Genomic DNA, 144,179 nt, shown 5'->3' with positions numbered 1-144,179 from the left:
ATACCAAAGTTAATACCAAAGATAAAAACTGTTACATTTACATAATAAATAATAATCGATCAGCCAAATGTTTCTCTACATTCCTTAAAAGACATATGTGCTTCTCTAACACTGCTACCTTGGGATGTGTCACGGACTGGGTCCAAACAGATGACTGAAAGGACCCAGCGCGCCCAAAGATTGTGTGCAGGAGTCACAGGGCAGTAGTGGAGTTGGACAGGGCCTGGTTGCAGGGCGACCACACTCACCCAGGTGTTGAGCACCTAGGGTTGTGCAGCCAAACACCAGCGCCCTGATATAGCAGCGGATGAAGTCCAGAATGAAACAAAGTGATATCCTGCAGGCACCCTGGAGCAGGCATGAAACATATCACTAGAATCACGTGCAGGATGCTGCAGGCTGGGAGTATGGAAGCTAAGCAAAGGATATAGCAGAAACATAACAAGCAAGGGACAGGGAGACCAGGCACGAAACATAACCAGACAAGATATACATGTTACAGGGCACTACAGTGAACCAGACAAGGAATAAACATTACTAGACAAGATATACGTGATACAGGGCACAACAAAGGACAGGGAACAAGGCAAGGAACACAGGGGAAGGAGTGAGGAGCCAGAATCCTCGGACGCTTCTCCTTTAAGCAAGGATAGGCCATATTGACTAGGACAAAGGGAGAGGAGAGAGGAACCAGAATTCTCAGATGATCCAAGGAAGAAGGGCAAAGGTACATAAGAGACAGACAAACATGAATACAGGAACTAGCCTAGAACTATGTGATAACAATTGGAGATTCCATCACATCATATGTCCATAGTATGCTTAGCCCACCACTACGCCAAAGTACTCCAATGACGGTGGGTCCTAATACTAATCCCTGCTGACAGTGGTACGAAACAAACCAAACACATAGCACTGAGACATACCTTAGACTGCAGACTGAGACAAACACACAGCTGGGGCACACCTTATAAAGGTAACAGAGCTGAAGCAGAAGCAAGGAATGGAAGATCAGAACAGAGCAAAAGGAAATCCAGGAATGGATCGAAGCAAAACAGGGAAACTGAAGCAAGACAGATATGCAGCTCCGCAGCCTGGGCAGAACGTGACAGGATGTTAAATATTGGGATAGGACCTCATTCCCCAAACCCATGATGCTAAGATTATATAGAATGTGGGATGGACTCTGTATTTAGAAGCCGCCAATATGTCAGCAGTCAAGTGACAATTACGCTAAAAAAAACAATACAAATTCAGTTATGTTGCATCTACAAATGAATGAGTTATATTTTGCTCCAAGTTTTAGTTGCAAAGCTCTATAAAACCATATTTTATATCTGACTTACCCACAGGGGCTTTATATCTAAAACTAGTTATATATAAATTAAGTAGAATGTATAAGTTATATAATGACTTTCATGTGAGAATTGTATTTTACACTTATATGTGAGAATTGTATTTTCATGCTTGGAAAAAGTGAAGTAATCCTGGTTATACCTAAATAATAAATGAAAATTAGCAACAAAGGGTGATGCTTGATTGTAGCATATGGATCGTTTGACATGATGCATATCTTAAAAGTATGATTTCCTAAGTTTATTGCATGGATCATATTTTAGATTTAATATAAGGAAGTTTTACCTTACCGAGAGTGTTAAAACAGCCTCCCATCAAAGACAGTAAAAAACAGTAAGATAATTTAAACATGAATAGGATAAGCATAAAGCTATCCTGAAACTAAGACAAGGCCAAGGATTGATTAAAACCATCAAGAACATTGGGCAGAGTAGGTCAGCCAAATGGTATTTATCTGCTGTCAAATTCAATATTTCTATGTGTCAATAAAAATAAATTCCCATACATTAAGTTATATCTTAGTATTGTTTTACTCTGTAAATCAAATAGTAGTGTTTTTGTGCTGGTTGGATCACACTCAGCATTGTTATTGCTATAAGCTGAATTTGTAAAAACCTGGATCGGGTTTATGTAACGGTAATGATTTCTCTTTGACTACGGCTTCCTCGGCTCCGGTGACAGGGTCAGACTGGGTGAATAACTCTGGGCTCTGTAGTCTTGTATCGTGTACTGAAAGTGCCTGAAGCCTTGCCTTTGGCATTTTTTTTTGCTTATTGACCTGTTTAAAGTTAAAAGTCCAAAAGAATATGACAATCCACGAAAGCTGAAAGTTAATTACAAATGTAACATAATGAGTTATAAACTGCAGTCTTCTGCATAGCTATTCAGAGTGCCGCATTTGTGCATTAATAGTCAAAATGGGTACAATTCTGTGGTAGCTTTTTAATCTTATTGTCACCTTCAGTCAATGTGACATCACCACCAAACACTAGAGAGTTTAGATGTCTGTTCCGATGTGCTGCCTATAATTATATTAACAGTTGTGATGTTTATATTTTGGTGATCAAATCAGGACAGTACCCCCAACGACCTACCTCAAATGGGGACTCGCCTAACCTCTGTTGAAGGATGTTCTACTTAAGGGAAGAGATCTACAAAGTCTGTGCTCTGATCTCCCTTAACGTGCCCAGTAAGCAGAGGTGCACAGGGGAACCCAATTGCTTGCCACTGGTAATGTGGCACAGGTGCTGGCACAGCTAGAAATTCCTTATTATCCATGAAAACAGCTAAGTGACCCTGTATCTTGAACTGTATGCATATAGTACATAGTACATATGTATATGTATATGTATACATATGTATACAGTTCAAGGTTCAGGGTCACTTAGCTGTTTTCATGGATAATAAAGAATTTCTAGCTGTGCTAGGATTTTCTAATGATCAAATAGCCAACACAACATGCAAACTGAACACAGGGGTGACAGGGCAGCCTTTAATATTGATTGGACCCTGGGCAAGCATTTGCTTGGGGCCCCCCACAAACTCCTTGGCATACAATCAAGTACTTGCTGCACTGACTTTAAAGATTAGGAGGAGACTGTCAGTGTGCCCCCCCCAGGGCCGGCCCAAGGCAAAATGCCACCTGGGGCAAATTTTAAAATGCCGCCCCCCCCCCATTATCTACCCTTCCTCTCCCTCCGTCCCTGCCGCCCCCCCCCTTGTACTTACCTTTCAGCAGTCCTCTGTTCGGTCTCGGTGCCGGCTTGTAATGCTGAGCGCCGGAAATCAATCAATCAATCTCTCTCTCTCTCTCTCTCTCTCTCATAGTAAGACCACTGCCTTCATCATCTGACTGTATACATGCATGTGATTTAACCGACGATATACCAAGTTCTATAGGGACCTCTATTAATAACATAACTGCATTGTCCCTCTTAAAGACTAAACAAGCACAGATTTGAGAAGAAGCATAAGCCTAGTACATATATTATAGTATAAACAATATATGGCCATAGAGTGTGACAACATGCCAATGTTTATGTTTAAAAAGGGGTTTCTGAAGAGTAATTGCAGGGCTCACGTTTATACCTTGCTTTGTTGTATGTACATATAGGTCAGTTCAGAAGCACCCTCAAAATCTATACTTATATACATGTTAGTGTGTGCTTTCCTCTTGTCTTGTATTTTATGTGTATCTTGTATTATGTATTTTGGCTTAACACCCTTCACACCACACCAATAATTGCCTAATAGTGTGTGGTGAGGGCTATACATTTTAGGAGATTCTCTATGAATTAAAAACAATGCAGAACCATTGATTTAGCCCCATAGTAAGCCATGTCATAATTAGATGGTACTTGACAAGATTGGAGTACTTAGACAAATTGGTGGGTCAATCCTCCACTCCCCTTCACAGTAAAAAGTCCATACACGATTTTGTCTATTTAGTCCAAGACTTTGATGAAGCCTGCAACAGGTGTAGGAATTCCACATTTAAACTTTCTCAAGCCAAAGATTGGTATAGACTATTGAGAGGATAGGGAATATCCTTATGCTCCCGGGACAAGAAATGGCCGGGAAGAAGGTATCTGGGCTGAGTGTGGTACTCTGCTAGACATGTACACATGGACAATTTTTTGAACAATTAATTTTGTTACCTGCTCTTTAGGTTTGGACAAAATTTGGAGGGCTTTTTAATTATGGAAACAAAATTTGTTGTCACTCAAGCTTACTAACTCAAGCTCTGTCACATTCTTTCTTGCGCTCTCTCTCACACTCTCTTTCAATGTCTTCTTGCCTCCACAATGTTCCCTCTTGTTCTCCACTTCTCCTTCTTTTTCGTGTTCTCATCTACATTCTTCTTTGTCTTCAGTGATCAGCATCTCCCAGTGATCCACTTGTAACAGTGGCCTACCGCATCAGGGCAGAGCCTCAACATGCACCACGGGGAGTAGCTGTCTTGTTGCATCACCTTACTTCTGTTGAGCTTCAGTAGGAGGACAGATAGCCTTACATTTTTTTTGTAAAATGTCTTAATAAACTTGGAAATTTGTTTCTCTATCAATAATAGCAAATTGACCAAGCCCTGTGCCAGTAAAGTATCTTGTCTACAAAGCATGTTAGCATCAGGATAGCTAACACCTGGCTAAAACTATATTTTGGAATAGTCATTGCCCTAGGGGTTCATATACCCCCCCCCCCCGTGATGTGAATGTTTCAATAGACATTAAAACATATCTGTTTGTGTGTTATTAGTTGAAGCAGGCTATGTCTGTCTATTGTTGACAATATAAGTTGAAGATCAGAGCAAATGTACCATTTAATGTACCATATATGTAGAAATCCATGTAACTGCAAAGGGTTCACATACTTTTCCCTGCAACTATACACCGATCAGCCATAACATTAGGACAGGTGAAGGGGTGGAATATATTAGGCAGCAAGTGAACATTTCGTCCTTAAAGTTGAAAGTGTTAGAAGAAGGAAAATGGGCAAGCGTAAAGCAGCTTTGACAAGGGACAAATTGTGATGACTACACGACTGGGTCAGAGCAAAACTGCAGCTCTTCTGGGGTTATTCCCGATTTGCATTGCTCAGTAACTATCAAAAGTGGTGCAAGGAAGGAAAAGCAGTAAACCAGGGACAGGGTCATGAGAGGCCAAGTCTCATTGATACACGTGGAAGGAGAAGGCTGGCCCATGCAAAAACTGCTGAAAAAATGAATGCTGGCTCTGAAAAAAAGGTGTCAGTGCATCACAGTTTGTTGCACAGACCAGTCATAGCCCATGTTGACCTCTGTCCACTGCTGAAGCACCTACATGGGCAAGTGGGCATAAGAACTGGACCAAGCAGCAATGAAAGAAGGCAGCCTGGCCTGATTTATCACTTTTCTTATACATCACATGAATGGTCACGTGCATCACTTACCTGGAGAACACATAGCACCAGGATGCACCCATGGAGATCCCACCTCACAACTTACAGGACTTAAAAGATCTGCTGCTAACATCTTGGTGCCAGATACCACACCACACCTTCAGAGAGCTAGTGGAGTCCATGCCTCAACAGGTTAGGATTGTTTTGGCGGCATTGTTTTGACCTACATAATATCAGGCAGATGGTCTTAATGTTATGGCTGATCAGTGTATATGTTATGTACTATTATTTCTTTTTTACAATGCAAAAATGTATGTACAAATGTAAATTATAAGAAGATTTCCGTAGGTGGAATATATACCTTACCTGAGTATAGTATGTTTAAGGGAAACATAAAAGACAGACAATTTCTATTTTCAGTTACATTAAAAACTGAATAAATGTCAAGCAATATTCCTTCAATCATCATAATTTGTAGTCTATGTCCTCTTTGTTGTTTTCTTTCAAGCAGCAAATGAACTAAAAATCAATACATTTTAGAAAAGAAGTTATTATTCATTATAATGTTAGCATTTATTCCTAAACTATGTGAGGAGCTTCTGTACATGCACTACTTTTTACTATACAAAAGAAAGACACCAGAATTGTTATACCTAGAAACAAAACCTAAATAAATGATGATCATTCTTAGCCAGCTCTTTCTGCAATTTGCCTATATTTGAAATATTGATGATTATTAACACCTTATTTTATTGCATTTAAAACAAACCAAAAAAAAGAAGCAGTGATTGTGGGGTGTATGCTTGGAACTAAAAGATGCATTGTCAGGAAAAGTAGAGTATGGATAACATTTTTAGAATGAGTAGAAATAATAAACCACACCCCCACACACACACCTTATACAACCCCTTAAAATTGCTTAAAAAACAATCTGGTACATAATTCTAAGTAGGGACATTTTTAATGAATGGATTGATGAAGCAGTAACATAGTCTTTGTTGTACACCTAGTACAGCAGGTTAAGGAGACTGCAGCCCATTTGCATTAGGTGATCAGGTTTTCCGGCTCAATGGGCCAGTTACTAGGGAGATCTCTGATGTCCCCAGGCGGCTGATGGACACTATGGAGGACTGTGCCATCGCATGTTGTTCCTAGGTATTGCTCGTCCTTGACAGGAAGAATAAGGATGGCAGCCATAAAGGGGTCTGCTGGAGGCATTGGTCTAGGCCTAGGGGAACAAAGATACAATCTAAATATGTAGCTTAACACCAGTTATTACACTACAGCTAAAGCAGTAGTAGCAAACACGTTCAAAGTTTGAATATCTTCTAAAATAGTAGATATACTACTTGACTAGTTGGTTGCTATTTGCAGTCAAGGCAGCAAAATTGTATCACAAATCCAGTCAGATCTCATGAAGCAAGCAACAAATGAAGGGGAAATCCTTAATGGACACTAGTCCTCGCATATGATCAAAGAAACACCCAAAGTAGCCCTGTCTCTCCTATAGAGTGGACCTACGCAGTAGTCTAGGGGTGGTGGGATATACTGCTATTAGATTCTCTGCTAAGTTAGCAGGCAAGCGCAAGCAGGGCAGGAATGCTAGAGACATGGTTACCCTCGGGTTGAAAAATCCAAGGCCGGACCTGCCTATAAGCATAGTCTGCTGAGAGTGAGCTTCCTTTTAGAGCCAGTTCTAATTTAAGTGAATTAGACTTTAACAGTTTCCCCAATTAGAAATAACAGAAATCATTATACTTAGAATAATATATTACAAACACCTGTGTAGCATCCCTACTAAACTGAACTAAAGATGGTGTGCTCAGTACCTGGGATCTCTTTAAAATGGTTTGTTTTAAAGGTGCACTAAGAAAATGTGCCCATCACAGTTTGCTATTCTGCTGTCTCTCTGGGCGTTAGCAGAGGTGAAGAGTTTAATACTGTAGAATTATTTGAGATCTCCTGAAATATCACATTGTTGTCAAATTCTACATTACCTAATTCCTGTGCATAAACATAAGCTGCAAAGGATCACTACTGTTTAGTAGATACGGCCAATTGGCTGATTTGCTGAAGATCCCTGTCATATCAATTGGTTTTTTACATTATTCATGGACATAATCATTTGATCAATAAAAATGATAAATCTAGTATTTTTACAAAACAATAAAATATAAAAATCTTTTCAAAAAGTGTGCTTTGTTGCAAGGAAATCCCTTATTATATTTGAGCAGTCCCTAGATCTGACACTTTATATTTCAAATTTATATAATGTTATAAACAGTTTAGATGGATAGCTGGATAATCATCATTTTTTTCTGTTGTTTCATTCTTACAAAGCTGCAGAGCACCTGTGATCGCCTGACAGATATTATTACTGCAAAAAATATGTGGCAATGTTTCCCCAGAGGAAGCAGGTGGAACATACCTGAACAACATTGCCAAAGAAAATATGTTTCTGTTGCCAAGAGGCATTGTTCTGTCAGTCTAGAAGCAGTAAGATCACCATGATGGATACAGGTCACTAGTTCTGGAAAATATGCCATATCTACCAATAATCTCCACAGATGTTGGACTCTACATGCTTCATCGAACTGAGTAGAGTATTTATAGGATACATAGGAAAAGCCCAACTATCTCCCCAAGCAATATAGACATTTCTGTGAGTTATTTGCCAGAGAGTATGATATCATTGTCATTAAAAGGAAAATATCACTGCCATACTTGTGCTGTTGGTCAGTTTAATTAGACAGCTGCTACATGCCTCTCCAAAGGGTAATGTAGGGGAGCCTTATGAGATGAATGGGTAGAGGAGGCCCCATGTCTTTTAATTGGGTTGATTTCTGTAAATCCCCTTACCACTGGTCATATGGGATTGGTATGAGATGTGTGTGAGATATGCACAGATTCCATGCTTCCCTGTAGGTGTTTAAATTATGTATAACCCACTGTCATGCACACTATATGAACTAAGTTGGGAGGTATGGGTAGACTTCATGCTTCCCCCAGGACATTGCCCTGCACTCTAGGTTAATAGGTCATCCCTATGAGTTGCAGGCATTCTCATTAACTTACAAGCAACTCATATGTGTTAATATTATATAATAGTAAATATATAAAATATTTCCGAGTTATAATTTGCGAGTGCACGGAACTATTGGAGTTGATTCAATACTACTGAAGTAAAGAAATACAGAACCTTTGTACGTGCGGAGCAATTCAATGCTCCAAACTGAATGCACAACAATAAGCATTCTCAGCCATAAGCACTAAACAACTGTATCACCTCATCATGCTACAATATGCTCTGCAGGAACCCTAAAACTATCAATGAGATCAACATTAATCAGAAGAAACTCATGTTTCTGGGATCTCAGCCAACTCAATAATAATTGAGAAGCGGCAACTTATTGAGTTGGCTAAGTACTCATTCAAACTGCTCATCTGAATGAATAGCTTTAGGGCAGGGTTTTCAATACTGTGTGAATGTAGTATTTTCTGTGCATTCGTACAGTTAAATGTATGGTTGTTCTGTGCACTTTAGGCACCCTATTGAATTGCTTATCGCAATGTTTTACCCCCATTGTTGCAAATAACAATTTAGTCAGGTCATTGACTCAACCTCATTATGACTGGGATACAGCATGGACAGAACTCAGTATGGCTACTATTAGCATCCATTCTTCTAGCCTATCCAGTTGAAAGGCTTGTCTTAAAAATTCCCAACATTTTACAACACGCATGATTAGGTCAATGCAGTGTTTCTAACAAAGAATATATTTGATTACTATATATAAAACTAATAAAATAAGTGCACCAAATGCACTTTAAAGATGCTTCTTAGAATATATGCATAACTGGAAAGTACTGGCAAGGGAGCAAGAGACAGTCATCCCATAAGCTACTCTGTTTTAAATATTTTAGAAAACGTGAAGTCTGTAGGATGACTAGAGTAGCAGGGACGTTTCGTAGCATTTGCATGATGACCGAATCCTTTCTGTGCTCATTTTATGGATTATTATTCTGAAATGTCTATATCCGCGCACATGCCTGAAAATAACAATCATTTCATTGGGAAACAGCAGGATTTTGCCACTATTGCTCCCTTAACAGATAACCTTGAGACATTTTGAGTCCTTAACATTTCATGTGATTTTTCATAATGGAAGTATTCTTAAGGATTACATGATTTGGAACATAATATGCTAATTGCAACCTTTCTTTGTTTATCTCAAATACAGCAAGCATCAGACATGCTAATGAAAATATTTCTGTTTTTTTCATTTTTTTTTACTTTTAGGATATTGTAGATCAAAATAGATAACATATATACATTAAGATGTCTGCAACATTTTTATAATAAAACTTTTTATAGAGTTCAAAAATAATACCTTAAGAATAATTTAAAACAATTAGAATAATAATTATTGCATGTGCAATGTAGTGGAAGGATGCGTAAGTTAATTGATTATAACATTTATGCCCCAAATATTTACTTGGGAATGTATGCCGCTGTGAGTCTTTTCTGGTCAAATAGTCTGAATTCATTACTGCCAGTTTTTCAAATGGTGAAACATGCATTTCCCTTGCTTGGGGGAACAATTGTTTAATTAATGAACTAGCCTTTGTGCTGTGGAGAGTATTTGTACATTGTCAGTGTGCAAATTCCATAGAGTGTTATTAGGCTTACGGCAAAAGTGGTTAATGTTAAACCATGAACCAGATAAATATGCAGAGAAGTAGAAATATGTTTTTATTATAAACATCGTCTGAGAAAATAATGGTTATAGTAATAACAAAAGTACACTTTTGCTAATGATAAATAGATATGCACTGGAAGTTTGCTGTTGATGCACAAATACAGGGCATGCTTTTATGCTAAGTCAGCCTAGGAATCCACTTGGCACGCAGGGCCGCCATCAGGGGAGTATGACCAGTACTCGCAGGAAAGCACACAGCACGGTCATGTAACATGCATTACCTGTCCACAGTGGTGTAAAGGAGGTCCCCATGGGCCCCAAGCACCAGCTCCACCACACACTGCTAGCCCAGTGCTGTGGGTCATGCTTCCTCAGGCCTAACACGCTGAGTCTCATATAGAATTTGAGGACCTTGAGGAAGCAGAAGAGCTGGCTATCCAGTAATCTAGTAACCAACCTTATGCTGATGAGCTCCCATTAAGGGTGAAACAGCTGTCCATGAGTGATTATCTGGCTTCTGCACCACTGTCCCGAGCTTTGTTTAAAGGCTGTCTAGTACAGCAGATATTTGCTCTAAGGGGTCCATGTATAAAGCAGATATAGAGGCAAAAAGGTGACCATTGTTAACCTTATTTACAGTACATATGGCTAACCAGAATCCATTGCAGTGGTGGTAGCACTACATGTTTAGAATTTATGGCTGATGTGTGTATATTAGTGTTTACTAATGCCTCTTAATTTTAAATCGGGGGTATACCAGTACCTTATGCTCTGCGTACATACTATAAAGTAAACTACGTATTAGTACTGTGATTTATACTTGTGACAGAAGCCACCCCTAACTCCTGAACAAGGACAAGAGTTTTAACAATTTACTGAAAGTTATCAGTTATCAGCTCATCGGCTCATGATATGCATCAGTCTTCCCTCCTCTAGTGAAGTCCTATTGTAAGACACCACTTGCTTCAGGCACAGTAGGGACAGTGGCACAACAACTGTCTGTGTCATTTAAAAGTTGATTTATGGAATCCTCTATTGGGATCCCAAGCCATTGTGTTATATTATGCCTATAATCATTCTGAGCAGTGGACCAGATATTGACATGGACAGGCATGAAAAGTTCCCAAATCAGACAATACATTCCCAGGGCAGCAATATTACTGCTTTGGAAATATTCTTTATAACATGAATTAACAAATTGATAAATTTCCTTGGAATTATATTGAAATGTGCAAGATAAAGACCAATGCCAGTCTTGTTTGGCATGTACAGTTAAGTTAAAAACATGTAAAAGGTATTTGTAAGGTAAACAAAGTGAGCATTTTAAATAAATAATATAAATATATATCCATGTCAGCCCAGCTTTCAACCTATTTATAATTAATTATACTTCTATGTAACAAATATTGCAAAAGGCTAAAAATACCAGTGACATGCTAACAATCCTAGCTGGTGTTTCTAACTGTGCTGAAAAAGGTGTGAATTTCATTTTTAGATCTCAGGAGTCAAGATCTCTAAGACTTGAAAAAGTCATAATAAAACCACTGCTTGGCCGCAATTGATTGCAAATGCAGTTTAATTCCAAGGATGATGACCAAGTAATATTCCTATATTATAGGATTAGACTTTAAATGTTTCCCAAAAAACAGTCTGAACAAAGTTAAATGGGAAGTAACTGTATGACCCTCTGGAGTTTTAAAAGAAAATTAAAAAAAAACTAGACGGATCTGTTAAGAAATGTTATAAATTACCTTAGAAGATACCTGTGGTATACCGCACCCATACAATAAACTAATTGTCTACATGCAAGTCTGTACATACTTAAAGACACTTAACAATTATGTAGAACTATTCTTGTGAGCAGTGTTCCCTCTAAGCTGTGTGCTTGTGCGCGTGCACATAGCTTTTTTGGAGAGTGCAAAAATTGTGCGCACAACAATTTTTCCCAATAAAAAAAAAAATATATAATTTTTTTTGATACTTTATGCAGCGCGGATATTGTGCGCACAAAATTTTGGCTCTGGGAAAATTTTTGCACAAGATACATTTTCTGTGCACGCCACCTAAGAAAAATTAGATGGAACATTGCTTGTGAGTACCCTGTTTCCTTGGAGTCATCTTGTCTCTGGGTTATTGATGGAAGTGACTCAGGTGCAAAGTTTGAAAAGTAGACTTAACATATTAATTTCATATTAATTTCATATCAGGGTCATGTTAATTGGTACCATGCGGCAGCAATTTAACACTTATAATCTGGTGTATTCATTTACAAACACATTAGCCAGGCAACAATAAGAATACCATGTTTCTAAAAGATTTACCGTATATTCCGGCGTATAAGACGACTTTTTAACCCCAGAAAATCTTCTTTAAAGTCGGGGGTCGTCTTATACGCCGGGTACTAACCGAGTACCGAATACTTACTCAGCCGGAGAGTCCCACGAAGCCACAAATCTCTAGGGGAGGGGCGAGTGGAGAAGCCGCCTCCCCTGGGCCGGTCTTCAGGGCCACGCCGGGGTAGGTGCAAGATCGTGATCTCCCCAGGGCTGGTTGGGGAGATCACGACCTCCCTCTAACTAGCCCGACATTAGGGAGCTCGAGGTCTGGCACTTCAGACCTCGGCTTCCCTGCTCCCTAATCACTACGGGCCGGCTATTGATGCCGAGCGCGGTGATGACGTCATGTCCGGGCGCTCGGCATCAATTGCCGGCGCGTAGTGATGAGGGAGCAGTAAACAGAGGTCTGACATGACAGACCTCGCACTCCCACGACTGGATGGAAGAAAGAAGATAGAAGATGAGAAAGGTAAGAGATGGGGAGAAAGGGGTGTGAGTGTGTTGGTGTGAGATGGTCAGTCTGTTTGTGTGTTTGTAAGCTGGTGTATATATATATATATATATATATATATATACATGTGTGTGTATACATGTGTGTGTGTGTGTATATATATATATACATGTGTGTGTGTGTGTATGTATGTATATATATATATACACATATGTGTGTGTGTGTATATATATACATGTGTGTGTGTCTGTATATATATATATATATATGTGTGTGTGTGTATAAAGGCAGGGGTGTGTGGTGAGGGCAGTGTATAAATGTGTATGTATTGACAGGCGTATGTTAGTATGTGTAGATATATATGTGTGTGTGTGTGTGTGTGTGTAAGGGCAGTGTATGTATGTATATGTCTGTATAACAACCAGCCAATCATCGGTAAGGTACATCGCTTGCCGTGATTGGCTGGTTGTTGTACGCTGGGTAGAGGGGTAGTCTTATACGGCGAGTATAGCCAAAACTCTATATTTGAACAGGAAACGTTGGGGGTCGTCTTATACGCCCAGTCGTCTTATACGCCGGAATATACGGTACCAAGCTGTCACAGAGCTTATCACTCTTGAAAGTATGGCATACATTTAATCATCTCTGCCCCTATTTATGAAAAAAAACTCTTCTCACAACACTTATAAATGACTTTAAAAGACTTTATTACATAGCATTACAGTTACTGAAAAACAGAGAGTCGTAGGAGACACTGTAATACTGGGAATTGTGTATTGATCATTAAAAATTATAGTTCTGAGAAATAATAATAATACCTCATCATGGAAAATGCACAAAAGAAATCCACTACATTTTAACCACTGCTGTTAACCCAAATTGCTATTTATTTTTCCTTTTCTTTCAGTGAGATACCGTGCGTCTCTTACAAAGTGGTTTACAACCACAGCTAAGAGCAAATAAATAGCTAGATATTTGTCTAAATCAGTTGTGACTTGGCTTTTGTCACAGTTATCTGTGATCAGTATTTTTTTTTCCTAATTAGAACTCAAGACTTCAACTTACAGAAGCAATGCAAAAAATATGGTTGATGTGACCATTTTAAGAATCGAAGAAAATGTATTGTTCACTTCTACCTGACAATCAATGGATTATATAATTGACAATTGAAAAAGTAGCTATATTTTACTGGAGACTGTGTAAAATGTGTATAGACTTCTTTAATCCAGCTGGAGATATGACCAATGCATTTACTTACTTTACATCATAACAAAGTGTCTGATACATAGAATACAATTATAATAACTCTTTTTTAGAAAAAAAGTGATATATATATATATATATATATATCACCCTTAAGTGACCCGAGTTTATTTGCCTTATTTAGCATATATTTGTTCAACTATGAGTTCCCTTTTCCATGTTTAGTGTACCCACACAAATTATATATTGTTTTTTGCAGGGACAGATAAGTCTTTTTCTTAATACTGCTTTTTGTATAGTCTGTAATGTATTACTAATATGTCAAAAAACACCAAAATTGTAAAAAAGAAAAATTCAGAATTGATATTGAAAAAAATAGGTGCCACTGATACCCCCCAATTTATGTTCAATAACATCTCCTGAGTTCAATAATAACCCACATTTACATTTGTTTAAATGTCTAGTGGGAGGGGCAAGAGTTGGCACTTATTTTTACATTTTTGTAATTTCATTTTTATTTATTTGTTTTATTTTTATTATTATTATTGAATTTTTTAATTTTTCTTAGTTTTTACATTTTGTTTTACTGGATTCCCCTTTTAGGAGGCCTTTAAAGACCTCAGAGATTTCTCTTGGAACTGAATGATACCCCTTATGATGTTGTGGTGACATCACTGGTGTCTTTAATGACTTATTATTTGATTTAATTTTAATTTTTTCCATTTTTAAGTAAATGCATAGTGGTGGATGAGTTGCCTACAGCACAACATAAATGCTGGTCCTTCCATGTTGGCAAGAAAGTGACTGTCAGGGGAGCACACCGATATGTGGGGAGTGGGGTCTATATTAGCAGGCAACAAAACAAAGTTCAACTAGGACTTTTAGAAACCAACTAGAGTTGGCTCTGCACCACATAGTCTGTGGAGCATAATCAACAACGCTTGGGCACAAGATGTATTCAATTACCCTCTGGAGACACAGGTTGTCATTCTAGACACATCTTAGAATTTACTGTCAGAGGAAGAATTGTAGGGTCATGTTTTGATTTGGCTACAATCCACCGCCCCTTATTTTCAACACATGTTTAGCCATGCTCACTCAGCCTAAGGAACATGCTACCTTTCAACTTTTCTATATCAGGGATTTTATGTTAGGATGGCTTTAATATATGTGTTTTGCTTTATCTTATTGTTCTATGATTGTGATCTTTATATTTTTCTTAAACTAGAAGTTGAGTAGATGTATTATATTGTTTATTTGCCCTTGAGGGGACTATTATGCAACAACTAGCCCTCTCCAAGCCCATATCACAAAACTATGCATTTTCATTAACGTCCTGGCACATTTTACTGTTTAGAATCTAAATATCTGATATGTTTCACTTTGGCTTAAACAGATATTCTTAGGTGAGTCAACTTGAAGTTATTTGAGGTGTGACAGCCACAAATACCACAAGTCAAACTAAATTGTTATCTTGATTTAAATGTAATTAAGCCTGAACCTTTTTTTTATAAATTGATTGTCTCAACTGTGTTTGACAGTAATCCATATGAATTTATACACTGTTCTAGCAGGATTTTGTTGAAATATATATAGGTCAAGAGTAAAAAAGATTTAAAACTTTTTCCTGATCAAAATGTGACAGGAAAAATCAGTGACAGACAGAAATCGCTATGCGAGAGATAGAAATAATTATTACACTGTTAAACAAGACTTTTCATTTTCAACTTGAATCTTGACTTGTTATCAGACCGAGCAACAGAGATAGGACTCTTCCCTTGTATTGGAGTAAAAGACACTGTATCCCGGTGCAATGCTTGGGTGACTCAAACATGTCCTAGATATTGTCTCCAGCAACTTAATTCCATCAGAAAGGCATGTATTATGCATGTTTATATAGGGTAACCATATTTTCAGAAATAGTTATTTCTCAACAGAGCATGTCGCCTTTCTTAGATGTATTTGCATGGGTCAGAGCTGTTCCCATCCTGCACCAGTGGTCTCCAACAAGATTCAACAGCTGTACTCTCTGGCTCGAACAATTTGAGCCCTGTGCTATGATCAAGGCTATGTTTGAAATGGCGGGCATATGCAAATGACTCAGCCTCTGGAAGCATGGGTAAGGAATCAAAAAGCGGCATCCAGTACAATCTTCATACGGAGAAATTTTTGGGGTGGAATGTATGAAGTCTGTTATTTCTGAGATCTCCGTCTTCTGTCAAAATTCATCCAACATTTTTGTTTTAGTAAATCCCATTTGTCTGTCTGATTGCCATGCAAACACGAAATAAACATGTAGAAGAAGCTGAATTCAAATGGCGAGATTATCCTCCTCTTAGTGTAGTTAAAATGGCAAATTATTAAACAAAGATTTTCATATTGTGCAAATTTGTTTTTCGTTTTTTGTCCGATATTACATTTGTTAGTTCGTTATTCGGATGAATGGATGAAAAGGTAAAATCCACCACGAAAACGCATCCATACAAAAACGAAAGCGCAGCCTTGGTCAGAATACATATATTTAAGGTTGTGGACCTACCAATGATCTCTGTGTCTTTGGGTACCTGGAGTTTTAATCCAATAGTGACATGATTTTAAATTAGGTCCCTACCTTTGGTAATACTATTTTAAACTTCTTCCCACTGTTGAAGAAGATGGTAGACTTCAGTATCTAGCATATTGAGTAAGTACTGGATTTTGAACTATACACTGGGCTTGTTGGTACACCTATAGAACAGTCATTTTAATCTAGAATTGTATCTGCATGCGGGTGGTGATCACATGCAAAGATGCTTGATCAGCCTCCCAGGGTGCAAAGTGCATAATCTGCAATCTGGTTACCATAATAAACATATTAAATATGTTGTAGTTATGGCAAGGATATTTTAGTCTCTCTTGTGCACCCTTCAAATGTTAGCTGATGACTTTGTTTTGACCTTTTGTCCCGCACAGCACAGGGTCCTCCATAATTTGTTTTTTGACAAACTATTGTGACAGCTATGTTATAATTGGTGACTTGTCTATTCTGGCTACATATATCCTTTATCTGGTGCCTGGTTCATGCGGTTATTAAATAAACTATCCTATTATCAGTTGCCAGCTCTTCAGTTTGTGACACTTTAAGCTTTTCATTGCGCACACAACATATTAAAGTCATTGTAACCTTCTAAGTAGCCAATTTCTACTACCACAAAGATGTTTAAGATATGGTAACAAGTTAGCACTATTTCTTACGTTTTTTGGTTTATAAAGGTATATTTAATACTGTGTAAGAATTATTGGATGAGTTACAGGCTGTGCCTCTGTGGAATGCAGGGGTCCAACTCAGGTTGCCATATCCACCACTTCTTCCAGGATGCACATAGCCTTCGATTTTAGTTTTTCTATATTATACAGCATATATCACATGGCATGTGGAAAAACTAAAAACATAACAGATATCTGCCATGCATATAATAAATAAATACAACAGTTCTAAGTACAACAAACCAGAAGAAAATTCCAGTATTTCACAGGCTAATGTGTACAACTTCTCAACAAAACATAGTTTTGGCTGCAGTGGCCAAGAAAACAAGAAAATAGCAGCATTAACTGTCAATGTGAAAAAAATCTTTTGATAGATACCACTATTGATGTATGTCCAGTGAGTTGTGACTGAAATCTCATACAATAATGTATTTCTAATTACCTTATTAACTAGAAATTATGAAAGGCCAACAGGTGAGTTTCCAAATTGTGAAGGCTGAGTTGATCCTGTGTAATACATTGTTAAATATGTGAGATGTAATACATCACCTTATAACAACCCAATAACAGAAAAACAACACCAAATTCCATCTATAGGTCATAACATAACACTAGAGGGTCAGTGGCTTAAATGTAATGTAAGGAAGTTTTACTGAGAGTGTGGTAGATAAACAGCCTTCCAGTGGAAGTGGTAGATTTTTATACAGTGAGGTAATTTAAACATATATGAGATATGTATACAGCTATCCTGAATCTATGACAAGATCAAGAACTGATTAAGGTCCGAGTCTTTAAAGTAGGAAAACAAGGGCAGACCAGAGGAGCCAAATGGCTTGTACCTGCTGTCAAATTCTATGTATCTATGTTACATGATTCCTGGCACATGAAGGGTTAGCTTTTTGTTTTTTAAAAGGATCCATGCATCAGATCTCAAAACCAAATGATTATTAACCATCTAATGTGCTATTCCCATCAAATTGTTTAATTTTAACTGGCTTGTAAGGGAGCCAAAAAACCAAGGGGAACTCTCAGAATAGAACAGAGAGGTGAATTGTGATTGTAACCATTAGAAACATATCAAAGCCTGGAATCTCATCACATGAACGTTAACCCTGTACAACAGCTCAAGAATTATTTTATCAGAACAGGCTATGACCCACTCCGCTTCACTGTGATCTGCAATGCATTCTGCACTAAAAAGCATTTTATTATTATTTATATTAAATGGTATGGTTTGAATAGAAACAAGGTGTGAGAATGAGTGTCCCTCGTGGGATCTACAATCACAATGCTACAAGCACAGATATCAGCAGGGTTTTCCAAGTCAATAGCGACAAATGATCAGTGCTTTTTAAATTTAGCTCAGGGACATGTTACCACTCTTTTGTACCTCTACCCCCCTCCTTCCTCATTTCAGGTGTCTATCAATACATGTGGAGGGGGGGCAGGGAAAGCAATAAGAGAATGAATGAATAGAAGGGTTGCAGAGGTGGAACTGAAAGATGCCTAACGAGGAAGAAATACTGTGAAAGAAACAGAATGCAGTAATCAGAAAACTACGTATACACACGATCTGCTATAAAATGTTGCGTTGGAAAGAAGTGATTGGAAGCACGGGGTACAGTTTGGCTGTATATATATATATATATATATATATATATATATATATATATATATATATATATATAAATATATATATATATATATATATATATATATATATAAAACCTTTAGTAAGTCCCTGTCCATGGAGTGAGGGGGTGGATAGGCGTGTGACGTCACCGCCCCTCCGGTGAGTCTTGTCCCAGTGGTGGCTGCAGAAGAGGCAGGCACTGGGAGGAAGCAGAGAGAGAGACTTACGCTGTAACAGCAGCTTGCTTCTCAACTTCAATCACTACCCTGCCTATGTGCTGATAACTTGGAATTCCCTCTCATTCCTGGATTTTACTGTAAAGACTGATCTCTTTCCTTGTTATTATTATTTTTATTTATTTTTTTACTGCGGGCTATTATTTCCTTCTTCATTGTGTTTAATATCCAGAGATGAAGGATGTTGATTGTGATGTAAAAGCTGGATGGTGGATTACATGGCAGGGTCTGGAGCACTTTTTCTGGTGGCTATGCTGAAAAGCAGGGGAAAGTTCTCACTTCTCAAGAGCTTAATTAGCTGCGTGTGATGGGGGGTCAATAATACAGCTGGAGCATCATAAAAAGAATATAGATCCAGCTGGTCTGGTAAGTTTATTTATATATAAATATTTACAGCAAACATTGCAAATAAAAAGCTTATTTTACATATACACACACATAGATGCACTTAGACTGGCACACAAAGCTATTTAACCGGGAAACCTATTAAACCAATATTAAATTATGAATAAAAACGAAATAGAAAGATCTATTTGTTTGTATTTTTTTCATATTAGTATATATTTTTTCCGCTTCCAACTTCTTTTTGAAGATGCTGCAGGTAAGTTGATGTATTGTGGTATAGCGCCCTCTAGGTGTCCTGACGAGAACAGCCGCTTCAAAGTTAACCATTGCGTTTTTACATGGATTTATTTTCTCAGGAAATCAGTTCCAGATGCAAAATGTACTAATAACATCAATAGTGATTTAGTCATGGAAAATTACAATATCAGAAACCTCATTATGTGAATAGGATCATTAACAGACGAATCCTTTATTTGTAACTACTTTGATTGCATTTAGCTTTATTTCTACAATAAATGTTATGTTTTAAAACTTTGTAAAACAAATCATATGGCAATAAATATATATAAATATATATTTTGTGCTTTTAGGTGTAGTTGTTTGAAATACAGTATGATCAAGTAGTGTGTTAATTGCAGGAGGGTTCTTTAAGTTTTGAGATGAAGCGCATCAAGTAATATAAGGATTTCAGGTTATGTGTATATGGGTGTTTTTTACATTCAGTGTTACTGTTTACAGTGAAATGGAATGGTTTGGTTTTTTTTATCTAAAGTGAATTAGAATTTGACTTCTAAATACTCCCCAGGAAATAGTGGAAAACCAGTGTATTCTTCCTCAGTATTATTATTGCTTTATATAACACCATCATATTCTGTAGCGCTGTACAATGGGTATAAAGTAAACACTTTATAAGAAACTAAAACTTAAAAAAACTGCTTAGATGATTTGGAATGCATACCTTTACCCTGTGCATAGAAGAAAAGCAACCCAAATTCCACGTGTGGAAATATAAATGTGCAACCTACCATAATTGTCTGTGCTGTATATAAATATAAATAAATATTAAAGTTTACTGTTGCTGGTAGGTAATTTCTTAAATAAGACTATTAAAAGCTGGTTTAATTATACGATAAAAAAAGATCTGGAACTGATTAGCATAATTAATTGGCCTAATATTGATAATATATTGCCTGAGATATATACTAAAAAATATGCACCCATTTTTGTTCTTGCTGGTAAAATCTAGGACTAATTAGCATGATTAATTGGCATAATAATGATAATATAAGGCCTCAGACATATAATAGTAAACAAATGCATTTTGTTTACCCTTGGTAATAGAAATGACTGCACACATTTCTGCTAATAATATTTTCCAACTTTTCTTACTGCGTATATATATATATATATGTTGAGTCTCTTTAAAGCAAACAACAAACAAAAGTCCCTCTATCACATTTTCTAAATGGTTGTTAGCCCAAGCCACTATTACTGTTTGCTTGATAAATGTATCATGTGGTTGAAATGGCTGCCCTTGTTCCCTTAACTTTGCCACAATATGGCCACAAGCATTCAGTTATTAAGCTAAGTACAATATATCACTCTCTAACACTGGAGCCATTGATGCTCAGATAACATTAACTCTAATGCTTTATAGCGGATACAGAACTTATTTAAGTCAATTGCTTTAGAGCAAATGGTATGTGAAAACAGGCAGTACGTGTACAACTTTCAGCACCGTCAACTACAAACATGATTTCTTGGCTAGACTTCACCTTGTTATTCTAACTCTCCTGCCATTTGAATGATGGTGTGACACTGAGGGTGGTCTTCACTTCCTTGTTGCATTTAGAGCCCCCTCAGGCAAATAAACCACCTAATAGGAATGCTTTTCCTTCACCTTTCTTACTCTTTGGTTTTAACCTCTTGTATGTGGATAGGCAATCTCAGTGATGCCGCCTCTTTTGAGCTACATGTACTCATTTTGGCACATTGGCCCAAAAAGTTACTCATTAACCAACTTGTGTTATTTTACAGATGCAGCCATATTAGAAAGCCATTTTAGGCAACTGATACTTAACAGGTTCCATTTTGTCTTGCTGCTCCACCCCATTAGTGTGATGACCAGGGGTAGGCAAAGTGTCCATAGCCAGACACCAGTGTCCATACCCATGTAGGAGTCGTTGCTTGCGAGGCATTTAGTTAAATGTCCTTAACAAAGAACGTTGATGCTTACCCCTGGTGATGACTGATACAGAATAGCTGAAGAACGAATACAGAAAAGTTTTGGATCCTCATATCGAAGGCAACTGATTTGCCATTCCACTCCCAGATTTATCCCAGAGTCAGTCAAGTAGAGCTTAGTAGTCATATTGCTGCAGGGCATATGATAGTTCTATCCCTTAGCTGGCGGTTGCTTGGTTTGCATATAATTCCCAGCTGTGTATACAAGGAAAAGACAATTGCATGGGATGCACATTGCCAAATTACTACTACCTTACAGCCAAAAATCCTTAATGTAGGGGGTTGAAGTATTGTATAAAAAAGTAATAGACGCTATTAACATTTATTTTTTGTGAGGCATAATAACATGCAATTGGAACCTTATTTTTATACTAGTTTTTTGTTTTCATTATATTTAGGAATTAGCAATCCAATTACAATTTTAGTTAAATGTAGAAAATTAAACTATTATACTGGAAGACCTGGCAAATAAGTAAATAATTCATATTTGGTTGGTTCAGTTGTCTGATTCGTATGTTTTGAAAATAAGCTAATAAGTAGATTGTGTGGAGGGCTGATATTGTGTCATGAAGACCTGTCTACGCATCCTTTTGGTTTATACAACACCACTTTAAAAATGTGTATTGACATAAAATGTTATTCAGTACAGTCTGTGATTTGATTAAAACATTCAAATACCTAGCGTTGAGTCATATAAATAGATGGCTTTTCTGTGCCATGATATAATTTGACCATCGAAACATTTTGGTACGGGTATTACCCTTTTCATTTTAACCCAGTGACAACCTTAAGGCCATTGAAATATACCGTAGAATACCGTATATCTATTTATTATACTGTGATATATAATATGAGCAGATTATAACATCCTATAGTAACCTAACGATGCTCTGTTGCTCATTAAACATTATAATTTTCCACCTGCTTAAACTTTACTTGTAAACCGGGTGGCCCTGGTTATCTGCTACTGAGACTTCATTATGTCGGACCACTGTCCTGTCTCTTCACATTTAGAGTTAGTTACTGTCTGATGATATTCGTACTCATTTGAGCTAAACGTTTCTACCAGTCATGAAATGGGCCATAACTGTCATGGTATTTACCTATATGTGGATAATTAAGTACTGTATATTTCAGACAAAATTATTTGTAGAAGATACAGCATTAAATATACCACTTTGAAACCAGTAATAGAACCTACTGAGATTTTTATTAAGCTGAACAGAAAGCTTGGTGTTTCTTAGTCTAGTATTTCAATGTTTGCATAGACGTATGCAAATTGTCATCTGGAGAACAAGCATTTAGTACAGTTCTTGCCACTTTATGATTACTCTTGTTTGTTTTTGCTCTATTTTTTTTCTTGTTCATTTTTTTATGGTTATTATAAAATTTAATTCTAGATTCTCCATATCTTAGAATCTTACAGCATGCATGTGAATGTGATATGTAATAGCAGAGATTCCGGTGATTCTATCCAGAATGTGTTTAATCTCTTAAATGCCATATGTTTCCTGAATTCTTTCTGAACATAAAGGATTTTACTGTGTCTGTATCAAATTAATTTATGGAGCTGATCATTGAGATCTGTCCATTTCAGAAAAAATATCAACATTAGCGGTGAACTCTGACCAAAATATTATTAATTACTAGTACCAGATGAAAAGAAAGCAAAAGTATCATGCTTCCTTTTTAAACAGGTCTAGATCTTGCATAACATTACATTTTCAGCAATCATTTTATGTGTGCTAGCTTTGTTGTCTGCTAGCTGTGTGTTTGTCGATCTACTAGACAAGCACCCTGACCCCTTATCATACTGTCTTGTGGTAAACAGTAGAAGTGCTCTGTCTTAATCACTCAGCTATACAGTCTATCTAATAAAAGTCTATGGAGGAACAGACTTCACTGTACAAACATAACTTCATTAGCATTGCCATGCAAAATTAGCTTAGTGTGGTGTTTAAGAAAGGAACGTCATCAAATATTGTGACTGAAAAAAAGGCAGATAATGCAGATAAAGGAATTTTATGGGGACTAAAGGAGATAAGATGAAATCTTTGTCAATGCAGCAATGTATTATATATATATATATATATATATATATATATATATATATATATACACTTGTGTGTTATGCTTTGTTTTCAGATATATGACAGATAAATAGCTATTTGCTGTGTTCTAATTGCCACCCTCCAAGATAGGAAAGAACCTTATATTGTCATCCCGTATCAGCTCATCACCTTAGATGTCTGCCTATATTGAAGAGTTGCCGCTGTATATTAAAGCTTCCGCTTTTAAAACCCTATATGATTAACTTTTGCAATGAACTTTGATCCAATAGCTTCATGTTTATTTTTGTAACATTAGATAAGACTCTTTTACAATAGGTCTGTAATGTATCTACTGGGTGTGTGACCTTTATTCTTCAGAATACATTGCACATTGAACTAGTGCAAGTCATTAAAATCTTCTGTTTTTTTCTTTCTCATCTCATAACTCATGTAATATTAAATAAGTATGTCATGCTGGCCTTCAAAGACCATTGTGGCAAAATGTAATCTAATTTACAGCATGCAAGTTATTTAGCTGCATCAGACACAGAGCTGTTCACACAAACTTTTAATTTGCGGGAAAAACCCTGGCAATTTGCTTATCTTTTTTTGGCCTATCCAAGCACTATACTTAGCACTTGGACATTGCTACAGTAGCATATTTTGGTTTGGGCAGCATTAATATAGGCTGATTACCATATTGGACAATTGGCACGCCTAGTGGATTGCAGCTCTTGGTGGGCCAGTTGAGGAGATCATAAAACCAGCCCATCTGTACTGGAGAGGTCTCTGCAGTTAGTAGTAACTAATGTGGAGAGTTGTGATATGACATCATTGCTCTGTACAAAGAAGACCCGCAAAGGAGGAGCTGGAACCATATTGTAGTGGTGGCTGAGGATGCTGTCCTGGGTCAAGCCTAGCCTAGCAACTACCATAAATACATCACTGCGCTTCTAGGGTCATATCAAAATGAATTAACAGCCTACTCAATATATCAGGTTGGAGGAGGCCACCTGCCATCTCAAAAATAAATCACAGAATTTAGCTGTTTCTCAGGTATGTACTGAGTAGTAACCATTGCAATTCTTCATTTGTAATGCATACTTAAGTGAAGTCTAAGCATTTCTTATTCTTTTCCCCATGAGAAACTTTTTTTTTTTTGTATAATGTATACTAACGCTGGAGGTAAAAGAATTTGATCAGGTTTTGTTGTAACTAAAAGCTTCTATTAAAACAGGCTGAAACAATCCATTTACTTTCCACTAAAGACATACAAGATATCTTGTTCCGAATGTAATAGGAAGTAGTTGAAGGCAGTTCAGGAAGTATGGAGTATGTCATTGTGTCCTTATGTAATTGTTTGTTTAGAGTTCTTTGTGTATCACTTTCCGTATTACCGGTTGTTGCTGAATGGCCAGTTAACGTTCACGCTGAAAGAGATATGAGCTTTTCTTACCCATCTGTCATTTTATATATTAAGTTATATTATGTAAAAAAAAATAACTTTTTGATCTGTAATTTTTATTATTAGTCTCCTTAAGTAGACTGCCACTAACACCTTTTGGTACAGGATCAAAAAACAAGAATCAATATACCGTGTCTAGTATTTATACAAATTGTTTTACTGCTTCCTTGACAAATATGAGTAACCATTGGCTACAAAGGTTGATTTTATGTGAGTCCATCTACAGAAAAATAAGTCTACCAGGTGAACTTAAAACTTGAACCAATGCTAATAGTACATTAAAAATAGATGAGAAAAATAAAATATCTTTTAAAAATAAAAACACTGTTTTACAAATGTATTCATTTGCTTTGCATTATATGATGTATGTGAGTGTGTGTGTGTGTGAAGGAATTAAGCACTCTATGTAATTTGCATCAGAGCTCAATAACTAAAGAGCTATAGGAGAATAGTTATATGCTCTTACTTGTAGAACTATGTCATAAGGTCATATAGGTCATATAGGTATAGGTGTTTTTTAGGTATCATGGAAGGAAACACTTGACATGTAGTATAATTAATCTTTAGACAGTTTGTTTTACAAGAAAATATGTTCTATGTTTATTATGTACTTATCCTCTGTATAGGTGAATGTCTATTCAGAACAGATTTTCTTTGTTACTCTGCTATGCTTATCTGTAACTGTGTGGAAAGCATCACAATCAGATGTTTTTAATAAAAAGTATTTTGGAGATATTCTGTCTTTGTTCTGTAACAAAGACAGGCAAAAGAGTTTGGTCTCTCAAATACATAAAGAAAGGCTTTGAGTACATTGTGGCCAGTATTTGAATTAAGGCGGCTTAGGTTCAGATTTGGAGAGGGTGCTACCACTACTTCTCCAAATAAAAGAAACGTAACATTTTAGGGAAAGCAGAAAGTGTTTAATGTATTAAGTGAACTGGGGTTTTTATTCATACCATGGAAATATAAAGAAAATCCATGCTGCCTTAAAACAGGGAATCATTTGGTTAAGCACATGTTGTTGCTTTACCAACTCTGTCTTTCTTATAAGGATTAACTCAAATTGCTTGTGAGCTCATGTACATTACCGGTATCCTGTCTGCAAAACATTAAGTGCCGCATCCTAAAGGCAGTTTGTATCATAGTCTAATGGAATGTGATCCTTTTAAAACTGCAGAACTTTATATAAAATTGGATACACCCTTTTCCCTAGCATATAAAATGATATGGTAAATGAACAGGAGAAGGACAAATGGGTATTCCCAAAATCATTCCACTGTTAGAATTAACAAAGAAGTTGTGAGCAAAAAAACAGGGTTTTACTCATTACATTGTAGATTAAAGTATTACCAACTTTTTTGTCCAACATATTGATAATACTGTGTTAAGTAATTTTAAACTTCTTATACCTGTGATAGTAATAAATAATACTACCTTTAATGTATAATTACCTGCATTTTTTTCAAGTCAATGGGCTCTGTCAATAGAGAATTGTATTTTTAAAATAAATTTTATTTAAAGATGCTATGCCACTTATCTGTTAAATTGAAAGGGCCACTTGAGCCCTCTTTTCATGCTAAATACATATTGCAATCTGTTTCACATAGGCACGAATATATTTTACTACATGCAAATTGATTCTAGTATTTTTTTTTGAGTTCTTCTGTATCAATTAATAATACTTCAACGTCCTCTACTGAAAAGGGAGCATACCAAGGTATGCTTTTTTGCACAAGATCAGTTGACCTCCCATTCTAGTCAATGAGAGAGGCAGCCGCCAGTTGCATGTATGCTGTATAAATACTGATGTTTTTCTAGCATACATGTGATTGTGTGCTGCTTTCGTGGCTTGATTGGGAGTGCTACCTAGAATGTGGAAGAAGTTTACATACCAATGCTTCCTTGCTTCAGCAGTGCCCAGAGGAGGGGAAAAATATACAGAAGTCTCATATTCTAACTGCAGTAACTAAATAATGCAGGCCCTAATTTGCTTTCTGCACAATACATTGGAGACCATGGGAAATAGACTCCATCATGTATTAAATTTAAAAGCACATTTTTCTTTTCACATTTGAAAAACTAAATGTAGCATTAAAGAGACTCTCCAGTCATCATATGCACCTTATACAATTTTCTTGCATTCTTGCATCCCTGCCTTCCAGCTCCTTGACTTGCAGGAGTTGCATTTGGCAGTACACAATGCCTCCTTACCAGTATGCACCAGCGTACTTACTTTCACAAGATAAACACCTTTTTTTTTTACTTTTGTACTGGTAAATAATGAAAATTAAAGTGCTTAAAAATATGTGATTTGTTTGATTAAGACTTTAGAGGAACTAATTAAATGACAGGTCTCTTATTGGCTTCAATATGCTAGGAGTTTGGTTTTGTTTAAGAGGAACAGCACCTTTAAGAGAGAAGAAATCTTCATTAAACCGCTTCATCCTCTCCAGTGCCGTTTGAGGTGGGCTTCTTCTCTTTAATTTATGCAAATGAATTTAGTCTCAAAGCTGTATTAACTCTTCTTAGTGAATCTTCACTCAGATCCAATTAAACCCATGCTCCTTAAAAACTCATTATATTAGCAAAGATCTGGATTGGACAATATGCTTGAAATCATTAGAAGGGCATTTCTGCAACCTTCTCCTTTACTCAGATGGGAAAAACAAATATATAATTAACATGCAATTTACACATCGAATAAGCCTTATTGTGAGTATATCTGATGCAGTGCATGTGTTCAAGTTAATTTATGTACACTAATGTAGAGAAATATGGTTACTCTTTCATCCCTTAAAAAATATGTTCATCTGAAGGTAATATAGTTTATGTTGCGTTAACCTTATTTCAAACACCATGTGAATGATTTCAAGATATTTGCAAAAAACATCCTTGTGTTTACAGTTCCTAAACCAATTACTGACTGGCTGCTTATTTAATAGTTTGTTTTTTTTATTATTTGTAACTTTTTTAGTTGATGATGGGAACATGAATTAGGAAGTTACTTAAAGGACTGCCTAAACCGAACAAACCATAAGGAGTTTAAAACATAACCAAACTCCATGAAAAAGTCACAGATAAAACACAACATAGCTAATAGATTGTCCTGAGCAAAAGTTTTGGGCAGGTGTGAAAAAATTCTGCAAAGTAGGAATGCTTTAAAAAAATAGACATGTTATTTTTATAATGTAACAAAATGCAAAGTAAGTGAACAGAAGAAAAATCTAAATCAAATCAATATTTGGTGTGAATTATGTGTTTAAAAATATGCATCCAACTTAATATGGTTAGATCTTCACTGTAAATACAATAAGTATTGTATTTGAGTTATATCCAAAATAAACATGAGGGATAATTAACTATAAGTAATGTGCTTTCTTTTCTCAGAAATGCAGTCGTAGTCTTGTAATATAAATATTTTAAAAATGGGATCAAAAATACATGAGCCCTGTAAAATAGGTTACATGTTGCTTAAGTGATACCCCTGCACACCTACTGTGAGTAAATCATGGGGAACTAGGCTTGGGTAAAGTAGGCCATAATGCATGATTTTTGTATGCGTTGTATGTTTCTTTTGTCACTCTAGCGTGATTCTTGTATGCGTTGTATGTTTCTTTTGTCACTCTAGCATGATTCTTGTATACGTTGTATGTTTCTAGTGGACTCTAGCATGCTGCCTAAGGGTGCAGGACTTTGTTTTTTTAGTGTGGCTGGGGGGGAAGGGGGCACATTTTGAGTTCTGTCACACTTGCAGCCTGTGGGTGACTTTGAGAACTTCCATATGTCACTAAGTTAAGTATTGGAGAAGAGACCCTGCTTACAGTTTAGACTTCAGTGTAAGGCTTGGACACAGGGGGGTCTTGTTTGAAAAAACAAAACACTACCCAAAGATATCCTGATTATTTTGACTCCTAAAACAAAATGTGTATGATGGCTTAGATCATTCCATGGTAGGAGGTTCCATTTTTCTGGGATTTTATATTAAATAATAGTCACATATTGTATTTAAAAGCATAGGTATAGTGCTTACAGCTGTCTAATACACACTAAAAACAAAAAAAACTTTTTAAATACAGGCAATTTATTATATACTTTTATATGATAGGCTCCACCTGTGTCCTAAGTTATGTGTATTTTGGATAGGATTGCACAGTATGTATTCTTTAGGCACATGGATGACAGGAAATGCTGAACAAATACATTAGTGCAACATAAATTAAATAATACACAGTGCTCCACATTTCAATATACACAGAACGCCTCTATGAAGACTTCTAAATGTGGCTCATTTTGATTTTTATTTATTTTTGTAAAGAATGGCTATAGCTGTAATATTAACACAAGAGAAATAAACATTTTTAGTCACTGTTGATACATTTATTGGGCCAACAAAGAAAAATGATGTAAACTTTTAAAGATCTTTGGACCTCTGATTGTTTTCTGTAACATAGTGTGAATTGTGTTAAAAACAATTGTCTGGATGCAGGGGCAAGCAAATACAACAAAGCAAAGGAAGAACACACAAAGTATGAAGTATTATTGGTCAGTGCTTGTGTCTGCAGGGGACTTTCAGCAAAGCTTATGATTGTTAGTTTGCCCTTCTACCCATCCATTTTCTTTGCTGTGTAAAAACAACTTTATTTTTCAGGCAGAGATTTATTCAACGTCCCAAATTACGGTATATATGCTAGCTTGGCAAACAGATTTAAAGGGTTAATAGACAGGAGAGGACTTGTGTGTGTGGTGGGGCAACTAAATGGACCAGTAATAAAGCAGGCCAAAGCACATCTGTCAGCCTCCATGTGCACTACCCTGTCCAGAAAGGGAATGCATAGAGAACCCATAAGAGGTGCAGAAAAAAGGAATAAATAAATAAATAATATATATATGAAATTATATATTTATAAAACTTCCAGCACTGGCCCAGTATCATTGTCTCCCTTGCCAGCGCTCTCCTGTTAAGCCAAGGCACTAACTTCTGAAGACAATCCTTCAAGTCTGAAGTTGTCCCCAGTCCACAGTGAGGGGGAGGGGCGAGTAATGTCCCCACCCCTCCGGTGAGCCGTGTTCCAGCGCTGGAGAGGAGAGGCAGAGCCATGCACTCCTCCGGAGCAGCTCTCGCCCCTCTGTGACTGCCCTGTCTAGGCATGTCCTGACAACTTGCTCATTTCCCAAATTTTCATCACCTTTATCTGTCCAGGAACTTTTTTTGTTACTTTATCTCGAAAAATCAACTTTCAAACACTTTGATGGTGCTAGAACACTGGATTGGGCGATTGGGTCCTGTTGTCGGTTCACCGTTTTGTGGCTATGTTGAAAAAGAAACGGAGGAGGTGAAGCTCGAAACGTTGATACAGTTTGGCTGGGGCGAATCTCATGGGGATCAGTACAGGAGCGCGGACTGCTAAAGAAACAAAGTAAGTTATGATTACTAAACGAGTGGGTTGTGTAAAAACAGATGACAAACAATTGGAAAACAAAAGTTTCACAGGTCTTTTCATTGTAATACATTGTGATACTATGTCTCCAGAATGCATGGTGGCATTAGAGGTTATTTTAACCCCTTGTGTCTGGTGGAGGGCGCTCCAAAACACTATATATATATATATATATATATATATATATATATATATATATATATATATTAGTGGTAGGTGTCCTGAGTTTGAGAAGGTTCCCTAAGGAGCAGGAGGTGGTGGAAAGCGACCTTGTGTTCTGCGCACAACCAAGCATTGTTCTCGCTGCGAGGCTTTGATGCATGGGGGAGAGGCAGATCTCATCTTGAAAGCACTATTTTTTTTAAGGCAGTTAACACTGCTTTAAACACACATGGATATTTATATCAAGAAATCCAACTTTCCCACGATGATAAGGTCTTCTTTGGCTTGGGAAATTCTCAGAATGTCTAGTTGAATAGTTATTTTAAGTTCAGATTTATTGAGTGGATGTTGCAAGACTATTGCAGAATAAAGACACACACACACACACAGACAAATATACACACACATTTATATATAGATATATAATATGCAAAAGGTTGGGTGGGGAAAATAATACCCAGAGGTTTGCTCTGGTTCCCGTTGGTACTGAAATAGTTAAGTGGTATAGATCTAGTTCTCCATTGACTTGATAAAGTAGCTACATGGCATTTTACTGAAATCTAAGGGCTGGGAACTCTCCCTCCCCACATAATCTCCCAACCTTTGATTTATTCTTATTAAAGGCAGATAGGTGAGATGTAGTACTTGTGGACAGAGAGGTGACATTTTGAAGTAATGCCTCTGCCTACAGTAATCACAGCTGTGTGTATCCCCTAGAGCTGGGAATTGGATAGACTGTTTAAATAAGTGAGTCCAGCACAAGAATGATACCCGACAGGTCACTTACTTTCCAGGATTTTTTTTTTGGGCCCCCATAATACTGAGGTGTCCTGGAGATACCAGTGACCTTCCTGGGAGATTCGACACAGCAGTATGATAAATGGTGCTGTTTCCAAGCTCTCAATGTTAAACCACTATTTTTTTTGTTTCCTTCCCCCCTCCCTGATTTATGAGCCAGTAATGGTGAGGTTAGAGAGTCCTTTGCTGCAGGGCACATGATATTTTTTCCTCCTAGCTGTTGATTTAGTTTACATGGGGGCCACACCTGTGTATACAGAAATATCCAAGGGAACATTACTGTGGTATAGGCAATGGCAGAGGTCTGTTAATTAGTGAGAAGAAGAAAAATAAACCTATGAGCAGACATAGAGTGATTACTGAGAGTCTGGAAAGTACCTCATTGCATATGGATCATGTCTGCAAGTCTGTCATTTAACTGGCACAGGTCAACCCAGTTTGTGCCCTGTGAAATACTATGTTAAACATAATGGTTATTATCTGCCCCCCAGAACTTACAGTCTAACTAGTAGGTCTCTGAATTTGAAACTGCTTTTTTTCCTTCGCTAAATGGAGCATTGTGTTTTTTAACTCTTTCAAGTTCCTCCAATGTAAAGGATTGAGCTGGCCCTGTAAAATGCATAATTCAATGTGTAAATCTCACTAATTCAGTATTATACAGGCCCCCCAAGCTCTTCCTGCAGCAAAAGCTCACTGGTCTTGGCCCTTCATCATTTATAGCGAAGTCAATGAGCTAACCTTCCCTTAGAAGAAAGATAAAAGTAAGCCTTAAGTAAGGTTGTTTTGTTATGAAGGGGTTAATGCATGGGTTAGTTGTGTTTCTTTGCCCCTGGCAGTATTTTATCCCTGTGCTTGTATTCAGGGGACTATAATCCTCCAGCTGCCACATGGCTCCCTTAACATCTATTTTTCCTATTTTTTTTAAACTTGTGATTCACATTTTTTACTGTGCCAAGAGAAAATAGTTCCCTGTACAGCTCCTGTCTTGGGCCCCAGCACATGGAGGCAGCAACAGGAGTGTGATGTGGCTATCCCAGGGCTTGGGGGAGGGGAGGCAATAGAGTTTGGACAGTTTGGGAAAGGGAGGAAGGGGGATGCCAGACCACCATGCAAGAGCCACAATCCATGGGCTTCTTCTAGATCTCTCCCTCAAACAGGGATGGGCTGTAGACCAGAGATCAGGGACAGCTTGGGCTCGCCACAAACTTTCCAGACTGAGTTAAGTGGCTGGAGTTTGCAGCAGAGACATAACACAGTCTCTGCTGGAAAGTTATTGTCCCATAAAGACTCAGGCACTGACCCCCTCTCCCTGCTAACTCACTGCGGGGTGAGTGTTGGTGGATTCCTTTGGGATATGTGATGTTTAAAGTAAGTGAAGCTGGACCAGGAAAGGAGAAAGGGGGGTTTAGCAGGGTCTAGTAAATTGCCAGGTCTACAGAGCTGTATATAAGAGTGGAGGGGGTGGCTGTGATCCCAGTGAATGGGGGCAGGGAATAAGCAGCCAGAGGGGAGTGAGCGCTTGGAAAAGCACAGGAGGCTCTTTTAGGGTAGATGGGAAGAAAAATTTTATTACCTTTGCTTTGCTGCTAACAAAGAAACCACAATCGCTGTTACTCGATCTCTGTCTTAACAAGATTCTGTGAACAATGTAAAGGGACAGAAGCCTAATTGCAACATTAACCTTTTCAGTGCACAGGGCGGTTGTGTTATTGAAAAAACATGAGGTTAAGCTGTTGAAAGGATCATTTTGCGTGCCCTCTAGAAGAGCCTGCAGTTCTTTGTTTTGTTTGAAGCCCTTCTGCCACTTAAAGTGTTAACACAAAGTGGCATAGCGGTAGTTATGCGTCTCTGAGAGATCTGAAAAATTAATGATAAAGCCCTTGTTGATCAATCTCAGTTTGCTTTGTTGCTCTCTGGGCCTAAAGTATTTATTTTCTTTTTCATTTTTTTTTTTTTAAAATTACTACTGCAATGCTTAAAAACCAGCACCTCTGCATGTCCTAGGTCAGCTTGGAGGCTATTTTGTTTAGGTGATGTGAGCTGCCAGCCTACATCGCACCCTAATGCCATATTTTAGAATACTTTATTCAGTGAGGAGTGGTTTCATTGGCCAAATTAAGCTATTTTTGAAGTATAGGCTAAAATATGAACTTACTGCAATGTTGTACAACCGGATAGCAGTCATCTAATTAACGTAATCAACCAATTAACACGAAAGGGAATTAGATCCAAAGGAGCTTTTCTGGTGGAAAGCGATAAAAGTAGAGTAATCGGCAGGGACATTCCACTGGTTGCTATGGTAATTACACCTCTTTGCTCACTTTGCGACAGGTCTGCTCTTTATACATATCCCCCACTGTATCTCCAAGAAATATGCCAGCCATCCTGAAAACCAATTGTGCCTGTGGACCGCCATGCCACTTTCTTTAAATCTTTTCCCATCGTTTCCAGAAACGAAACCCAGTATAATAAAATGTGCATATTTTTCCCCCTGTCTTGACTTCACATTTGTTTTGACTATAGACTTGTAATACATTTTTCTGTTGTACTTTGTCCAAATACGGTAAAGCTGCATCTGTCTTGAGAACACATAGTTTTCTCGTTGCTGGGAAAACAAATAATTGATCGCACATCCTGAGGAGTGTTATGCTATTGATCTGTTTATATGAAGCATACAGAAACTTTTTTTCCCCCGTTGTTGGTAGTGCAGTTTAGCAATAAGTTAGGTAGGGAAAAATAAATAAATTGTACTTGCAGTTATATTATCTTATTTGTTCCTCACGCTGTAAATACATTGATTTAAAGGTGGAGTTCCACCGTTGCTGCTGGACTAAAGTCAGCATTACAAACATCTTTACTAATACTGTTCAATTCCCAAGCCCTCTTCATATTTTATTAATCTTGTTATGTCTTGTCTTATTCATAATTTTTGTCAAGAAACATTTATCATGTCACGAAGTCACATGCACTGGCAGGTTGTTGCCATAGAGACTGAAAAGAACTGTTTTTATATAACCTTATGATTTGCCGATGCGGAACAGCAGCTTTTCTAAATGTACGCATTTTGGGGGCTCTACGCTCAAAACCAAAATGCCTCAGCAGCTGAGATTCGTATCAAAAGCAGCTGTTAGGACGCCACAATGGTTGTTACTAATTGTTTTATATAGCGCCATCACATTCTGCAGCACTGTACAATGACAACTCTTTTTATTGCAAAATGGCCCAGTGTGCTTCTTGGGAATTCATCGACTGTAAATTCCTCAGTATTGTATTATTTTGTTTAGGCTAATCACTTGCACAGATAACGTTGGGGCCTTTGCTTCTGGAGACACACTTCGGGAATATTCATAATGTTTTCTTATATTGGTTTGGAAGCCACTTAGCTGGTAATTAGTGTCTCAATGTCTTTCAGAACCATCATTTTAACCTGGCTAAAAGTGATTGGTTGTACATTTTGGGTTTATAGGTACGTGAGATGTTGAATCCTCCATAATTAGTTGTTTTTCGCTGTTAGGAGGAATTCTGGGATTTTACCACAAATCTTTAAGTTTGGTTTACAATTAGTTCACTATTCTGAGTATCTGCCCATACAATGTACATATCCTATAGAGCCACTCATTCTCTATTTGTATGAGATTCAAATGTTTAAGTGGAAATGGAACAGTCCAGTTAGAATAATAATGATAATGCAGTGTTCTGAAAATCGATACTTCTCTGTTTCTTCTTTGCCTTTAATCATAGTACTTTAATGTTAAAAAAAACTAAAAAACAATGACGCATAGGGGCCATGGACTTTGTAGAGGTAGCCTTTCTGTTGTAGGAAGCTATTGTTGAAAGAGAATCACTACAGTATTGTGCCGAAAGTGTAAAGTGTGCAATTCATTATGCGATAGGAAATGATTAAAGTCTCTCCAGGAAGCCCCCAACATGATGCCCTTTTAATCTTAAATGAATGTTTAGACTGCATTTATGTCCCTGTCTTGTGATAGTATACATTTATCTGAAGATACCGTCCTGCTGACATTTTATCATAATACATCTCTCTATCTTCTTTAGTCCATTGGTTCCTGCACTAAGCTTCAGGGCGCAGAACTCCCAACCATCTATGAATTAGGGATTTCCTCCATTAGGTTACAGCAAGGATTTTCTATAACTCTAGACGCTGGCATACCTTGAAGACAGGATTAAAAATCATTGCATGGTAGCTATACTATATTTGTTTTCATTTTATGGGAAACAAATACCGTTCAATTTGATGAGGACACCAAACTATGCATATTTTTTGTGCTAAAGAACAACTAGAATATAATAAATGTATATTTTTGTAGAGGCACATTGTGAGTTCTTTCCAAAGCTTAAATCTATGTCACTGTACAAAAATGTTCATTACCTGTAATTTGTTTCTCATGTCTCATGCATATGAGGCTATAATCACCACCAGCTGCCTTAAAGTTTCTCCGTATATACTTTTAGAAAGAGAAATCTCTGCCCGAGAGATCTCACAAATGAATCTTTGTATATTTGATGGGGCTTTTGTATTATTAAACATGTTGTTGCCCTGGATTCACATACAAAAGGTACATCTCAAACAAAGATGAATATCACTGCTCTATTATTTATGTTTGTATAAAGAACACCCTAAAGGAAGAGAACAATGAAAACAAAAATCATAAGTTGAATTTTAGATTCCTGACACATTATCTGGAACGTGCTGTTTTCTATCCATAAATTGTAGCACATACATTTTTAATGTGTATTCATTCTGGTTTGGTGCCACAGTTACTGATGCTTGCCAACTGCCCACCTTGTAATGCACTTTGGGTTCTTCTTAATACATTGCACAGGGTACATCGGTATGACAATCCTGAATGAGGCCTTTCCACATCACGTTTTCATCGCTAAGTGCAGATACGAAGATAACACTATTAAATACTGTCACAATTAGTACAGTTGCTAGCAGTTTTGCAATGTATATATTAGTTTATAGGACCCATTTGAGACAGAATTCCCTTTAGTTATTCCCTGTATTAAAGTCTTTAGAGAAAGTCGATACCTTTTTATTGGGCTAACAATTAGCTTTCGGGACCTCAGGCTTTTGAGTGGAATGGAACTTTACATCTTTTTTCTTTGTTGGCCCAATAAAAGGTATAAACTTTGGCTAAAGACTCCATATTCCCTTGGGGTAATGCAGCTATATCTGTTTTTTCCCCTCTGTATTAAACCGTTTTTGGAACATTTAAAATTTGAGCGATAATGTCATAGCTTTAGAACAGATACAGCATTGTAGTAAAAAGTTCTTTATTGCAAGAAAGTTTTGCGCCCGGCACCAACTGAAACTGCACTGAATCTTACTGAGATTCGATATTCTGCCTAATGCAGTTCACTGTTCCAGGTTACTCTATGTCTGCTGGCACTAATGTCTTGCTGTAGAGGTAGTTCTTAATGTTGGTGGGCAACAGATTCACATATGAAGTAACTGTGTTACTTGCCAATGAAGAAGTATACACAGGGTATTATGCCTTCAAAACCTACTTTGGAAAAATGCTTATATTTATTATAGTGATGGAAACCATTGCAAAAGAGCCATTTGCCAATCTTTAAATCAACACTAACTTAAAATGAGTTTGAAAGTATGTAAATCGTCCAGTTTTTTCTTTTTTTGTCTACTTCCAGCTTAAGTTCAAAGTACACATGTGCAAAAGATGCCTTTTTGTATATAAATAGTATCTAAACCTTTTTATGCTGGGAAATTTAGCTCAGTTGAACACAACCTTTGCCCTCTCAACTTGTACTAGCAACTGGCTGGTGTGCAAAAGTTTCTTAGCCTCATTGTAGACATGTAGTGTACTCAGATTTGCATCAATACCCCTTAAATGTGGCTAACATTTAATCAACTAAGTCTGTTTCGTAAAAATATTTAAAATGACGTGAACCTGAACCATTAAATAGTTGAAGCTGAAATTGGTTCCCCAAAATGTAGTTAAATGCTATGGTTTTTTTTTTCTTTTATGATTTTGTTGAGAAACATAAAAAGTGCACTGTGCAACTTAACTTTTATATTAATATCCTTCTCTCTGTTACAGAATATATTATAGATTTTAAAATTTCTTTTGGCAGAGGGAAGAAAGAAAATAAAAGGGAAATGGTGAAGAACAAGGACAAACTGATTAAAATTAAAGGGACTCTGAAATGTGCATATAAATATATACCATGAATCAAGAATTGCTTCATGGTTTTTAAGATATTCTTTCTCTAAATAATTGTGAACTCAATGTTTGCCTACACATGTCATCCTAATTCACCCTCGGAGCAAACTTTTTTCTTTTATTTGTTGCATTTCTTTTACGAAATTTTGTCATTTCAAATTATTTTTCTGGAGTGATTGAAACCGGTCACCTGATTGCAACATGCAGAAGCAACCAATTTGACTTCAGGGCAAAAAATAATAATTTAACTTTAACCCTGCCCAATAACTATGTTTTTCCAAAAATCCTGATTATCTGAGCACAGTTATAATATCTAATTTAAACGCAAACGCGTAAAACACAAAAGGATTTCTGCCTTATGACAGCTCTGCATGAAATGAGCATGTCATTTCAAATTTTGGCATTGTGATAATTTGTTACAAGCCTGGCAAACATACAGTTGGCAGAAATCTAGAATTTGTCTGTGTTGTCAGTAGGGAAACAGCCGCATAATATTGCATGCAGTCTCCAAGAATGTTTTTAATAAGCTGTTTATATTTGAACTCGCAGTTTGAATTTTTTTTTTTTTTTTAAGCGGCTGGTTTGCACCAGAAGAATTAATTCTAAAATTGAAGCATGGATTTTGGAAAACGGTTAATAGTAGTGTACTTGTGTCAAGATATTAGATATATATTTAAAGCTTGGTACTTATGCTAGCTGGCAATTTGTAGCAAAATGAATTCTATAAGCACAAATGGATTGTACAGCAATTAAATTATTGCCTTTGAGGCGCTAGCACGTTATTGGCCTAATGATATTAGCTGATTTGCAGCATGGCTCTCGGTTGTGCGTCTGGCGCTCAGAGGCTATTACTTGTGACTTTTGAAATTGATTCTTAATAGATGCTACATAGGAGGTGCTAAGCTCTTCCGGGAATTTTTCTGTTTTTCTAATGTCATTGGGAGCCATAGTCAATACAAATTGACAAACATTTTAATTGCATATACCTTTTTTAATCTAGTTTTGCGATTTTAATACCAGGATTCATTACCGTTGGTTAGTATCATATGCTGATGTATGTTACATCATTCAAAGAAACTTGACGTTAACAAATGAAAGTGTTTATTCACTAAAGAGACAGTTGACAGGAGAGCAAAGTATCCTGATAACTCTCCTTTTAGTGAAAAGACCCCAAAGATACAGTTAAAGTTAATTTATCACTGCGTCATTAATTAATTCCATTACTCATTAAAAGGGACGACCCTTGTAAGTGTCTCCTGCCAGCTGGGTGAATCTATACAATGCATAGTTAAAGGAGTCAGATTTCTTGAAAGTCAATTCATCAAATAAACTATGCATCGTACAGATCCAGTTCAGCACTTCTTGGAGGAGCAATACATAGTAAAGTCAGTGAGTTGAAATTACAATTCACTTGCGTACTTCGGATTTTAGAGAATAAACGCCTTAAGATAAGAGCACATAAATGTCATTTTATATAATGTTTTTTTTATGAGGCCTTACAGACCCTTTAAAACTATCTTGCAGTGAAATTATATTTTAAATAATGTATTGTGGCCTTAACTTCCATTTAACATGTTATACATTGTTAAATTCTTGATGGAAACAGGCACATGCTCATAGATACAATGTGACTAAGCATGTGTAATCAAAAATACCCTTTTAACATTGATTAATATAACATGTAGACAGTTATATACACTAGTATGTAGCTTATTGTCAGGGTAGCTTTAATTCTTTCATTTTACTCGCAGATCCCGTGTTTTATTACTTACGATTTCATACATTCAGTTATGTCTATTATTATTGTTACTAATAAGCTCCTTTTCTTTTTTTCACACTTTCTTTAGGTGATGTGCTCTTTGACCACCATGGAAAAATACTTGACCATGCTGCTTTTATTGCTGTTAGTGCAGCATTTTGGGAACTGTGAAGAAAGCCATGGGCTGCACACTCCTGCATCAATGCAGTTTACTCGGCACCAATATAATGCCACTGTACACGAAAATTCAGCCGCAAAAACCTATGTTGGACACGAAGCAAAAATGGGAATTTTCTTAAAAAACCCTGCATGGGACATAAAGTACAAAATTGTCTCTGGTGACAATGAGAACATTTTCAAAGCTGAAGAGTACGTCCTGGGAGATTTCTGCTTTCTGAGGATAAGAACCAAGGGGGGTAATACAGCGATTCTTAACAGAGAAGTTAAAGACCACTATCTCCTCAATGTTAAAGCAGTTGAGAGGAACTCAAACTCTGAAGCCCGCACAAAAATTAGTGTTCAAGTACTGGATACAAATGACCTGAGACCACTGTTCTCACCAACCTCATACAGTGTCTCCTTGCCGGAAAACAAAGCAATAAGGACCAGCATTGCAAAAGTCACAGCAACAGATGCAGACATTGGAACCAATGGTGATTTCTATTACAGTTTTAAAGAGAGAACAGATATGTTTGCTATTCATCCAACCAGTGGTGCTATAATATTGACTGGAAAACTTGATCATTCCGACACTGATAAGTATGATATGGAAATACTTGCAGTGGATCGCGGGATGAAATTGTACGGAACCAGTGGCATTAGTAGTATGGCAAGACTTACTGTTTATGTGGAACAAGCAAATGAACATGCACCAGTTATCTCCGCTATTACCATGACACCTTCAGAACATGATAAAGATTTAACATATGCAACTGTATCAGTAGATGACTATGACCAAGGATCCAATGGGGAAATCGCCTCTCTAAGCATTGTTGCTGGCGACCCTTTACAGCTCTTTAAGACAGTTAGGACTGCTCCTGGAAGTAAGGAATATAAAATTGTGGCTTTTGGAGAGTTTGATTGGGAGAAACAGCCATATGGTTACAATTTGACTCTCCAGGCAAAAGACAAAGGATCCCCTCCACAGTACTCTCAAACCAAAGTCATACATTTGACATCTCCGCTAGTTAAACAGGGTCCAGTTAAATTTGAAAAAGAGGTCTACAGGGCTGAAATAAGTGAATTTGCTCCTCCTAATACACCTATAGTTATGGTTAAAGCAATATCTAATCAGGCACGCCTGAAATATATTTTTAAAAATGGCGCAGACCAAACCAGATTCACCTTAAATGCTAACACAGGCCTGATTAGTACTTTATTACCCATCAAAGCAAAACAAGCATCGCATATCGAACTAGACATCATGACGAGTGACAAAAAGGCTTTTACAAAAGTGATGATCAAAGTGCTCGGTACAAACAGCAATGCCCCTGAATTTACCAAGACCTCCTACAAAGCAGTGGTGGACGAGAATGTGCCGCTAGGCACCAGTGTACTACGAGTTAATGCTATTGATCATGATGAAGGGGAGAATGGATATATAACTTATAGCATTGCTAACTTGATTCCAGTGCCTTTTGTCATTGATGCTTTCTCTGGTGTTATTAGCACAGCTGAAGAATTAGACTATGAGTTGATGCCAAGAATATATACTGTAAAAGTCAGAGCATCCGATTGGGGTTTGCCTTATCGCAGAGAGGTTGAAATTCCTGCCACGATCACACTGAATAATTTAAATGACAACACGCCTTTGTTTGAGAAGATAAATTGTGAGGGCACAATCCCCAAAGACCTTAGAGTTGGGGAACAAATAACCACCGTTTCTGCTATTGATGCTGATGAACTTCAGTTGGTAAGGTACAGAATAGAATCTGGTAATGAGTTTGATTTATTTAACTTGAATCCTAATTCAGGAGTGCTTTCTTTGAAACAACCTCTTTCAGAAGGCCTTGGGAGCAAAATGTCTTTTCACAGTTTGAGGATTACAGCTACAGATGGTGAAAACGTAGCCAAATCAATTTATATCAATATTACTGTGACTTCTAGCCGAAAAACTGTTCACTTAGACTGTGAGGAAACTGGAGTTGCCAAAATGCTAGCAGAGAAACTTCTACAAGCAAATAAGTTATTTCATCGTGGGACACCAGAGGAGGTTGATTTTGACACTCACTTGGCAAACTTTCATGTTCCTCAGTTTAAAAATATGCTTCCTAGTAGAATTGTAATTAAGGAAAATGTACCTGTAGGAAGCAGCATCGTTCAAATAGAGGCCAATGACCTTGACACTGGTTTCAGTGGAAAACTAGTATATGCTCTCTCTTCAGGAAACAACGATAGCTGTTTCAGCATAGATATGGAAAATGGTTGGCTTAAGGTTTTATCTCCGCTAGATCGGGAGCTTGAAGATCAGTACTCTTTGAATATTACAGTGTACGACCTTGGAATACCACAAAAATCTGCGTGGCGTCTAATAGACGTTGGTATTCTGGATGTTAATGACAACCCCCCAGAGTTTTTACAGAACAGTTATTCGGTTGAAGTTAAGGAGAATGAGGAAGAGAACAAGGCAATAATTCAAATAGAAGCGATGGACAAAGACTTGGGAGTGAATGGCGAAGTGAAATATTCTATAATTACCGACACTGATCTATTTACCATTGATAGCACAACAGGGGTGGTAAAAACTGTAGCACCACTGGATCGAGAAATACAGCCAATGCATTTGCTCAAGATAGAAGCCAGGGACCAAGCAGATAGTGAGCCTCAGATGTATTCTACTATCGTTTTAAAAATATTGGTAGAAGATGCAAATGATAACCATCCAGTATTCATTCCCTCAAACTACCACGTGAAAGTGAGAGAGGATCTTCCAGTGGGAACAGTTGTTACTTGGTTAGAAGCCTATGATCCGGATGTAGGTCTCTCTGGTCAAGTGCGTTATAGTCTTTTAGAAAACACTGATGGAAAGTTTGAAGTAGATAAACTAAGTGGAGCTGTACGTATAGTACATGAGTTAGATTTCGAGGAAAAACAGATTTACAACCTGACTGCAAGAGCAAAAGACAGAGGCAAACCCACTTCCTTGTCGTCTACATGTTACATTGAAATTGAAGTCATTGATGTGAATGAGAACTTGTATACGCCAAGGTTTTCAAACTTTGTACAGAAAGCTTTAGTAAGAGAAGATGCCCCAATTGGAACTCCAGTGCTGACGGTGTCAGCTCACGATGAGGATACAGGACGGGATGGGGAAATCAGATATTCAATAAGGGATGGATCTGGACTCGGTGTCTTCACTATAAATGAAGAAAAAGGTAAGACTGTGGACTGTTTTTTTGTGTGTGTGCTTTTTTACATGCTTCAGAGAGACTAAGTTCTAAGAGAAATGTAATACAGCACAAACCTTTCTTCATATTAGCAAAACATATTGCACAGTATTACATGCATTTAAAATAAATGGTATTTTTTATTTTGTTTACTTGTATTACTTTTCATGTGAAATAAATGTACCATTTGCATTTACCTGTCACCAACGGGCACTAAAACAGGGAGTTCAAAATTAGTAATATTATTTTATCTACTTGATGATTTAGAATGCATCAGAGAACAATGTATTTCCAGCTCAACTGTACATTTTTTTTAAAATACATATGCTTTACCTGTAAATTAAATTTAAACAATGCAGTATCTGAAATTCTGTCTGATGTAGATCTTCAGAAATATGTTCATCAATAAATACAACACTCATTGATTTAAAAATGAATAATAGAACTTTGATCATAATTCTTTCTGTAAAAATACCTCATATTTTTATTTATTAAACAAAGCCAGATGATTTAATTTGGAAGAATTCTGAGTTCTGAGCCGTCCTTAGAAAGTTAATGTTTTGGGCTACAGAATCGGCTATTAGCTAGTTTAACAAAACCAATAAATGCAGCTCAGCTAGGGACATCTCTTTTCTTATTTTAGTAGGTTCTTTACATGTTCATGTGCAAAAACACTCAAAAACCCAAAGATTTCAAGATAGAGTTCCTTCAACTAGATCAGTGTTTTAGTAGGATGGGCCAAACTCCACTCATCAACCTTGACACCCAACTCATCTACTATCAGAGCAGGTGCGTAAGTGTTTCATCTTCCCTTAATACAGAAGCGCATTAGGGATGCCACTTCTAGGGACCCACATGGAGCAGGATGGGGGGTTGATCTGTCTGCTTATTGAACCTGCAGCATTTAAACAAAAAGGTGGTGAAGTAAGAGGCCTGTGTTGCCTTCTTATTGGTGCTTCCATTGGGATATCCAGTATCCAGCATCACCAGTGTTCACATAGCTTGAGGGAGCCCTGGTGTCTTGATCTTCTCAGTCCCCAGCATTTTTTGTTTAGTTCTCTACTTCAGGGACAGATAATGCATGAGGGGGGGTCATAGATCTCTTCAACTGGCCTTCTCCATGTTTTATCTGTCAGAAGTGCCCCCTGCCATTTGACACTGTAGGTGATTGACTGGTTTTTATATGTAGGTATAAAATAGTTTTCATGTTCTACCTTTCATCTTAAAGGTCAAGCTTAAAAAAAAAACACATTACTTGCATGCATGATCCCTAGGAAAATGCAGTTACTTTGGGAAATTTAATCTTTAGTTTCTCTCCTTCTTAGTGCAGCTTCGGTAAAATTCGGTAAATTCTGCTTTAACTTGTATCTGTAGATTAGGTCCGGGTGTGGACATAAAAGCCAAATACGTTTTCAATGGTTGCTTCTCATTAAAGGACATTTAAATTTAGAACACAACTGTGCTTTACACCCTAAAGATTGACTATTTCTTCCACATGTACATACAATCAGCCATATCCTAAATTACTGGGTCAGTGGTTTCTTAAGCAAGTGTTTTACTCAATTGATAAGCATAATCCATGAACTAATTCAACTTAACTGGTAAATATTAGATTAGAGTTTACCGATGAAGAAACAAATCTAAATTGCATAAAACACTGTGGCCCTTTGGCCCCAGATGGCTGAATAAACAGTCATAAACAAAAAGGTCAGGATAATTCTAACATGCATTTTAAATCCTACTGGCCCTTTAAGTACTTTCTAAGTAAGTGTTATTAACAGCTACCACATAAAAAGGTTAAATTCTAGTATTGTTCCAGCGTGGTGAACTTACATAGGCCCATAATTAGGTTGTCCTCAGGTCAGAATCCTAGAAAATTGATGGATGTCAATAGAGAGAGCTAAAGGTCAGTGTTACATACACACACATACATACATACATACATACATACACACACGTCCCCGACTCCCCGTGGAAGGTATGAAAATCCACAGAAGGCACAATAATGCTTATTTTTGAACGCTGCCTATTTCTAAGTAAGAGGTGTTTGTGCATGCTTTGCCTTTTGGGAATATTGATATATTGGGAATAGTGCATTCAGATGAGTTACAGGAAATTATGTTTGTAAATAGTAAATATTTAGGGCTGCTGTTTATGTACTAGATTCTATTGTAGTTTTGAATGAAACGCTGCATATTATGTAGCAGTCTCATCTGGCATGTTGTCAAAAAATCTGTTTTTCCCAGTTGCCTATTTCATTTAAATCCCACTAGTTTGAAGGGCAATGAGTGGGGCCCTCACCAGTACGGGATTCCTCCGTGTAGCATTAAATCCCCACCTCTGCTGCTGTGATGCTTTATTTTTTTCAGTGATACTCTGTTTTATATGGATTCATTAAACATAAAAACATATTACTTACCTTAAGGAGAAGGTGCAGTCTCCTGCCCCCCCCCTCATTGAAAGCAGCCAATCAGGGGTAGGAAAGAACTCTCATTTAATTTAAAGGGACCTCTCGGCTATCATATAAAGTGCATATGATGGCTGGCGTGTCCCTTTAAGTCCAGTAGGATGTTCTAATGACTCAGTCCAATGTGATCTTAAGCAAACATGTTTGTTTTGCTATGGGTTGGGAATCTGCTGAAGTAGCCTAAGCACTTTGTAACATCCTGCTGAGTGAGGCATGCTGACAGGTAAATAAATGTAGATTTGCCCCAACGCTTTCCCTAGGACATAATTTCATTAAGGCTAGGGTCAGCTATTTCATTGAACCAGTTAACCCTTTTGGTGCTGTAAAGTCTTGAAACCAAAGGCCTTCTGCTACAAAGGTTATATTATACCTTAAAATGTAAAATAACAAGTCATAATAAGATTTTGAAAAAAAAAATCAGAATAAAAACAGGTCACCTGTCTGGAGCATATTTTTGAGCTGTTGTTATTTTGTTATTGGTATAACAACTGCAGAAAAGTACATTAACGAAAAGAAAAAAGGAACAGGTACAACTCTTATGTGTAGCCACATTTTTTGCCTTTGTTTAGATCTGGAACATCTGCTGAGTTTTAAACGTTCTTTCTGAGGTCAAAGGGAAGAGTTGGAAAATGATTAGACAATGTTTACACTTTGCTTTGATCCCACCTGCATTCAGATGTATAACAAAGAATCTCTCGGAGCTGGGCTTTTTTTTTCTTCTTGAATAAAAATGCATGCATAATTTAGTTTGTTATAAATAATAATATTCTATGGCATAAACAATCCAGTTTAAAAGTTTTAAAAACCAGGGCTTTGTATTATTATGACGAGGCTGCCCCTGCACTTTAAGGCCAATGGTATGAGTACAGACAATAGCTGCGTACAAGGCTGTACTCCATGGTTTTATGCCCACGCAGCTTGCAGGCCGGCATATAACTGTTTTCTTTTTATATATATAATAAATATTTATTGTCAATTAATGCAAAAAAGAGACATTCGAAACATAATATAACAATTTTTTTTGAAGCGGGGACTAAAAAAAAAATGTTCTTTTTGTTACAATGTAATCTGTGTTTCTTAAATTTGGCTACTTTATAGAGGAATCTTTCCCGGCTGAGGCTCTTTAGAAAGCGTAGTTAAAAAGGTGAAATTAAACACTTTAGCATATTTCAGATCACTTGCAACACATAGTTTTACAAATAACCGCTAGTGTGTCCTGAAAACCTATAACAGCAGGTCTGCAGGTAAAGGAAAAACCCAAACACTTCACAATTTAATTCAATAGTTTTACTTTTTTTCCATATTTTATAACCTAATTTACTTGACCTTTTTAAAAATTCTGGACTTAAGTGCGCAATGGAATTAATTGTTTTTGTACCTGGAAAAATATTTAAAATATTCATAGGTTTTTTTTTTTTACTGTTTAATATCTGTATAAGGCTAAATATGTTAATGCTCTTTGTGAGTGTGCTGTGACCTGTTGATAGTTTAATTGCTGTAGTAATTCAGTCCCGTCCTGCACAACTTTCTATCCTAGTAAATTGATTTTACTTTTTTTTTGTGTGTGACTGAGTAGTTAATAGACAAACCGCCTCTAGCAAGCTTTCAATGAGCATTGAGCAACATGTAAGGGCAGCGGACACTCATATGTATTCTGCTTTTGTATTCGTATGGAAATTAAAACGGTCTAATTAAAAACACAAAGCTGTTTGGAACACTAATGACTTTCAATCAGCTGCTATGCCGAGGGAGGTGGGAAGTTAGGCCCGTACGTTTATTTTAAATTAAAATCAAGGTTCTATTGAAGTTTCAATCTGTAATGGGACCAGATTAGTCAAGTAAACAAGTATTTTACAGATGATGGAACTGGGAGGTCTTCCTGGTCTAAGGCATTAGTTCCAGGCCAGAGCAGTTTATCTGTTGATCTAGTTTCATTGTATCAGCAGATAGCGAAATCATGACTTCCTGGCTGTAGATAACGCATGCATTTAGCATCCTTGTCTCCTATCGAACTGGGATCTAAATATAAAATCTTACGTCTTTTAAGGTGAAAAATGACTTAACAAAAACATGAAAGATTTGTTCTTAAGAACAGCTGTTTTCCGTGAGGTATACAGTATATTTTTTTTACTGCAAATAGCCTTTTGCTTCTGCTTCACTCCCTTCCCCTTTTTGTCATTTTACATTTAGAGATTTTTCTATTGGTGTTCTATACTGTAGTAGTTGTACCCAGTTGGTTTGGATGATTGTTTTTGGAAGTTTCTCAAATCACGGCTCTGCTTTATCCCCCATTTAATAACATAGAGGAAGAAGGCTCAGCACACACCAAAATGTCTTAGAATGTGACTATAACATACCACGTTATTGCCAACATTCTGGCCCTATGGGATTTGTTAAAGGTCCCTTAGGAGACCTTGTTGAACGCTATCCTTCTATCCATATTCCACAAGCAGCTTATATATAATTATTATTTGGTTTTTTTTACAAAACTAGGTCTGTACATTTGTTTATGGGATTTGTTAGAACCTACTATATGTTTCATGTGGCTGCTTCCACAAAATGATCTGTTCTAGCGTGGCATTGAGTAGATGGACCTTTTAAATTAATGTCCCAGACTAAGGGGTAATTTTAAAGCCATTTTGCTATAGGATAGCTAGAGGTGATTTTTTTTATTCAATGTTGTTTTAATATATATAATATTATGCAATATGTTTTTCTCCTTCCATTGAGTAGTTTTGCTCTTCAGTCACTTTTCTACTCAATAATGCAGGTGCCAATTTGCATAACGTTTTGGTTTTCCCTCCCCACCTTTGAAACCAAGTTGTGCGTCCATAAATTCCTTTCTCTGTAGCATTTTCAAGGAAGTCTTCAGCTGTGTTGTAAAAGGTGGCAGTAATACATCTGATTTACAATTGTATATGAAAATAACAGCTGCCCTTGACTGAGCTCTTACACAACCAAAATGATTCCCTACACCTAGTGATTTCCGATTTCAGAGGCAAAAAAGGATCATTGTATTTTTGTAACAATGACCATATGACCATGTGTCTGTTTTTAACTATAGAAAGAAATGTTTTCATTAACGATCCTTAACTGAAATTGCACTGCAGTCTTTTTTAAGATGTTTGCATATGCGTGTGTGAGCCAAGGAGCGTGGAGATAACTAACACATTATGAAAGATGTAGCGGTGACATTGCATACCTGTCAGCTCTCATAATGATTAAAACATAAAATTGAGGATATTCGTTTGATTTCCACTGTTTGCTTTACCTGCTTAAAGAGACAGATTTAACACGCCTATTAAGAGGGAAACATTTTCAAGGTGATTGGCAAAGGTTACAATGATACAGATGTCCATCATTAATGGATTCTCCCATGACTACTTATTATGCCTCTTATCCTTGGCCTGTACCCCTCTGCATTGCAAAAATATCAGTACTTCCAGTGCACCCCGACTTTAACTCCCCATTACCTGTTAGGTTCTGTATTTGCACATCAGATCTTGTACACAACACCTTCCAAAGTATTTGACCACAATATGACATCAGTCTGCTGGTCTAGCTTACGTCTCCCAGCTGAGAACTGGCTGCTGATACAAGATGGCAACTTGTTAGATCTGAAGTAGTGACAAATCCCCCTTAGCCATCAGAACAAACATTCCGATTCTATTTCCTTTTAATAAAAAAATGGAATGCTATGCGATGTGCCTGTCATTAAAATCATGGTAGGTGTCCTTTGAGGATGAGGTCATTGGAGGAGCCCAAGCTGAAGAAGGCTGGAACAATACTGCTTTACGTTAGGTAGATAGGTACATGCTTTGGCTGTATAAAGTTTGTTGTTCTGTTGGAACATCTTTCTCATTCTTAGTCTGTAGGTGGACTACGCGGAGGTTGCTGTGTTTTAAGTTTTTTAACTTCATCCTCTAGATTGTAAGCCCTCTTTACCTAATGTTTTTGTTTGCCTCGGCCTGTCAGTTCTAGTTTTGCTATATCCTTTGAGTATATGTACAGAAGCCCTGCGTAAATCGTTGACGCTATATAAATGAAAGATAATAATCATCTTTCATTTTTTTCCTTTACTTTTTTTTGCTTATGTACACACCAGCTCAGTTGCAAGAGAAATTGTGGCTGAATCATTTCTGTGTTTTATTTAACCCTGCATACTCTGGAAGTAGGAGAGAACCGAGTTGCACCAAATGACTGCCCGTAGTGCTTAGCTGTGCCATTGGGCCACCCATAGCCCATCCACATTTTAACTTGTCTTCTAGATCCTTATCTAATCTCTTACTCAAAAAATATTGGGCAGATGCTGACAAATCGTGCTGTTTCGGGCTTGTGTTTATAAAGATACCAAGGTTATAAACTACAATCCAACTGTATTAATCCCGATATCTTGCCCTGCATAGCCAGATATGTGAATATACAACACATGCACTTTATTTTGCTATGTTTTTAAGTTGTTTAGTATTTAGGGAATGCAGTGTTTCTGTGGTGATGCTGTTGCAAGATAACCTTCCCGTACTGTAAACAGGTAAATTCAGCCATGCTTGGGATTTTCTTGTACAGCTGGAAGTAAGGTTCCCTTTGGTTGCTTTGTAGTTTATGTAGGAGTATAATCTGTACAAAGATAAATCTGAAATAGTTTGAGCAACGCCCATACCGGCTCCTTCCTGTAATAAAAGGGTAGTTTTTATTAAATCAATGTTGTCTGATAAGATTGGAATGTCCATGCTATCTTTAGAATTATTGGTGGTAGATAAAAAGAGCTGTCCTTTCACCCTCTTTAAAAGGGTTGAGTAATTTATGTATTTTACAAGTTGCATTGTTCTTGCATTGGATTTACACCTTGGATTGGTTACTGTTCTAGAGGAAGAAAGGTTACCATGGCAATCGAGGTTGGCATTTTAATTTTCTGACGTAGATACGATAATATATTCCATGTATGTTCTGTTTTTATTCATATGTGTTCACATAGCTGTCCACAAGGCAGTTCAGCTCTGAATTAATTTGCGTGGTAGGAATACTCTTGCTGGGTTTGTCTAATGATTAACAAATGTTCAGTTAGTTACCCAAGGAATGTTTATAGTCCTGTGTGGTGGATTTGTGGGTGAGAATTTTCAGATTAACACCTTTCTCACAGCCAAAGTCATTTGCGCTATATGGCTTAAAATAGTTGCATAAAATGGATTTCATTTCTTTCGTATTTTTTTTTTAACAGATCTTTTGGGAGGAGTAGTTACATAGTTTAATTAGGCTGAAAAAAAATACAAATCCATAATGTTCAGCTCTTTTAAAGAGGTTTTTTTTTTTTTTTAATAGTCCAAAAGCATCTCTCAATTTCTGCATTTTAAACATTTGTCTACAGGACAATTATCAGACTGAATGAGAAATTAACACAATGTATTTTTTATATATATGTATTTTAATTTTAAAGCAAATTTGGTGCGAATTACCTGTTAACTTTAAGCGCTGTGAAAGTCACCACTTAAAGTGGACCTGTCACCTACAAAACTTTTAGAAATGTCAACGGGACAGTCTGTTGAGCTAAGAGTGTGTTTGTTTTGTAATGCAATTAGAGTCCGCTTTGTATGGACTCCAGGGCCAGACTGGGGATGACCAAGCGTCATCTTAATTTAAGGCCGGTGGCCGCATGATGCATTTTAACACACGTGCAAAATGTGGCTGCACATATCAAACCAGCGGCATCACATTGCAGGATCTGCTAGTTGTATTCGTAAATATACATCCTTGCTGGCCACAAACCCACTGAGCATTTGCCCTGTGTACCGGATGCCTCATTCTTTTGTTAGAATATTAGACGTCTGTCTCATTTAGCTCCTGTCCCTGGCTGCTGCTATTGAAACCAGGAAGTGCAAGCAGGAAGCATACTTAAGTACGCTCCCTTCACGTGTTCAGTAGCACAACCATTGAAGTCCCTTGGAGCTGCACTTCCATGATGGACAGTGTCAAGTGTTGGTACTGAAATCTATACCTACTGCCACTCTAGTCTATTGTTTCCATTTCCAGGCAAATCATTTCGATTAGTCTGACAAGATCTCCCTGTGGATTTTTATTCATTTGACCTTAATTCCAGGACACTATATAGTAATTTGGAAACAAATGGCTCTGTCACCTGTTTGTCTCCATCTAAAAAATGGCTACTTTAAAATTCAGCTATTCGTTTCCATACTGTGCATAACAAGGCCAGACAAAATATGTAGACGTTTTAGTATTTAGATGGAACTCATTTGATATTTTGGGTTTTCTCTCATATAGTGTTATTGGAGTACATTCAAGTGTATTATGTTTGCTTATAGGCACTCGTAGGCAGATTTGTAGATTCAGAGCCCTAGAACTCAACCTGGTTCAGGAAAATGAGGACAACGCACACAATTGTTATTGGGCGAGGAATTTCCAGATTATTTCGACATTTAGGTGTTCAAATAACTTTTAGAAATGTTGACAAGAGAATTTAATGATCTGTCTATGTGTTTTAGCTGGCCTGCATGTCTGGACTATTGTTAGGTGGTAACATAATTTCCAGGGCACAGCCTTTGAAAGTATTTGAAAGGGGCCAAGGTGTGAAGTCATCATTTATGTGGGATTGCATTGAAAGAAGATGAAATTCAGTATACATAGCCACGTTCATACTATTCGCATATTACATGTGTCCTTGCCTAAGACTGTCTTTAATATGTATTTTTAAATAGTTATAAGAATAGTGAAGTTTCGCATCCTTACTGCATTGCTCCGCTTTTTTTTTTACTATGAAAAAAATTGTCAAATAGGTTTTTTGTGTCAGATATTAAATAATTAATAAAGCAGACCATAGACTGCGTTCCTGTGAGTCCCAGTTTATTAGACTAAAGCCATTTGTGTCACTTGAATTTTTTTTGTCACTTGGTCATTGTTTAGAAATGGCTTGATGGGCTCCCTAGAATCTTCATTAAATAGTCATGTTTACCGAAGTCTTCACAAACAAAATCAAAGAAACTTCCCTTTTACATAAACAATACATTAGAATGCACTTCACTAATGCTCAAGGAGTAAAATTAAACACATCTCGTGTTAATCACAATGCATAGCTATTACAGGCAATCCAACACGGGATGCGTTACCAATCTAACACCTTCTTCTTTTCATTTCTTTTTTTTTCACCCAATGTACACCAATTACAGCACTTATTCAAACGTTCTGACACATACAGCAAGATAACAAAATAAGCTCAGGCTATTAAAGTAGGAATAAATGGGGATGATGAAGGAAACTGTCTGTTTTTTTTTTCTTTCTGAAAAAAAGGTTTTGTGATCTGGAAGTAACATGCTGAATCCTATTGAGAACAGCTCCTCTGATTGCATCATCTCATCTCATTTATCTGCAGCATAAGCACACTGGCCATTACTTTACCCAGGGACAATTGCTTTTTGTTAGACACAGATAAACGCTCCTAAAAAAAAAAAATCTCTACAAAAGTCCTTCAGTTGACACATTCCAGATAAAAGCTTTTTACAGCTTTGTCTTTTAAATAAACACCTTTCGACTTATATGCTAAATGATGCAGATGCAACATTTTGGAAGTCCATCAGGTTGTTTTATAGTTTGAGAGATATGATCCCGTTGAAAGTGCTGGACGTAGTTTAATTAGCCAGAACGAGAACACTGCGACACACACCATCGCATCATGTTTATGTTGAAAAGTGAGTAGACATAAAGGAGAGCATCTCTATAGTAAAAGAGCTTCATAATTAACAAGCATGTTCTTCAAGGATTGACGTCTCGCAATTGGGCTTTAACATTGAATTAAAATAATTTACATATACTTTAAACACCCATTGTACAATGCTGCAGAATATTACGGTGCTATATAAGGCCATACACTATATCTAATGTCATTCTGTGGTGGCGATAGATCCACATTAACAGATTCCTGATGAATTGGAAAATGTGTGTTTTGTGGTGATAGCGCTCAAGAAAAAATGGAAATAATTTGACTCTATGGACACAATTTTTAACTAATTTTGTTTCATTTTTTTCTGAGTTTGTAGAATGGCTGCTAAAATATTACTTCTATTAATGACATGCCAACAATCGTCCCACACAGAAAATAAGCTTTAATTATGAAAGTATTGTGTAAATTTGGTCTTCCGCTGTCATTTCTATTTAAGCATGTCTTTATAACTGTGCATGACATGTCCAGGAAACATCACTAGCTTAAGGCTTGTGCTAATTCTTTAAGAAGTGTCTGCTGCTGGTTTATGTGGTGGAGAGCTAGATTTCTGCATAATTGCGCATGGAAATAAGCATGTGCAGTCATGTTTATGGAAGTTAGAAAGAATAGCTAGTAAAGAACAGAGGGACTGAGAGGTGCCCCAGGCAGCCTCCTCAATAAATAATCCATATAAATGGGTGATGTAGCCTAATATTAACTCTTCAAAATGGTAAAAAGTATTTATATGTAGGATAATGTGCAGCACAACAACTTCTGAGTGGTCTTGTTTTCTTCACACCAACGTCTGCTTGAAGCAGCCAATCAGTGGCAGAAAAGAGGTCGCTTTCCGCTCATGAATACAGAGGTCTTGTTAGATCTTCTCCCAAACCATAATTGTGCCAGCGCTAGAGCTGACTAATAGTGTTCTGCAGAACAAATCTCCCGCAATCAAAGTAGCTGGGAAAGTGCCAAATGCAGATGGAGTGATTCTGTAGAGACAACATGAAAATGTAAAGGGACCATGCAGGTATCATAAGCATTAGCGTGCATATGATGGCTTGATTGTCCCTTTTAAAGCCAAGTGACTTTTTTTCTTGCGGTCTTGAATAAGTCTCTTTCCCCTTTTGCTTCAAGAAATCCCAGGGAGAAAATGGTCTTAATGTACTAAGTTGTTTGGCAAGAATTAAAAGCACCTTTCAAAAAAGCCAGTTACATAAATACAGAAAGTATCCTTCAGTATGTATGGTGATACAACTCACACACCAGGGGGTTTCCTTGGCTGTAGTTCAACCCAGAACAAATAATAAAAAAACCTAGGTGAAGAATTTCAAGCATGCTGAAATATGTTGTTTTTTTCTAGATATTATTACTTATTGCTTTATATAGCGCCATCATATTCAGCAGCACTGTGTAATGGGTAAACAGGCTATATTAACAAGTAGCATATAATATAAAATTTGACTAACAGAAACAACAGGTAAGGAGGGCCCTGCTCAAACAAATTTATAATCTAGAGATATAAACCCAGTACTTCACCTTCTGTTTTTACATCATTTGTACAGGCCATTTTACATATTTGGAGCATTTAGAATTCAAGGACGATATGATTATAATATGGATGGAACGATGATACTGATATATATATATATATATATATATATATATATATATATATACTAGAAAGCCATCACACATAGAGAAATAAGAATTCTGCTAACATGTTTGCAAGCCTGTTATTGTTTGCCTACTGTATATGTATCACATAATTTTTCCATACGAATGGCAGTGCATTGTGTGTTTTATCATTTACGACATACTATTATGGCTTTTGGCCATTTTTTTTTTTTTAATTGCACTCATTTTGTAGTGGGTACCTGTATGTATTTATTGACCCATCAATCCTTGCAGCTTCTTCTTTCTTGCTTTGGCAGCTATTTAGCTCATTAGTGTACACCAAATTCACATACATTATAAAAGTATGCATATGTATCCCAGCAGTCCCCCCTCCCCACCTCTGTGACCAGGTTTCATATTTCACATTCTTTGCTTGTCTGATAATCTATTAAATGTGATCCAAAAGATATGACTTTTCCTGTTCTAGTCAATTGTAATGTGATTCTGCTATTTTGCAATGCTATAGTGCCGTAACTTTCTTTCTCACTATACTTACATTTGCTGATTTAAATAAATAGATGGTAGCTGATTTTTATTTCATTGAATTGTAATTTAAAATGAATTTAGTTTTGCTCTAAACTCTGTCTTTTTTTGGTTTAGGTACTATACGGACAGTGGATGTTCTGGACCGTGAAACTACTTCTCACTACTGGTTGACTGTGTATGCTACAGACCGTGGTGTGGTTCCCCTTTCATCTTTCATCGAAGTATACATAGAGATAGAAGATGTTAATGACAATGCTCCACAAACAACCGAACCCGTGTACCATCCAGAAATTATGGAAAATTCACCCAAGGATGTATCTGTTGTGCAGATTACAGCTTTTGATCCAGACTCCAGTTCCAACGACAAGCTAACCTACAGAATTTCAAGTGGTAACCCGCAAGGATTCTTTGCAATAAATCCCAAGACAGGTATGTCAGGATGTAAAATGTGCATGTGTTCATTTTAATGAAAAATCTATACCGTAATAAGGGAGATGGCATATCTCCAGCTATTAATTTTCAATCCTTTTTTGTGCTTGAGTGGCTCTCATGCTATTCCACTTGTCTTCCACGTGACAAGTGGTAAAAACTGCAATTGCTGCTTAAAGAAACCAGCATTCCATTCAGATTGTAAAAATGATTCTTTGCACCTTCCATGGTTGCTGACTGCATTTTAATGCTGGCTATTTACTAACACCTCATCCTTATGCCTTAACACAAGGCAAGGTAAACTGTAGCCCTCCTACTTCTATGATAGTGAGACTCCCCTCACCCCAAGCCATTCTGGGGGTAAATGAAAAGAAGTAAATGATAGTTTTTGGGGGTTTTTTTCCTGCAAAATATCAGTTGTAAAAATAGTGTGGAGAGATCTTTATTACCGTGGATTTCTGGACTGCTTTTGACACAAGCATTCATCCTTTGTTTAGGATGTTTCTTTATGGCTAGGGTAGATGTTTTTAATGAAAGAGAAATGGGCCTAATAGTGCAAAACAGTGATGGATCAGTCATGTAAACAAAAGCTGATGACTTTTAATTATTCTGTTCCCATCTTCAAAATACACTGAATTTTCTGATCTGTAGTATTTTTTGTTTATTTTTGTTTTTCTTGGCACCAGAGATTTTCTCTTAGTATTTTAATTTCCACTTCTCACGGAAGAAATGTTAAATAAATGCTCAAAGTAAAAAATGATTAAAGACAAATGAACCGACCTAGCTGACCCCATTATCTCACCAGTGTATCCAGCTGTAATGTAATTAGTTAGATAAACATTCAGAGAATTTATATGGTATTTACTTTGAATTTGGATTGGAAATTCATTTTCGGATAAATGTTTTTTGGTTTTTTTTAAATATATAAATATAAATGATTCTGAGAAGGGATTTCATTAAGGCTGTCTTTATGAGAAGCAAGAGCTTGGAGGTTGGAAGTCACACAAGTACAATCAAAGGAAGGAATGGATTTTCTATACAGTCCTGACAGGGGTACCGGAGTGTAAAATGTTTCAGAACAATCTAGAGCCAGGTTTAGAAAACGTGCTCAATGAACGCACAAATTTAAAGGTCACTTATGTCATTTGTACACAGTGGAAAGTGTGCAAAATATCAGCTTGTCTTTTGCAAAGAAAGCTTTGTGCAATGGTTGCTGTTTGTTCTCTATCTGACATGAATGATTGAGGCTATATTATCTTGACCTCTACAAATATAGAGTATTTCCAGATGTGAAAGAAAGGCCTTTTTATTTAACACACACGTACAGAACATTCAAATATACAAAAAAATAAAGCCTTCTTCTTCTTCTTTTCCTTCCGACTGGTAAACATCAGATAGAGCATTCCAGGTCTCTATATATCATAAGTTAATGTGAGAAATATTTCAGGCTTGGTAGCAATCCCCTCAGCTAGGCCTGGGAAGTTTGAATTTAATTTCTGTTTCTTTCCTTAAAAGAGAAATCTAAACATTTCATTATTTAGTAAACAATGCAAACACCGGTCTTTTTTATTTCTCAGCTATGTTACGTTATATAGAATTAAAAACATAACGTAGAATTTGACAACACAAAAGAACCATTTGGCCCCTTCTAGTCCGCCCATTTTTCCTGATGTAAAGACTCAAACCTTAATCAGTTCTTGATCTTGTCTTACAGTCAGATTACCAATGCCTATCCCATGTATTTTTACATTTCCTTGTTGTATTAGCCCCCGCCACTTGAGGTTCCATTCATCCACAATGGTCTGTAAAGTGAAACTTCCTTACGTCTGACCGTCTAGTTTCAGACTATAGCCTCTTGTTCTAGTATCCTTAAGTATGTAACATTTTTTGGATGCATAAACATGACTTAAATTTAGCAAAACTGATGCATTAAAATGCATTTAATTGATTGAATGGTCTGATTAGAATGTAAAGGACTCTACCCAGTTCAATTTCTGAATAACTATGTTAACCCAGTTCAGACCTCAAAATATGTTTTTCATGCATATTTGTTTCAGGTTCTGGTTTCTTTGAGTTAAATGGTTGAAAGGTTTATATCCGAGATCAATAAGGTTTTATTTAAACGTAGGTCTTTGCAGTCTTTTGTATTCTCCAAAACGCTCTAATGGTGTGCACTAAAAGGAATTGCTTATTCATATATGAAAATGTGTTGTGATTGAAGCATGTTTGATGGAGAAAAGAAAACGATAAGAGCTTTGTTGTGTGTAGTAAACTTGTTTTCTACATGAACTGTGCTTAGGTTCCTGAAGCAACATTGAAATGGGTTTAATTTTCGGTTGCAAAGCATGCAGCAATTTTTTTTTTAAATACATATATATTCAGAAATTCAGGTCCTGCATACTCCATTCAACATAAATTGAATGGTTTTTCCATAGAATTTTCATAAGTATGACCGAGCAGTGCATTATTCTAAAAACTAAAAGGGTTGAAGGTGTTGATTCACCTACTTAGCTGAATTTAACACTTTCATATTACTGTCCAAATCTTTGTGAGAATACATTTTTTAGTCACATACAACTTTGCATTTCATAAAGCTTCATTTATAATTTTCAGCTAATGCTTCGTTGTCATTTGACAGCCACTGATAGGTTTGTGATTTCATGTAACTGAACCTTTAGGTGTAAAAATGAAATTACCGATTCAGTAATGTTTATAAACCTAATGTGCCAGAGAGCTCAATTAGTGGTTTGACCCTGAAATAAATAAAGCTGATTTTTTTTTGGATTTTTTTTTTTACTATTTCATAGTTCGTCACAAAGATTCTATTGTATTTCCTAACAATGATTCTAATCATTTTGAAATCTGTCAATCAGTAAAATTAAGATGAAGTCACATCTGTTAACACTTTAACTGTGATACACAGGGCAACCCTAGGGTTTCTAGTGCCCTGGATAATCTGCCTCCATGTGCACCATACTGCATGCTCTCACACTGTACTGTATGTATATAGATATATATGTGTATATATATATTGTAGGGGACAGCTCACACATGGGACGGCAATGACTGTATTCACACAGGTTTCAAACGTAAAGCATGTTTATTTGGATGCTGTAGGCACAGAGCACCTTGTAAACAAAACAAACTCTAAGCCTGTCCGGCTCTAACTAAACATCCGGATACCTCTCTACAAGCCTAAGGTCTGGCACAAAGCAAAGTAACAGGTTTTCCATAGGTAAAGCTTCATACCTGGTGGGCTGCAGCACTGGCTGTAGCTGCTCCTTCACTCAGTTTCTCCTCCCCCCTTCAAACCTAACAGCCCTCTCTTTTAAGGCTTCCTCCCCAGTAATGAGCTTAGGAAGCTTCACCTGAGGGATCCTGGGTTTGCTACCGTGCCTGGCTGAGGAAACCAGGTGAGATATATATCCCATCAACCACTCTCCCATACACTTTACCACAATACATATATATGTATATATACATATGTATATATATATATATATACATATGTATATATATGTGTATGTATGTGTATATGTATGTATATACGTATATACATATATATGTACATATATATGTACATATATATATGTATACATACACACATTATTATATAATATAGTCATGGGAAAGATAGACTGATTGTATGGCTGTTCGGTTAAGGTGGTCGGTCCCATCTCCTTCTCACTTGGGCCCTACCCATTATCACACCTATTACACATATCCCCCCAATTCAGTGCCTATAACACTTCTGCCTCTTTTGCTCAGTTTATAACAGTTGAAATACAGAATAAAAAAAAGTTTGATCTTTTTACATTTTTTTCCTGTTCGGTTGTCTATTTAATAATGAACTGTTTAATTTACACTGAGACTAGCCTTTGTGGGTTTTGGAATTAGCAGCCTGTCTATGACTACTGTGCAGAATTGCCCTCCCCCCCCCCCCTTATGCTAGACGTGCTGGAGCATGTGCGTTCTGAGATACTATCACAGTTAGGAAGGAAGTTCAGCACAACCTTTATTGTTAACGTTTGCCTAGAACGTATGTGTCGCTTGCCAACATTTCTCTGTGGCTGGCGTGAGTGATGGTACATGTGTCATAAGATTTATTCGCTGAACCTTGTCCACCTCTCCTGGTTGTATTTGTCAGATTGAGGATTGGAGGTGAGGCACATCTAAGAGAGTCTGAGACTGAACTTGCCTTTCTGCAGGAAATTTGTAAAATTCACCACCTACGTAAAGTACCGGAGGGAGTAATCAAACAGAGCATGAACACTCCTCTTGAATACAATTACCTCCTCGTCTGTTTTCCATGGGAATTATATCGAAGTACAGTCAGATTTGCCACCGGTAGTCTTATTTTCCACATGGCATAATTTGCTTTATATAGATCAATAAATATAAAAATATCTTCTATAGCTTTTGAAGCTAAAGCGTGGAATGTGCATTTGAGCTATTCTAAAGAGTTAAAGTAAAAGATGATTCAGAAAGGGGGTGACTGGAGGGGCTCAGTTGGTTGTTTGTAAAGATGGATTCAAAAAAGGACAAGCTGGATGGGTCTGTTGGTTCTTTTCTGCTGTCACTATCAATGTATTTGTATTATCTGACTATAAGAGAAAACCAAGGGCCAAGAAGGCTGTGAGGCTTTTAAAGCAGGAAAGAAAATAGGCAGACTATGCGGGCTAAATGTTTATCCGCCAGCCAATCCTGTTTTATATTATAGAGTATATGCCGGCACCATGATTTCCCTAATGCCCAGATGTCACAAGTTTGTTCCCTTTTAAATAAAACTAAAAGACGTTCCATTGTGTATTTGTCCTTCATCTGTTGTGAGATTATATCTCCTGTTTTGTAGGCCTAACATAGAGCAAATCAAAGCAGTGATAACAATAACTAGTTTGAATGCATTTTGTATCCGGTTGCTACCAAAAAAGACACTGTATCCATTCTTTCTTTTGTAAAGTAGGCTATGCAACCCTTTGTCTGCAGGGGTGGAAAGGAAAAGTGTTTTATGCAAATAGTAATGCCTCAGGTGATCATACCTGACATAGTATTTGCTGTGTGTGCTCTGATTTCTTGTGTGTGCATATATGTATATCATGTACGTGTGTGTATATGTAGAATTTTAGATGCTGGACCCCTGTATTGGGACTGCAAATTTACATTGACTTACAGGGGTTAAATTGTAATATTTTTATATTCACCTCTTGTTTCCATTTCTATGTGAATTAAGAATGAGTCACTGTCTAGTCTACGTTTGAGTGTTACTTTCCTAATCCTCTGTTGTGTATTCTCTATCGTTGAATGTGTGAGGAGATTTGTTGATGCTGATGTTGTCTGCATAATCCATGCCATTGTGTTATGTATACATTATGTTAAACCATTCCTGTTTCCTGTGTTTGTCAGTTTCCCTTCCCCTGGTGAAAGTGACTATATAAACTATACCCAGTCCCAGTCTTCTTTTTAACCTGACTGTCGTGTCGCAACTAGTGGTACGGTTCTTTGGGATAACTTTCTCTGGTCTCAAAAGCAGAGCGGCTACCAACCCTGTAGCTGTCTTTTGCTACGAGAAAGGTAGACCCCCTGGCTCCTGTTACTATATATATGTATGTGTAATCATATGGTAGACAGGGGAGAATAATCTCTCCCAATCACTTTGACAGATACTTTGCAGACCTGACAACATAACTCAGAACAGATGTGGGTGTAGAGGTTACCTCATGGTAGTGTGACGAGACATGGGTGTTTTAGAACACCCTATCTGAATTGCAAGGCCTCCGATTAAAAAGACCAGTTCACATGGCAAGATGGAGAAGCTCTTTACTTTTAAGCACAAGCCAGTTTATTAAAAAAGGGCTAATGATACTATTAATAAAGGTTTAGAGGTGAAATAATATATAGATAGTAATTTGATGAAAAATGCCTTATGGTTAGGAAGTGGTTTTTGATGACTTTTTCATCTGCTGGCATCGTCTTACCACCAATATTCACCTTATTATAATCAATTATATTTAATCCAGTTTACAGTTAAAGTTCTAAGAAATGCCATCTGATGGTGATAAAGCTTTATGCCTTAGGTTGTCATAAATTTCTTTACAAACAAGGAACCTTGTAAAATTAATTGATTGGGAGATTTACAGGCTCGCTAGAGGAAGAAAGCAGAATCCTAACCAAGCCCAGCCATACTGCTCAAGGAAACTCATAGAAGTTATTTATAAAACCTAGTTTTGTGAAATAGGTAAAATATTACTCTTGTCCATCTCCTGTGCTAGAGATGACACACTGGTTTTGTTTTATTGATGTTCGGTAGCAGCCTTTTTTTTTTTTTTTTATATATATATTTTCATGGTGCTTTGAAACGTTTCTAATGCTATACATTCCAACATGTAATATGATTTATTTAGCGTGTGTATATATATATATATATATATATATATATATATATATATATATATATATAAATTTCACTCTGCAGGTCTTAAAGCACAAGATTTACAGTACATGCGGCACGGTACACTTTAATAGTTACAATATACAAGCTACACGTACAATATTAAGTATTATAACAGCTTAATTAGATATATGAAAAGATAAACACCTAAATATACACATGAAGAGCATACCCCAGTCATAAGATCGTGTTCTTGAAGTCCTTTTCATTGTTATCTGTTGAGAGGGAGATCAATTTGCAGTTTCTTTTGGCACTTACACTGGCCGTTCCAAGATGGGATCTGTAAATTTAGAAATATATGGCTGCTAGAAAGTGGGGTATTTCGTTTTTATCTTTAAAACTGATGACGTGGAATACTAATACTTATTTGGATAAATCTGGCTGGTATTTACACAGTTGTGCAGCTCTAATGGGATTAATCACTGTATATTCGCCATAGTTTCACAGATTAAATAAAATGTCCTTTCTCAGTAGTATGCCTTTTAAACTGTGACATTAATACTAATTAAGATGTGTTCTTTCAGTTGCTGTAGAGCTGTTCTTGAAAGCGGTTTTATTGCCTAGAAACATTAGGTTTGTTTCTTCACACTAAAGCAAACATTTAGTTTAACCATTTAAGTATAGTTGAGGTAAGGATGCATTTATTTCCAAACTAGAAATCCGATATTAAAAGAATTGTAATGCTTGTGGCGATGGTGGGGTCTCCAGCAATGCATTTATCCTGCGTACCTGTGTCTTGAACAAGGGAGCGGGCAATATAATCCTTTTTATAAGCCCCCTTCCCCAGAGCAAAGTAGTACCAATGTGTTATTTTCTCCCTTGTTCAGATGAATAGTGAAGATTTAAGAGGTTTTAGACTTGATCACCTAGAATACTTCTACCACCAGAGTAAACAAATCATAGTGATCTGTGCTGCCTTTGATGGTGCTACTCTTGGACTAAATCGGTCTCTGGACGACTGCCTAGATCTTTCATTTGTCAAGAAATTCACAGCTTCCATTATTATCATTATTTAATCTACATACTCGCTATCATATTTTGCAGCACTGTATTTACCCCATTGTTATGACTTAAAAAAACTGAGCTAATCATAGCCTGCATAACACAAAAATAAGAAATATATATAAGAGGCAACCATCAGATACTTTCTTCTTTGTCTCCATGGCCGGATAAAGCTGAACAGGAGCTGTTGAATTGTTGAGAAATCAGTTGTTCGCATATTCTGTTAAGGATTAACTTTTAACTAGCAACAGAGGAAGATATGCCCTAAACTGACCTTAATCAGGAATGTAATTTGGCTGTTGTCTCCAGGTATTTCAGTCCATACAAAATCTTATAGAGCTGATGTACAAAATTGATCAGTATCAATTGGATCAGCCAGTACTCTGCTTAGAATTCCATATCTTACAACTTTACAGGATCAATATTGGTGGAGATCATACCTTCTTAACCAGTGAAAAGACGGATTAGGGACATGAAACCCAAAACGAAAGACTGTCACTGGCAATCCTAGGCACTTCAAACAGCGGTACGAAGCTGCCAAGAATATTGTTCTTCAGTTACTTGGTCTCAGATCATTAATTCTTCCTCTTTCCAGGATTGGCAAATCATGAAATGTTCATGGGTAAACAATAACCTGTGAAAGTTCTCACAGATGCTAATTGCTGGTTTGTTGACTAGAAAGGAGCCCTACAGGGTGATTTCTAAGGCTTCTGTGAATGTGTTATTTTAGGAAGGGTTTGAAAAACTTGACTAAATGTGCTTTTAATCCTGCACAGAGGAAGTCCAATTCCCCAAAAATGTTAACTCTCACAATATAGCAAGACTAGAATATAACATACAAATCAGTTGCAGAACCACATCTTACCCTTGTGTGATTATCTTTAATTATCATAATGATATTCTACTTAACAACCAATACATTTAATTTTACATTAAATATTCTGCAACATACAGTATAAGGTACCATTTCACAATATTTTAGGCCACCACACAGTGTTGCATTGTCTTAGTTTCTCTGCTTGATCATGAGATACCACATGCACTAAAATCTTGTGCAAACTGAATAGTACACAGTAATCGCTAGCAGGGATACAGAGGAAGACATTGATATCCTTCAAGTGAACTGCTTTCCAGGTTGATGCTAAAAGGAACCAGGTTGTCAGCCTGGTGTTATTCTGCTGAAATCAACACTAAGGGTTCATTACTTTGTGTTCTCTAGCCTTGATAGAATGCCTGTTATGTAGGGAACAATGCCTGTCTAGGTAGTCAGGATAAAGTTAAAGGGTGCAGAATAGATCCTGGTGGGCTTAATGCACATGACCATTATCACAAGTACATGCGAGGCTTGGGGCAAGGCAACAAATGTTATATCAGAGTATTGGTCAGTATATATATATATATATATATATATATCACAACTTTGATTACATTGGAGCTTCATAAGTTATATTGAGAAATATATATTTTTCTCAGTTACCAGGTTTTTTTTCTTTAAAAAAAAAAAAGACAGTTGAATAGAATCCTGTGTAAGGTCTTTTATGGCTTCCCTGTGAGTACAATCCTCCTGTGAGTTAGTGTGTGTCTGAACAGCTTGATTTACTAACAATCAGAGCAAGGACATTTGGGGGTAAATTCAGGTAATCATACCTGACAAGAATCTGAATCCAGAAGTCTGTTGGTGTCAGGGACATTCATCTATTTATAATTCATGACAGCATCTGTTATTGCCTTTCTACTTTAATGCAGAATTTATTAGCATGCTTAACTGTTATAATTTTTGTATCAAATAAATATAAAGGAAATCTCGTATTTTAAAGGTTAAAAATACAAAATGGCACAGACATAAAGTGGTTTTATAGATCTATATTGATTACTGGTTACCTGGTTAATCCAGAGACCTATTTCTTAGCTATTGCGCAGTATAGTATTAATGTACCTTTTTCCTGTTGGGGTAGGCATTTGGTTTCCCAAATGATTTGTTATCTGAAGTGTATTTTGTTTTTTTATTAGAACAATTTCAGCATCCATAAAAGTCCCTCTGTCATTTTCCCTTGATAGAGCTCCCATCATGTCGCAAGACTTGCTTTATTATGTACCTTGGAGACTAAAAAATAAAAATAAAATGTACAGCGAAGTAAATTATTTGTGTACGTTTTGCCACCCTTACCTGCTTTTGTGAGAGTCGCAGTAGATGACAGGAGGTCTTTTCCTGCGGTGCTACAAACATTTAGTTGAAAGCGTACATGGTTCCTGACACTGAAATTTTTGGCTTATGCTCGTATTCTGCCACAATTAACACCGGCTTAGGTTTCTATAGACACAACTTGTTCAGTGCTTGTGGAAAGGTATGCAAGATATTTAGGGCTTCACTTCCTCTTGAATAACACACAGTACCATCTGCTCATCTTTAAAACGGAGTCCTTTGTTGTGTCCTAACATGTTCTTACTGGTGCTTCACTCTTTCAGCTTCTCTTTTATCCCAGAAATTAGACTTTTATTTATAGTCTTGTGAATTGACTACTGTCACTTTTGAAAATGACAATGAGCCAATCATAAACCCTAGCTAAATAATGTATGTAATATCAATATATTTTGATTGGACTTGTTCCGATTTAGCACGAGTTACAAGAAAATGCTCCATTGTTTCATTTTTTTTTGTTTTTACTGTTCTTCCAATAAACCGTGTTTTCTGTTAGAGAAATAACACCTGTTCTGCTTCTTTTTATCCTTTCATTTTAATTCCCTGAAGTTCTAGCAGTTGGTTTGCTCTTTAATTGTTGTCCCTGATGTTCCTGAGTCATAAAGCGCAAAAGGAATTTCTGTCTGGGGAAAACAATGGAGTTGTCGAAAATCAATTTACCAATTGCAACTTAATTGGCCTGCAAATCCTGCCCTGTTCAAAATTCCAACTCTTGGTTCCTCTCTGTCTGTCACTGCCAGCTACAGGACCTGCAGGATTAAAGTTCTCAGACAGTTTGCACAATGATGAGTAGTCACTGTAAAACTCCATGTCAGAACTTATCTGCAGTGATTGCACTTTCTTTGTTTTAGCTGTTCGTATATGTGTATACAAGTGCGTTTTTATTTTACTCTTTTTTTTTTTTTTTTTTTTAATCTGGTATCCCATTTTTTCCCCCAAATGTGTTCGTATTAAAAATGAAAATCACAAATGTCCAATATTGCCATTGTGGTTAAACGATATTATTCTGTTGAATGTAATTATAAATGTTGTGTTACTCTTTGTATTCATAATTCTCTGTCCTTTTCAGAAGAGCTCCCTGGAGTATTACTCTACCTGACTAGTAGCATTACTAACAAGCTTCTGAATGATATCATGGTTGTTTTATCAATTTGTTCTGTTTCTTTGAGTAAAAATCACTGTCTACTCTTTTGGCACTGGAGGGGGTGGGCATTAACACTTAATATAAGGGGCTCTCCAGAGATGATAAACAAAAAAAAGATGTTTAAACAGAAAAAAAAGAAAAGATAATGATCCTTCATAGCCCAAAGGCTGCAGATTCTAAAATGACCACTGAACACGGGATTGTGTATGTATACTTCTTTGCTCTAGTGGCCCCAAGTGAATAGTGAATGCCCTACATACTCCACTGGCTTGAAAGGAAATGCCTCCTCCATCCACTTGGGGCCACTGATGCACTGGAGTTTATGTACACACTCCTTATGATTTATTTTTTTTTAGATTTATTTGGAGGGTTTTTTTTCCATGAATGTAATCAATGATTCTGATTCTGAACTGCAAGCAACACGAGTTGGTTCCTTTTTTCGCTTTCACAGTTGTTGTCAAATTTACTTTTTTTTCTTTTCAAGTGTGAAAGTGCGCTAGCATTTGTGAATATATGAGTTTGCTGCTGCTTTTTCAGCTAAGTCTCAAGGATATATTAGCAAGTGGACCTGCTCAAATTATTTAGAAAAGGACAAAAAAATGGAAATACTACATACCTAGAAATACTTACAAAAAAAAACCAACAAAGTTTTGAAAAGTTGAAAAAGGCAGAATTGTTTTGGCTTTTGCTGAGAATAAATGTGTAAATAAGAAGACAACATTTTTTAACATAACATTTGCCAATAACATCTCTTAGTCACAAAAGAGAAATTTGCTCTTAGCATTGATTTCTGAACGGACTTTTTCTCAGGACATTGATTAGGTGTGGTTACATTGCCAGAACTGGTGAATTTGCAAGAGTCATCCCTGATGATTTTCTTTTTATCTACAGTATAGAGTTGTGGGAATGTAATTTCTTAATTAAATGTTTTTCTAAGACGCCTTCTGTATATTATGCAGTATTTTTTTATTATCATAGATGGATAGCTGAGGACATTGGAAACCAAGTATAATGGCAGCCATACGTATATACTTTGTTTCATACTAATTACTATATCGCCCCTCTTTGATGATTTATCTTCACTTATCCCTTGATGTCCCTGTCAACCCCAGGGTTTCTAGCAGAACTTTGGTGGGGCTGAGTTTAACACGCAATGTTCTTGGTTGCCTATATGGTGGGATCAAGGCTTGTCTTAACTACTTACTATCAGTGCTGCTACTTGTTGGTATTCAAGCCAGAATCTGTTTGCGTGAGGATAGTTTCCTCTAAGGTTGGAAAATATCACTTACAGATTTGCTCAATTCAAGTATTAGGGCACTCGTAGAATGAGTGACAACTGGCCCTTTAAAACATAGGAAGCGTTAGTTCTGGGTGGTCTTGCAAATTATGAAGTTTCTTGGCTTGTAAGCAGAAAAACTTGCTTCCAGTGGAACAAAAAAAGTAAATTATAACACAAAGAGAGTTGATCTACGAGCTAGGAAAGTTAAGGGTGGCTTTTTATTATAATAATAATAATTATATTTAAAGCCTCTTCTATGTCGATGTCTTTTTTGAGACTAACAGACAGTTCATGTTGTAAGAATAAAAATCCTGTCTAGAATGTATTCATTTCTTCCATCTGGCGTTTCCTGCACTGGGCTTCTAGAAGAGAAGCTTTTTACATGTTCATACATGCAGTGCATCATCTGAAATTTATGGAAAGGTTACTGGCCTCATAGAGCTGTGTTACAAAATGTCAAAGTGAACTCACAAGAAAATCTGTTATTCCAGCTTTTAAAGTGAAGCTTATAGTCCTTTCTCTAAAGCTGCCCTGGTCCCAGTAAAACAGCAGGCCTTCAGCAAGTTTCAGAAAGATAGCTCCTTAGGAAAGATGTGTGTGTGTCACTCTAACGGGAAGAAAGATTATGGCGTTTTAGAAATGCGCAGAACAAAAGTATGGATTGTCCTAGGAATTGGCAGCGCCACAGAAGTGTAACGGCATGGCATTACGTTGCTCTGTGAAGTAAGTAAGCCCCTCTGTATGTTTGATGATGTATTCTGCTTAAAAATCCAGCTCGTTTCTATTTTGTAAGGAGATATTTCGCTTGGGATGCGTGGGCCGATACCTTCGTTGTTGCGATCGAGTAACCCTAAAGCACTTACTGGCATTTAAATTTCTATAAATATATAATTATACAAAAAAATGTAAAGGAAATGGAATATTTTTGCATTTAATAGTTTTAGTCCTGTATTGACCACAGGAAAGTTTATATGGTTACTTAGTTTTTAGGCATGGAATCTTTAAAATGAAATTATATATGTGAAAAAAAATTATATATATATATATATATATATATATATTTATTTTTTTATATATTTTATTTTTATATTTTTTTTTTGTTTTTCCTCGCCCACAGCTTACAGGAAATGTGCTGTACATTGTAGCCCCTTTTTAAATTGATGTCCTATAGGATACAATCATTTTTGCATCTTGAGTCTCTTCCCTTTTCATATTGACAGAGTGAGTTCCACTATGCGGATATTCGCAATCGACAAAATTGCTTATAACGACTGGCTTTTGGACTTATAGTTATTAAAAGCCTGGGCTGTCGCAGGACCAAAAGCTCAATAGAGTCCCGCTCAGAAAATGTTAGCCGCTCATTGCTCCCAAAGGGGTTAAAAGTATGGACTACTGTAAAATCAATGCCCTCTATGCCAACCTGACTTTTAATCTCCAAACCCCAACACCCCCACCTTATTAAAAAGTAACAGCATCTCTCTTCCATCAGGCTCTGACACTTCACTACACTCGTTCTGCTTCTGTTCCATTATCTTTTATGCTACCTTGAGCTGGACAAGTGAAGATTGGTTGTAAATTGTGATGTGCCTGGAAGACTCCTTAAGAGAAATATAGTGCCTTGCATAGAGCTTTCATAGCCTCCTATATCTGTCCTTTATGGAATCACATAGTCTGTGAAGTCTGTTCTTAGTATAATATCTTTATGCCGTAGAAAAAATTTGCGCCACTTTCAAGATGCACAGTGTGCTGGCTTTTGTTGCTAGTAGGGTGACCACCTGGTTTCAAATTAAAGTGTTTTGTATGACAAAACTGTCTCGGTCTGTCCTCAAAAAACCCTTATATTACAAGGGAAGACCTGGCCAATTCAAATCTCTGATTCCATCCAAACATAAAACCAATTACAGGCTAAAACTGTTTATTCTGGGACCAGGTTATATCCAGACATAATTGGATTCCTCATTACTATGTATTGGAAGTGCTGCACAGCCTGCCATGTAATCAAATATTTAGTAAATGAGAAACTGAAAATGGAAACTGAAGTGTTTCATTGTAGTTGTTCTGGTTTCATGCAAGTTCTTATTGTAGTTATTTAATGGATCAGGTCTCAGATGTGTGGCTTACTAATATTGGCAAAGGTCAGTCGTACTGGTACACAAACACGCTTTATTGTAGCGCTTAATTAACATTGCAGAGACCGGCATCATTCATATGCAACATTCATATTCATGGGCATCAACCCAAATGCAACGTACTGTTACTCCCATCATCCACTGACAGTCATAGGCAGCTATTCTAACAGTAGCCAAAGAGTGGATAACATCATTTTATATTTTTTATTTGAATCAATTCATAGAAAAACCATAAAAGTAACTTAATATTTGCTATTGGTCATTTCTTGAATTTCTTAAAACTTATTCCGATTGGCTTAACAAACATGACAAGGTGAAGAGAAACACAACATATTCTTATATATTCTAGCTATGGTGTTTATTTTCTTATCCTTCCGGGGCTCTGATACATTCTTCCATTCCATTTGACAGTTTCTCCTAAACACATTTTAGTTTTCTTACAATATGGGAAAAAACAAACACATTTTGGCTCCTTGCTGCAATATTCTGCTACTGCAGACTGGGACATGGCAGATTCAGTTGACTACAACTCCGGTCACATCTCCAGCTTGGAACTGGTTCATCATGTTGAGATTTAAAGCCCGTGACTTTTTTTTTTGTGGCAGAAAATACTTCCCTTGAGTTCTACTTAAAAGGATGAAAAAGACTGTTTTTTTGCTGCAGGTATACAACAAATCAAAATGAAAGAATGGAGAAAGATTTAATGCAAATTGTCTGCAGATTATGTTGTCTTGTCTTACTCATTTTTATTTACTCGTTTATTTTAGGATGAGATTTAAGACTTTAATTCAGACTCTGTCTGCCTGCAGATCTATTGCCCTTTGAATGTAGGAGATAAAACGTTAGTATGTGGTCTAGTTTGTGACATATCAAAAACATAAAACTATCAGTCTGAGCTTTTGTTGGCAGCAGTAACCCTTTTCATGCAAATATCCTCACCAGAAAAAAAGAAATATATATTTTTGTGTCCATTGACAAGAGCTTGAATCCTTCCTTGGGATATGTTTGTGTTTTAAGCTGCTTGTCATGCAGGTTCACCCCATCCCAAGTGAATTCATATTGTCCGACTCAGGCTACATACCCACTATTTGCTAACTGTATTGTTAAAATGATTAATGCCCGTGGGGCCATCCATTCTCCCCTTTTTCTGTTCTCGAACATTAAACTTTTTATTTTTATTTTTTTTAAGTGAAACAAAAAAAAAATGAAAATTCATCAGCTGAACGGAATAATTCATTTAAAGTAGGATAACCCTGAAGGGAAAACACAGTATTATTGAATAGGACTAATGCTCTTGCTGTCCTTTTTAGTGAAAGGAAAATAATTAAAATGTAAATATTTTGCACGTAGCCTCCAGAAAGGGTGTTTCTCAAAACTGAGTAACCAAATGTAGAAGCTCTATTTAATTGGTGGGATAGAATTTGAGGCTTGAAAGGAACCCATCAGGCTCATTTTTCTATGATAAAAAGACTCAGACATCAAGTCCTAGGTGTTGTCTTATATTTGTGATAGCTTTATGCCAATACCATGCGTGTTTAACCGCTTTGCTCCTCTACAGGTAGGTCCTTAAAAGCTGTGCCGTGATGCCCATTAGGACATAACGCATGACTTTGCTGCAGAGGCAGGGGCATCTCCTTGCCGCTACACAGGAGATCAGGCTGTCTTTTGATCTTGTGTAACATCGCTTGGCGCTAGTGCCAGTACAACATTATACAAGGAATACCCAATCACGGGCATTCCTTTCCTGTGGTTATCAATGATGATGCGCACTGGAAGTTCACTCAAGGACAGGAGAGACTCGGCAGGGTCTTTGTGGACCCTGCTGGGATTTATGATTGCTTCCCTACTGGATGATCAGCACAGGCAGATCGAGAGGAGAGGGCCAAACGAAGAAAAAATGAGGAAAATAAAGAAATATAACTAATATAAAATATAAAGTATAATGTATAATGTGTGTGGGTTCATCAAATATGGAAAAGGGGAATCTTAGCTTAACAAATGTAGTAAAAATGACAAATTAAAACCCTTTAGTTCTTAGGTTATGAAAAACCCCTGGCGCTGAAGGGGTAAAATTCCCAATTCCCTCACTGTTTCAACCTCTACCCCTTATATTGGAATAATGTCTTACTTATCTACCATCCTATCAGGAAAGTACAACTTTCTATATCACAGCCTATGACCCACTAGTTTTAGATTACTGTATGTCCTCTTGTTCTAACATTTCTCCTCTGAAATAAACTCCGCGCCTGTACTTTGTTAAAGTACTTTAATGGGAAATTATCAGTTTATATGGTTTACTTAATATCTAGCCCAAAACAATGCAGATGGCCCTTCTTCAACAACTACCTCTTTATTGTTCTGTGGGATTAATCAGACAACTCTCTGCTGATTAATGATGTGAACGGATGCCACTTAACATTCTGCAATATAACTGTGCAAAAAGCACTACATAACCACTCCTATATAAATAATTGTAAAAGTTAAAAAAAAACTCCCAAAAAGATATAGTATCACTTTTTCCTTTTGTGCAGGTAAGCATCATGCCATATAATAAGGAATAATGTTACCATAGCTGTATCCATAAAATGTGTCAAACCAATGTCATCCCAATACAGATTTGAAGGAAAGATCCTAAAGTAACCATGCATTGGTTAAAGAGGAAGCTTTTATGGAAAATATATACTATATTGCTGCACTATTGTCAGTTACTCTGGATGGTGTATTTTTGTGTGACAAAAGCCTGGTTTTACCTAATTTTGTTCCAATAACCTTTTTTATCTGCAGACCTAGAAGCTGCCATTGTCGACAATGACTGAGATATTTTAAGTGCTGTTCCCTGCTCTGCCACCACACTGAGCTGATTCTTTATGGCAATGCTAATAAAGTCCATTCCTCCATAGACGTTAATTAGTCAGGCTCAGGCTTAAGCCATTTTGTTGTTTACCATAAGATATAAGAACAACACATTCTCCAAAAACTAGAACTGCTTCTAAATAAAGGAAATGGCACAATATGAAAGCCTACATTTCTCTGATACTACTAATAAAAAAAAATTTAAGAATTCACCTTTAGGACTGGAAAAACAAAACACTTTTTAGAATATAATCCTTTTAGTGTCTAATATGTTGTACTAGTTAAATATTCATTGTCTCTTTATCAAGGCATTAAGAACTCCTTCTGTGACAGCTAGGTAGTAATTGGTAAATAGTTATCTTTATTAAAACTGGCTGATACTTGGAAGGAAAATTCCCACTTGGTCTTCTGCATTGGATTTGTAGTAAAAAAGAAACCACTGTATTACGTAGCATATGTCGTTTTTAACAGTCTTTCTAATATTGTTGTAAATGCAGATACTTCTCATGAAAGTAAAGCAAATACTTGTGCTATAAATAACATTACCATTGAATATAATGGAACCAGCGACTCAAATTATATTCCACTGTCCTTTTTTGGTAGATATATGAGCATTATCATGAGAAACATTGACTGTTGGCCACAGTCTGCTTAACTGGTTCATTGGCTTAACCTAGATAGCCAGTGTATATGCACACACAAATAATCTACCAAAAGCCCCAAGGTTGCATTGACCCAACAAATAGTCTCATGTCCTAGTGCTCAATAGTTGGATGTTTCAAATATAGAGACCTTAGGCAGCATTACACGTGCAATGCCAAAATCGGGGACAGAACATTGAAATATTATGCAAAGGCATACAAAATAAATGTAATATTGAATTCAATTAAATAGCAAAACAAATTTGACTGTTCCCTTATCTACAGGAGTATAAATAATGTGCAGGCAAACATGCTAAAGTACTTCCTCCTTCCTACTGATATAAAATAAAAGACTTAGCGACCATGTAAAACAAGAAATATTGTGCAATATTGCAGATACTTTCTACACATATAGTACCCATGTTTTCCGGTGTTTATATGAAATAAATGCCACCGTCGGGAAGGATGGGCAAAAGTGCAAATAAAATAAGAATAAAAAAAACATACCCCCACCCCCCGATGCAGCCATAAAACTTAATCAAATGGAAATTCACTTTTGCAGGAACTTTCCATGAAAAAATTGCAGTACATTTGTCAAGATTAATATAAAATGAAAACTTGATCTACCCCAGCCATCCCTGGTGATCAATTAATTTCCAGTGAACATAATACAACTATTTGTTTTGAATGACAAGATACATTGTAGTCATAAAAAGCCTAAAGCGTTTATATAGTCGTCAATGCTTTGCATGATGAACAGCTTTGTCCCCTCTGTTGTGAAGGATGGCGTAGCAGTATGTTTAGTTTATTGTAGAGTCAAGGTATAAGTAGAGATAATATAGGTAAATGGTTTGAGTTTTCCTAGGTTACATTTTCACCATTAGGTGCATCGTCATTTATATGTCTATCAGGCAAATGCCTAGAGGGCTGGTACCCTTTGTGCCTTCTACTTACTAAAGGGCCATTCTCCAATAGTCTAGCCGAGTGATGTTAGATAGTAGTGTGTATTCAGTAGGCTTTCACTGCTGGTCTTCAAATGCCAAGGCAGATTTCTTTTATCCCCAATCCATTCAAAATGTTTTATCCACAGTGTTACTTCACTATTCGGTAGGTATTTAACTCTGATACAATTATCTTAATATCACTCTATTTATTATATTTTATGTATATAGAGCCAACAATTTATGTAGCACTTTTTACGATACATACGTTCAGAGGGTATGACAAAGCTAGAACCTACAGACTAAGACAAACCCATACATTATTTAAAGAGAGCCCTGCTCGCTGGCTTAAAAAAGCCTCCGATTGCCCGTTTTATGATCAAATGTAGTTCGATTCTGTTTTTATTACAATTTAAAGAATTCCGTGCTACTGTAATACATCATTCTGTTGGTGATTTAAAGGGTAGCAGCATGTAGTGACACAAGAATAATGATTAGATTTTAGTACTCATAACATTATTTGGTTATCGCTCTTATTTGTGGGCTGGTCCATAGACATATCTTTGTGTTTATCCTGAATTTACGGTTTAGTAAATGCTTTCGAGCTAAGGCAGTTTCTTGCATGAGGCCATTTTTCATTGCTAGGTGATGTTTAGTGCAGCAGTGTCCCCCTGCCAAGCATTGAAACATCAAATTGTTTACAAGGGGTGTCAGTAGGGTCCACTTATTCAGATACTGATTATAGTGTGGGCAGGCAGAGGAATTAAAAGGCCCTGTGGGTCTCTGTTTAACACTTATTACCAGGCTTCTCACTTGCTCCTACTGATCTCATCTCCTGCCAAGTCTGCTTCATTGGCAGTGTCAGGTGGCTGATTAAGTCCCTATGGAGTAAGCATCCATGCTGCCATCCCGACAGCTATGTTTTTTGTGAATTAACATTTTGTTTAAAAGAAGTGCCTGGGATTAAATCTTTACCTGCTTTTAGAACACAGCGGTCAAACTAATTTTCACTGAAACAACCCCTGGAGGTGAACTTTATGCTTTGCGTCATTGTGTGCATACAGTTTTTGTGTGTCAAGACGAATAATAAATTGTAAACCTCCAGTTGGTTGTTTAAGTGGTGTTAAAATAATTCTTTGTGACATTCAGTTTAAAGTTCTACAATATACTTAACTTGTATTGACTTTGGATAGATAAACACAATTGATTTTTCTATTGTGAATCTAATGAAAAAAATGAGTATGTTCCTATACAAATATATTTTTTGTTGTTGTAGGTTTGATCACCACTACATCAAGAAAGCTAGACCGAGAACAGCAAGCAGAACATATACTCGAGGTATGTAATTTGTATATTATGAGTTATATTGATTTCCTGCTGCTATTGGAAGATATTTTTGTGACTTCCACAATTTAGTATTCTAGAAGCATTTACCTAACAAATATAAATCTGACATAGATGAATCTTAACATATAATTGTTTGTTTGTTGCTGTGATTTGTTAGTACAAACCTTAGTGTATAAAATAAATGTTACACGTTTTCTTCTAAATGTGTTAATTACGTAATCAGTAGGTCACAAGGTCAGACATCGTCTGCTATATGGTACAGGAAAAGCATCTGTAGGCAAATACATGTTACTTAGAATGCATACATACTGCAAAGTTATAGTTTGTAAATCCAATAAGAAATGAGATAATTTTGGACGCAAAAAAGTTTTCCCCCCTTTTAAAGGCACAGTTGGAAGTCACTTTAACGTGGATTTCTTGCTTTTATCTGGGCTGAAAACCTAAATTACTATGTTACTACATGTAAAGCTGCAAGCCAGAGATAGAAACTATGTATTCCTATAAATTAACAAAATAAAAGTCATCATTCAGGATATATGATCGAATGTTTCAGTGACATTGGTCAAATTAAATTATATACATTGTTAAAATGCTATGTTTAACCCCTTTGTGTACATTTTTGGGTCATTTTTAGCATATCTTTGTCTGATGACTTTGAATAATAAAAAAAAAACAACAGTTCCAATTGAAACGCTAGCTCCTGCTGAGAGGGTAGACGTCTGTTGGCACGGAAGAGGTCATCTTGTTTTGAGGACATAATAGTATGTCCTAAGGGTCACGAAGGAGTTAAATACCTAAGCGATCCACATACCAGTTAGATTAACATAATCTACTCTTCACCTTTTCTTTCTGTAAATCAAAATTATTATGCAGTTTACTACTTGTTATATCTTGTTTATATAACAATATTCAAATGAATCATTACTTATATCATTTTTGATCAATAACACAGGGCAGTACTCTGGACAAAAGCCTAAAGGTGCTAAAAAGATGTTTCTCCATGATGTAAATCTCAGGGCAGTGTTAAGTGAATTTTATGAGTTTAGCTCAGTTGAGCAAGGTGTGGCTCAGCACATTTCTATGTTCATTTCAGTGCATTCTGATACAATGTAAATAGCTTTCACAAGACCAAACTTGAGCAGAAGACAGTTAGTTCTTTTCAGTCCATACCCTTTCTATTCCAGCAGACACATGTAAATGACAAGGTTGTACCTATTGAATACAATCTAAAATTCTAATACGATCAACATCTGTAAAACATGGAAGGTTCATTTCATCCTTGAAGTTTAGTTACAGATTTCAGTTATACAACAGATTCTAGATTTCATATTCAGGCTGAAAATCACTTCTAGATGTCCCACTTGAGGGTTAATGAGCTGAGACAGAGTTTCTTTGCTCGGCAAATCCTATTTTTTCATTACCTTTTTATTTTATTCCAGCCTCCAAGCTGGTCTCTGTTGCACATTTATGTTTATTACCAGCTCAATGATATAGCAAAGACACCATAAAGGACTGTTATACAGTGTAATACAAGCTTTAAAGGTTTTAATGGCCCTGTTCCTATTTGTCGGTTTAATGGAGGTAAGCATGAAAACAGTTTGGGAAGAAACCCAGAAACATAGTGGTATTTAGCTCAGTGTCTCTTCCGCCAAGTGTTGGATGCATCTGGCAAATTAATTTAACATTGAAATGTTGACCAGATGGGTTAGTGGGTTTTTGCCTTGTTTACAAGGAAATCTGATCCTTCTGTGGATTATGGTTTTGGAGATATTTACTCCAATTTCACAAAGTATTTTCTTTGTGAAATCTAAATTCAGTTTCCTTTTCCCGTGAGCTTCTTTTGTATGTTACGTCGGAAATAGCTTATCTTTTTATTTACCCATGTTTGTCTACTGTGGCCTGATATTTCCGAGAAAAAAAGAAATCAAGCATTCATATAAATAAAGATTTAAGGATTACTGAGTTTTATTGAAACCACTTCTCACACAATATGTTTCTTAGTGTGAGTCATTTTCTAAAAGAAGTTAATAATTGATATATATATATATATATATTTTTAACAATAAAAACATTTTTTTTATGTTTAATTATATTCATCGCATTTGGTTTTGCTTCATGTTTATGCATTGAGTCATTGCAACCAGTAGCAATACCACTTAGAACACTGAATATACTGTAATGTACAATTACTGTAATTGGTTCTAGTTTACAATAGTTAAATTAGCAAGCCTTACAGAAAATAGATTCGTCGGAACTTCTTAATATAAAATATATCAATAAATACATGCAAAATTAAAACCTTGTATAAATGTATTCAATCTCTACAGGTTTGAATATAACAAAAAGGCCTCCTCTCGATTGCCTATCTTTGTTGCCTCAGGAGAGGGGTTTCCTGGTGGGAGGCAAATGTTAGTTACCCATTAATAGGAAGAATAATATGACCTTGGTAGTAGTAGCTAACAGACCATCATGAGAACTTGGTAGTGTTAGCTAACAGAGCAGAATGTACCTGCACAGAACTAGAACTTTGGTTTCTAGTAGCAGGGGTGGTAAAGATTAGCCACAATTACACCAGTCTGTAATTCCTATAGTGTTCTGACTGGCTGTTTTATGGGAGCTGCAAACTTAGTTTAGACCCCCCCAAGAGTCAAAGCAAATGTAGTCTCTACTGCTAGAGTATTAACTTAATTCTAGGTGCAATACAGTTTTGAAAAAAAAAGTACCTTGTGCCTGCAGTATACAAACTGTGTCTGTGTCCCAGGCAGGTACTCTGTGTCTGTGAAGGGGATGAGATCAGTTAGAGCAATGGTGTCCAACCTGCCGCCCTCCAGCTGCTGCAGGACTACATATCCCATACTCCTCTGCCAGACCCTTAGCTGAAAGAGCATTATGGGAGACGTAGTCCTGCAGCAGATGGAGGGCTGCAGGTTGGACACCCCTCAGTTAGAGGGAGAGGAAGACATCTCACCAAACCACTCTAACAGCAAGGGGTTTACAGAATTTAAAAAAAAAAACCTTTTTTTTTTTCTTGCACTCCTCTGGCTACCACATTTTTTTCTGCTTTCCGTCTAGCTACCCTACTCTAAACAGCCTACTGTTTCTCCCTCCCCTGCTCTAGTGGGCTGTCACAGTTATCTATCAGATAACCTGACAAATAGGGTGTGGGTGTGCAAGGGTTAACGATACCAACCCTTTGGTTACCTAACCCTGAACACTCCACAAATAAAACACCAGACTGGTAATACACTGCCACTACCAAGTTATGTTTTAATCTGCCTACAGTTTATGGACGGTTCGGTAACACCAAGTACCACATTGAACGGATACAAAAATGTATTATATATATATATATATATATATATATATATATATATATATATATATATATATATATATATATATATATATATATATATATATATATATATATATATATATATATATAGAATTAAGTGAAACAATTTAGTAACAACGTTTATTCTGTATTTATTGGAAGGTAGAGTTCAGTTAGAGCACAAAAATAATCTGAACAAAGGTGATGACAATTTAGACACATAGTGTATGACACAGTTTGTAAAAATAAAACAAGGAGAAACACAGAAAAACCTAATTATACAAACCCATATAGGTCATCTGCGGGAACCTCAATGTCCTTGATGAGTTTGAGAGTTTTCAGTGATGTTACAAATCCATAGAAAGTTCCAGGAGAGGTTCTCTGATTTTCTAAAACACAATCATTTTTATCCCCTGGTGAGCCCCTCCAGTGTCACAGAGACGCCCCAGGCCTAGCCCTTAGTATCACACATATATCATCTACATTTTAACATACATCTTTTAAGATTGACAGATCTCATTGTGTCCTCAAGATGACTCAAACTTAGCATAGAAGACCATCACCCTAAATTCCGTATCATAAGGGAGTTACCACTATTGGTCACTGAGGCTGAACCTGAATGCATTTATGGCAGAGCTCTGGTATGTACAAGCTGTCTGCCAGTTTGTGTGGCTTAAGAGGACAAGCTGTTGGCTTTAAAACACATCTGGCTAGGTTAAGCATTCCATTGCCAAACCCCTGCATTAGTCCGACACAGGCTCTGCATGACTTGGGCTTCTGAATTTCCAGAGGGCAAGTGGGCCTCTTGCCCCCTCAGGTGCCCATGTCCTTATTCCATGGCGCATCACAGGTCTCCAAGTCTGAAAACCCTTTTCATGGCCAACTCGTTGGCTTTTAATGTGCACATTTCCATTGTAGATGACAGTTTTCTTCCATATTTTGTTGCAAATGAACAAGCATTACAAGTCCAATTCCAACCTTCTTTCATGTTCACAATCAATATGGTGCAAATGCCTGGTGGGCTGTAGAGAGCATGTAATAATTACTTGTGGGATAAAATTCTTTAAATGCCTGGACCTATTTTTGTTCCCGTCTGGCTCTGAATATAGGTTTCTCTTCCCACCACGGTAGCAATGCAACGTCTTCTTCAGTGTTCCTTGTGATGCTTACTAAAGGTCAAACCGTCTATTATCCTCTCTGTAATTTAGAATGCCTCACATTCTGGCAATTGCCGAAACTTGGCTTTATTTCCTCAGATGGACGTTTCTGAGGCTGCATTTTGGCCCTAACTGCAGCTTAGGGGACAGACAGCATGATAGAGATGGGATAATGCTCGCTGTAATGTTCTGTTCTCTGCCCCACCCTCTGGTTTTCTTCACTCTGTCTTCTTTTTTTGAGCCTGTCACTTTCTATTCTCCACTAAATTGAAGGGCGTAGCTTGTTTAAAACCGCTTTTGCTTTCTCGTGGCCGTAAGCGCTTCCGTTCTTTCTGCCTTGTTTGTCTAACATGGGCTATTACCAGTCACTGCTAAGTAATGCCTAGCCGTTGCATGACATCACTGGCTTACAAAAAAAGAATAAAAGAGCATTCTGTACGAGAGACCCGAAGCTCTCTAGGGTGGAAGAATAACATTACATAAATCACAAAAATTAAATGTTTGTTTTTTTAAGTTATGTCAATGGAAATTCATTCAGATGTAAAATACATGTATGTATGGACACTACTACAGTGCACGGCTTGATTAGACAGATAATAGAGTAAGTAATAGAAGTGAAACACTTATTCCAGGACAAATATGATCTTTATGATAGTTAGTATAATAATACAGCTATTGTTTAGAAAATGACTTGTCATACCATATTTTCGGGAATGTAATGTTAGGAAAATAAAAAAGACACATTTTCCCGTCAGTATAACTGCATTTTGTTGAAGACAATAGATTCTGGGAGAAAGTGTCACCTGGAATTCTAACACATAGAAATGCACTGGAAACTCTTGCTGTCCATCTTCTTTGCTTTTGAGAAACATAACAGAAGCTTTCTTTCCAAAGAAACAGACAGAGATAGGGTATAGCTAAGGCACAATGCTCACAGGGGCCAAAAATGCAAATGCATGTAAGAAAGTTGAAGATCCTCACAGAAAGACACAAGAGTAGGGCACACTTGGCACCTGAACTTTTAGAACTGAGAACATGAATTCTGGATGTGAGAAATAAATATGACAGAAATAAATATTTGTGATGGCATGCAGAAGGAATCATTAAAAACCTATATTATCTTTTATTTATATAGTGAACGACATTTTTTGGCAGCACTTCTTCCAATACATTCATTCAAAGGGTATAACAAAACTGGAATTGACAAAGGTGACGAGATGAAGCGTTGCATAGGGCCCTGCTCACAAGCTATATGCTTTCTGAAAATTACAAATATATCATTTAAAGTGCTATAAATGTATGTCCACAGTATATATTTTTATTTGAGGTGGTGCATCACGTAAAAAATAGATGTTTTAAGTACATTGTTTATATGTTTTATAGTTGTTGAGTGTCTAATCTGACAATTACGTGTATGCTTTAAAAAATGTTCTAGCCGACGTGGAGTTAATTCTTGCTAAAGTCCATTAATCTGTTAATTTTGCTGGAGTAATTAAGTGTCATCACTGGGGCAGACACAGGGAGAAGGGATAATTGAGTGAGGTTTAAGTGTATGAAGTGTATTTCCCTTTTTTTGAAAAGAGTTCAACGTAATCAGCAGAAGTTGTAATAATAACCGGATTAGAAAAGAATGCGAACACGAATTAAACAGGCACAGAATTGCCAGCCTTGAAATAATATATGAACAGATGTACATCACAGTTTTTCTTAGGAACCCTGGGTCATAAAGTTTGGCATTTATTGAGCCAGAACACTGATTTTGACTCCTTTACCCCTTCCTTGGAGTTTAAGAACAGAGACTGAGGTCTGGAATGTTAATTGACATCCTGGATATCTGAATAGGATCGTCCCGGAACACCAATTCAAATGCCATTTAATCAGGGATTTGTGTTACATTTACCTGGATTACAAGAGGTAAACCACAATATTACGCACATGTGAAAGAGTCCTTTACTTCATAAATGAAAATGATCGTGAAGTTTTTTGCTAGAGCTTAATTACATGAATGTGTCCCCTGCCTCTGTGGTGGTTATTCACCAAACATTACACGTGTTTTTACTTTTAAATATAAACACAGCTTGACGTTGAGTAGTATATAGTTGTGTAGTATATGTTGCATGTATATGCAAACTATTATTTTCCCAAATCCCATGTTTTTCATGTTTAACTTAAACAGTGTAGGAAATTGCTCATCTAATTGACCTCTTAAAGGTGAATGTTGGTCATCATCAAACTTGAGTTCAAAGCCCTGCTTGTTTAACATCCGATGTCATATGAAGAATTGCAGCAAGAAAATAAGCAGAATGCACATGTTTGTGAGCCCCTTAAAGAACATCATTGTCTTGCATAAAATGAAACACATTAACTATAGCCTTCCATCCAGTCTCCTTCATCATCGCCACTGCCAAATGAGAAGGTTGCAGGACAAATAGTGTGGGTTTCATATGACAGTGAGGAAATACTTAAAATGTTATATTGACTCCCTTTTCCATGAAAATTATATCACGCAGGGTTGTTAAACGGACTTCATGTCATACAGACAGAAGAAAAGCTATAGAGGGATCTATAGGTCAAATCACGGATGTGATGATGTTGAATAGGAGGGCAGGGTTCTTATACGCCATGATTGCAGTGCAATTTTTTTGTTTACTATTATTATTTTATTATTGTTGTATTATTATTATTTCAATGTGTTTTTGGAAGTGCAGACTTTGAAAATTCTAATTTTCAAATACTGTGATATAAAATAGATGAATGCTATTTACTATGGCTCTGGCTGACCATATAGCTCAGAGAAATGTGACCATCTTGGCTGGTATATACCTCCTATATACGATAAGTCGGTGAGAAAACAATTCACTAAAATACACCTCTTGCTTATTTACAGAAATATAAGGCATATATCTTGGATATGATTTGCTGTAAACATTGCTTGCTACTTCTTTCAATTGTAAAACTTATAGTGGCAATATTATTTAATGATGTGCTATCAGCTGACAAATGCCATTAAACGATAGAGGCGGGGATCTCTTCTTTATGTCCCTACGTCGTGCCTTTCCTGATGGCAGGATGCTTTTACAGGAATGACATGTGATTGGCAGAACGTTAATAGCTAATAGTAACATACATATCTGAGTTTCATTCAGCAAATAACATTGTTACATTTCCTTGCAGAAATATGAGAAATACATAGTGATGACACTTTGAACATAAAACCGTGTAAATGTTTTTATATAGAATATAAAAGATTTATATGCTTTTCTGAAATTCATATTATTTGTACTACTCTAATATTATCTTTCCAAGTTGTATTATGTGTTAAATGGTAGAAGCATCTTATGATGCTACTTTGACAGTTGAGCCCTGGATTTAGTGGCAAATATCACTTAAATTGAAATAATGCTATGATTTTCTTTTTTGTGCAGGTGACTATAACAGATAACGGATATCCTCCAAAATCAGCGGTTACTAGAGTTATTGTAAAGGTGTTAGATGAGAATGAGCACAAACCCTTGTTTATGCAAAAAGTCTACAAGATTAGACTTCCAGAGCTTGAAAAGCCTGAAAAAGAGAAGAATGCCAAAAAGGAGACAATCTACAGAGTGATTGCTGTAGATAAGGATGCTGGGCCCAATGCAGAAATATCATACAGCATTGAGGATGGAAATGATGAGGGGAAATTTTTCATTGACCCCAAAACAGGATCTGTCTCCTCCAAGAAATTTTCTGCGGCAGGAGAATATGATATTCTGACGGTGAGTTTAACTCATCCTTGATCTAATTCGGAGAGCATATAGATATTACAAATGAATGTTTATGAATGAAATCCAAAAGGACTCATTTTGAACTTTGCTATTTACACTGTATGTTAAATATTGAATAATCAGTTGATAAATATAAACACATACATCTAAAACAAAATCTTTTCAGTTTTTCAGATTAAAGGAGCACCGAGACTCCTCCTAACAATGAATCTAGTGTATCTGTTTTTTTGAAGCATCTACTGATATGTTTTTTTTTTTATGATATTCCATGCTTGTAGATTAAAGCTGTTGATAACGGAAGACCTCAGAAATCATCAAGTGTTCGATTACATATAGAATGGATTGCAAAACCAACACCGTTAATAGAACCATTATCCTTTGAGGAACCATTTTTCACCTTTACTGTAATGGAAAGTGATCCTGTTGCTCATATGATTGGCGTGATAACGGCAGAACCAGTGGGCTCACCATTGTGGTTTGACATTATCGGTAAGCACGTAAAATTATTTTTCAGGAGCATGGAGGCTGCACTCAATCTGCCGGGCAATTTGAGAAACACAATAGAAAAGCATTATTACTGAATTTAGAAAAGACTTTTCAAAATGATGATTAGTATGTAGCTGTCCTCCTTTTGTTGCTTTGTTACACAGTAGCTATTTAAGACTTTATTTAAGATTTCCTGTTTCTTTAACTACTAATTTTACTGTCAAATGCTTCTGCATTTATGGAATTCACAGAAATACTGTTGTAAAAATGATTTTCTTCTACGATAAAAAAAAAATAATTGGAATTAAAGATGAATGTACAAGCATAGCCCGACTGGGGAAAAAAAACCAGCCCTGGAAATAATTGAAAACCGACCCCTATATTTCATGGTGACATTTTTGGGTACAGTGCACATGTCAGGTTCTGGCCCCAATATTTTTTGTTCAGAACAGGGACACACCTAATATATTTTAAAATATATTTGAAAAAATACATTAGTCTTAAATAAAATACGTATGAAAACACATAATCACTATTCCTAAGATCACAGTGTCCCATGACATAATGTAATGGGCTGGGACCAACTGAGAGAACACTGGTAGAGTTCATATAATGCAAAAAAAAACAAAAAACAGTAGTATGGAATTAACATTTTTTAAATTATCAGGGCAAGTAAACTTGTAGCTCCCCTAAAAACTTTGGAGCCAAAAGTGTAAGGGGATGATGAGGGAGGGGACGTGTGTAAGCTGCATGAATTATCAGGGAGAGAGTGTGTATGTATATATTGTATGGTGTTGGAGAGGCCGTGTGTATGTATGTATGTATGCGTATGTTGATGTTAAGATTATTTACTGTTTTAGCACCATCATACCCTGTAGCACTTTAGAATGGACAGACAGCACAACAAGTAGTAGATGACTAACCGAAACAACAGGTGGGGAGGGCCCTGCTCAAACGATCTTACAATGTAGAGAGAGGGTATGTATGTGTAAGTGTATGGTGCTAAAGTGGCTATATGTGTATGTGTAATTGTATGTCTATGTGTATGTGTAATTGTAACTGTGCAAGCAGCCTTGCTTTTAGGGCAGGGTCACGTCTGCCAGATATGGCGTCAGAATCTATTTTGCACCGGCAGCTACATTGGCAGCCACAGCCACATGTATTGTTAGATGGCGAGCATCAAGACCGGCACCAGTGGTCCAGGCCAGCCATGTTTACAAGAACGTATTGATATCCATCTCCATGGACCCAGATACTTATTTACATTTTGTTGTTTTAAACACATAATATTTAAAATGTGTAAATTGGCACTGCTGAACTTACTAAATGTGCAAAGTTGTGCAGCAGTCAGAAGGATAGACTTGTTTTGTGAGGATTTAATAACAACATAAAGCCTTGGCTATAGTACCACTTGGGGATCAATAGTCTTAATAAAGACAATATCATAAACAGATTAAAACACACATGGCCATGAAAAAAATTGAAAAAAAAAACATTACTAAAGGAATATTTATTTTAAGGGCCAGGCTGGTGTTGTAATGAGTGCTCTGTGACCTCCTTATTGTATTTCTATTTGATACTTAGCATTTAGTATGTTTCACCCATAACCTCCAGGTTTGTGTTGATATAAGTATTATTTAGAATGTAGCCCATTAGAGAGGTTCTACATAGTTCAATAATGTGCCTTGTGAAATGAATGCCTGCAAGCCATCGAAGCATGAGTGATTTCTTTGTGGATCAGATTACATAAGGAGCTGCCATGCATTACAACCTGGCAGTGTTCAGGAACCTGGAAAGGCAGCCAGGAAATTATCATCTTAAAGGAGACGAAAGTGCGTATCTTTAAAATTCTAATTCTATAAAGCTTATCATCCTGTAAACATGATGTCCATATTGAGTTTTCTGGCAGGCAGTAGATGCAATTGGAAGTCCAGGAAAACAGTAGAAACCACTTAGAGTCCGATCAGCTCGGTGGTGAAATATATTAAGAGCATTGGTATACCCAGATGGGATTGGCTCATATGAAGATTCACTCTTGCAAAATAACAATGAAGTTAGCCGATATTCTATTTTTGATCTTTGAGGTTTATTCATTAAATTAATAGTTTGAAGATAAATTAAAAATCTCATCTCGTTTAACTGTATTTAAAATGATATTTCCTCCAACAAGTCACAAAAGAAATTATTTTAGATTTATCACGCTGTTCGGAAAAATTATACAAAATTTCTTAATCCAGTCCTTATGCAAGATTCACATGTCCAGCCAACAGATCTGTGAATCTTTAAGATTTGTGTGTCATCCCTAGAGATGATGGGCATCTCTGGTGAATGCCCTAGACTTTATTAAACATAGGATGTAATAAGATGATGGCATTATTGAATAAGGAAGCCAGAAGAATGCACTCTAAAAACAGGGATTCTAGAGCACTCAAGCATTTCCAATGAATAACCCTGACATTTGATTTTGCTATGCAGGTAGACTTCAGGACACAGCACTATACTCAACAGAGAAAGGAATTTTATGATTCTCTTCATGGAAATTACTTTTGGACAGAAGCCCTCATAATAGCAGTCTATAATACGCTACCACATGTCAGCGTTTTGTCGTATTTTTTAATCCCATTTCAGCAGGTGATCTAATAAGAGGCAAAGTTAAGAGCTACCTTTGGCAGTGGTATGATAGTACAGCCGGTAGGAGCATTATAACTGAACGTAGTCCCAGCCTAGGGCTACGTGTGCACAAATAAAACTACTTCAAGGTTGCACTCGTCTGTTTGCTAATTTGGAAGCTGGGAGTTTATGGCATTGAAGCTTTTATGCAAATTCACAGCGAGCACTAAATAAAGTCCTTCTTAATGTTGCCTACACAACATTTAGCACCATTTAATGAATTTATTAATTACAACTACTTATATTATGTGCAGTGTTCCCTCTAAGCTGTGCGCTTGTGCGCGCGCGCATAGCTTTTTTAGAGAGCGCACATGTCCAAAATTTTTTTTTTAAACTTTATGTGGCGCGGATATTGTGCGCACAAAATTTTTGCTCTGTTAACATATTTGCACAAGAGAAATTTTCTGCGCACGCCAACTAAGAAAAATTAGATGGAACATTGATTATGTGCTTATAGTTCTTCAGTGTGTGTAGTCATTTTGGATATATTAAGATTAATAGCAAATTATTCTTTTGCCTCAATGAAGCAGGGTTGGGAAAAGACAGCATAACGAGCATAAGGAACAAGTCTCCTACTTCCTACCTACTTCATCCTTATAAAGACTGTCTAATGGAGATTCAGTTGTAGAATACACTAACTCAATGGGAACAATGCCTTAGCAATAAGGAATGACTATACGAAATACCTGGACATTAAAGCGGACCTGCTACGTTTCCCAAATCATATATTTTCCAGTTCTGTGTGCTAAAAAATCAGTCTAGTGTATTCACAGATTAAATATATACATTGGAAACGTTAAAATTTATGTGAAAACCAGGATCTCAATGTCCTTTTCTCAGTATCAGGATGATCCTTCTTCCTATTATGTCATCTCTGACCTGTTGTTAAGTTGCTGGATATTGTTAATAAGTTTAGGCAGAAGGAGGGCGAGTAGAAGGGGGAGAACTTCAGTACAAGGTATTGAGACTATTATTGTCCTGCCGCTTTAAGACACAGATAGCGGCTTCCACGAGGTAAACCTGGAATAGCGCAAGAGGAATTAGACTATTTTAATAAATGAATTGTTTTGTTGATATATATACATGTGTGTGTCTATAAACACTATGACATGGTTGTATGGAATGTACTCACAATTTAAAGTAGGAATTGGGAAATGATATTAAAAGCAACCTTACGTTGGCTGGAAGAGATGAATTGTATAAATCTGTATAATGGTTCAAATCTCCAGTCCTCCCCAGTTAGGTTGTGATGCCCCTTAGGTGGAGGCTGATTGGTACTAGCAGTATTAAAAAAAGAAGAAATGGGAATTTAGGCCATAAAAGTAATTAGTTCTCAATTATGCAAGTTTAGCCCCACAAGCCACTGAACTCATCTCTAAAGCAGTTATATTGATTTCAAGAGCACAAAGCTCATGCTATAGGTAATTAGAATAAATACGTATAATCACACAGAAAAAAATCATTTATTCCACTAAGCATCGGGAATAGGAGAGGATTTAGTCAAAAGTAAATTGCATCAATACAAAAGAAAAATGGAAACATAAACAAAGGTGGCCAGAGGATAAATAGTATTGTTTTACTTCCAAACATGTAGCAACCATTAGGCATTTAGCTGATACCTTGTAACAGTGTGCCTGACTGTGTTTATCCACCTTTACCCAATCTTGGAATAAATTACCTCAAATTATTCTTAATTGTAATAATGACCTATTAAATGATGTACATGTCCACATCAACACTCTAAACCCCTTTCTGCTCTCTCTTGTGTATATATATGTGTGTGTGTGTGTGTATGTGTATATATATATATATATATATATAGATATATCTATATATATATGTTTCTGTGTGTGTATATACATACTTTTCTATGTATGTGCATATAAAATATATATATATATATAAATATAGAATACATATGCATTCCATGTCCGTGCCTTTTCATACACATAAATATGTAAATGTTACAGGCTTGCAAGTACACAGTGCAATCTGAGTTTTATATAGATGCATTCATAGAAGTACAGCAAACCGAAGTACAATAAATCCAAAAATAACCGCTCGTTTAATAGAGTGCATTGAGGTATGTTTAACCAATGCTGCTCCAGCACGCCGCATGCTTCTATGTTACCAAGACGTGTGCATTGACATTCCATGTTTTCTGTGCTTTCTCTCTTTGTTATAAATGCTGCCAGGAGAAACAAGTGAAGTGTTTTACATCTTTCAGATGGCCTGTGACCCGAACTGTATAGCAGAAGGTATCTGCTAAGATCTCATGTCATCATTAACATGAGATCGCATTTAATTTGCAAAGGAACATTGTGTTTATGTGATCTGAACGTCATTATTTATCGGTTTACGTATCGCCATCATATTCAGCAGGGCTGCAGATTAAGACATACAGCATGTTTCCAAAGATTTTAGGGCTGCAAATATTTGTTCACCATCACTCGCCTTAGAGGAACAGCTATGGCTCTACAGTAGGGATAATAGGCAACTGTATCTATTGTTGGCTGTTTGTTTTATATTCTTATTGTGGTTTTTGTGCATATTTTTTTCATTTAAACATGGCTGTCTAATGGCAGTTGTGCAACCCTATCAGAGCTTTTAGCATCGGCAATAAAAATGTTCAAAAAAATAAAATGTAAAGTCATTTGGTACGATTAAAAATAAGGAAATTACTTGACAGCAGGGACCTCCCTTTTTAGAAAACCCATACAATCTATTAGAAAAAAAATGGCTCTCAGTTGAAGGGTTTTGTGAAAATGATTCTATTGCACAATTCATCAGTGTTTAGTCTATTGGCATTATCAAAAGCTGTGATAATATCCACAATTGTTAAAACAATTTAGATTTAATTACAGCAAGTTTCAGTATAACAGTCCAATTAATATACAGAGCTCAACAGCCCTCGCTTGTTTTCATTTCTGTGTTTTAGATTGTGTCAATGTGATGTGAAATGGTGTTGTACACATCTGCCATCATCTCGTCTGGTCATTTTAATTTTTTTTTGTATTTTTATGAAACGTAGCCACCTGTGCAGTAGTGTTATATAGCTTTATGTTGCTCTGTCTACTGTTGCTTGGGTTCTGCAAACAGACAAGATTTGTCTATGAACACTCCTTACTTATTTTTTTGAACCAGGTGGCAATTATGACAGCAGATTCGATGTGGACAAGGGCACAGGAACCATCGTTGTTGCTGGACCACTCGATGCAGAACAGAAATCTAATTACAGCTTGACAGTGGTGGCAACAGATGGGACAAGATCTATCAGTACACAGGTAATTGAATTGCTAATGAAGTGTTTAAACTGAGTATTTCATACGCGTGTAGCTGTATAACATAACTTATGCATTGGACTAGCGTGAAATTGTTTAAAAGCAAGTTTGCCTAATGGGTGTTTAATAATGATGGTCATTGCCCAGTATATTCTTGACTTGCGGGATAGATAAATAATGGTAACTGCCACGGAAGATTCTGTACCAGCTGATCGTAGTTTAAGGCAAGGAGTACAAAATATGATTGTGGTGGCAAGTCGTGTTCCCCGTGAATTATGTTTAAATTATTTATTAAAGAATATACGTTGCGAGAGTTCTTTTATCATTGTGCCTTTTGCATTGTTAACATGTTAGTGTATCATGCAGTGGGGTCTTACGGTTCCATTCACAAATACACAATATCTAAAGAAAAGACTTAAAGGGCCTCAAAGATCACCCCTTGATAAAGACTATTCAGTCGATACATTTAAGTGGGCTAGCCTCTCAATTACCCTTTTAAAATTACATTTTCTTCAAGCTTAGTGTTTTGTGTCTTTTTTTACTCTCTTTTGCTAATCCTTGTATTTTCCTTTCTATTTTAGTTGCCTAGTTCTTTGCACTCCTAAGTGCAAGTTTTTTAAATTGCTATATAGTTTCATATTTGTTTGTATTTTTTATATATATATTGTTGCCTAAAAGCTCCCACTGTTTACTGATTTTTGCTGTGGTGCTTTGGTTCAAAGAAAGCTGAAGCATCCTAGCTGCAAGTTACCATAACACCAATTTACATTATGCCGAATATATATATATATATATATATGAAGACAAATAGATTTATAACCTTGAGCACTCGCGCAAAAAAGTTAATTTTTATGAGCAAGTCCTAAAATTAACGCTAAATCTTTACAAAAATTCTGGCATGGAAAGAGTTAAAATACCGGCATTTGAAATGCCCACGGGGTATCAAAATTCCAATTTGAAAAATGCACACTTCCCAAATGCTGCCTTTTAGCCCCCAACAAACCTATTCATGCACTCGGGCGATGTTGCTGAACACATATTGGGGTGTTGTTTGACAGTGAGAAATGAAGCAAAATGTGTGTAGAAAAAAAATAGTTGTGCTTCCCTTGCAAAGGCATAATGAGATTGTGCAGTGAGCCCAATATGCATTTGCCCCTTTCCTCACCCCAGCTCTTTTTCTCTGCAGGAGATGGGTTTTGCCGAAAGCATCTCCATGACTGTGATGTACTGTACTTTCTGCCTGTCGGCTCCAGCACAATGCTGCAAATGGGGTCTGTCCAGGTCCCGGCACATGGAAAGTGCTTCTATTGATGTCAATGAGAGCACTTTCCTGCCACTGATTAGCAGCTTGAAGTGATGACACATTGGGAGAATTTAAACGTACATGGGGGGAAGACAAAATGTTATCCTGAATATAGAGCAGAACTAGAGACCAGGTGTGGTATTTGAGGTCCTACAGAAGGCAGAAAAAACTTGGAGACAAGTTCTGTACTTCTCTGTATCAAATATCATATAATGAGGATATCTCGGCTGCACTTAGTGAGAATATTGCAATTCTCCATACACTTCCTATGGACCCTTCTAAGAAACCCTCTACAACATTTTGTTTTACTGCTTGCAATGTCTTAATTTTACATGGTAGTGAGCACTTCTTTAAATATTTTCCCGGAAGCTGAGGGAAAGTAATTATTTTAAATTAGCGAGCCCGTAAATGATTCCACAAGGGTCCACTTTAACTTGATTTTTTATACTTGTGCATTAATACCTTTCATATTATCCAGTTTTTTTTTTCTGAAATCTAAGGAATCCATTATTTATAAGAAAGCAACATGCCTATTTTTGGCCTTTTTTTAACCTGAATTTAATACTGCTGCTATTGTTGCAGAGACCATAACACATCCTTTGAAACATTGCTGTTCTGTGTAGAATAATCCCCTGGTTAGGCTTTCCTTGACTTTTGAGTTACTTGTACAACTCTCAAATCACTGAAGCAAAGATGGGGGCTGGGATTTAGTGTGGAGGGCCAAACAGGGTTACTGGAGTGGAGTTAACAAAACAAAAAAAAAAGAGCCAACTAGGGAGCACAAGCAGTGCATTTCTTTTGTATTATAAATGAAATGTCAATGTTCAGGGTAAAGCTGTTCATCTGTTTGTCATTGTGACATATCATAAAGTTGACCTTTGGTCTTGGGTTTTATGATGTCCCAGTGTAATTCAACCTATTTAATGCAGTAAAGAAAATGTAATCAATTCACCCCATGACTTTGTGTCATATTCTTCTCCTTTGAAGTCTCTTGCACAGGTAATAGACAGTTTAATGTCCCTGGCATCCTCACCAAAGAAGAATGCATAATAAAGTATTTTAATATGCATTTTTAAAAGGTTAAAATACCAACCAAAAAAACCACACAAAAACTTCACCTTAGGGAGAAGCTGTAGTTCCCCTCCTCATCTGTGGCCCAATCATTCTTGCCATTGATTGGCCAATTGAAGCAACCAATCAGTGGCAGGAAACAGCTCCTATTAAAATAAAGAGCTTTCCATGCATGTATATAAGTGTCTCATTACACCCCCGGATGTCCGCTAAGCCGGACATCCGGGGGTGTAATGAGACACTCATGGAGCACCAAACAAATGTCCTGGACAACAACAAAAACTAGGAGGCAGGGAAAGGGTCTAAAGCATTGGGTGGGTCGGTCATTTGGTTCCACAGAATCCTATTTGAAAGCTATTTGTACTTTTCATTAGATTTCTTTTTTTAGCCGTAAATCTTTGATAAGGGGTCAAGAGAGAAGTAACATAACAGTAAACATAACACAAAGGCTTTTGCAATGTATTCACAAACCGGATTAATTTTGTGAGTGGACCTCCATATCTTGCCGCGCTGAAGGTTTAATCGTTGGGGCTTTTCACAATAAAGAATTCTGAGAATGTGTTGAGTCTGAAAATCTAAATGCACGTTCCTCAAGCTTTTTTTTTTTTTTTTTGCTCTATCCAGGCTGTATTTTATGTAGCTGTAGTTTGTAATGTTAGTTGTCGGAGAACTGCTTGCCTCTCCAGTTTCTTTCTCTGGCAGACACGGTGTTCCACAACATTCACAAGGTCATGGCTGCAGCAGATTTTTGAGAAAATGCACGCAAATTATGCTCCATAAATTATACTTATGTCCTATGGTCTGTGCTAATTTGTCTGGATACATGTATATATTTGCAGTTTCAATTCCCCTATGTGTTATGTGTTATCTTACATCTGACTAAGCATACTTTTCACACTTGCCTAACTGATTATAGATCCCTTCTATGTAAGTCAATCGCCCTTGAATATAATCAGTGGTGTTTTGGTCACATACCATAAAAATTGGCTTTGGGAGCTTTTTTTTCTGGCCTTAGATAGTTTTGGATTAAAGGCACCATTCTCCTGCTAAATGTAACTAAACGGAACATTCGAAACGACTTTCCTATCACTGTCAAGTGTCCGAGCTTTTTTCATCTCTCCACATGGACTGTATAATCCATTTAATACGGTCTTTCAAAGCCTGGCATTTTTAATAATCTGGCTACACTGTAACATTTGGACAGCCAAGCTTTGTAAGCTATACATTTATTTCCAATTCAAGAAAAAGTTTACCACTGGAAGTGTTATTGTTTAACTGATGCCAGCTTTAATTAAAGTTAAGATCTTTACAAAAAGTGTACGCAATTATGGTTCCAGATGTAGCTACAAGCTGTAGTTCCCACATGCCGCACTACGCATTTTCTGTAGAATCAATCCATTCAACACAAACGTATAATTTTAAATGAAACCAATATTATTCTCAATGGTGTCTAATCAATATTCATGAGGAAACGTATCGTGGCTGGTAAATCAGTTTCTGTGTACAGCTAGAGCAGTGCACTAATTTTATTACAGTGTTGTCCATGTGTTGGGGTTATTTGAGATGGCCGGGCAGCAACGCTCAGTGGTCTCAGAACAGTGCAAACATGCTATAAGTCACTTTAGCCAGTAAAAACAAAAGTGGACATTAGGCTGATATTAGGCTACCAATTAGAAGTACCCAACAATGAATTACCTGGTAAAATTCCTTTACACGAAAGAAGCAGCAGACCACCAACATATAATAATCCTTCTCCTGGGTCTTGGCTCATGTCTTTCTAGGCGCAGAGTCCTAACATTGGTCTCCTCTTCCACCACTGCATGCCAGCAAGTTTGTAGGATGGCGAAGGTGCTGCAAGGGGACACGCATGCTAATATTTCTGGAGAATGTGAAAAATAATTAGATGTAATTTTAATTAATGACTATACTGAATGTTACTTATTGTAACCAAAACAGTCCAGTGTCAGGATATACATTTACAGTTTGAGTTATTTTTTCTCCAATAATCTTTTTTGTTTTCTGTTTTTTTGAATTCAGGTTCTCATTAAAGTGATAGATACAAATGACCACAGGCCGGAATTTTCGACTTCAAAGTATGAAGTTCTAATCCCAGAAGATATTAATCCAGAGACTGAAATTTTGCAAGTCACGGCTACAGACAAAGATGAGAAGAACAAGTTGATTTACACTTTGCAGAGCAGTACCGACCCTGTCAGTCTAAAGAAGTTTCGAATTGATCCTGCCACCGGCTCATTATACATTGTTGAAAAATTGGATCATGAAACTATGCAGCAGCACATCCTTACAGTGATGGTAAATCGTAATCCCATTAATCTCGGTCTCCACTAACAAGGTAGAGATTTTTACTCTGCAAATGGACTGCACCACTGACCCTACCGTTCTTTCATTTTTCAGGTACGCGATCAAGATGTTCCTGTTTTACGCAACTTTGCCAGAATTGTTATTAATGTAACTGACACGAATGACCATGCCCCATGGTTTACAAGCTCGTTCTATGAAGGCCGAGTATATGAATCAGCAGCTGTTGGATCAGCTGTTCTGCAGGTTACCGCGTTGGACAAAGACAAAGGAAAAAACGCTGAAGTTGTTTATTCTATTGAGTCTGGTAGGTGCAAATTAAACCATGGGAATATGCTTTTGGATTTTCTTCCCAGGGAGAAGCAAAAGTGGTTATCGCTGATATGATTCTATATCGTTCCTTAGAATACGCATACTAAAGTATATATCAAAATCTTACAATAATAAATGTCTTTAAGTTGAGTGAATAGACCACTGAGTCATATCTGTAGTTAACTTACATAAAGTTGCAAGAACTTGAGCTAGGAGTGCTTGGAAAATGTACCATTTGACAGGATCCTTTGACTCCGAGTTGTGTGTATACACTTTATGTATTTCTGTGTGACTTGCTGAGATCAAAGGCAGAAAGGATTGTCAGTAAGTGTTTTTTGTGTAAGAAGGGCTGACCAATCATTGGTTGGTGCCTAAAGATTTTCTTTCTGGGGGCTACACCCAAGCCCTTAGGGAATAGACCACTTGGAGGACCCCTAAGAATTCATTTTCTTACTGACTAACAAGGTTGATTGGTTTATTACATGTTAATTAGAATAACAATTATTAAGGCTCTGGCAAAGACTATGGCTACTTAGCACCCTGGAGACCACAGCAGTTCACTGTTCATATGTACTTTAGTTATGCCTGGTCACTTTCCTCCTACAGAAAATTCTAAATAATTCTGATTCAACCATTTTGAACAGAATAGTATCATATAAATGCAGTTTTGCTCAATTATTGATAAATATTGCTTTTAAGATGTATCATTGCTAACATTACTGAGCTTTCAAAGTTAATCTTATGTTTATTTATTAGTGGTGGGGGCCAGCACGTTCAGAACTGGCGAGTATTTCCCCAATTAATTATTTTTGGAACTTATCATTCATGCGGTGAGAGAACTGCAGCCTTGCCGAAAATCTAGGAGATCAGAATTAGTTTTAAATGAGAACATTTATTTGCCTGCTGGAAAGGCAAACGACAAAGTGCTAACCCTATGTATTTAGTCTTAGATGCAGTGACAGGAACATGTAAATATTATTCCTAATATACACGCTATAATCTTGAGTGGAATCAGTGGAACTTAAATGTCATCTTCTACATGTTGTGACTTGAGAAACCGAATAAGTATTCCTTTATAACATATCCTGTTGAGTAAAAGCACATTCTTTTTGTTTATTGTCATTTTTGGTAACATATTGTCATATTAATGGGCTTTTCAGTTAAACTCCCAAAGTTTGTCTGTCAATATATTTTTTCCATTGTTTCCTTCTGGCTAAACAGTAACAGAAATGTGTGCAAGCAATGTCTTTTTTATGCTTAAATCCGTAAAGTCTCAGGAATTTAGGATTCACGCAGCACATTTTATTTGATAAACTCATTTGCTTATATTGGCTTTCTATAGCATTTTGTTCCCTCTACCATTAGGAGCCATTAGTGTGGTCACTGCTATTAAATATGAGTGGCATTTTAATTAATTCTCAGAAGGCTGTAGCATGAGCTATGGATCGGTCCTGTTTTCCGAGGTAGATGGGGCTGGCTGTCTACCAGTGATCTAATTTTTGCAGTGGCATATCTATTGATTTGTAAACATGTGGAAAGAGTAAGCCTTGGTCTTGAAGCCCAAGACTTTGAATTACAGAGTTGGGAATGCCCCCTTGTGTATCGCACCCAGCCAGCACTATGTGTACTTATGCCCCCAGCCTGCCCCTCGCATTAGTATTGATGTATGTAATGGCCCCGGCTGCCCCCCTTGTGTATTGATGCCGCCTGCCCAGATAAAATACTGCCCTGCAGTATGGGGGATGTATATCTGACTAGTTGGTTCCCTTCCATGGGTTTATACAGCCTCCATACTGAAGGGCAGCATTTTATCTGGGCTTGTCAGCAATATGTAAAAGTTAATGTCCCCCATACTATCATTATTATCGTTTATTTCTATAGCGCCAACAATTTACACAGAGCTTAATACAATACATATATTCAAGGGGTATGACGAGACTTGACAGACTAAGACAAACCGATACATTAGGTGGCGATAGCCAAGCTTAGAATCTTGAGACCCTTGCATATTGCCGGGGACGTCTGGTCTTCCTACCTTATATACCAATTTTGGCGCATTAATTATTTCACAGCGTTTAAGGAACTGTTTGAAGGTTGATTGGGGACTTTAAATACTTTGGTAGTATTGACCGGCCAGCCTTATTTTTGTTTCGAGTTCTGAGAAAAATTATGACTGATGCTGAAACATCAGTTCTACTTAACACTTTAATTGTTGATAGAACAAAATGAAGAATTCTATTGCACATTTTGTCGACATATGCAGTACTGCACAAATAATGACGAAGCTAAGACATAGAGGAAAATTACAAGAGGTAAAGAAAGTTTGTGGACTTCAGAGCTTAGGGCCTTAGATGGGTTAATATCAATCGTATTTTTCAGCAGTGCAAATGTCTTTAAATGTCAGATTTTTCCATTCAATCTTTGGGAGGAATAAATTATAATGCTCCGTCATTCATGCAGAATAGCAGAGGGATTCCTGAAATGTTTGCAATATTTCCCCAGCTCTTTAATGTTCTATTCTAAGAATGACAGAGTGTTTGAAACTAAGCATGCAGGGGTCTTACCATCCACCAACTCACAAGAGGAGATCTCTGTCTCTATTGATTGTATAAAAACATTTCTCTCTCTCTGACAATCTTCTTTTTAATTTTAAAAATTTGCTGAAAGAACCTAATTATATCCTTAAAGTAGAATTCATTGCAAATAGCCCCTTGTTAACACACATCACTTACTTTTCATCAGCCAGCTCAAATACACACTGTGTAACCAGACTGTTATAATCACATTTTCTTCTCTAAGAGGTATGTAATAGCATATTTTTGATTTTAAGCACCTCAAGTGGACCTCTGAAGTAGAGCCCTGAGCGGGACTGCTTTTTGAATCCCGCTCCCGCCCACTCCCGTTGTTTTGAATCCCGCTCCCGCAATGTGGGTGTTCCGCTCCTGCCACATTTGTGGCCAATCCCGCCCGCTCCCGCCACATTTGTGGCCAATCATGCCCGCCTCCTTACTTGATTTCCCGCGCAGTCCCGCAAGGCTGCCCTCGAGTTGTTCCCTCACAGCGTTTCTTCTCTTGCTCCGCCCAGGAACAAGGCGGAGTCACAGGAAGAGACGTCACATCACGTGACTCTGCCTCGTTCATGGGCGGAGCAAGATAGGAGACACTGTAATGGAGCAGCGAGAAGGCATCCTTGCGGGACTGTGCGGGATTACCGGGACACGCAGGTACAGTGCCTGACCGCCCGCTCCCACCCGCAGCCCCAGAAAGACCGCCCGTACCCGCGGTACCCGCCTTCCAATGCAGTCCTCTACTCTGAAGTTTCATTGTTGCAATTAAGAAAAAAAAACTATGCTTTATGGTATTTTGAAAAACCTTTGCCAATATTTTTTTTTTTAACTAAACGTATTAGAAGGCCATTTTTGAATGGTGAATGAACCCTCCGGAGATGTCCCCATATTTCTCTTATATCTAAACATAATGCAGGAATATTACCAATCAAGTATATTGTCGGTGGTAACGTTTCATATATAGTCTGAAAAATGCATTGGTTATAGTCTAATCAATGCATTTCTTGCCTAAAACAAACTCCAACATATTACATTTGAAATAGTTAATTTTGAAGCTTTCAGGTTTCATTGGTGTGTACCAAGAGTATGTTGGCATTATTGTGTTGTTTTGCAATACATTTTCTCATACTTTCTTTTTTTTTTTTTTTTTTTCTCCTCTAGGGAACACAGCAAACGCTTTTACAATTGATCCAGTTATGGGAATTATTAAGACTGCAAAAGAACTTGATCGCACAGTCAACAGTCAGTACGAACTGGTCATCAAAGCTTCAGATCGTGGGGTTCCTCCAATGAGCCAAATAGTATCAGTATATATTACTGTTACAATTTCTGATAACGCAGCACCCAGATTCACGACGAAAGAGTTTTCTGCCGAAATTAGTGAAGCTGCTCGCATTGGTACTTTTGTGCAACTGCTCTCCATCCGCAGTCAGTCCTCTGTAGTATATGAGATAAAGGATGGAAACATAGGGAATTCATTTGATATCAATCCCAGCTCTGGCATCCTTATTACTCAGAAGCAACTAGACTTTGAAACACTTCCTTCTTATGTACTTACTGTTCAAGCAACAAATATGGCTGGATTGTCAACAAACACCACTGTTGTCATACATGTTAGAGATGAGAATGACAATTTTCCAGTTTTTGTGCAAATTGAATACAAAGGTCTTATTAGTGAGTCTGCATCACCTAACAGTGTTGTCCTCACGGAGGAGAATGTTCCGTTAGTAATACGGGCCACTGATGATGACAGAGAATCAAATGCTCTGCTTGTTTATCAGATTGTTGAACCGTCTGTCCGCAAATATTTTGCTATTGACTCTAGCACTGGTGCAATACGTACGTTAGCAAGTCTAGATTATGAACAGACAAACATATTCCATTTTACAGTACAGGTACACGATATGGGTTATCCGCGTTTATTTGCAGAGCGTGCTGCTAATGTTACCATATACGTGCTTGATATCAATGACTGTCCACCGGTTTTCACAAGAGATGTCTATGAAGCCTCACTTTTGATACCAACATACAAAGGAGTCAGGGTTATTACAGTGAATGCAACAGATGACGACTCTGGATCCTTTTCAGAGCTCATGTATTCCATTGTTGAAGGGAACATTGGAGAAAAATTTGCAATTAATCCCCTTAACGGAATTATAACTGTTCAAAGCACAAACCCATTAAGAAGCAGATATGAATTGACTGTACGGTCCTCTGATGGTAAATTTTCAAGCCTTGCATCAGTTAAGATTAATGTGAAGGAAAGCAAAGAAAGTCCACTGAAATTCACTCAACGTTTGTACACTGCAGAAGTGCAGGAAAATGAAACTCAAGTAAAAACTTTGACTATTATTAGTCCGGTTGGCAACCGTATTAATGAACCCTTGTTCTACCGAATTCTTAACCCAGATGTTAGATTTAAAGTTAGTCATACATCTGGTGTATTGTCAACTACTGGAATACCATTTGATCGTGAACAGCAGGAGTTATTTGAATTAGTGGTGGAAGTCACAGATGAGCATATTCCTCCAAGACTTGCACATGTTTTGGTGAGATTAACCATACAAGATGTAAATGATAACAGCCCTGTTTTTGTTAACCTCCCTTATTATGCAATGGTACAGATAGATGCTGAAGTGGGTCATGTTATAAGACATGTAACGGCCGTGGATCGAGATATTGGCGAAAATGGAGAAATACGCTATTCCTTAAAAGAGCATTCCCAGAACTTTCAGATTGGACCAAGTGGTGAGATCTCTATAAAAAAGATGTTTGATCCTGATGCATTTAATAAGGAATATTTTATAACCGTAGTAGCAAAAGATGGCGGAAACCCATCATTTTTTGCTGAAGCTACTGTCTCAATTACAGTAATGAATAAAGCCATGCCAGTTTTTGAAAAACCTTTTTATAGTGCCGAAATAGCTGAAAATGCCCAGCTTCACAGCCCTGTGGTCCATGTACAAGCCAATAGTCCAGAAGGGCTTCGAATCATTTACAGTATCACAGATGGTGATCCATTCAGTCAATTTAATATCAACTTTAACACTGGCATCATAAATGTTTTTGCTCCCCTTGATTTTGAATCCCATCCAGCCTATAAACTAAGAGTGCGAGCCACGGACTCCCTAACGGGAGCACATGCCGAAGTTTTTGTTGACATTATCTTGGAGGATGTCAATGATAATAAACCAGTGTTCAAAGAGAAAGCATATGCTGCCACCTTGTCTGAGGCATCCATAATTGGGACATCTGTTGTGCAAGTATATGCTGTAGATGCGGATTCTGAACAGAATAATGCTATTTCCTATGAACTGGTTGGGAACAATGGCAATGCTTCCCAGTATTTTCACATTGACAGAGTCAGTGGAGTCATAGTAACAACAAAGTCTTTGGATTATGAGGAGTTCCAAGAGTATAGTTTATTAATAAGGGCTGTTGACAATGGTGTTCCTCCCTTAAGCAGTGACACCATAGTAAAGGTTAGCATAACTGATATTAATGATAACCCACCTTCATTCACCCAACAACTTTATGAAGCTAAATTTAGTGAGCTTGCTAGACGTGGACACTTTGTCACTTGCGTTAAAGCAACAGATCCTGATCATTCAGATACTGAAAAACTTGAATATTCTATACTTTCTGGGAATGAGGATATGAATTTTGTCATTGATGGTAAAAGTGGTATAATAACAGTTTCTAACTTACGGAAATCAGCTCTGCATCCACTTTACACCCTAAATGTGTCTGTTTCGGATGGCGTTTTCAGAAGTTCAGCCCAGGTTCGCGTTGCTGTAATGTTTGCCAACTTATATAGCCCTAGTTTTGGACAAAATGAATATGAAGTGGAGCTTTCTGAAAATTCTCCAGTGCATACCCTTGTTACGGAACTTAAAGCTGTTGATGAGGACAAAGGGCTGTATGGGCAGATCAGTTACCATATTCTTAATGAGTTTGCAAAAGACAATTTCTACATTAATGAAAGAGGCCAGTTGTTTACTACAGAAAGGCCTGACCGTGAAAACCCAACCAACAAGGTAATCCCTATAAGTATAATGGCAAAGGATACTGGAGGAAAAGTTGGCTTCTGCACTGTTAATGTTATACTTACAGATTATAATGATAATGATCCAAGATTCCGCTCCACCGAGTACAAAGTAAGCATTGCATCCAATGTACCACGGGGATCAACAGTTGTAAAAGTCACAGCATCTGATTGTGATGAGGGAGCCAACGCCGATATATCTTATTCCATTGAAGCAAAATCTGAAACTGTTGAAGAAAATTTTGAAATCAATCCATTTTCTGGCACCATTTCTACAAAGGAAAGCTTGGTTGGTTTAGAAAATGAAGTCTATTCATTCTTTGTTAAGGCTACTGATGGAGGATCCCCTTCAAGAGAATCGATTGCCCCTGTCTTCATTAAGATTATCCCACCTGAAGTGATGTTGCCAAAATTTTCAGAACCATTTTATACGTTAAGTATCTCAGAGGATGCTGCGATAGGTACAGAACTTGATGTCATGAAAGCAGAAAGCAGCTATCCCATAATGTATTCTCTGGTGAAAGGAAATACACCTGAAAGTAATGTTGAGGACATTTTTGTTATTGACAAACAAAATGGCCGATTAAAACTTGAGAAAGCTTTAGACCACGAAACAACAAAATGGTACCAGTTCTCAGTTATGGCTCGAAATGTTCATGACGAACAAGACATGGTTTACTCTGTAGATGTCAATGTTCAAGTCAAAGATGTTAATGACAATAAACCAATTTTTGAGGCAAATCCGTATGAAACAATCATCGCTGAAAATCTTCCTGGAGGCACAAAGGTTGTGCAAGTAAAAGCAGTTGATCTTGATTCAGGCTCCAATGGGCGTGTTTCATATATACTGGCAGATTTGCAAGAACCACAGGAAATTAAACAACTTTTCTCGGTGGATTTGGAAACTGGATGGGTCAGCACTCTGGGTGAACTTGACCATGAGAAAAACAACAAATACAGCATTATTGTCATTGCGTATGATCATGGTGATAAGGTTCTGTCCTCTACTTCTGTGGTTGATGTAACAGTTATAGATGTGAATGACAACCCACCTCGATTTACTGCTGAAATCTATAAAGGAACAGTAAGTGAAGATGACCCACCTGGTGGTGTGATTGCCATTGTGAGTACCACAGATGAAGACTTGGAAGAGATAAACAAAGAGGTCACCTACTATATCACAGGCAAGTACATTTAAGTAACTTGATAGAATATTGAGATTCCTTTTAAAATATAAGCAGTTTGTTTATTTATTAAGAGCATAATGGTGCCTTCTCCATCAAATTAAGTTTAATTGTGCCACAAATGCATTTTTGCATTGGGTTATATTTTATGGATACAACCTTCGTAAATGTCAACTTTTTAAAAGTACATTTGTTTGAAGTGGAATTTAGCTCTTTTGAAACGTAGGTTCAATACCCTTTTGTTGAATTGGTTGAAAATATTATGGCACTTGAAGCAATTTCATAACAATTGCATTTAATTCAATATAGTTATTAGCACTATTAGGAAAATAAATACTATAACAAAATAATAAAAAAACAACACACTTTCTGTACTGCAAGTACGGCATATGTTTTCTTGAACTACCACTCTGGCTGAGGATGTTAGCCCTGACACCTAATCAGGGGTTCTATCTCTTGTAGAACTACAACTCTCGTTATTCTGAACCATTACAAATGATATTTACCAATCATCATTGCATCTGGAGATTAACCTTCTGTTTTTAGATATAGCTATGCATATTTTATACCCCGCTGCACACAGTGTTACATTTGTTGGGTTTTTTTGCTACTTTAGGAGGAGATCCGCTTGGTCAATTTGCCATTGAAAACATGCAGCATGAATGTAAAGTCTATGTGAAAAGGCCACTAGACAGGGAAGTGAAAGACAATTATCTTCTGAACATAACAGCAACAGATGGAACTTTTGCAAGCAAGGCTGTAGTGGAAGTCAAAGTCCTTGATGCCAATGACAATAGTCCTGTGTGTGACAAGGTAAGCATCCTGAGGCTTTGTGTGTATAGAACTATTTGTGTATTTGTTGTTTCATGTAGCAAAGAAAACTGTGATGGTGAACCTCGCAATCGGTAAATAGTTATTTTATATATATATATATATATATATATATATATATATATATCAAAATATGACAATGTTGTGCTTAAACTTACAAGAGCCATATGTTTTATTGTTTTTATATTTTGAATGCTTTATTAACCCCTTAACGGCCATTGACGTGTCAGGCATGTCTCGCAAAAACGGTCAGGTGACGACCAATGACGTGCCTGGCATGTCATTTCATTCAACAAGCTTAAACGGTCTTGCTTGATGTCGAGGCGTTAAGCAACACCGAGATCGGCATCAGGGGCCATATTAGGCCCCTCCCCGGGGCGTCAACATCTGCCATACACTGTATGGCGGCGGATGCCCCGTTTTAAGAGTTTAGGAGGCGATCAACACTCACCCCAGGACATGCTGGGATGAGTTTGCCACTCGCGGCACGTGCTTTAAAAAAATTAACAAAGTTGGAAAAGTTCACTAGAGGGTCTCCAGACCCTCTTGAGAGCTCTGGCTTAATCTGCAGGTTGAATACAGGTACTACATTCAACATGCAAGTCAATGGACTCAGCTTTCTAATCACAATGTGATTACTAAATATATTTTAAAAAAATTAAATGCTAAAAAAAATTAGATGAACCATCCAGTTCCAGCAAAATGTAAAAAAAAAAGTCCAAAAAGAATAAAATAAAAAAAAAAGTTTATTATTATGAGCAAGTGCTAAAATTAGCGCTATATCTTCCCAAAAATCTTGACATGGAAAGATGGCCCTATTAGGACATGGGGGCAGTAGGACCCAACGTAAAAGTTCCAAGTTAAAAAATGCGCAATCCCTAAATGTGGCGTTTTACCTCCCAACCCGACAAACCCATGCATGGGGTTATCGCTGTACTCGGGAGATATTGCTGAACACATTTTGGGGTCTTGTTTGAAAGTGATGTATACCGCGAGCTGTAAATCCATACCTGTATCGCAAATTTTGTGATTAAAAAAACCCACAAAATGAATTACTACTACAAAGTTTGACAAAGGGTGGTTGTAGAATTAGTGCATGGAAAGGGTTAATATACCAGCATTTGAAATACCTTGTGGTGTCTACTTTTCAAAAATATATGGTTTGATGGGGTAAATTGCCTTGGCCAGCTTCAAAGATACCCGAAATAGCACATGGGGCAGAATGACCAGATTTTGAAAAAAATAGTTTTGAAATAGCAAAACGCTACTTGCACTTATTCCCCAATAACTTGCAGAATAAAGCGAAAAAACATAAAAACTTTGGGTATTTCTAAACAAATAGTAGAATCTATTTAGCAGGTTTTTATCATTAGCTTTTTTGGATGAGTAAAATATTTTCCAAATAAAACTGAGAAATTGAAAATTAGATAATATGATCAAAAAAATGGTATCTGAAGAAAGCCCTTCTTGTCCTGAAATATATAACTTGTGTGGGTACACTAAATGAGCGTCTAGAAAATGACTAAAAACAGCCTCCCAAAGGGTACAAAAAGTTAAAAAAAAAAAACCAGCCTGGTCCTTAAGGGGTTAAGCCCATTATTCTAAGTTATCTAGTGTTGTTCTTAGCTCAGCGGGATACCTAGGCGGTTTGCAATAGATCAGTAAAATAAATCATTCTTTAAAAGTACATACAAAGTACTTTAATATGCATTCTTCATTGGTAAGACTGCATGGCACATTGGAATATACCTTTAAATGATACAGGTGGTTTATTGATTGTGGAACATGTTTTTGTGTATATATGTATATATGTATATATATATCTATATATATTATAAATGAATATAAATACATTTATTTCTTTTCCCTATAGAATTTACATGCTGAAACCGTCACAGAAGATGCTCTTCCCGGTAAAATAATTCTGCAGGTTTCGGCAAACGATGCTGACATTCGCTCTAATGCAGAGATCACTTATACTTTGCACGGACCAGGTGCAGAGAATTTCCACCTCCATGCAATTACAGGTAAGCTCTTGAACATTGAATAGTTCCTGCATTTAAATAAATTAAATATGCTTAGGTTTAACCTTTTAATTATCTCTTACTGAACTCATTACTTTTAATTCTTTTCGGGAGGCAAAAGCCCGACCTAGCTGCAAGAATAGTCACATAATTGCAACAATTATATTAATGCCATAAATTTTCAGACTATGATAAAATGGATATTAAAATAATGCTTCATGGGTAGTGTTTATTCAACCCGAGTCGTGACTGACTGTCGTGCTCTGGCTGCATGGGAAATTTGCATATAGTATCAGAGGATGATGTCACAGATTTCACCAATTTAAGCAACTTCATGAACTGTCTTTTGCGAATGTTTTCTGTTATATTATTAAAGAGCCCTTTAGAAATGCAGGTATTATCTATGTATGTATAAAAGAGTGATGTAGAGAAGATTCAGAATCACAGCAAATGTTTTAACATTGCCAAACTTTCAAGAAAAAAAAATGCTCTGAACCTATCAATTCCTGATTCTCATTTAGCAATAAACATTATTGTTAATAAAAGTGTTAGGGTGTGTGTATGTGACCCACAGGTCAGTTTAGAAAATGCAGTTAACTTCTGCGTATAACTAGTTATCCAGCTTGTTGGCCATATAGTTTGATCTCATGTTATAATTTATCAAGATGGACATTTCACTGTTGTTTAAATGTCATCAGAACATAAATTCAATAGTCACACAACAATTCTGCTTATGTAAACTCTTCTTTTGGTCATTATGTTACCCAGATTGTAATGAATAGCTACAGAGCCCTAGATATACCGGAAACTAGGAAAAACCCCATTAAATCTGATGCTGTTCTCATTGTCATCTATCTTAGGGGAGTGATGGGTTTGGACATTTGTTATCCATCAAATAACTAAATGTATAATTTTAAATTTGTTTTAGAGATACAATGCAAATCAACTACTATATGAATAATCATTCAATTGAACCATTCTGTATAGCATAGCTGGGATTAGACTGCAATTATTCAGAAAGTTAAGAAGACAGAATTGTCATTTTTCCCCATACCTGATTTGGTATAATTTTAAAGCTCTAGAAAAATAAAGTCCTTGGGATGGCTGTTTAGGGAGACGTAATTCTGGCCCTAACTCAAAATTCTCTTGTGAAATTGGAATTCTCTGCTATGTAGGAAGATTTCCCATGCGTTTACGTGGGTGGTGCTTTGTAGGAAGTTAAACATTTACAATCATTTAGAATGATCTCATCATTCTGCTTCTATGGGCTTGTGCCACTAACCTCCCACTTGTAAGCATTGCATATCCAGAGAGGAAACTATCAACTCATTGCTCTGATACTAAAGTGTATTCAGTGGAATAGTAGGTTATCATCACATTAGGTTTTAAAAATAAAAACAAATAAAAAATAAAGCAAGCAAAAGGTGCCTCCCGTCCTTTCCTTGTCATGGCTTAATGGAAAGCATTATTAGAGAAAAGAAAGCACTGCATATGCAGATGAGACGACAGGTGGGGTTAGAAGTACATTACAGAGGTTATTCCCTAAAACTGGACTTAGCAGAAGAGTTTTTAGGAGAGTTGTGGTTTTAAGCCTGAATTCCCAAAGCATTATCATGGGCTATCCACACACTCAGTTTACACTATGTTTCCACCTCATACTTTAAACGTTACTCAGAGCTTTTCTGCTGGCATTCATCTTACCATTACCACCGTTTATTTTTCCATAAGGTGAGCTGAAAACATCATCGCCTCTTGATCGCGAGATTCAGGAAGTATACCATCTATGGGTAAAAGCCTCCGATGGAGGTGGCAGGTTCTGCCAGGCGGATGTCGAGTTGACCTTAGAAGATATAAATGACAATGCTCCTGAATTCTCTTCGGATCCCTACACTGTTACTGTGTTTGAAAACACGGAGCCCAAAACGCCACTGACGAGAGTGCAGGCTATCGATGCTGATGCAGGTATGTATATATTTATAGAAAATTTAAGGTGCAAGTCCAGTTATATCCCATTTAATAATGAATTGAAGACGTGATATGCCTGCACTGGAAAACAAAACAATCCGTGCAGTATTTGTGAGCTAAGTTTCCTTCAGATGTACCAGCGCTGACTATTTGTGCACTTTTACTTTTATGTCCATCCAGCACTGTGGGAAACACCAATATTTCAAAATAAACTTAAATAATGTGATCTGCCTTTGTGGCATGTTATTTATCTAGTTCTTGAAGTAAATTGCTTGTCAATAAAACACAACACAACCTAATTGCTATAGTTTTGCTTAATGGTTTGGCATTAACAACATTAATGTTTTAAAATGTCAGATTTATCCTTTTTTTAGCATTTTAAGGCTTTATATGTAAATTGCTGAAAATATTTTAATAATGCTTTTTTTTTTTTACTGATGGCTTTTGATTAAATGTGAGGAGCATCTCCACATTATATATTTAAATTAACTTTTGTGGTTTGTATTGTAGGACTTAATCATAAGGTGCAATATTCATTAGTCAACTCGGCAGAAGGTCAATTCTCAATTGACGAGTTGTCTGGAATAATTAGTTTGGAGAAAATGCTGGATCGGGAATCACAGGCAGTTTATACCCTGACAGTCAGAGCCACAGATCAAGGATTACCTCGAAAGCTTTCTTCTGTTGCAAGTGTAGTCGTATCGGTCTTGGATATCAACGATAACCCCCCTGTGTTTGAACACCGAGAATATGGTGCAACTCTATCAGAAGATATTGCTGTTGGAACCGAAGTGCTTCAAGTATATGCTACTAGCAGGGATATAGAAGTCAATGCAGAAATCTCATATAAAATAATCAGTGGCAACGAACATGGAAAATTTAGTATAAATCCAGTTACAGGTAAATATTTTGTAATTTTTTCAGTCATTCATAATTAACAGGGGTAAAATTGTATGATGCCATTTTGTCACAGTGACATGGTACAAACATTTAAAGCTAATGTGTGGCTCCATGGAGTAGTAGAAAGCATTCTGCAATCATAACTCATGAAGACCTGTTAATGTGGTAGATACTGCATATAAGTACAAGACGTGTACAAGGTTACTGTGAAACTGATGGGTACCCCTGAATGGCTTTTATATTTTGTGTATTTTAGTTCCATGCAATCAAGGTTGTACCAAATATTTTTTATTGGTTTTGCATGGCAATATTTTCTACTGTAATATATAATGTGTTTTGGTTACATGGCTAATAGTTAGAAAAGAAAACTTTAATTGTCGATTTGTTTTCTTGTAACCTTTCTCATTAATACTTTCCATTTTCACAGGGATGATATTTATCATTGAAAGTCTGGACTATGAAACGTCTCCTGAGTATTACTTGACAGTAGAAGCCACAGATGGGGGAACGCCACCTCTTAGTGATGTTGCATCAGTGAACATCAATGTAACCGACGTCAATGACAATTCCCCGGTTTTTAGCCACAGCACATACACGGCTGTTGTCGGTGAAGATGCAGTGTCTGGACAGTCTGTTCTTACGGTAAATTTTTCTTATATTGGCTTTCAAAGGATAGAATTTTAAACATATTTCCAAATACTTGGAGACTTAGTATTTGTTTATTATGCTATACATTATCCATTACTGTTTTCTCATGTTAATTTACGTCTATTTAGTATTTTGCATACATATTTTGAAATACATATTTTAGTCTCTCTTAAAGCGTTATGAGCTTCCATAGCTGCATAATTTGTTCTCCTTTTTCTTGTAAAGGTTAAATAGTCACATTGTCATGCACACCTGTTTTTACTGTAAGGTATAATACAAGGTAGTATGTTCCCCCAGGTATTTTAGCTTTACCTTTTTTTTCACTCGGAGGAGGCGGCATTAAGGTAACTTTGAAACGAAGGGAATATGCCCAGTGGGAAGTTGTCTTCATAAGTTAGAACTGGGATATGAGTAGGAATTACTCGTTCACTTGTAATCTGTTACATGTGTCAAATGAAATGGGCTTTTATCTAGGTTGTTGCTGATGATGCTGATGGACCTTTGAACAGTCACATACACTACTCAATTATGGATGGCAACCAAGGGAATACATTTCTCATTGATCCAGTAAGAGGAGAAGTCAAAGTGAATAAACTTTTAGATAGAGAAAAGGTGAGTCATATTAAACTTTTATTCTTAGCAATTATCTAAGAAACACTACTAAAACAAGAATTGAAGCTTGGGTTGTTGAGGAATTAATTGGTTTTCTTCTTAATACTCAAGATTTATGTCTCCCTTTCATCACAGAAATAAACTCATAATTTTGGCCGGAATGTCTTGTAATTGATTTTTTTTCCCTATCCTTTTGTATAGATTTCCGGATATACTTTAACTGTTCAAGCAGAAGATAATGGAAATCCACCCAAACTAAACACCACGACTATTAACATTGATGTATCCGATGTCAATGACAACCCACCAATTTTCTCACAAGAGAATTATAGCCTTATTATACAGGTGAGCTTCAAAACAATTTCAGATTCTTCTAATATATTAAAAAGCAGCTTCCATAAGAGTACAATTATTATTCAATATTAACATTCTTCATAAACTTCGGTTAAATGTAAACAGTATGTTAGAAAAAAAATACAGCACCCTTTCTTTATTGAATCAATGGTTTTCTTCTTTTTTAAACTGCCATGAGGACGAGCAAACAATTCTGAACAACAGAGTATTTGTGTTATATATCAAAAGAGGTGAAAATTTGGATAGTTACCATTCATCAAAGTTATGGAAGTACAAGTAGTTTTAAATCCAACCATGACCCTACCCCAATGATCCATTGCGCATGTGTGATTGGGGGGCATTAACAGTATATAATTGTTATGTCTATGTCTTCCATATGTTTATTTCTCATATTTAACCCATTTGCTATTGAGAATATCAGGGAGGTATAGGTGGACTCTGTACAATTTCTTAATTGCTCCCCACCCCTCTTCACATGGACTATGGGAAGGAGGAGAGATCATCAAACTTTTGGTTAATAGGATCTGCCTTTTTTCCTTCTAATTCATTATTTTAGATTGTTTTAATGCTTTGTACAGGGATGACTTGCAGTTTACCTTTTATCCCAGCTTGCCATCAACTTGTGAGTTAATGTTGCTTGCTAAGGTTGCTTCTTGTTTGCAGATATTCCTCTCCTTCTTTACAATGCACAGTTTACTTTTCTGGCAAAACCTTTGGAAAACATTATAATAGATTATGCACTCCCCTGGCTCACAAAGAGTTAGGTCACATCCAGAGAGAGTTTTATGCAAGAGAAAGTGCTTGTGTCAAAATATGACAGATGAGGAAAGAAAAATCCAGGATGAAAGCAAGTGCTGTGTAAACATGGCCTTTATCAGTGTCGCAGAACTTCAAAACCAGGGTCAAACTGAACAGTAATCAAACGGGATAAACAATCCTTCATACAAATAATTAATATGAGTCTTTCACCATATTACTGAATTATTGATTTACATGGGCTAGTATTTAAATTAAACAATAGCTCCCATTGATTTAAGATCTAACAGAGTCACTTTTGAGTAAACGTAACCATGATGGCCCGATGGTTTCTCTAACCAGACATATATAAAAATAATGCACACTGTAGCGTAGCTATGCGTTAACCCAGCCCAGCAGCTTATATTTTCCCCAGTCGTTCTAGTCTGTCACTGCTTTGGGACTGTCTTTATATATATATATATATATGTTTAAATGATCGGTTTGCAGTTGTTCGAGACCTAGAAATGTAGCTGACTTTATGAAAGCAAGGCACGTATCTCTTATTTGGGTTGAAGTCTGTCCTCGACTGCTCTTAAAAACACATAACACCGATATAGATACATACTAGTATTTTTTTAACTACAGGGTTTATTCGCTGGTAAATTCATAACATAATCTGTGCATTATACAAGGTCATTCCCCTAGGCTTCTCCTGCCAAAGTGCCACTGCAATATCTGCAGTTAAATCTGTGAGATTACATTTTAAAAAATTTGACTCATCTAGCCAAATAATCCTGTAAATGTTGTCCCTGTTTTGAGTATCCCTCAGATAGCACCCCAATGGCTTGTGTGCTAGCTAGCAGTGGAGCAAAGCATCTAACATAGTCAGTTGTAATATTGGCTTTTCTTTAATGGAGAAAACTCCTAAATCTGTAGTCCGCAGTTCCATGGTTGGGATTGAATCTCCATGCCATGCCTTGTTTTAACAGATTTTTGTATGTGAGACAACTTTTATATATCAGTGGTTAATGGGATATTAAAGCCTGACCATGCTGTGGACTACAGATTTAGGAGTTTTCTCCATTACAGAAAGGCCAGTATTTCACCTGACAATGCTAGATGGTTTGGCACCGGCCCACTGCTAGGCACTGGCTGTACAAAAAAATTAAGCAAATCCACTTGACTGAGCAAGAATGATGGGTTGTGAACTCTTAACCCACTCAGGCGTGATGATATTCTGACAAGGATGATGTCCCAGTTAAACCAAACATTGCGATCTGTAGTATGTCAAGCAAATTATCTTTATGGTCATTTTTTTTTCTTTCCTAAACAACCTAGATTATTTAAGTTTGTATGGAAGCAACCTATCATTCTCTATTTTTAACATGACAATGAAGCATTCCCATAAAAATGTTTTATGGAAACTTTTTGAGCATCCAGCAGTATTAGGAATTGTTTCTAATACTCAATTTAATTACAACGTTGTTGAAGTTAGGTAAAACAGCACATTAAGTAGACCTTAAAATGATGCAAATCTTCTCTCTTCAAGGACTAGAATTGAACATATGTCCTCCTTGGACTATATATATATACATATATATATATATATATATATATATATATATATCATTCAAGGGGTAATGCTGTTCTGATTCCTCAGACACATGAAGCTTTGCATTGGCTAGTCTGTATTGCCTTATTATGAAAAAAATGCTAAGGGCTAATTTTTTCCTCACCTGAGCTTTTGTTATAGAAAAATGTAAATTGGTTTGGCATCAGGTTTTGCACAATAGTGACTAACAAGCAATTCTCCCAAGTACTTTTATTAATGTAGGATTTCGACTTTACAGGATCAGCAAAGTAAGCATTTGCAAATATGGATTTTACCGTGCTCTGTCATTTTTTATTTAGACTCCAAAGTTTTTGTTATCCCTTCTGAAACCTTAACAAGCTCATTTATGCATGGGTGTGCGCTATGTAGGTTACGGCAACAAAGTTTAAACATAATTCTCATGTACTTGTCAGGCTTTATGTTGGTGCTATGGTGTTTCTCCAAGCTGATTGTATGTAGAATTGAACCATTTTTCTTGTGACAAGATTTTTATACAATATTCTAAAAAAACTGTAGCAGCACACCATCATGTTTTTTTCTGCTATCATATATAGTTGGATAATAACGTAACTTTAATGTTTTCATTATTTTTTTATTTTTTTTTACAGGAAAATAAGCCAATTGGTTTCAGCATTTTGCAGTTGGTGGTCACAGACAAGGATTCTTCACACAATGGCCCACCTTTTACGTTCGCTATTTTGAGTGGAAATGAAGAAAACACTTTTCAGATTGACCAGCAAGGGGTAGTTACCACCGTGACAGCTTTAAATCGAAAAATCAATGATAATTTTCTGCTTCAAGTCCAGGTATGAGCTTCTGTTGTCTCTGAAAGCGGTCTAAAACATCCTTAACACAAGAACACTTAACACAGGCGTCGCCTTGCAGCTACCATTGAAAAATTATATTTTGCGGAAAAAAAGAATAAGTTGCCAGAATTTAGTATGATGTGGCATTGCTGCTTTACATGCACATGAATTCTACTCTCATACCTATTGTATATGTTCCTACAAATATTTTCACCATAGCTATACTGCTCACAAAATCTGGAATTGATCTGGTTAACTGAAAGGACAGTACCAAAGGCTGCACCCACAACATATTTGATTTCATACTTGGTGCTTAAAATCCACATAGATTGCCAATTTTTCAACCTTGGCAATCATAGAAACCAAGCCTAAACTTTAGGATGGTTCTAATAAAAATGTGATAGATTGACCTTAACCCCTTAATGACAAAGCCCGTACATGTACGGCCTTTAAAATGCATTGTTTTCAATGAGTTTAGGGACCGCCCATTGTCCTTAAGGGGTTAAAACTTGATATACAGCAAGAGAGTCTAAAACTGCATACCCTGCAAGTTGCATGACCATTCGAAGAACTAATATCTGAGCTGCCAGCTGGATCCACCTATGCACACAGTTAGCACATGGAATACACAATACATTGCTGGTTATTCATACATTTAAAGGATTTTTTTGTTACACCATCATAAAAATGAAAATAAATGCCTTGTTAACAGGATTTGTATCGTGCTTTCATGTAAGAAAGCGAAAAATATTTGGAGAGAGACAGTGAGGCGCAATGGTCACATTCTCCTCTGCAGGGAGTACAGACAGCGACAGTCTTGTTAGCGCAGGAAGAAACGTACTAACAGGAGGAGGCAGTCTGCAATCACTGCAAGCACAGATACCATCAGGGTTTAGAGTGTGTTGGCACAAAGTTAAACTATTATTAACCTTTCTAATCACAGAGCATGAGTAATGCCAGTCGCATTATGGCTCCACTTTTTCGCCAAAGATAGGTTTTTAGGAGCTTCAGTTTGTTTCTAATCCCTATTGGAGGTTTTAGCACCTTTATTGTAATCTGGCTACTTTATTCCTAATGGTGATCACATTTACAAAACAATCAGCCACGGATGATATGCTATTTAAGAGGATGAATGGACCAAGTATCTAAGAGAGCCGGTATTAGATGAGTAAGGATAATGGGCTGAATTCCATGACCCGTTTAAATCTTAATTGGTGTTAACGGTGATGAAAAATACAAGATTTGCTGTTAAATGACCTGTTTAAACTGGAATATGCAGTTTTCTAGACTGCAACAGCAAAAAATGCACAGGGTATTAGCATAGCTACAATGCACACATTTTTAAACCTGGCCTATATATATTTAGATATATATATATATACATACACATATCTAAAGAAATGTAATGCAGAGTAGAAAGCTAAAAGTTAACCCTTCTAATCCCAGCACAAGCTATAACATAAAAAAAGAAACCGCCGCATTACTCCTGTGCTATATTGACATTCACAGTCACAAGGGATTGCTTCTTATCAAATTATATATTTTAACTTTCATCCCAATATTTATCACATAGATATCTTTTTTTTTAAACTGTGACAATATTGGCTGATACATATTATGCTTTGCATGGTCCAAGGGCAAGAAACAAATACATAAACCTGATTAAAAAAAAAATGTCAGAAGAAAGGGGGTGCATTTGGCACCACATAGTTCGGTCCACATATTAAAGTGGCAGTTTTAGCCCAAGAGGGATAATAATACTCGTGTCAAAATTTTCCATATTTTACAAACCAGAAAAGCCTCCAGGGAGCATTCCTCATCATTAATAGTAATTGCACTGTTCCAACAGGCTTCAAATTAATTAGATCTCTCCATAAGAAAATGTATATTCATTTATTAACCTTATGGAACACATAAATAGTTGCTAAGCCCAATATGCAAGATGCAGTACTCTAGCAGTCTCTTAAAATTCAAGTGGAATTTGTTATTTAAACAGTATTTCATTTATTTGGATTGTTACCTGGTGTGAAGGCTGCATGATTACTAGCTCATGTAAACTTCCAATATTTCAAGATAAAAAGGGAAGTACTCATTTAATACATGGTTAATTACAATTAATAAGCTGTGAAAAAAAGCAAACAAAAACATCCTGTGGCTTTAACCCTTTGTGTGCCAGGGCAAAAAAATTGCACTGGACTGCACTCTGTTAATCACAGACTTGATAGGTTCATTAATAATGAATATAACAGCCTGCAGACAGAAGACCTATTATTCTTTTGTGAATGTCCTGTGACCCTTTGAATTCTTTCCATGCAAGTAATCCCAGAACATTGTTTGCAAATATTTGTCAGAAGTTGGGATTTTATTGTGCCTCCCACATAACTGTTATGTAATTACTGACCAAATTAATCGACATGAGTTTTATCTTTTTTTTTGTTGTCTTTTTATTTAAATAATTCTAGTAAGTACACAACTGAGATGACCTTCCAATGGCTTAGCTGCCTTACAATTATTTATAGTGTATTTTCCCCTGTACTTTTTTCTTTTTTTTTTTTTGTATGTTGACAATTATATGATAAAATGTGGCAGACATAAATTATTATTCATATTCATTTAATGTATTAAAGTAGAATGCATTAAATTATTTTATTATGAGGTTTTTTTGGATGTTTGTGTGCCATCTTCTGTAGGATATGTGCAATTACACTGCTTTGATTTGTGCAAACTGTTTCCTTTATAGAACCAAGATCAAAAAGAACTATAACAAATAAGTAAATAAAAAAAATCTGCTGTTTAAAAAGACTATAATAGGGGGCATTATGTCTTTGCATGGCTTTCCACATCCAAAAATTTCTCTTTTCCGTTCTCATTAAACTTTACTATATATATATTTTTTTTTTCCCCATGCATTTTTAGGTTTCAGATAATGGAAAACCTCCGTTATCATCCATGACCAATATTGAAGTGCGAGTGATTGAGGAGAGCATCCACCCTCCAGCAATTTTACCTCTAGAGATATACATTTCAACTTTCGGAGAGGAATATTCTGGAGGCGTGATTGGAAAAATCCATGCAACAGATCAAGATGTTTACGATACCCTTACATACAGCCTGGATTCTAAAGTAGAAAACCTTTTCTCCGTTTCGAGCACTGGAGGCAAGTTGATTGCTCATAAGCGATTGGATGTTGGCCAGTATCTGTTAAACGTTACTGTCACTGATGGGAAGTTTACGACAGCAGCAGATATTTCTGTGCAGGTCAGACAGGTAACTCAGGAGATGCTTAATAACAGCATAACGTTCAGTTTTGCAAATCTGACTCCGGAGGAATTCATTGGAGACTACTGGCGGAACTTTCAAAGAACTTTAAGAAACTTATTGGGTGGGCGCAAAATCGACATTCAGATTGTTAGCTTGCAACCTTCTGAACCACCATCGAACCTTGATGTTCTACTGGTGGTAGATAAACCTGGCAACACGCTTTTTGCGCCTAAAGTTCTTATCCAGAAGATAAACGCATCTGTTGCTGATATCGAAGACTTCAGTGGCGTTAAAATCATTGGTGTCTTCCAAAAGCTGTGCATTGATGTAGAGTGCCCTTTGAGGTTTTGTGATGAGAAGATATCTGTAGATGAAAATATGATGTCAACTCACAGCACCGCAAGGCTGAGCTTTGTCACGCCCAGGCACCACCGGAAGTCTGTATGCTTGTGCAAAGGTAAGAATAACATTTAAGAACTAAAATAAATTATATATTATATTTGTGTATTTGGTTATTTTAACATGCTTTCTGCTTTAGGTGGAAAATGTCCTATTCTAAACACTATGTGTGATGGAAACCCTTGTCCTGAAGGAACTGAATGCATTGTAGATGTGAAAGAAGGCAAACACAAATGTGTTTGCCAAGATGATAGACATGGACAATGCAGCGGTATGATCTTTGCTTTTGTGTATATAATACATTTTGTTATAGCAGGGGGTCGACAGAACCTTGCAAAATGCTCTAGTTTAACAGCATAATGATGAAGGCTGTGTTACTACTCTAAGTACATTTTACTTTATTCAGTGGGTTGTAGATAAGGAAAACTACATCCCAGCAGAAGTAGTAGAGGCGCTTACACCAAAATAATTTAAGCATGTATGGGATATCATATGATTATCGTGAATTTAAGATGAGACCAAGAACTGATTCTGTATTTTTGCACTTGGAACGCTGAAGCATTTTCAGCACGTAACTTATTAAGTATTGAATAATTATTACATCAAGTTTATTTGATATGGAAAAAACTAAAACTGTAAAAAATGTCAAGGAATTATCTATGACTTCTACATACAAAATGAACAACTCCCCAACTTCTCTTGATGGCATCCGTTCTAATGACTGAACGGGGTACTGCTCGGTTAGTCGCTAATCACACATTGAAGAATGGTTTTAACATGTAGCTCGCTTCACTGATCAATGAAAGAAAGTAGTTAGGGATACCTCTTTATCAGTTTCAGGGCTGGAACATGGATACATAACAAGTAAAGATGCAAAACAAGCAGTTTGTCCCACCTAATCTGCCCTGAATCTTGTTATATATAGGATAGCTTTATGAACATCTCACTCTTTTATGTGCTTATTAATGTGTTTACCTGTACCATGTCTATAGTAACTCCGTGTAACTATAAGAGAATAACAAAAGGATATTAAGTATAGTGGGAGTGCCCCTTTAAGCACGTATATTATAATCCAGATTTTAGGATAACTTTATTTTTCTTGATTTAGTGGCATGTAAGTACAACATATACTGATAATGAAGGACAATGGGTCTGTTGTTGAATAGACGTTGGCACAACTCAGTGCTGTCAATGAGGGATGGAATATCTGTGGTGCTTTTCTTCCGCTTTTTGCTTATTGTGTTCTAATTTAGAGCGTTGACAGATGCCAGCTCTTCCGTTTTCATAGCTGTGGATCAGTATACTGGAAAATAACATCAACAGCACAAATATGTATATATCTTTTTGTTATTGTTCTTTTAGCAGCTTCATCTGTAACATTTACCGGAAATAGTTATATAAAGTACCGGCTGCTGGAAAATGAGAACAAGGAAGAAATGAAACTCTCAATGAAGCTTAGAACTTATTCAGCTCACGCAGTTGTCATGTATGCAAGAGGAACCGACTATAGCATCCTTGAGGTGTGTTTTACTTTAAGATGAACTTAACGGCGCAAACTCGTAAGGCAATGTAACAAACATCTGAAAATTGACACTCTTTTATACTTCCCATTGTATACCAGTAGCTGTTTTATAAAGACATTGCATTGATCTGTCTCTGCCTTTCATTGCGTTTGGGTATTATGTTGCATCTTTGATTGTGTATTCACAGCAATCGGCAAAGCCTGCTATATTGATTAGCAATTTTGACACGATCCGACAGTTGTTACTGTCTTACGCACTTAGATACTAATGACTTATTATTGCATATTTCAGATTCAAGGTGGAAAACTACAGTATAAATTTGATTGTGGCAGTGGCCCGGGCATAGTGTCTGTTCAGAGTATACATGTCAACGATGGACAGTGGCACACGGTGTCTCTTGAAGTGGATGGTAATTATGCAAGGCTGGTCTTGGATCGTGTCCACACTGCATCTGGAACTGCCCCCGGCACACTCAGAACGCTCAACCTTGATAATTTTGTGTATTTTGGTGGTCATATGCGACATGGGTCAAAACACGGGAGAGGCCCTCAAGTTAACAATGGATTCCGAGGATGCATAGACTCTGTTTTGTTAAATGGCCAAGAGCTCCCTCTAAATAGCAAATCTAAGATTTATGCTCACATAGAGGAATCTGTGGATATATATCCAGGTTGTTCCCTAACAAGTGCTGATATCTGCTCTGGAAATCCCTGTCAAAATGGAGGTGTTTGCTCTCCGGTGGCTAACGGAGGTGAGTTATTTTCCACCTGAGCTCCTTTCCTTTGATTATTCTAGAATAAGAAATGTTTTTATACTTTGTTTCACAAAGCCTGATAAAAACGATGTATACATTAAAAGCTGTGGATGACTCCACAGTAAGAACTTCTGGCTGCTAACGTGATTCCTGATTATTAAAGTGTATATACAAGGTTTCATGATACCGAAGGGGTTATTTTCTTTCACCGGGCAGTTATCCAAAAACAATAACTTCATAAAGTTCAGTCTGTGAATTGTCTATATAGTTGGAGGAACAGTAAACAGTGCATATAGATATGTACCCCACCAAGACGGGTAGGGCATCACATATAAAATTGAACGTACATAAGTTTCTTTGTGTATTTACATTTTTTTTATTATTATTCTTACAATTACAGGCTACTACTGTAAATGTACTTCATTGTTCTCGGGTACACATTGTGAAATTGGCATCAATCCATGTGCAACAAACCCTTGCCTTTATGGTGGTACCTGCATCGTGGTAAAGGATGATTTCATCTGCCACTGTAGAGGTGATTACACAGGCCAGAGGTAAGTTATTCTGCTTATCAAAGCTCCTAGTGTAATAGTTTGTCTGTTTAAGGCGTCATATGAAAGAGAAGATAGGCTTGCCCATTTGCTATAGAGATACAGTGGGTATTTTTAGCCGTGAATGATAGAATATATTAATATTTTATGATATATTCTCTCAGAAACTCCTAATTTTTATTTATTATCGGTATGAGATCTTTGCTTTTGGTTTAAATAAAATATAAATTGTCCTTTACCAATTAATGTAAAGAATCAGCAGCGTACCGTGGTCAGTGTTAGTACCTCCTTCTGTTATAAAATGTAAAGTGATAGTGTTAGTTGTACATGGAAGCAATTGTTTAAGGTTTTCAAGTGTAACCAAGTTGGGATAATCCAAGGTTTTGAAAAAGTGAAATAAAAAACAGTTTCATTGCAAGAGGTCAACCAAGCTAAATATGTGAACAGTTAGGGTCTTTCTCACCTGTTGTTCCTATACGTCAAATTGTTATGCTATGTGCTACTTATTATGTCCAGTCTACCCATTGTACAGTTTGTGAATGTTTTTTTGCAGATGTCAGCTTGGCCCCTACTGTAAAGATAACCCTTGTAAGAATAGTGGCAAATGTATTGACAGTTTGGATGGTCCTGTATGTGAATGTGAACCTGGATTCAGAGGAGAAAGGTAAGGCTAAGAATCTGTGTTCTTCATATAATTTTGATTTATGTTCAGAATGTTGACACACAGTTTGATTTTCTTTTTAAGGTGCCTCATTGATGTGGATGAGTGTGTAGAAAGCCCCTGTCCTAAGGGTGCTCTTTGTGAAAATACTTATGGCTCCTACAGTTGTAACTGTAGTCATGGCTATGGTGGAAAGCACTGCACAGAGATCACGCTCAACAAATATGTATCAACATCCTGGAATATTGGATTGGCTGAGGTTATTGGGATAATTGTATTCATAGCAGGAGTGTTCTGCTTAGTTGTAATTTTTGTAGTGTGCCGTGTGGTGGTCAATAAGAAAAAGAAGAGGAAGGCAGAAGCAGAAGACAAACACGCTGGGTCGGCTTCTTCAGCATTTTTACAAAGAACATTTTTGGAGCCCAAAGTTAAAAATGTGTATTCAGACATCCCACCTCAGGTGCCTGTCCGACCCATTTCATATACTCCAAGCATTCCTAGTGACTCCAGGAACAACCTGGATCGAAATTCCTTTGAAGGATCAACCATTCCAGAGCACCCAGAATTCAGCACGTTCAACCCTGACTCAATACATGGACATAGGAAAACTGTAGCAGTTTGCAGCGTAGCTCCTAATCTTCCACCTCCACCCCCATCCAACTCGCCATCGGACAGTGACTCAATACAAAAGCCCAGCTGGGACTTTGACTATGATGGTAAGCACAGTTGTTATTAGTTCCTTTACCACTCTGCGGAGCAACTTATTTTAAAGGTTTATGTGTGTGCATATTTTCTTTTTGAAGCTCTCTTGAAGTTAGCCTTTAGGGCTATCGCTGTGTTGATCAAGTGTAGTGACCCATTGCCATCAAATAGGGTACTTGACTGCTGTAGTCCTTTAGGCAGGGACATATCTGAATTTTAAGAGAATATTAGATATAACATAGAGATATAAAATTTTATCAACAATATGTGTTCTGCTTGTCCTGTATCCTCTAAGGGGTCCTAGGCATCTTATCTTTATTTTTTTATATGGTAGCATCACCAATGCAACTAGGTACATAGTTTAATTGGCAATTAAATTAAAGCTCAACTGGAACTGCCTCTTCCCCTACTCTTTTCGAATATTTGTATCTGTCGTCTGCTTTATTCACCAAGCTTATCAGTATAAAGTACTGTGAACTGTTGTGTGCTGTTACTTGGAAACCTGCGGGTTTATTATTTGCGATGGTTACCAGACTGGAGCTTTGGCATGCTTTGCTGCCTCCCGTCTCCCACATCTGATTATTTGAGAGCACACCCATAACTTTGAACGTCACCCGAAAGTCCAAAGAATCTACCGGTGACCATGGGTTTGCCACAAACGCAATTAATAATCTGATTTATATTGCCCAACAGCATACAAAAGTATGTAATGCTGGGAGAAAGTACTCATTGGGATTCCTCAAAAGTCAATGTACACTTAAATATTTTCTAAAAATAATAATATAATATATTTTTCCCAGTAACAATGAAAACCAAAATGTGTTTTTAGAAGAATAAACTGTACATGTTGTGTGTCATTCCCATAAGCATTAGGTTTAACAAATTTAACTTTTACGTTTTACAAATTCTGATTCCACAAGTTATGTGGGTAGATGGATTGCATGCACATTCAGGAAATACCATAGCTTGGAATTTCCCTTCCTGCGTGATCAGTAAACTGTCTGGGTCAGTCAGACTTTCCAGGCTAATCTGTGAATAGCATTGCATAAAGAATTTTGCCTAAAGCCTCCAATACTTTTTTCTGTATAATTCCACTCCCGACAAACGCTTACATTAACGTTTATATAAAAAGTAAATCCCAAGTGAAAGTGAAGGTAATAAAATACATTATTGCTGTAGCTCAATGCAGAGTCCTCATTTTATACTGGTAAACACTGGAAGCTCAGTGTCAGATATTCAGATGTTATTAAAGTGGGAACCCTTTTATTTAGAACTATATTATTGTCTGAAGAGTACAGTCATCCCCAGTGGTACTTTAACACATGTCAGGAAGGCTCTGCACACCATGAAAATGTAAAGAGACGGCTCAGCTATCATATGCGTTAAAGGATACGGTGACTGTGATGTCCAGTTGATTTCTTTGTGGTGATATGTTACTCTGCAGGAAAACATGGTTCTTATAATCCACAAATTCATCTGATCTTGTGGATCAAGATAAAGGAAACATGATGTGGAGGAATAATCGTGCAGATAAAATGAGGTCATGATTATCAATAGTAGTTTTAGTAGTTTCCACATGGCAGTTTTTGCAGTAGGTAGTTTTTTTAATGTGTACAGATTGCGTATTATAGTCAGTATCTAACACCATTACTTTGGAAACGAGACAGATCTGTCACTGCCACACTTCAAAAATACAGATGAGACCTCAAATATATTCCAGTTAATGTTTTCTATTACATTTTTAAGCAATGTTCCTATTAATATTGGCATTTCTTATAAAATCTCATCTCATATTTATTCCTTATGTTAAATGCCAAACTGCTTCCATGTTGTCGTAATTATCATTTAATTTCTGATAGTTCCTTTGATTACCACTTTCAAACACATTTCATTGCTGCGTCGCTTGTACTGAACACGTCCTGCACATCCCTTGGGGGCCTATCAAAGTTACAGCTTGTTAATTGAGTGTTCTTAACATTTTGACATTGTATCTTCTTTTACGCTTCTAGCTAAGGCTGATCTTGACCCATGTCTTTCAAAGAAGTCTCTAGATGAAAAACCTTGTCAGCTCTACAATCCCCGTGAAAGTATGTCTGAAATACAGTCTCTCAGTTCCTTCCAATCAGAATCCTGTGATGATAATGGTATGTACAGAATATTCAATCATATTTGGGAATGTGATGAGTTCCATGGGAAGAAATGGAGGGGGGTCTGTTCAAGTGAACATGTTTGTGTTAGAAATGAGATGTATACTTATTCACATTGATATGATGGATACGATTAGGTCATAAAGCAAAAATTGCTACAGTTCTCTCAAGTAATTTTATTTATGTAGTGTGTACACATTTCTAAATATCTTCTACTGATCGAATTGCAGCCTTATCAGTGCAAAAATGAAAATGTTTACTTGCCAAATTACTGAAATTTGTCGATTGTAGAACTACTACAATAAGGGTAAATAGCTTAGACCTTTTGGCTCCAAGGTGCTGTCGAGCACTGCACAGTAGAGCCCTGTGCGGGACTGCTTTTTTAATCCCGCTCCCGCTGATTTTTTGTCCAATCCCGCCCGCTCCCGCAATGTGTGTGTGTTCCGCTCCCGCAACATGTGTACCCAATCCTGCCCGCTCCCGTCACATTTGTGGTCAATCCTGCCCGCTCCCGACACAAATGTGGCCAATCATGCCCACCTCCTTACCTGAACTGCAGATTTCCCGCGCAGTCCCGCAAGGCTGCCTTCGAGTTGCTCCCTCACAGCGTTTCTTCTCTTGTTCCGCCCAGGAACAAGGCAGAGTCACGGGAAGTGACGTCACATCACGTGACTCCGCTGTGTTCCTGGGTGGAGCAAGAGAAGAGACGCTGTGAGGGAGCAGCGCGAAGGCAGTCTTGCAGGACTGCGCAGGATTACCGGGACCCGCAGGTACAGTGTCTGACTGTCCGCTCCCGCCCACAGCCCCAGCAAGACCGCCCGTGCCCGCAAGTCCCACGGGACCCGCATCCCAATGCAGTCCTCTACTGCACAGTATAATCCATTGCATAGCTCTGGTGCATAGGAGGTCATAGTCATTGCACATGCAGAGAGCTGCCATTTTGAATTGGTTACTTACACATTTTAAGGCAAAACAACTAAATAGTAAGTCATCCCTTAGATTGTAAGCTCACAAGTGGGGCCCTCAAAGCCTGGAACTTTGTGTAAAAGTACCATAAATAATAGCTGATCATTATTTAGAAAGGAGAATTCTGAAACAGAGTGGTAAAAGCCAAGTAGTCGTAAGGAGGGTTCCATTGGTTGATAGAGGTACCGTACCATACTTTTCCCTTGCGCTCTTTGCACAAAATCTTTCCACTTCTGTAATATATATATATATATATATATATATATATATATATATATATATATATATATATATATATATATATATATATATATTGTAAGCTTGTGAGCAGGGCTCTCTCCACCTAATGTATCGGTTTGTTTTAGTCTGTCAATTCTCATCTTGTCATACCCTTTGAATATATGTATTGTAAGAAGCGCTGCGTAAATTGTTGGCGCTATATAAACAAAAGATGATAATAAAATAATATATATTTTTTTACTTGATAAGATAGTAATGTTTTTCACAGGCTTTTTCTGAACTGGGTTTAAAGGGTGATGTTTCCTCTCTCTCTATTGCTGCTACCTCAGTTCCCATATGGATCAAATCACCAATGAGCGAAAGCAGAGTTTGAGATGTGTCTCATTGTAAGTTTGATGGCATCTGTAATGAAGGAAGTACAATGATAATCTTTATTTGTCTCTGCTCTTAAACAGCGTGACTATAGTTACGTTACTTTCTTCAAAGGGCATGTAGGATGTACCTGTAGTAAATCAATTGTCCATGTAAAGCAGGAAAATTCAATTTGACCAGTTTTGTCTTAACCTTTAGTTCTGAAGGTAAAGCCTAAAAACTGTCAAATTTATTTATAATAAATTAACTATACTTTGCAAAAATTAAATATAATCCAAAACTGTCATTGCCATTATATAGTTAGTCAAATATATGTTATATCCATTAAAGATTAATTTGATCTTCCTTTATTACTTACAGATAATGTGGGATTACTATTACATGTACAGTTTTGTGATTGTGATGTGTTTTATTGTAGCATATGTGGGCATGTGAATATACATGTATATCATACCTTTATCGTTGAATATATAATGTCATGATCACAAGCAATGGCATGTTAGTTGCATCGCAGTCATTCTAGTACAGGGGTGTCCAAGTTTTTTCTGCAGTGGGCCACTTCATCAGAATTGTATACGTGCGCGGGCCGCACTCATTTTTCACTGTGACAAAAAATATGGCCTTTAATAAAATATGCAGATTAAAATAAAGTAAAATGACACAAAACCTTTACTCTTCCTCTCACTGATTTCTGGGCCTTGAAAGTTTTGCGACTACAAATTCAGGATTCCCTAGATTTATTCTAGGGATGAACTAAAATGAAAATTTTGGACCAAAACATTCAGGGTTCACTTAGCCAAAACCGAAAATGACCCCCACCTTTAAAAATACTAATAAAAACTCACATGTTTAATAAAAGTAGGTAAGACGCAATTGGACAAAATTAGCAATATGACTTGGCATGATAGGAGTGTGATTGCTGTTAGCCTAGGCAACCAGTAAATGCTGGTACCTAGGCATGATGGGACTGTGCTCGCTGTGATTGCTGTTAGCAATCACACTCCTATCATGCCAAGTCAGCCAGTACATGCTGGTACAGGGTGGCTGTAAGTGATGTGCAGACCCCATACTGCTGGCAGCATCACTACACAAGGGGGGCAGCTAGCTAGGTTTCAGCATGTACTGGCTGACTTGGCATGATAGGAGTGTGATTGCTAACAGTAGTCACAGTCCCATCATGCCTAGGTTCCAGCACTTACACATCCATGCTATCACACACACACACACACACACTCATTTATTCATATAATCATTAATTCACAGATTAATTCCCTCAATCACACACACTCATTCAAACACCCTCCCCACCCCCTTACCTGCACTGCAGCTCCCTCGATGCCGCTCACAGACTTCAGCAGGGGGCGCGGCCTCCCTCTGCCTTCTCTGCTAAAGCACAGAGGAAGTAGGATGTCACGTGAACTCCGCTTCCTCTGTGCTGTCCAGAAGACCCTCCCACAAGTAAGTAGCAGGGCTTGAGGTGCGGCTCGTGTAAGATCGGTTGCCCTGGCTGCTGATCTTACGCGGGCCGCACCTCGAGGTCTCGCGGGCCGCATTTGGCCCGCGGGCCGCATGTTGGACGCCCCTGTTCTAGTATATACCTTTTATTTCTTTTAGATGTTTTTTTTAAAATATTTGAATCTATAAATATTAATCATTTTTTTACCATTATTATCACTAAAAAAGGCTAATTAATCTTATAAATATTTAATCATACATCGATATGATTACTGTTTAACAGACATATCCTTATCAACACATGTTTTATCTCACGCCAGGCAAAGTATTGTTAAAACTCATTGATATTCAGAATATTATGACCTTGAGCCATTTAATTTTCTGTGATTTGGAAGCTATAATAATTTCTCTGCCTGGAAGCTCTATCTTCTCCAGAGTGATTATGCGTATTGTTTAGCAAACAGCCCAAGATGGTATTCCTTGGATCTCAGTTGTCCTTGAATCTACATCACCACCCTTTTGATTAAATACATAAATTGTCTCTGTTCCCTTTAATGCCTCCAATTTTTTCTTTGTGATGACGAAAGGAGGCTCATGACATCACTGTGTACTTGGATAGGTTTTGTGGTGTTCATTTGTTTCGAAGGAACAGTTGAGGAGTACACTTCAAACAAGATAGATAAAAAAATAGAAAGACCCCACTTCGTGTGTGTTCTAATTGATGTTGTAATTTCCTGTATGTTAAATTTGATGTCACTAAATTACATGCAAATTGTAATGTTCACAGTTAAGTACGTGTGTGCTATTTTTGTTAGCGCTTCAAGCCTTTAACAAGTTTAAGTAGGTGCATGCATATGCTTGCATTTGTATAATTCTTAGTTCACCTCTTCCACTCTTCATAAAGGTATGAAGTAGGATAATCAGTTCCTTGTCTCCTGCTAAATACGTTGACGTATGCGTTGTCTTTAGGCTCTGTTGAAAATTGACAAATGATCCAGGAACCGAGTTCCAGTTTTCTGCTGGTGACGGGAACTGCAGAGTTGTGGTGTTTTGCTAAAATATCTTTCCGCGGCATAAGGGAAAAGCTTGACTTTGTTGAAATGAAAATTGTACCCCAAACCTTAAGTTATTGTAGGCTTCATAGATCTGTAAAAAAAACAAAAAAAAAACAAAACTGCTGCCTATTGAAACAGATTTTTAGAATTAAAAATGTTTCTTTTGTTCCCAAACAGTGCCTTTTAGATGTCTCACACGTTAAATGTAAGCCTCTGAGGGATAGACGCTTTACCTCTTACAGACAGCTCAGTTGCTGCTGGGGAAGAGACGTCTCCTGATTTCACTCTGTTGATATCCGTTGTCCCACAATCTTTGCAGTCCTTAGTGTAAAAATGGCAATGTCTCCAAAAAGAGAAACGAAGGGCAAAATAGAAGTGTGATTATTGAATGTACTATCACAGTGAAGGCAGTGCATCATTTTAACACTTCAAGTGCCATTGTATTATACACCCTTGTAGTAGTTGAAAGATTACATTTAAAAAGTAGTATTTGCCATACTTAAGTGGTGTATATTTGACCTTATTATTGTGTCTGTATATTGACACATTATGTCCATACTACAGTAACAAGAAAATAAAAATAAAAAATACAGGTGCATTTTGTATATAAATACAGATGTAACCTTAGCCCCTATTTCAATACTTTATGGGAACAGAAGTGTGTGATTATTTAATTTAAGATACAGTGATCAGTCCAACGCCAGACCGGTTAAGTTCATAGAACATTGAAGTACATGATCATCTGGTTAATAGAAGATAATGAGCTGGAAAGGTGTCTGTTATCCTATGTACAGTCTTCACATACTATGTACAGGCATTACACTTCTTTTAATGTCTTTCTTTTCTTGCCTTTACAAGCTTCCATTGTGACCGTTATACACCTTGTCAATGCTGTAATTGACTCGGTGGAAAATGAAGGTATATATATGTAAATACGTTTTGCATTCCGTTCTGTATCGTGTGTTTTTTTTATGAGTGTGCATGCCTTTGGGGTTATAAAATACCTATTTGTACATGTAATAACCTTCTTGCCTTGTATGTGTTTCATATGCACCCCTTATTTTACAGCCCAAAAATAATTTTGTTTTATGAAAGTGTTCCATTAGGCTCCTGCAAGATGTGCTAGTCAATTTCCATGCTGCTTAGCTTTCATTGCATCTGTTTGGCATCGAAAGTGGCGTCCGTAAACAAATTAGGTGTTTTATTAGTAAGGAGACAGTTCGCATGCTTTCATTCTGCGTTGTGCCACATTGGATTTTAATTTCAAGCAAGATTTAAAGTTATGTCTCTAAATCAGCACGAAGTGAGAACTGTACTCAGAGGATCAAGTAACAGATGCTCAGTTAATTTGCTTTGAGCCAATAAAAGAAATAAATTGATACAAATACTTAGCTGTCAGCAAACACATTGAAAGCACCGTTCTGACAGAATGAAACATCCTGCAGTCATTCACCTACAGTTCAGCATCTTAAATTTCTGCAAGTAACGCAGCTGGCCTTGACTTGGCACCTGCCCAGCATGTCATACATCCGAGGCAATGAAAGCGGAGATCAATGCAAGACATGTTTGCTGTGCTTTACTTTGATATTCCGTGTATGTGTGATTTTTTTATTTCTTCGTTTAGGCATTTATTTAATATGTACAAAATAAAGTATGCCGTTATTACATTTATCACTATTGGGTTTGGCATGCTTATACATGCCATTAAAAAAAGAAAAGAAAAGAAAAAAAAGGCGCTCTACAATTTGTCAAACCATGAAAAAAAATATGTACACAACTTCAAATGTTTTTTAAACATTTAAAAAAAAACCTTCCCATATGATAAGAGGATTTATTCTTTGGACTTTCATATTGTTTGTTATATTTCTGTCTATCTCATCAGTTGCGACATTAAAATACTCTGTAACTGAGTTAGTTACCTTGTAGACACCCAAAAGTTCTGGTTTAACAAAAATTGGAGTTACGGGCTGCCTCTATCTGTTCTACCATATTTTTTAAAAATATGCAAGGTGAGATATATGTTGGCTAAACTGATTTTCTAATGTAATGATTTTTTTCCTCCATTTTTTTCTACTTTGCCTTCAAAGATTCTTTTGCAGTTCCTGATGTCAGGAATTCACGAGGTGACTTCTGCATGTTGTTATTAAATGATACTAATAGCTTTGCTTTTGTTTTGCTCTGTTTAACCCACGATTGAAATACATGTGTACATGTAATTGTACTTGCAGCATTTGTGGCATCAGTCTTTGTGTTCAACTCACCAGCATTCCACCAACAAGAAAGCGCACACTTTGGTGTATGGTAAAAGAATAGATTCAACCAGGAATTAGGAAGAATTGGAATGTAGAAATTATAAAAAATTTACAATCTGAATGTAAAAGAGCTTTTGGTGATAGACTTTGGAATGCAGAATTATTAGATCCGGACAATTCTACTTTTATATGAATCCTGTTTTTGATTCATTTACTACTTTTTGATTTATAAATGTTCCTGAACAAGCCAGAATAAGCTTGCAATGAGATAGTAGCATTATTCAAGTTGTGATTGTAAATACATTATTGACATCTCTACAGCTTAACGTGGGAGAGAAACTTCTTTAGCTCTCATGTCTTTATGTGGACAGGGTCAGAAAATTCTCATTACTGGACTTGTTTCAACAGCATAGATTTTATTTTGGGCATTACACACCAGCTGCCTGCTTGTAGCTCCTGGCAAATGACTATGCGTGCCTAAATTTGAACAGACTGAATCCCTAATTATTGCTGTTATTTACAAGTATCCTTTATGCCTGTCTATTCATTTGTTCACCAAACACCACATCTGCTCTGTTATTGCTTTTGCGATGTCAGTTCTACACGTGTGGCTTTTTTCATCTACTGTAGCTCTTCACTTTTTATTGTGCATTGCCTATTTTTCGGACTGCATAATGGCCTCTCACATTTTTTTCCCTATGGCAGAGACGTTCATGTTGAGTCTGTACATCCTGTTTCATTTTAAGATATATATGTGTGTGTGTGTGTGTGTGTGTGTGTATATATATATATATATATATATATATATATATATACATATATACTCACAAAGTCCATTGCACACCATTCCAAATATTCCAAGCCTGGTGCTAGTAACCAGCAGTTTCCATACAAAGCACTCTCAAAGGATTCAAACAAAGTCTATAAACATATATATATATGTGTGTGTGTGTGTAAAGTCGACTGCATAATGGTGGCATAATGGCCACATCTTAGTAGTCTATTCATTTAGCCACCAAAATTTGAACTGCCATGTTAACCTACATGGTGACACAGATCTCCAGTCTTTGATTGAGAGACAGTGATGGATCAGGGCTGCTCTTAATGTATCATTCAATACCATTTTACATAATATTTTGTGAAGACAACATAGCTCATAAGACAAGTTGATGCTAAAAGCAGATGACCTGACAAAAATCTGAGCCGAGCGACTTCATTTACATCCTTCTGGAGGAAATATATGCTTTTAATTGATAAACCATAAACATGGTTTTGTGCTTTGTGTAGAAGTGGTAATTGAAGATGGATCTGGAAAATGCGTTCTCTCATGCATATCACATCACTTTCACTGAAGGAGCATACGTACCCAATGTGCAGCTTATTAGCATATCACAGCAATGTTGAAAGTAATACGAATGTCAACAAATGCTTTGCATGAGGTGTTCTAAATCGTATATATGTGTGTCCTTAATCATGTATGATATGACTAACATGTTAATGTTTTCCATTCACATCATTTATTTCTTAATGTTTGCATTATCCTTGCTATTTACAGGTTATCACTGGGATACTTCAGACTGGATGCCTCCTGTCCAATTGCCAGGTATTCAGGAATATCCTCATTATGAAGTTGCTGAAGAAACCGCACCTCTCTACACAGACCCTGCTTCCATTGAAACAGATTACTACCCAGGAGGCTACGACATAGAAACTGACTTCCCACCTCCACCAGAAGACTACCCATTACCAGATGAGCTTCCACCACTGCCACCAGAGTATACAGAACAGTTTGATACAATGCAAGCACCAAGAGAAATGCCTAGTGTGGGCAGCTTGGGTTCATCAACAAAAAGTAATCAGAGATATAACCTGAATAAGTACCTTCCTCATCACCAATATTCAGCAAGTATGGCAGAACCTCAAAACGCTACCAGTGGAGATGGCAATAGTTATAGAGATCCTTATGCTGCTTCTTACATGTTAGGGTATAACAGAGACTTCGAAGTCCCCATGGTGGACAACATGTCCATGTCTGGATACACTTCTGCAGCTTCATGCACTGATGTGTCTGCATGCTGTGAGATGGAGTCAGAGGCCATGATAAGTGACTATGAGAGTGGAGATGATGGTCACTTTGAAGATGTGACAATACCTTCTCTGGATCCCCAGCACCACACCGAAGTCTGACACCATAAAAAGTGCCTGGACATTGCTCAAGTTTTAAACGTAATAATTTCTCACATTTCAATATATATTTGTTTTTGTTCTTCTGTTTCATATGTACCATTGCTTTTATGCTTTTTTTATGTGGCAAGTGATATCAGGCATGGTTGCCTCTGGCCATGATGTTTTAAAACATATGTGCCAATGCCATTCCCAGAATTATGAAGACAAATAAACCATTTGGATAGGCTGCTTCCACTCCATTTTTTAAAATGTCTTTTTCTGTCTACTTTTTTTAAATATATATTTTTTTTAGGAAAAAAATACCACTACAACATAGTAGCATGTAATGTGTATTTATAAAGTTTCAAATATAATTTTAACCTTTTGTTCCACCTGTAAATGCAATGTACAGTTTTGATTTAAATAGCATTAGTTAGATTTTGTAGATATTTTTGGAATTCTTTTCCTTTTTATCATTAGCAGTTTTAAGGTTTCTCTTTTGTGCCAGGAAGCAGATCTTTTTTCGATTTCCGCGGCTTCACAGTATCTCTTTAATTCCATTGAGGTTTTACCTTCTGGGCTGTATTTCCAACAACATTGTTATTTCCAAGTAAATTGACAGTAACAACTGTGAATTAACAACTCTTACTCTGATGCAATTTGGGACTGGAAAAAAATCTAAATTGAGATTGTAGATTTCAAAGATTTGCCCTAGTTGGAAAGTATAATGGGGACCCCTGCATACGTGTTTAGAACCAAAATCACCATAACATGGTTTTTTATGGTGTCTGTATATTTGTGATGCCATGGTCTTGTAAAGGTTTTTACTGAAAACTACCATTAGCCAGTCTTTCTTACTGACAATAAATTATTTTAAAAAATGTGTTTGTATCATTTGTGGAGTTTCTACATCAACAAAAGTCATTTCTTTAAAACATCTAGTGGCCTGTTCACCAAGCAATGCACGGCTTATACACAAAATGCCAATACAGCTTTTTATTGAGTGGTTTGAGACTTCCTCAGATTTCAGATGTACACACATTCATGCCACTTGAGGTAATGTGGAATGGAGACAACCTGATATATCAGGTTTGTATATATATTAGATAGCAGAGCCACTATGTGGCAGCACACAACTGCAGGTTGCAGAGAAAATATGATCTATAATTATAATTCATGCCAGTTAATTACATCAAATCACTTAAAGTATATTAAAAAATAAAAATGCAGCTTCTCCCAATATCGAAGGCCTAGTTTACAAGAGATTTCTATTCTCTGTCCTATAAGTAATGCAAAAAGCTGTGACAATACAATTATTAATATATATATATATATATATATATATAATGTGTGTATATATACATATATACGGGAATAATGATTTTACCAATTAATGAGACTTTAGGATGAAAATATTGGGGGAAGTGGTTCTTCATTGGTTTTTTTTTTCATCATTTTGATGGTTATGCTTTGATATTCCAATTTCTGTTACATATAATTTTTTTTGTACTTTAAAGTGTGTTTATTTTTCTCTACTGAGTATCTTGTAGGACATGATGCTTCTAGCAGTAGTCTATTTATTTAAAAGCAGGAACAGATTAGGTGCAAATAATTCTGAATAAGATAAAAAAAAAGGCAAGAATGCCAAAATAAACACATGAACCAGACTACCCGAACAATCTCTATACATTGGTGTACAGAAAACTACATACAAAGACAGTGTTGGGTTTGAAGCGTCTTGAAGACCTAGCTGTATCTACTTATTCTAGCCCTATGGTTATTTAGGGTATAGCAAACTGCTTCTGCTTTAGAACAGTCTACAGGAAAAAAAATGTCTCCTTGACTCAGTGAACAGATCACACAGGTAGCAGCAAACATTTTATTAATATTGGGTCTTCACAAATGTTTGAGGTTATATGTGGAATCCAAGAAGATGCCAAATCCAAGAAGATGCCAAAAATTGTTACATTGTGTTAATTGCATCACAAATAATGTATTTACCAAAGTACCGTATTTGCTCGATTATAAGATGACCCCACAAAATTTTAATATGAATTAGGAAAAAAGCCTTACTACTGAACACTACCCTATAGGAAAAAAGTTTTACAAGTAAATATTAATTCGCATGTAAACTATTTTTCATATTTAATAAAAACTAAGTATTTTCTTGTTATTGAGCTACGTGCATTTATACTATTTACCCCTAGACGAAGGTCTGGAATCCCCTTTTTCCAAATATACCCCATTTCTGACATCAGACGCCATGCCTCAATGATTGTCAGTTGAATTAAGATGGTTTAGAATGATAAATAGACTGTAAGCTTGTTTGAGCCGGGCCCTCCTCACCTGTTGTCTCTGTTAGTCAATTTGTTACGTTACATACTACTTTATATGTCCTGTCTACCCTTTGCACAGCGTTACAGAATTTGATGGCGCTATATAAAACAATAAATAATAATAATAATACAGAATTTTCGATCTACACCAATAGTCACAGGTAAGTGCTGCTATACCATCTACAATCTCTAGGTGGCAGTTTAAGACTATAGTACAACTACAAAGCCCTATTGAAGGTGGGTTTGAGGTAGGAAGGATTTGCTCTATTATAAAACGACCCTGATTATAAGACGATCCCACAAAATTTGAATATTAATTTAGGACAAAAAGAAAAAGCCTCAATATAAGAATATCCTATATGAAAAAAGTTTTACTAGTGAATATACATTTTTTTTTTTTTTTTTTTTTGCCACTCTGCCCCAGTTATGCTCATCTGCCCCCGAGATATGCCTTATACGCCACTTTGCCCCCCCCAGAAAAGCCTTATACCCCCTATATGTCACTCTGCCTCCCTAATAAGCCACTCTGCCCCAGATATGCCTTTTAACCCCTATTTGCTACTCTGCCCCCCCAGATATGCCTTATACACCCATAAATTCCACTCTGCCTCCCTGACATGCATTTTAACCCCCTATATTCCCCTCTGCCTCCAGAAAACCATTGACCCCCGCATGCCACTCTTACACACCCGGCGCATCCCTTTACTTGTGACCCATGCTTCAGACTCCCTGGTGTCTAGTGGGGCAGCCAGTGGAAGTCTGTGTGATGCAGACCCATACCTCCCAACATTTCAAAATGTGAAAGAGGGACACTTTTTTTTTTTATCGCTCTCGTGCAACCAGGGGAGGGCTGGCAGCCTACAGCCTGGGGGGTCAAGTCTAGTCAAGTGGCCCATTGCGCCACCGAATCAGCCCACCATCCATGCCCATCTTTTCCTGATTTTCTATTGCATATTGATGTAATGTGATGGGATTGGAAGTAATCAGTACACTAAAAAAAGTCATCATACATGGGACACCTGAAACCACAATTTCGTGCCACTAATCCTTTTCAATAAAATATGCAGATTGAAATATAGTAAATAACACAAAACCTTTACTTTTCCTCTCACTGATTTCTGGGCCTAGCATTCTTGTCCTCTGAAGTGATTACAAATTCAGGGGGGTGTTTTATCTCTGGATAAGTAAAAAAAGAAATAGTTCTATTTATTCTTATAGAAAGTGCCAGAAAACAGATAACCAAATACATACCAGGACAGGCTCTGCCACACCGACACCCAAACACACACACACCAGGACAGGCTCTGCCACACCAGCACCCAAACACACACCAGGACAGGCTCTGCCACACTGACAACTAAACACACACACCAGGACAGGCTCTGTTACACAAACACCCAAACACACACCAGGACAGGCTCTGCCACACCGATACCCAAACACATACACATACACATACACATACCAGGACAGGCTCTGCCACACCGATACCCAAACACATACACACCAGGACAGGCTCTACCACACAAAAACACGCACCAAAACATACTCTGCCATACCGACTCCCACATCTGGGCAGGTTAAGCTACAACAAATAAAAATGTATTTGCCTCACTGCTTTGTCATTAACCCCCTTTTGTGTTTTGCCCGCTTGTGAATCTCTCCCAGCCAGCCCCTCCCTTTAGTTTTGATTTATCATGTAATGGCCCCAGCATTTGCTCTTAAAAAAACCTTGTCTTCTAATCAAGCAAATACGGTATATAGTAAAAACTTTACTTTTAATTTAACACTAAAACTGCAGCATAGGAGCATGTACTGGAAATAGTATATCCTCACATAGTCCCTACCCTGCCTGCCTTAACAGTAATGAGATCAGATACAGTTTCAAGCATAGTAATGAAGCTATCATGAATTCTAGAGCGTTTTTTTATTCCTAATTTAAGTATTGTGCCTCTTTGTAAAATGTAAAAATATGTAAAAATAACAAACACCTCGACGCGTGTTTTGCTGGCTTCATCGGGGGAACCCGCATTTCTGTATTGAGGAAATTTAAAAAACCCACGATCTTTGATGATTGGTCCAGCTCTTATTGTGCTCTTCCTACCACATACACATGGCGGGTGCCATCTACAATACAAATGTATTTAGTATTTTACATTATCTTACAGGTAAAGGAAAGTTCTGTATACCATATTTGCTCAAATGTAAGACAAGGGGTTTTTTTTCCAGAGCAAATGCTCTGAAAAATACCCCTCTTGTTATATTCGAGGTCGTCTCATAATGGGACCTCAAATAGAGGTCTGACTATAAGACTAAGATTCAGATCCCCCACAGCGCTGCAGGGGACCTGGATCCTCCTCTGTGGCAGCCGGTAAACATCTGCACTATGCTTGCAGACAACCTGGCACTTCCGCTGGGGCTTCTATGATGGAGCACATGACCTTGCGAGAGCGCCGGGTACCATTGGAGGTTGTCTTCGCGTATAACGCAGACATCCACCGGTTGCCCCCACTAGAAACCAGGGAGTCTGGACCACAGGGAACAAGTCTTGGGATGCACTGGTATGTCTGGGAGTCAGAGTTGCATATAGGGAAGTATAAGGCATAGTGGTCCCCTGTGTTGACAGAGCCTACATAGCAGGCATACTTCTCAGGTCTCCTACCCCAAAGGCCAGCCCTGCCACTCACGTTGCACACACATTTGCGCAGTACCCAGATTGCACACTATCTTTCTTACTGTCTCTCCCTTTTTTCGCTATTTATCTCTCCCCTCTCTTCCCATCACTTACCTTGCTGTGGTCCTGTGGTGGGAGTTTCTTAAAGAATTCAAGAATCTTTGTTTTATATTAGGTATGGAAACGTAAGCGATCAAAGAGCATTATTATATTCTTACAAGAAACCGCATATTTTAACCCTGAAAGAGCAAAACAAGCTCCCGCACTGAAACATTTAACAAGACACAATAATATCTCAACATCAATAGGCCTCTAACATTGGGTCCTTAAGTAGGTCACTTTATTCTCCGGAGTACACAAATACCCTAAAATGTGTGCATTCAATAAAATTTCAGAATCAATAGCCAAGATATTTACAAAATTAACTTTAATCAAGAAAAAAAATTGTATTGAACCATGCCACTTAAATAATCTGTATGTTCACTGTATGTATCCAAGTGTTTGTAAAAATGTACAATGTACAACTTGTTTATTTCATCAATTTTGGAAAAAATCTATTTTATTAACTGTACATTATTAACAAATAACAATTTGTATAAAATTGGCTGTAGAGATGTTTTGTGACACTGTGAAGCCATGGGTTCATTATAACAAGGGGACAAAATGATTTTTTTTAGAATGGGGGGGAGAATGGGCGGTATTCAGTTTATGTTTTGAATGGATATCCAATTGCTTTCCAAAACATAGTTCCTTGCAACCAAAGAACTTGCCATAGAGCAGGGGTTCTCAAACTGCGGCCCTCCAGCTGCTGCAGGACTACATCTCCCATACTCCTCAGCCAGCCCCTTAGCTGAAGGAGCATTATGGGAGATGTAGTCCTGCAGCAGCTGGAGGGCCGCAGTTTGAGAACCCCTGCCATAGAACATACCGGTAACTGTCTCTACCAGTAGATGCCTGTGTTAGCCTAACATATAGGAACTCATTTGAGATTGGAGACAAATTATGACTCCTTGTGGTCCTAAGCAGGATATTAAATAAATTAACTCTCTGTGTGCCTTCACATTTAATTCAGAATATGGGGTGGAGGTGCAGTGACCTTGTGCCACCTTATAGCGGTAGCTTCAGTTAATGGCAGTTCCTCTACTTTACCTTAACCTAGTGTTGGTTGTGTGGTAATATAAGATAGGATCTTTTGTACAAACCTGCATGTCACCTTAAGGACAACCTAAAATTCTCTAAATGCCCCAAACTTACTAACACTGAACAGGAACATTCTCTAAAACTTACAGACCCCAGGGTAAAAATGTACATATCACATATGATGGAGTTTTGTTATAATCTGATATGAAATAAAAGAACAGACACTCCCTGGATTTTAATCTCCAGGGCCACTTTATATATAAAAATCTATTTCTCTCTCGCGAAAGCAATGCCTTTGCTCATTGACATTTATTGCTCAGTTTCACCAGTTTAATTTTTTTCTGATGCATAGACATCAATAGACTAAGGACATTTGGTGACTGTCACTGCTCAGGAGGGATGGGCTCTTTTGGCCCAGGATGCACAGCCAAGTGCCTTCTCACTCTATATGAGTTTACACCCCAACATGTTCATTAAAAATCCACACATTGCATACACACAACCCTTGCCTTGCCTGGCACCTGGCTCGGCTTCTGCCTACGCACAGTGCGCTCTGCCAAAGTACTATTGTAGGCTAAGTTACATCTGAACATCCATTTTTGTGGTTGGGAGATTTGAATTGTAAACTCGCACAAAATAGGTACATTCCAACAACACAACTGGACAAGACAGAATTTTCTGGTTCATGTATGTATGTTTTGCTCTAGGTTGGAAGGAAATTATAATAGGAGTCCCCATTAAGGAGAAAATTCTTAGTGCCCCTATTAAGGAGAAAATTCTTAGTGCCCTCTGTTCATAAGTTTATAAGTGTCAACTTGGTGACAAAGTGATTACCCCCATTATCCCCACTAGACATGTGAATAAACACGGGTGACTAATTATAGGGAGTGTCAGACATGCGTGTGGGTACCTTAATCCAAAAATATTACTTGGAATTGCATTTGTTTACAATATGTATGATGTATTGGTGCTAGATATATAGCCTATGGGCTGATGGCATTTAACTTATGAATGGATGTAATGATATGCGAAGAGTTGATCAAAACCCCAGATATGATGGCATTCACCCAACTGCTCATCTGAAGCTCATAAATATTATTGCCAGAGCTTTAGTATTAATATTCAGAGGCCATGTCTTATATAGCTCAGTGACTCAGGACTAGATAAAAGCCTGCACTGTAAATGTAACAACAATTTAGGGGGAACATATATCAAAGGATAATTTTGATGCTTTGCTCAACTATGTTGTAGAAGTCAAAATTCTAAATATCAACTGAGAAAGCATTATGGAGAATAGATCTTATGAAACAAACCTTCTCGACTGTCTGCAGTGAGTTAACTCAAAGATAATCACATTTTTAAATAGATCAGTTTTGGAATAAATAATGTCCAGTGCTGAAACTGCACACCACATCTAATTTCACTTGATAACTTGTACAATATGCCTGCAGTCACTCTTATAGGTTTTGTAATTCTTTATGGTTATAGAAGTGCTATTATATAGCTTACCCACCAGATGTCAGCACATGACTGCAGTTGAGACTGGGCATTTTAAAATAGAGGGATACAGACACTATAGAAATATACTTGGTGTTTAAAAACACAATAACATAACCTGATCTGGGGTGTTTTTTAAGAGTTTGGGCCCCTTAGTTGCAGTAAAGCATAACGTTAATGCTACAGCATACAAACATTTTTAAAATAAAGTGTATGCTTCCAACAGTTTGTGTGGCGACGTCCTCCCTGATCCTCCAGTTGGAGAAGATAACCGCAAGTCCTCTATAACCGATTGGAGGATCAAGAGAGGGCATCACCGCTATGTGTGTGTTAAATGGGGGCATAGGGCATTTCTGGAATGCCTTATACCCCTATATGCCACTCTAGCACTTAGGGGGTTAAAAGGCATATTATGGGGCAGAGTGGCATATAGGGAGGTATAAGACATTTCAGGAGGCAGAGTGGCGTTAAGGGGGCATTTAATAGAGCACTCTGCCTCCTGAAATGCCTTATACCTCCCTATATGCCACTCTGCCCCATAATATGCCTTTAAACCCCCTAAATGCCAGAGTGGCATATAAGGGTATAAGGCATTTCTGGAGGCAGAGTGCTCTATACAATGCCTTTTAACTCCCTTAATGGCACTCTGCCTCCTGGAATGCCTTATACCTCCCTATATGCCACTCTTCCCCATAATATGCATTTTAACCCCCTAAATGCCAGAATGGGATGTAGGGGTATAAGGCATTTCTGGAGGCAGAGTGGCACATAGGGGGTCAAAAGGCATACCATGGGGCACAGTGTCATATAGAGGGTTAAAAGGCATATCATGGGCCACAGTGCCATATTGGTGTGGCAAGCCTGGGGGCAGATGTGCGTAACTGGGGGACAGGTTGGAAAATACAAGGAAATAAAAACGAAAAAAATATTTTTCTCAATCATAGCTTTTATTTAAAAAAATTGTTTACATGAATTAACATTTACTGGTAAAACTTTTTTCCTATAGGGTCGTCTTATATTCAGGCTTTTTCTTTTTTTCCTAAGTTAATATTCAGATTTTGGGTGGTCGTCTTATAATCGAGCTAATACGGTATTATTCTTCTAAATACCCTTCTTAGTTGCATAAATGTACAGAGGCTGTTTACCTGTAACATTTTCACTTAAAAACTAAATGGTTAAACATTTATGTGTAGATCATGACATCTTGACTTGGAATATCCTCAACTTTGAAAAATTTAGGAATACTCAATGTCTAATGTCCATTTTCTCTCACCTTTATTCTAAGCTATACACGTTCAAAAGCATTTACCAATCCCATTCATTATTTTTGGTATCACTCCATATACTTCCATATATAATCCAAATTTCACATCTTTGTACAGACCTCAAAGGTATTCTGCTAGTAACCTTCCTCTAAGCCCTTTTATTGATCTTAATCTTCTGCAACCAATACTTTTTGCTAATCAAAAAAACCCACTGCTCCTCAAAAAGGACTTTCCCATACTGCTATTTTTTTTGAAGCCTTACAGCATTTTCAAATTTTCAGTCCTGTAGAACTACTACTGTATTAAGTAACAAATTCATAAAGCCCCATGACTTCCCGTTTTCTTCACATTGCACTGAAAATGTAACGTTTTATGAGGACAGTTGATAGAATTAATTAGGTATCTTGGTATATGTTCTAGAGTGGTCATACATCTCTATTCCATTAAAGTTTCTTTTACTATGTGTGACGTTTGAACATTCATGAAGACAGCCAGCTAAACATAACCTCCTTCCTTTGTCTCCACACCAGCCATTTCTTGTTACATTTCACCTCTGCATCTAAAATATATTGGATATCTTTTTTCATCAAGTGAGCAGTTTTCACCTCTGCCTGTGCCAGATCGGATTTGCCTTTCTTGTTTCATCTTACACAGATACCCATAATCCTCCTTCTGATTCTGCTTATATTTTTTAGATGCCATTCTCTGTCCTTTACAGTCATAATTATTTCTGAGGAAATTCAATATAAAAGGGGATATTGATGCTCATGCTATACCTAATCGTCAAAATATTATATTCATGGGTATAGGTAGAACTGCAAATTAAAATAATAGAATATTTAGCAATATTCTAAGAGACTGTTTTTTGGGACAGTGCATATTTCTCAAGCGTTTCGCCATTATTTCTTACATTTTTCTTCTTCTTTTATTATAGATATGTCTTTTATGTGGTTTTTTTTGTAAAAAAAGTTTTAATATATTTTATCAAAGCACACACTTATTTTCTATCTGTAAATGGAAAGCTACAGATCACACACTGTCTGATTGACGTAATTCACCTCACAGTATGACACCAAAATAGCGAGTGCTGACCTGTATGTATAATGCATCATACAATAGAATATATTAATGTATTAAGCACTAATGAGTTTAATTGAATAACATTTTCCTGTTCACCTAGTTACACTTACAATATGCTTAATAGATTCGCTATACATATCTGCATAATAGATAAACAGGCAACAACTGGTTCATGGACAAGTGCTATTCATAAACCAATGTGGTTTTAATTCAAAGTCATGGTCCTAATGCAACATTATTGCACTAATTTACAGAAAGGTATTAAAACGTCACACCATATATACCATAAACCTAGAAAATGATACATTAACAATAGCTTACTCTTTATAGTAGTAAGTCTTGTCTAAAGAGCCTTTGTCCACATAAAGTACACTGTATGAACAATAACCTGTTATGAATTATCTGTATGTACGGTTTTGGTAGTTATGGTAGTTATGTATAAAAAGATATTATAGTGCATCTTGAAAAGTGATGTTATCACCATAGCATAGTTATGGTTAATGGGGTGTTTAGGGTTAATTTAGGGGCAGTTATGGTTGATAGGGTCTTTAGGGTTACTTTAGGGGCAGTTATGGTTAATGGGGTGTTTAGGGTTAATTTAAGGGCATTTATGGTTGATGGGGTCTTTAGGGTTAATTTAGGGGTAGTTATGGTTAATAGGGTCTTTAGGGTTAATTTAGGGGCAGTTATGGTTATTGGGGTCTTTAGGGTTAATTTAATGCTGAGGACTGGGAGTTAATTTAATTAATTTAATAAGGGTAACTTAAGGTGCAGTTAGAGGTCAAGTGGTGTAAACTAAGGGGAATCTAAATCCTGGGGGCAGTGAAGAATAATCCTGTCTTTATTTATAAAAGTATTGTGTCAGTGTGCTGCAAACTAGTCTGCAAATCTATGAGGGCACTATGGCATATCTGGGAGGTATAAGGCATATCTGGGGGGTATAAGGCATATCAGGGGTTATAAGGCATACCTGGGGAGGACAGAGTGGCATATCTGGGGGTATAAGGCATACTGGGGTATAAGGCATATCAGGGGGCACAGTGGCATATCAGGAGGGTATAAGGCATATAGGGTATATAAGGCATATGTGGGGAGGGCAGAGTGGCATATCTGGGGTATATAAGGCATATGTGGGGAGGGCAGAGTGTCATATCTGGGGGTATGTGGCATATCCTTGATGTGTGTTGCTTTTGGAGGCTCAAAAGGTTCATACACATTGTGAGTGTAACCATTGAAGTTTTGTCCTGAAGTTCCTAAGTGTTTTTGCTTTATTACACTATATTTTTTCCGTATCTGCTTCTTGTTTGAGCAATTAAGATCGCGAGTTACAAGCGCCCCTAGACAGAAGTCTTGCTTGTTCCATATTTTCAACATTCCGTGGAGGATGTTTATAGGGTTGCTGCTGTAAAATCCGATCAGAGTTAAGGGAAGTATTTATCTTTCCGTTTTACTGTCTACTTATTCTATACCTTTTGGCACGCGGTTTTTTTCTGTCTAGGCAGTGTGGCAAGCCTGGGCTCAAATGTACATAAGTGGGGGGGCAGGTTGGGAAATAAAAACAAGAAATGCATTTTTATCAAAGTTTTTTATTCTGCTGTTTGTTTTTAAAATCCTGTTTGTTTACTAAATTATTTTAAATAAATAAAAAATTTAAAAATTTTTTTATCTGATTAATAATAAAAAATAATCGTCCAACTAATCGATTATGAAAATAATCTTTAGTTGCAGCCCTAATGATATTTATTATACATAGAATAACATAGTGTTAACAGTTAACAGTGAAATTGGGGGATCCTCAAATATATACACCAGGCACCATTCACTGATCCATGGCATATCATTTGCTGGAAAGGGTCCCACTTTTATATAATTTTGTAATACATAAAAGTCTATGGAATTGTCTTCATGCTAGAAAAATAGTATTACTGTTCTCCATATTGTGTCAACATCCCAACATCCTAGGTTCAAGGAAAACGTTAGCTTTCTTTAGCTGCACTGGAACATTCTACGTGACACCATTTAGATTTAAAGTTCATGTCATACAAGCCTTCATCACACCAT

At 37.0% G+C, this 144,179-nt stretch overlaps 1 protein-coding gene across 4 annotated transcripts; it reads left to right on the top strand.

The window, feature by feature from the left end:
• The first annotated feature begins 39,614 nt into the window (after positions 1-39,614).
• LOC149285585 (protocadherin Fat 1-like) lies at positions 39,615-132,147 on the top strand. 4 transcript variants are annotated; one of them, XM_089495146.1, is made up of 30 exons: positions 39,615-42,879; positions 55,341-55,655; positions 75,569-75,630; positions 83,556-83,885; positions 84,173-84,383; positions 86,204-86,212; positions 89,249-89,308; positions 90,195-90,334; positions 94,743-95,018; positions 95,121-95,331; positions 99,065-103,132; positions 103,749-103,945; positions 105,837-105,990; positions 107,716-107,949; positions 108,463-108,852; positions 109,280-109,494; positions 109,975-110,112; positions 110,314-110,457; positions 113,425-113,622; positions 116,539-117,340; positions 117,422-117,553; positions 118,645-118,802; positions 119,097-119,556; positions 119,960-120,113; positions 120,664-120,774; positions 120,856-121,487; positions 123,483-123,617; positions 128,567-128,626; positions 129,796-129,831; positions 131,516-132,147. In XM_089495146.1, exons 1-30 carry the CDS (start codon positions 39,615-39,617, stop codon positions 132,145-132,147), a joined length of 13,929 nt encoding a protein of 4,642 aa, XP_089351272.1. The 4 variants fall into 4 exon arrangements, with proteins under 4 accessions (XP_089351272.1, XP_089351274.1, XP_089351275.1 ...); XM_089495148.1 differs by lacking the exon at positions 128,567-128,626; XM_089495149.1 differs by lacking the exons at positions 86,204-86,212; positions 89,249-89,308; positions 128,567-128,626.
• The last annotated feature ends 12,032 nt before the right edge of the window (positions 132,148-144,179 follow it).

The sequence above is a fragment of the Sceloporus occidentalis genome, unplaced genomic scaffold, assembly GCF_023333645.1.
Source record: "Sceloporus occidentalis isolate IW3139 unplaced genomic scaffold, rSceOcc1.0.p SCAF_77, whole genome shotgun sequence".
NCBI classification, from domain to species: domain Eukaryota; kingdom Metazoa; phylum Chordata; class Lepidosauria; order Squamata; family Phrynosomatidae; genus Sceloporus; species Sceloporus occidentalis.
Note: the sequence above shows the minus strand (reverse complement) of the source record. Positions and strands in the feature narration are given on the sequence as shown.

Excerpts from the sequence above, each read along its gene's own strand:
- LOC149285585 (XM_089495146.1), top strand. The coding sequence starts at position 39,615 with ATGGAAAAATACTTGACCATGCTGCTTTTATTGCTGTTAGTGCAGCAT. Across the intron at positions 42,880-55,340 it reads CACTATAAATGAAGAAAAAG|GTACTATACGGACAGTGGAT; the intron begins GTAAGACTGTGG and ends TTTTTGGTTTAG. Across the intron at positions 103,946-105,836 it reads ATAGTCCTGTGTGTGACAAG|AATTTACATGCTGAAACCGT; the intron begins GTAAGCATCCTG and ends TTTTCCCTATAG.